Below are 119,376 nucleotides of genomic sequence, written 5' to 3'. Positions count from 1 at the left end.
ACTATTGAATTGAGAAGGATTCCGATTAGGCTCCCCTTCTCAATGCTTGGTCATATTGCTACTTCTTCTGATTCATCAAATTAGCCCTTTTGACGCTTTATTGCAGGAGTACTGATCCCGGAAAATTCCTTCTAAAGAACTGATTGACCTCAGCTAAGGTTTAAGGCCATTCTTCAATGCCAGTGGTGTGCGTTTTCTAGAACCGATTCGACAACAGAGGCTCACACCGAGACTAATAAATCCAATTGAAATTTTTCCAATGTTTATTTGCTTGAGAATGTAAATAAATTGCAAATAGAGTCCAAGTAATAAATGCTCAAGTTTCCTTTGGGTCCCAATTTCAATATGACTCCCATGCCTCATTAGCTGATACTACTCCCAAAAGAATATCTATGGTTAAAAAGTTTAACCCGAGACTAATAATACGATAACTCCATTGATCTAATTGTTTAATCAGTTGAGCCTTGTAATAATTTCGAGAAGAAAAAAAAAGAGGTGTTTACTAAAATATTGCTTCTTAGTATTGGATCTCGACAAAGGAAAATGACTCATTTAAGAAATTATTTTTTTTACTAAAAAACCTTATGGCTTTTCACAATGTAATGACTGAGAGGGCTACCGATAATAATGACCCACATAAAAGAGCCGCGTAGCTAAATATCATCATACTCACATGCATCATTAACCATTGGGATTGGAAAGCGGGTGCTACTATTTTGAATTGTTGCATTTCAATCAAAAGACCTGAAGTAGTAAAGCCTTGGGTAAAAATAATGCTTAGTGCGTTTATTGCACTTAAATAATTTTTATGTTTTTTAAAATACAGAACCATATGAATAACGGAGAAACTCCATGAAATAAAATGTCGGTGTCTGATTCGGTTTTGAGGAATTTGTCGAAGCTCCCACCTTGTGGTGTAAAAATTTCGGGTCGGGGCATTTGGGTTTTATGATCCGGATTGGTCCTCGGATGCTGAAGTTATGAGGATAGGAATGCGTACCATGGGCAAAGAGTGACTAAGAAGCAGCAGCTTTACTTGGTGAAGATTAGGCCGTCCATTATCGGTCAACAGGTGGATAGTTGTTCCATCGACGATCATTTACCTGAGCATGTGAGCATGAATCTCACGTCCTGGACCTCAATCTCCATTTCAAGCTCTTCTTTACCCCGTGCCAAGAATCGCAGCCTGTCCTCGGCAACCTTGTTGGCTTCCTGTGGAACCGCCACCGCTTCCACGACTGGGTCACCGCCATGCTGTCGCGGACCCGTCACCGACCCGTTGATCACCCGCCACGAGTTCACCACCAGGTCGCTCAAGGAGTTCATCTCTGAGACTGTCAGCCACGAGATCTCCCACCGCATACTCCCCTTCCCCTCCTGAGCCTGCGACGGGGGCAGAGTCATCCACCTCCAGTAGGCATTGCAGAGATTCAACTTCGGCAAGGTGGAGGTGTTCATGGAAAAGAGAAGTTGAGTGAAAAAGGGTTTTCTGAAAAATCTGAAATGTGACACGTGTCAATCAATAAATGTAGTGATTCATTGCTGGCTTGGCAAGTAAGGTATGCTCAACACTTTCATATCACTCTCAACCTTCATTTTCTCTCATTTGAGCCATGGATCACGACTCTAACTGATAAATATGAAGCCACTTTTTAAGCGCGTTCATTTCTTAGGTTGATTCAGACAGAATTGAAAGCTCTAGCCTGACAATACTTTTAATTATTTCTGACCACACGAGCTCCGAATCATGAGTGCTTTATGCAAAACACGCAGTGATAATAGGTGAATTTACGGTTGAGATTATATTGTTCCCGATAATACTATCGGAAAAGCATTTTCTTTTTCCAAAATTGTTCCAGCCATCGAGGTTTTTTTTTTTCCAAACAGCCTAATCCTGTCCGTCCAATTTCACTTATTTAGGATTTGTTTGACTCAGGTAAGTTCTTCACCTTTAAATTTGTATTGTCAACGAACCCTAACCCCTCCCAAATCCATTTGAAGGGTATGGACAAGTTGACCAACGCTCGGACCCGTCCGGGTGTCGGTCTTCGCAAACATCCACCACCCCAAAAGCATGGAACATCTGCAAAGTCGAACGCCTCAGCCGATTGCTGCAGAAACCCCCATGCGCTGTCCGAATGATTGACATGATCATGCTTAAGAGCTTCAGTTTTGTGGGACGTCGCGCTCTTTACTTGCTGTTCTTCTGTTGGCGATTCCATATCTCCTCTCTTGCCTTTCTCTGGCAATATTTCCCTTAACTTGGAGACTAGTCCAAGACTCAGTATTTATATGGGTTAATTCATGAGGTATCTCTCGTTTGTTCTATCAATGTGAAACTTATGAATAATAGTTGCTTGTGAAACTTTCGGTATTAAAAGGATAAGGCATATTAACTTTGCTTTTATCGATGATTTTTATGATTGGAGCAGAGAGCATGTTGCCTCATTATAACTCATACAATAAGGGATTGTTCAAATGATAAGCGTGTTCGTTCTTCTCGCTTAAGGATTGGGTTCGAATCATTACGCTTGAGTATTCTCTTGGGACCACCTTACACATAATTAGCCGGTGTGTGTGGGATAAGAGGACGGACACACCCGATTTGGATTAGACGCGTGATCAATAAGTCTCGAACATCTCGTGAATTTAAAACGAAAAAAAAAACTCATTAATTTTTTTTTTGTGTGATTGCCACGAGTAATTTGTGATAAAACTTAATGCCTATTAAATTAAGAATGAAAATAAAGCAAATAAGTTGGAACAATTAACTAGGCATCAATGGTTTTTAACTTAGGAACTTGTTGAGGTCACTTGTTCATATAAATCCTCTACCAAGTGTTCTAAAATGGTTTCCAAGTAATCGAGCATCTACGATTGAATCCCATACCTGGTACTCTTTGGCCCTTTGCCTCCAATTCCTTTACTAGCAGGGCTGTATGCTTGTTGATAATAATATTAATGATTGTTTTTTGCTCATATACATTAGTGATTTCAAAAGGTTGAAAATGCATCAAATGTAAGATATTTAAGAATTATGGTTTAAGTGACCCTCTTTCTTGCTTTTAAATCAAAATAATATCGAGAAGTTAACGTAATTCTTGCTCATTTATAGCGAGATATGTCGACGGTTTTCTTCTATTGCATAATGATAAGCCAAGAAAAGCTTTTTGGCAATGAAAATTTTGAATTCCGTCGTAAAAAAAGGGCAGGATTTATTTCGCCTGGGTAATTTGCAAAGAAAGATTTTTGTTTTTTTTTTTTTGGTAAGGAATGAAAGATTTTTGTTTACGTTTGAAATATTCAAAGAAATTATTTTGAATATGCAGTTAGAATTCATCACTAGTATATTATCCGAAATTGATACTAGTTAGAGTTAGTTTTACTATAAAAAAATTATAAAATTAAAATCACAGTACCTAAAATTGTAAAACTTATTTATCATTTAAAATTAGTTTTTACTTATTATTCGAAATTAAGAACTTACTCATATATTTAAGTTATAACTACTTACTAAACATAATAAAATTATGTATGTGAAATGAACACAATTGTTATTTATGAGGGTTTGTACCACAAAAAATCTCAAACTGATACACATGTAACAAATTTACCCCAAACTAATTTTTGGACAACAAAAAAGTTTAGACCGGTACACTTGTGATAAATTTACCCAAAACTAGTATACATGTGACAAATTTACCCTCCATTAGTTTTTGATAAATTATACCTTCAAATTGCTTAATTAAATGACACGTGGCGGTTGACGGGTTTATCGGTTTGGAGTTTTTACTCTCCATTTGTCACAGATGTACCAATTTGAAGTTTTTCGTAGTATTAACTCAATTTTACAGAAATTAACGAAATGTAAATTTATCACATGTGTATCACTTTGAGGTAAATTTGTCACAAATGTATCGATTTGAGATTTTTCGTGATAAAAAAATTAGTTTGGGGTAAATTTATCATAGGTATACCATTTTGAAATTTTTAGTGATCAAAAAATTAGTTTGGGGTAAATTTGTCACGGGTGTACTAATTTGAAGTTTTTCATGGCATTAATCTTACTTATAACATGTAGTTGTTCGTGCTTTTCAACATATACTACTAGTAACATATTTCCCGTCAACTATAAAATTGATTTAGTATATTTCCCGTCAACAATATTAGTTCATTATTATTATGTTTTTAATTATATGACCCGTGTCTAACGTTACTCCCACGTCAGCTATCATGATGCTTCGGTTGTATTAAATTGGCAACCCTTCAATCCTAGTTTGCCCTAAGTAATGTGGCCAGTTTGGTTGACGACTCAATTGTTCAGTAACTGTAGTGCTTACTTAGTACGTCCCAATGATATGATTTAAAATAAATTAACCTGGCGCCTTCGATAATTTGCTGACGTTAATTATTTATGATGAATAGACATGAAATGTGATCAATTTTGTTCTAATGTTACAAAATTAGTATTTCCTGGCAGTGAATTTGGCAACGACAGAGACATTTCCAGCGCTATAAGTTAACGTTTATTGTCACAAAGAAAACGAATTACCAACAGCCACGACAATTTGACCATCAAATGAAGCTTGTGGTTACAAATCATACTTTATAGCTACGAACCACTTTGTCGTTAAAGATGGCGAGAATTACCAAAAAAAAAGTTCTCAACTTATTGTAATTGTGTCAATTCAATTTTAAACTTTTTTTTTTTTTGGCTAATTAAGTCCTAAATTTTTTACATTTGTATTAATTCAGTCTATCCAACCTATTTTGATCGAAAATCTCTAACATGGACCTTGACCGTCTATCGTGACGCGGCTGATATTGACATATCAACACCGTCAATCGCCAGGTTTACCACTAGGTTGTTCAAGCAGTTCATCTCGGAGACCGTCAGCCACGAGATCTCTGACCACATCCTCCCCTTACTCTCAGAAGCTTGCGACGAGGGTTGAGTCCTCGACCTCCAAGAGGCATTGCAGAGATTCACCTTTGGCAAAGGCGGGGGTTGTTTTATGGAAAAGAGAAGTTGAGTGAAAAAAGGGTTTTCTGAAAAATCTTAAGTGTGACACGTGTCGATCAATGAATGTGGCGTTTTATTGTTGACTCGACAGGTAAGGTATACCAAATACTTCATTATCACTCTTAACCTTCATTTTTTTTCTCATGTGAGCCATTGATTACGTATCCAACCGTCAAACATGAAACCACTTTTTCCGCGCCGTCATTTCATACGTCCCAAATCCATCTGAAGAGTATGGCCAAGGTCCGGGTGTCATCCTTCGCGAACAGGACCTAGCCAAGAAGACATTGGACGACGTCCGTGGTCGCGGCGCTCGATGTGTCCCCAGCTATTGTCCGAAAGCCATCCTTCTTGCCATTGCCGGCGCTCGTCCCAGGAGGGACATCGCCTTGCTCATACATGGCGGCGCTCAGATCATGCACTGTGAAGCAAATGCACCAGCAGCAGGATCTGCAAATTCATCTACGTTGGCGCGGTTAACGGAATCTTTTATCGTCAGGAGTCGAGCACTTGTCATCCGGGTGCAGCCACAGCTAAAATGTAAACCTCCTTTCACAATATCTTACATGACCGACTGAGGTTTCCGCCATTGAAAGAGCAGAATAAGAACAATAATTTGTTGGCATCGTCCACCACCGCAAAGCATGGAAAACGAAAAAGAAGAACTGAAACGCAACATCTTCAAAGTCGAATGCCTCAGCCGATTCGTTGGACTCCACCTGTATTCCCAGTGCTTACTTATCAAGCTTAATATGAACTCATGAATGGTAATTACTTGTGAAACTTCCGTTAGTAATGGATAATGGACATTAACTTTGCTATTACCAATGATTTTTTTTATCGGAGCGGATAGCACGTTGCCTCCTACTAACTCCTATATGCTCAAATGATAAGCGTGTTCGTTCTTCTCGCTCAAGAATTGGGTTCGAATCACTACACTTAAGTATTCTCTTGAGGCCACCCTAGGAGCGCAGTCTCTATGCCTCAGATAATTATTCGGTGTGTGGGGGATAGGAGGATTGCCACATCCGATTTGAATTAGGCATGTGATCAATAAGTTTCAAACATCTCATGATGTTTTTTTTTTTAAAGGAAACTCATTGATTTTTCTTGTATGATTGCCACGAGCAGTTTGTGATAAAAATTAATATTTATTAATTTAAAATGAAATTAACATAGCAATTTAGAACAATTAATTACGCGTCATGGGTTTGTAACTTAGGAACTTGATGTCATTTGTTCATATAAATCCTTTGCAAAGTGTTCTAAGGATCTCTAAATAGTCGGGCCTCCACGTTCGTCCCCTAGATGACAAAAATGATATATTATATATACTACAAAGCATATTTCATTCAACCAAACTCATCACGAAAATAAACTCTTACGGATAATATATCTACTTAATTTAAGACTATAACAACATTCCTGATTTTCTTTTAATCTTGTACAAAGTTTTCAGCGAACCAACCCAATTGAAATTCTCCGGCCGCCACTCCCTCAATCTTCCCCTTTTTAATGTCCCCGAGCCCCTCCCTTTATCGGCAGAGCCACATGCCCGTTGGCAATAACATTTATTATTTAGAAGGTTGAAAATACATCAAAATGTAAGACGTTCAAGATTTATAGTTTAAGCAACCCTATTTCTTGCTTTTATATCTCAATAATATCGAGAAGCTAACATAATTCTCGCTTATTTATAGCGAGATATGGCGGAGATTTTCTTCTATTCCTGATCGAATAGGCAAGAAAAGCTTTTTGGCAATGAAAGTTTTGAATTAGGCTGCCAAAAGGATAGGATTTTCCCGCCCAGGTACTTTGTGAATTTTTTTTTTAATGTTCACCTCGCAAATATTCTAAGAAAATGTACTAAATTTAATGTTAGAGTTATGACTATTATATTATCCAAAATTAAAACTAATATCATTAGATATACTATAAAAAGTATAGAATTAAAGATAGCGCGAACTAAAATCGTAACACTTAAGTATCATTTAAAATTAGTTTGTACTGACCATTCATAAGTAATAACTTACTCATGTATTTAATTTATCACTACTTACTAAACATTGTATACTTATTTACGTAAAATGGGTGTGATTGTTATTTAAACATGTCGTTGTTCATGCTTTTAAACATATACTCCAAGTAACATATATTCTGCCAACATACAAAATTCATTTATCATATTTCATATATTAAGAAAAATTACTAAACAAGTCCTAACCTTATAACAATTATACCAATTCAATCCTAACCCCCTTTTCTTTTTTTTTTTTTGCCAATTTAGTCTTAAACCGTTTGTAATTGTGCCAATTCAATCCATTTGGTCGGCCGGCGCTGACATGTCAATTTTTTATTTATATTTTACTATTTTTTGAATTTTTTTGTGTTTTTCTTTGGGTGATGGCAGCCTCTTGCTGGCCCAAGCCCTAATAAATTAAAAAATAAAAAAAAGATGGAAAATTTATTAAAAGAATAAAAATTTATTAAAGAATTGAAAAATATTAGAATATTACCAAAAAATTTGCCACCTCGGCGTCGGTGACACCACGTTAGTGCCAACCAACCAAATAGACAATTATTATAAGTATATGATTTTTTTGATAATTCTCCCCATGAATTGTGGATAATGATTGTAATTGTCAACGAGATTAGTTAATTCTTGTTATGTAAGTAACTATATGACTCGTGCTTAACGTCTCCCCCATATCAGCTATCGTGATGCTTGGGTTGTACTAAATTGGCAACCCTTCGATCCTAGTTTACACTAAGTAATGTGGTTAATTTGATTGACGACTCACCTATTCGATCACTGTGGTGATTATTGTATTCGTCCTAAGAATATAATTCAAAATTAATTAACCTTGCGCCTTCTATAATTTGCTAACGTTAGTTGTTTGTGGTCAACAGACATGACATGTGATCAATTTTGTACTAGCATTTCCTGGCATTGAATTTGACAATGACAAAGACATTTCCAGTGCCATAAGTTTCGTTTATTGTCACCAAGAAAATGAATTACCAATGGCCACAACAATTTGACCATCGAGTTCAAGTGACCTACTACCATGAACATTTGCCACGAAATAAGGTTCCATTTGTTTCATGAAGAATTGAATGAGTTGAAAAATATTTCTTAAATTGACTAATTATTTCAAGCGGTAAAACCAAGCAATCTTATAAAAATGTCTTCCAAATTATTCACTTTTCGTGAATCCAATGGAGCCTAAATTTTTCGTTGCACTGTATGTAATCTGTAGCCATGTAAGCAGTTTCATTTTTAGTCACAGAAATTTATTTTCGAAGTTAAATATGGGACAAAGTGTCTCAAAGAATTTGCCACGAACATTAATTCGTGGCCCCAATAATTTTTTTAAGAACGTATTAATTAAGTAATGTTGCAGTTCAGATCAGATGCTGCATAATCTTAGCAAAATATTTAATGCACGAATCAAATTTCTTCAACACTGAGTCCAAAACCTTTCATTTCCCCCAGTAATTAAACCTTCGCACGGTTTTCTAATATAATCTGTTTAGTTAATTTTTCCTCCGCCTTCAAGTTAGCCAAGAGGAACAAGACAACATCGCGGCTCCGCAATACCATTATACTATGGAAATACGACATAAATGATCTTTGAACTTTGGACTAATGTGCAATATGGTCCATGAACTTTAAATTCGTTAAATGTGGTTCATAGATTTTAACCCAATGTGCAATGTCGTCCTTGAACTTTATATTTGTTCAATACAATTCCCGAACTTTCGATGTTTGTTCAATTTAGACCATAAATTATATGAAAATGTTCAATGTTATCATTCAATTAATTCACGTACAAAGATAAAACCGAACACTTTCATCTAGTTTGGAGGCAAGATCAAACATAAACCAAAAGTTTAGCGAATGTATTTAATAAACTAAAAGTTTGACGTTATACATTAAAATAAAATTCAGGGCCTATTGGACAAATTAAGAGTTTGAATACCACACCACACATTGAGTGAAATTTCAAGGACAAGTAATGATTGATGCGTTAAGAGTACAGAGTCCTCGATGATAATTCAATCTAAGTTACAAATTCCAGCTGGGTATAGTGTGCGATCCATTTCACAATAGCTACACAAAACCAGAAAAGAAAAAAAAAAAGCCACATGAAATAGATCAATTATTCTTGAAAATTCTCTCTAGCATCAATCAAGCACACGAACGCCACTATAATCGGTTAGTGCGGAAACATTTTTGCGTCCGACCTCGGCTCTTCGCATTGCTTCTTCCGCTGCTTCTTGTCGCGAACGATCCCTCTGGCCTTGACCTGCGCATCCTTCACCTCCCTCAGGTACACCCTCACCGCCCGCGCCCCGAACGGGTTCGCCTCCGGGTCCCCGCCGCTCTCCTCGAAGGCAGCCCTGAGCCGCCCCATGACAGCGTCCAGGCTCCCCCAGGCCTGCCGCAGCGGGCACGGACACGCCGGCGATGGCTGCGGCACCCGAACAAGGGGCAGCCCTCGGCGTGGACCTTGGTCTTCCCGAACTTGTCGAGGTGGCTGAGGAACTCGAGCACGTGCATGCCGCTGCACCGCGACAGAAGCAGCGGCGGCTGGTGGTCGCGCAGGTACTGCTGGAACGCGCTCCAGTCGTGCCGCTTCAGCTACTCGTAGCGGCTCAGGGCTGGCGGCAGCAACACTGGCGGAGGATATGTGAACGACTGGTGGAGATCGGATCTTGCAGAGGCAGAGGCGGCGGTGGTCGTGGCGATGGAGTTGCACTGGCTGCTCAACGCCGCAGCTGCTGCAGCGGCTACGGCGGCCGACATGTTGAGATAATCAATATGAGTGGGATCTCTCCCTCTCTCTCTCTCTCTCTCTCTCTCTCTCTGCTTAAGGATTGTAAGAAGCAAGAGTTGGCATCAGAAGAGATGATGACATGATCAGGAACGAGAATTCATGGAGTTCTGCTTCAAAAGGGTAGAGAAGAAGATCCCCCTTTTCTGATCTTGACTACTCTCTTCAGTGGAGGCAATAGTTAGTGGAAGGAGATAAGTACAGGCTAGAGAGAGAGAGGGAGAGAGAGAGAGGGAGAGGGATATAAATAAGAGGAGAAGAGAGCGTGGAGGGTCGCAGGATGGAACCAAAAATCTTGTTTAGATCTAGTCCTAAGAAGACAATACTCAGACGTGCATTGCTACATGAGCTTGGTTGCTCCGACGACTTGTCATTCGCCGTCCTTTTCCATTAACGGGCTACAAACATAATTAGCACAAATAATTTTTCAATCAAGTTTACATGTTAGTGGTCCTTGTAATTGCAGCCTATTCATTAGGAGAGACTTTTTTTTTTTTTTGTGATTAGGTATGGAACAAATGGTAAGCGATTCCAAATAGGTGGGAGAGAGGGCCTATCATTCCGTCTCATGTTTGAGTGAAATTTATTTCAAATTTTTGCGCGAATGTTGGCTATGGTGATTGTTTCTCGCATGCCCCATGGGACCCTGCGCCTAGCCTATGACGTCGTGTCAATGTTCCAATGAGCTCAATGTCTCCTTCGAGACCTCCTAAATGACCGCAGAGGAGATGTCGCGCCCCTAGATCTAGAGGCCTGTCAATGGCAACGAGCCGGAGCTCGAAGCTCCGTGCTGAGCTTTGTCGGAAGCGACGAGCTCGACTTCAAGCCCATATGCTACAACGGTCAAAAGCATGGTGGCAGTGGCAGCGGCAGCAACAGCGACAGCGGCAATTTCGGAAAGGGGTTAACAAGAGAGAGAAAGTGGATGGGATAGGGACATGATGTATGTACGTAACCATGCGACATTACTCTCCAACATCATGTTAAATAGAAAGATCTTCATTTAGAATAGAAAATTATAAAAAAAAAAAATCATTTTCGTTCAGAAATTATTCTCGCGAGTAGAATTATTACCAAATATGCTCTTAAAAGATCATTTGTCTCGAAATCTAGAGGTTTGTCTTTGGCAAAGAGCTGGAGCTCAAAGCTCCCTGCGACGAGCTTGACTATGGTGGTGGCGGCAATTTGGGAAGGGGGTTTTAGAGAGAGAAAGAGATGGATGGGATAGGGATGGGATACATGTATCCCACACGACATTACTCTCCAACTTCATATGAAACAGAAATATCTTGATTTATAATAGAATATATCGTGGATGCTTGTGATAAAATAATATGATGTCGCAAAAAAAATAAATTATTGACAAAATATTTTCCTACAAGTAATTTCTTATAGAGTTTAAATATTTTCAAAAACTAAATATTTTCGCGAAAAGTAAAACATATTTTCACTTTATTCAATTTTTTTGCAATCGACTTTAATAATATTTTTTTGAACAATACTTTTCAGTTTATTCTCTTTTCATCAAATAAAACGTATCGTTAAATCATCCTCCGCATCAACTAATAGATCTTTCTTTATCTGACATGCACGACAAAGATCTAACCATAGTTAGCAAGATGTGGTGCAGATGACAACATGTGGGACTAGGAAAGTTATCAGCCGTAGATTATGTGTGAAGGTGGACGAGGGAGACAAGAGAGGGGCCCACGCATAGACTGGGACAAGGACAAAACCCAGGTCCTGAAGTGACGACAGCTCGGATGTCACATCATGTCATCAAACGTCACCACCAATCATTATTTTTTTTTTCCCAGGAGGCAGCTCTTTTTTTACTACCTTCTTTAGTAATATCCGCTATTTCATCCATACTTGTAAAAAGAAATATTAGGCTGTCTATACAATAGATCAGTCCGACGGATGAGCGAACTCAGATCGAAAACAGTCCAATCTAAATGATTCATATTTCATTTAAATTCCTAAAACACTTTCATATTTAATTAAATTTAAAAATTCATATTCAAATTAAGGTGGAAGTACTAAATGAGTGAGAACGGGAGAAAATAGAAAGAGGTTTATAGAAGTGAATTGAGTGTATTTATTTATTGAATATAATTAATTTATATAACATAATTTTTTTAGCTTGTTTTGCTTTTTTTTTAGCTTATTTCAATCTATTTTAAGTAAACATTTTCTATTAATTTTTTTAAATCTAATTTTATTTTTAATTTTTTTCTAAATTTTGAAGTCCAAGTGGAAGCCCACGTAGACTTCATTTTTCTTAAAAAAAAAATGCCACTTAAAATTTAATTAAAAATGCCATGTATTAAGAATGGACAGAATTTTTCGCCGGATGTATTAAAGTGATCCTTTTGTTTTCGACTTGACACTTAAATGATTTGATTGAAACTTTTGCCACCAAAATAACCTCCATAAATAATTTTTGACACTAAAAGTGTCCCTTTTCCCATGACCTGCAACAAACATCTATCAACCAAAGTTCAGAGCAGTTTAGTATTTATCCTCTGAAAGGACAAAACAGAAAGAGAGGAAGAAGCCAACTTTGTAAAAACGACAATATGGAACACTAGGGAAGATAAAATGCTAAAGAAGGACCTATAAAAAGTACGACATAATGAAATGTGATGCTGACACAATTGCAAATTCGCAAAAAATGAGAAGACACTTCTAGGATGCTATAGCCTAATGAACTTCATTCTCAACAGCAACCATTAACTTTGTGTTGACTTGATGCTTACATATCCCCAGGTCAAAACCCCAGTAGAGTCTTCTGCTACTATTTATCATTTTAGTGCTTCATATAAGTATCCATGTAATTGTTGGCACAATTAGATACAAGGTAAAAATTGGGTAAATAACAGAGGCATGTGAGAGGTTGTTATTCCAAGGAAAGACAAGCCCTTGGTTCAAAACCTAGGTCATTGCCAGTTTAATTGCTCCGCGGAACCAGATCAATGCCGTTTCCAATTCAGTTTTAGATCGCAAACTGTCACAAGCATTGAAATGGATCGAATCATGAACTGCTCTCGGTCAATCGGTTGAACCGGCAAGTGCAGTATGATTTTGAAAGCGCTAGTGAACCGCTCCTAGTCAATTAGTTGAACCGGCAAGTACAATTTGATTTTGAAAGCACCGGTGAAGAATTTGTTATAAATATAAGCTTATACTTCAACCTTTTGTTCCACATAGGAAGAGTACTAAACTCTTCACCTCTTACAAGCCTATATAAAGGCTTATCTTGTACATTTTTACACGTTATTTTATATATAAGAGAAGCTTTTATATAGGCTTGGAAGATGTGAAGAGTTTCCCACTCTCCCCATGTGGGGCAAAAGGTTAAAGTCTTTATATAGGCTTGGAAGATGTGAACAGTTTAGCACTTTTCCTACGTGGGACAAAAGGTTGAAGTATAAGCCTATATGTTCTAACAGAATTAGCTCCATTAAGAAGACCACACTGTAAGAATTTTAGATCCAAAATCAAAGAAACATCATTAATCCAGTTTTAGGTGCCCCATCATTATGCTCTTTCCTAAGCTAACAAGCACAAAGAAACGATGTATTTCTCCCCGATAACAAGATCTAAAAGCAAAGAAACGTTTTAAAAGGGCTCTTCTTAAATTTGCTATGGGAACGAAATTTCACGTGACTATCATCGTTATTACTTTATTGTGATACAACCTACCTCCAGGAAATTTCACTTTTGAAGCATTCCTAATAGGTTGGATTTGGAACCCTCGTAAATTAGGTAATTTCATAATTAAAAATCCCAATTGCGTCGAGAAAAGAATTTTATTCTCAATTGGGTAGAGAATCTTAGGACCAAAGCTTCTTTTTATTATTATTGGTGTTGTTTTTTATTATTGTTACTGCTATTGTTATTGTTACTATCATCATCATCATAGTTTAGTTTATCTTTCGCAATGTTGTATCATGATAAAGAAATGGAGGTCCCTCTTACTGATACAACCAAACAGACCACATTATGTCATCACCATGAGTGGTCAAATAATCAGTCTTTCCAACCAGAACCATTTTTTTATGACAAAAAAAAAAATCAGAATCATTTTTTCGAAAAAAAAAAAAATCAGAACCATTTTTTGTGTAAAACAGTTAATATACTCATGTTGACCCATAACTCATTAGTTTAAGTTTTTGAGTAAATGTGGGTTTAACTGGATATGTTAACAAGCTCGAATTTGGGCTCTCTCTATGATCTTTCCAGGCGAAGGTATCAAATTTCTGTATCGCACTTCCGTCAAAAGCATGAAAAACGCAAAGAAAAAGAACTGAAAAAATGCAACATCTTCAAAGTCAAATGCCTCAGCCAATTGCTGCAGAAACCCCGTTTCGCCGTCCAAATGATGGACCCCATCCGTATTCCCAGCGCTTGCTTATCAAAGCTTAATCGAGAGGCAAATGGGGACATGACCAGGCTTAAGACCTCCAGTTTTGTGAGACGTCGCCATTCTTTTGATGCGGAGATCGACACAGGGAGACTTACTTTCTCTTCTGTTGGCGATTCCATCTCTCCTCTCTTGCCTTTCTCTGGCAATATTTCCCTTAACTTGGAAACTGGTTCAAGACTCTGTATTTATATGGGTTAATTCATGAGGTATCTCTCGTTTGTTCTGTCCAAAGGGCTGTCTCGATAGGTATTATAACAATATGAAAATTATGAATAATGATTACCTGTGGAACTTTTGTTATTAATCGATGATGGGCATTAACTTTGCTGTTACAAATGAGTTTCTTGATCGGAGACGAGAGTAGGTTGCCTCCTAGTAACTCATACAGTAAGGAGTTGCTCAAATGATAAGCGTGTTCGGTCTTCTCGCTCAAGGATTGAGATTGAATCACTACACTTGAGTATTCTATTAGGGCCACCCTAAGAGCACGATCTATGTGTCTCAGATAATTACCCGGTGCATGTGGAACAAGAGGAGTGTTGCACCCGATATGAATTACGCGTGCGAGCAATAAGTCTTGAACATCTCATGATTTTTTTTAAAAAGAAAACTCATTAATTGTGCTTGCGTGATTGCCACGAGCAATTTGTGATAAAAAAAATTATATTTGTAAATTTAAAATGAAATTAACAAAATAATTTAGAACAATTAACCACGCGTCGCGTGTTTTTAACATAGCAACTTGATGTCGCTTGTTAATATAAAACCTCTGCAAAGTGTTCAAAGGGTCTCTAGATAGTCGAGCCACCACGCACGTCCCCTATATTATAAAAGATGACAAGTATGATATACTATATATACTGAAGCATATTTCATTCAACCAAACTTGCCACGAATTTTTTTTTTTACGGATAATATACCTACTTTATTTAAGACCATAACAAATTTAATGATTTTCTTTTAGTCTCTCTTTTTTTTTTTTTTTTGTACATGTGTGTATGGAGTTTATAGAGAACGAACCCTAGCACTAAACTCTCCGGCCCCACTCTCCCAATCTTTCCTTTGTTAATGTCCTCGTGACCCTTTCTTTATCGGCAAGGCCGCATACCTGTTGGCAATAACATTTATGATTTAAAAAGTTGAAATACATCAAAACGTAAGATGTTCAAGATTTATAGTTTAAGTAACCCTATTTCTTTTAAATCGCAATAATATCGAGAAGCTAACAAAATTCCTGCCAAAAAAGGGTAGGATTTTTCCCGCCCAGGTATTTTACAAATTTATTTTATGTTTACGTCTCAAATATTCAAATAAAATGTTTAGAGTTATGACTATTATATTACCCGAAATTAAAGCTGATATCATTAGACATAATAAGCATAGAATTAATGACAACACTACCTATAATTGTAACACTTAAGTATTATTTAAAATTGGTTGTACTTACTATTCGAAATTAATAACTTACTCATGTATTTAAATTATTACTACTTACTAAACATTATATACTTATTTACGTGAAATGGGTGTGATTGTTATATATAACATGTAGTCGTCCATGCTTTTCAACATATACCCCAAGTAACATATATTCTGTCGACGTCCAAAATTGATCTATTCTTATTTTATAATACAGATAATAATTGTAGGTAATTATTTTTATGTTTATAATTATATGACTCGTGTTTAACATTTCCCCCACATCAGCTATCATAATGCTTCGGTTGTACTAAATTGGCAAGTTTGCACTAAGCAATGTGGCTAATTTGGTTGACGACTCACTTGTTCCATAACTGGGATGCTTACTTTTATTCGTCCAAATAATATAATTCAGAATTAATTAACCTTGCGCCGTCAATAATTTGCTAATGTTAATCATCTATAATCAATAATAGACATGGAACGTGATTAACTTTGTACTAGTGTCAAGTAATTAGTATTTCCTGGCAGTGAATTTGACAATGACAGAGACATTCTCAGTGACGTAAATTTCTTCTGTTGTCACAAAGAAAATGAATTACCTACGGCCCCGACAATTTGACCATCGCGGGAAACTCGTGGCTACGGATCACACTTCACAGCCACGAACCAACTTTGTCGCTGGAGTCCTGACCTACTACCATCAACATTTGCCACGATGTAAATATTTCGTTGCAATGTATGATCTATAGCCACAAAAGCAATTTCATTATTACTCTTGGAAAATTGTTTTGGGAATTAAATATGGGATAAAGTGTCCTGAAATATTTGCCACCAACATTATTTCGTGGCCACAAATGTATTACATTGCCACGAAAAGTGCTTTTGTCGTGCAAGCTAAAATCGTTTAGTCACGAAAATTGGTGGCTAAGGCGCGCATGACAACACTTCTACTTCAGAAATTGATTTTTTTACTTTTAATTTTGAGTATAAGTTGTTTTTTTTTTCTTTAGAAGTTAATTTTTCTACTTTTACTCCAAAAGTTAATTTTTTCTACTTTGACTCTAGAAGTTGATTTATGATCGGAGAAAAGCGATTGATAACGGTGAAAAATTTCTACTCCTAAAACATTATTAATACAAATCTTCTATGAAAAATTATTGTCAATGGCCGAAATATTTCTACTTTACTCTAATTTTTTAAAGTCTCTTTAAAAAATAATTTATATTATTAAAAATATTTTTATTTTTTAAAAATAAAAAATATTAGTTATTTTTTACGCTGGTGGTGGCGGTGGACGACGGTGGCGGCGGGTGGCAGCGGGTGGCGGCGGTGGGCGGTGACGGTGGAGGTGTGATTGGGACAGAGGCGCCGAAAATGAGAGGCGCCGAAAATGAAAAGAAGTCGAAGTGAAAGATATATTGATATTGAGATATTGTACTTATGAAAGAGAAGTAATGTTTTTTTAACTTTTGGAACTAGCTCAAAAATAACTTTGAAAGTAGAATTTTGCTCGCCCTAAAGATTCAGCCCATCGCTGCCAGCATGCCGCCACAATAAAGCTTTCCGTAACAAAAGATTTGACATGATGTTCCAAAAGTACTTTTTGTGGCAACAAGTCTCAACTTCACTCACCAACAATATTTTCATGTTTAAATACGAGATACACCGGCACGAAACATTCACCATGAAATTATTGCCCTAAGTTCATATTGTTGGCGGCGAAACAGAATAATTCCTGGCTAACAGTAAAAGCTACGACCCCAGTTATTTTTTTTCTTTTTTCGTAGTAACATATCTAATTTTCTACCGCGAGAATTATTTTCTCGGCCGCAGAGGAGACCTATTGCTACGAATAAGCAATACCTTCATCGTGGCTATCTTCCATCACTTTTGCCCCAAAAGTGTTGACCTAAAAAAAAAAATGATTTTGTTATAGTGATTAATAATTGAGAAGTTTGCAAATTTATAAAATGCAAGGATATGCGATCTTTCTATTTTGAGTTATACCTTGCTCATTCAGAATTCATGTAGTTATTATTTGACTCTCTTTGAAACCCACTTAATTAAACAACTCAAATTCAAGAAAATTCGACAACGAAAATATACGAGTACTTATTTACGAACTCAATTAATTTCAAAGTTCAAGTGACAAATTTCGATGAAATTTGGAGAGATATTTTCTCAATTCCTTCTCCATAACTTCTCTTTGAGATCCGAAACCCTCTATAATATGTATCAACCTTTTATCAAACTCTCGTTCACATAATCAATGGTCGGTGATTTATCAAGCGATAAGTAGAGCACGTTAAAGACTAGAAGATGCCCATCAAGTAAGAAGGATAGCGCTTCAATCTCGCTCGAGTACCCAAAGCTTTGGGATAACTCAACCGGGTTCGCAAAAAATAACGAGGGAAGCCTATAAAAGATCTTTACAAAATAACTCCATATGTAATGCAGCAATGTCATATATGTACTGGTAAAATTTTTTGAAACTTATTGGGTAAGTATTGTTGCAATTTAGATCAGATTTTGCATCATCTACGCTAAATATTCCATGCATGAATAAAAAAATTGTCAACACTCGTGGTGCGTTTTCTTAACAAAAAATGAATTATTGAAAAAATATTTTTCAAAAAATGATCGCTTGAATCACTTACAAAAATGAATTAACATAAAATATATTTCAACAACGGACATATTTAGACATAAATTATTATCAATAATGAAAATTTCATTGACTAATTATTTAAAAAAAAATTCAAAGCATTATTTTTTGCGAGAGCCTCAACTTAAAACCTATCATTTTCCTCTGTAATTAAACCTTTGCAAGATTTCGTAGTGTAAACAGATGCATCAGTTCCTTTTCCTCTGCCTTTCAGATTACCCAAGAGGGCCTAGACAACATGGCGGCTCAGCAAAACCATTATATTAACCAAGAAAGCAATAATTGGAGCGGCAAAATATGAAGTCTGCAATGATGATCTAATTTTTAGGCTTCTTTATTTCACCAAAAAATAAATCATTTATAAAAAAATATTTTTCAAAGTACAATAACTTATATTACTTATGAAACGAATAATATTTTCATTGTCAACGAAAACATTAAGATACAAATTATTGAAAATAATGAACGCATGCTCTATTAATTAATTACCTCAAGTGATTCAAATGATCATTTGAAAAGGAAAATATCTCTTAAGTTATTCATTTTTAATGAAACAAACAAATCTTAAGTTACATATTCCCATTACATAGACATGTAAGGGTGCCAAACACATTAAATTACTCCATCTACCTAACCATACACGCATTCTACATGTACATACACACATATTAGATGTTGCCCAGAATTTATCACATATTAGATGTTGCTCGCTTTGATATCTCGACAAGAAAAATTCAATGGTTGAAATTCACAAAATGATGTATCGTGTGGTCGATCCATCTAGTAATAGCTACACAAGATCAAGAAAATAAAAAGCCACATGAAATTGATTAATTATTCTTGAAAATTCTCTCCAGCATCAATCAAGCAGTCGAACACCGCTATAATCGTTCGTGCGGAAACATTATTGCGGCCGACCTCGGCTCTTCGCATTGCTTCTTCTACCGCTTCTTGTCTCGAACGATCCCTCTGGCCTTGACCTGCGCATCCCTCACCTCCCTCAGGTACACCCTCACCGCCCGCGCCCCAAACGGGTTCGCCTCCGGGTCCCCGCCGCTCTCCTCAAAGGCCGCCAGCAGCCGCCCCACGACCGCGTCGAGGCTCTCCCAAGCCTGCCGCAGCGGGCACGGGCACGCCGGCGACGTCTGCGGGCACCCGAACAAGGGGCAGCCCTCGGCGTGGACCTTGGTCTTCCCGAACTGGTCGAGGTGCCTGAGGAACTCGAGCACGTGCCCGGCACTGCACCGCGTCAGAAGCAGCAGCGGCCGGTGGTCGCGCAGGTACTGCTGGAACGCACCCCAGTCACGCCGCTTCTGCAACTCGTAGCGGCTCAGGGCTGGCGGCAGCAACACTGGCGGAGGATATGTGAACGACTGGTGGAGACCGGATCTTGCAGCGGCAGGGGCGGCGGAGGTCGTGCCAATGGAGTTGCACCGGCTGCTCAACGCCGCGGCTGCTGCAGCGGCTACGGCGGCCGACATGTTGAGATAAAGCAATATGAGTGGGATCTCTCTCTCTCTCTATCTCGCTGTACTTAAGGATTGTGAGAAGCAAGAGTTGGCATCAGAATAGATGATTACATGATCATGAACGAGAATTCATGGAGTTTGGCTTCAAATGGGTAGAGAAGAAGATCCCCTTTTCTTATCTTAACTACTCTGTTCAATGGAGGCCATAGTTAGTGGAAGGAGATGAGTACAGGCTAGAGAGAGGGGGATATAAATAAGAGGTGAAGAGAGCGTGGCGGGTCGCAGGATGGAATAAAAATCTTGCGGAGGCCTCACGCTAAGAAGACGAAGAGAGATTCACCTGTGACGTTGCTACGTGAGCTCGCTTGCTCCGACAACTTTTCACTCCATCATTTTTTTTCAAAAAATTCCAAAAAATGGCCATAAATGCTCTCATTTTCTCAAATAAGGATTTCAAGTTAACCTTATTTTAAATAAGGATCTGAAGTGACATAATATGTTTCAATAAGGATATGAAGATGTCATAAATTTTTAAAAAAGGGCCGGACCTAAACGGCACTTTCGTCATTTCTCATTTTTTTGTTTCTTTTTTCTCTATTTTTTTATTTTTATAAATTTTTTTTAAAAATAAAGAAATTAAGAAAAATGAAAAAACAGGCATATGAGTGGAAGGGCTGCACCTTCGGCCTGTGGCAACCGGCCCACTGCTGGTGGGGGGATCGGCGAAGGCCGATGGGATCGCATAGCCGCTGCTATTCATAAAATGTAACGAACTTTCATGCATCGACCTTTGGTTTTTCTTCAGTAAATGAGCTGCTGCTATTCACCAGCATTGACACAAGAAAACTAGAGGAGTTAAAACAACTTCTCACGTTCTGATTCCAAGGCACACCTTGAAGAGTCAATTTCTAGAGGATTTCTCAAAAATGATAATGAAGGGCGAAATCAACTCTTACGGAGACACTTGAAGGTGGAGAAGTAGTGAAAGCTGCCAACTTTAACTCTTCGGGGGAGAGAGATCTCGGCACTTGTAGATATACACAGATTTTATTCAATTTGGGAGTGTTTGTGGCCTGTTTTCCTAGAACCCTTTTGAAAACTAGGGTTCTTAAAGATCCAACCATTCTCACCAGAAGCCGAGAGACACCGCTGACTCATATACAATCTGCACGAGAGTGGTGGTGCGCATCATAAATTCTTTACAGCATGAACATGATCTAGACACATGCTTGTCGACTTTCATATGATGCAGCAACAAAGAACTTCACATGGTGAGGTCGTATAGATTGTCTCCTCGTGGCACACATGAGCGAGATCAATTTTCCTGTGAAAAAAAAAAGGATGGGATTTCACTGTAGTGTTGATGGAAAGGGGAAAAACTCCACCAACCATCAGAACAACGGGCGGAAAAGATGTTAAGTCTACTGCATAACAAGAAGAATCCTATGTTAATGGACATGCTGAGACAAGATTAGCAAAGAGAATGAATTTTCTGCGTGTGTTCTGTCCCATAATTGAAATGGGACTAAGGAAAAGGGTTGGAAAAATGGAGGTGAAATCAGAAGTGAGATCCTACTTGATGCAGCTAAGAGAAATTGATCCATTACGTTTGAAGTTCAATTGAAGCATGGGACAGTTCCCATATTAGAAATTCATTTTTTTTCTTTAAATGTTGTGTTATCTAAAATACATACAAACATAGCAACCAAATAGCAAATTATCCACTAACAAAAAAATAAATAAATAAATTATCCTCCTTGATATGAAGTACAAGTCCTTCACTATCATTTTGCAGCTTCTGTCCTAAACATCCTTCAGCTCTAGGTGCAAATATTTACATTTTGTGATACACGGCTACGAGTATATATATTATCATCCACATATTGGATGCCATCATTTTCTGTGACATTTTTTACGGAAGAGTAAAATCTATGAAATATAGGAAATTTAGGCCTAAATTTATGAAAATGAGGTCAAACTAGCCTAATATAAGCTTATTCTATTTTTAGGGATTTTCTAAATTTTTTGTGATTTTTAACAATTTTCCATTTTTTAAAAATTATTTTATTTCTATTAGGTTGAGGAAAAGTGATGAAAGAACTGAAAGGGAAAAGTGAGAGATGTGAGACTTCATTTTATTTTGTGATTCTCAAAAGTGATTCTTTTTTCCAGAATCAATTTTTTTTTATTCTGGATTTTGCTATAAAACTAATTATGATTGTCTAAAACTAAATATGGGAACAAAATCAAAATCAAATTTATTTGTGTTACCAAACGAGATTCTCATCTTTTTTTGTTCTCAGAATCAAAATTAGAGAATGAGAATGTTACCATACAAGCCCTAAATTACCGGAAGGTTCTTTGACGCAAACGAAGATGGAAGAAGGCAGAAGATGATGAACAGTAAACAAAACAAAAAAAAGGAAAGAAGAAACAAAAAAAAAAAAACAAGGAAAGAGCAATAAAAATACAAAATTGGTGCTTTCTGAGTTTTGGTGGTTGAAGGTTCTGTCCAGTTTGTTGAATATGAAGACCTGCAACACAACGCAGAACAAGATGGAAAAAGGTAGAAGACGATGAACAGTAAACTAAAAAAAAGGGAAAGAAGATACGAAGAAAGGAAAAAAGAAATAAAATAAAAAAAGAAAATGATAATAATATCCTTGCTCAAGCCCTTTTTTGAAATAAAAAAGACACTTTATGCCCTTATTTAAAATAAAGTTAACTTTGCGTCTTTATTTGAAAAAATGAAAACACTTCAAACCCTCATTTCGAATTTTCCTTTTAGAAAATGAGAGGACTTTGGGCCATTTTTTGAAATTTTCTCATTTTTTCCAATAAGAGCCTTGCTAGGTTGGCCGTCCATGGCCATTTTGACGGTGGACGGTTTTGACAACAGATGGTTCAATGCTTAACCACAAAAAATTTGTGGCCAGCACATAACATTAAAAAGGAAAAAGTTGTGAAATTGTTTGGGTCCACGATTACACTGTCATGTCGTGCCATCATTTGCGTTTTAGTAATGGGCTACAAATATGAATGGCACTTGTAATTTTTTAAAATTGAGCTCACATGTTAGTTAATTCATAATTGTGGCCTACCAATTAGTGATTTTTCTTTCTGATTAGGTACGGCATAATCGATTCATAATTGTGGCCTACTAAATTGAGCACTTGTAATAACAATCGATTTCAAATGGTTGGAGAAGAGATCATGTGTGTTCATTAGCGAAAAGAAATAATAACCGATTTCATCTCACGTCGGGTGGATTTAATGTCTTATAAAACGACGTATTTATTAGGGGAATAAAAACTCGAAATCTCTAACATATGTGCTTCACAATGTGCACTTTTGATATGTATTGATTATGGCGATTGTTTCTCATCCACTATCACCTATGATAATGGTCTCTCTCTATCTCTCCCTCCTTGATACGTCGTTGCGCGCCGTTTTTGGTCAATACCAACATCATCGACTTTCATCATGCTCACCGCACTTGGCCACCGGCGTCATGTCGAGGTCTCAATGAGCTCGATATCACCTTGGAGATCTAAATTGACTGCCTCTAGATTCGAAGACTCATTGCCTCCAAATCTAGAGGCTTGTCAATGTCAATGGCAATGAGTCAAGGTTCGAAGCTCCGTGCTTGCGAAGCTTCGTCGGAAGCGAAGATCTTGACTCCATCCCCTTCGGCTACGACGGTCAAATGCACGAAGGCATCGACAATTACAAAATGGAGGTTAAGTAGATCTTCATTCAAGACGGAGTATTTCATTGTAGTTGTCTAGGATGCCCGTGATAAAACATCCGATGCGGTGAGTTTCGAATTAGAGATACAACAAAAGAACTAGATTCGCGATCGATGTTTACGGTGTGTTTGTTTCGGGAAAAATGAGCGCTTTAAAAACTAATTTTCAAAATATAATTTATATCGTTTAGCAAAATTAGTTAGCAGAAAATATTTGCATTATTGATGCTAATTTATGCCTAACTATTTTCGTAGGCAGTAGGAATTTTTTCTATCTATTTAATTTTTTTAAGCGATATAAGCAAAACACTTCCGTCCCTCTAGCTCCTTAGCTCTAGTACTCTAGTTACCGCTCCTACGTATGTAGCTCGTTTTTTCAAATGGGTATTTTTTAAATCACTCATTTTATCGAAACGAATGCACCCTTAGGTGTGTTTTTTTTTTTTTTGAAAAATAAGTTATTAAGAAAATATTTTTCATAATAATACTTTCTTATATTGCTTAGAATAATTAGTTAAGAGAAACTATTTTTATTATCGCCGGCAATTTTATACGAACGTCAGTTTTTGAAAAATAAAAAATATTTTTTGTTGATTTATTTTTTCGATCAATATGAATATTAATTTTTTTAAGGATAAACAGCCTTCGATCATCCTCCATATCGCAAATCGATCTGCTTTATCGAACGTTAAACGACAAGATTTAAAGGAAAAGACAGCAGCCACAGATACCGTGTGTCCGAAGGTGGAAGAGGAGACAAAAGTGGGACCCACGCATAGACTGAAGTGATGACAAGTCGGATGTCACGTCATTTCGTCAAATGGTCACTGCCAATCATTTCCCATTTTATCTCTCTGTCCTTTTCTCCTCACTGTGGAAACATGCTCTTTTTTAACCACCTTCTTTGGCAATATCCGCTGTTTCATCTAGACTTGTAAAACAAAAGAATGAAAAGATAATAAAAAAAAGTCTTAAGAAATTTTGTAATTGTATCGATTGAGCCGCCTAGCCAATTTTGATCGAAATTTCTAATGTGGACATCGATCGTCCGATATAGTATGACTGGTATTGACGTGAATATTTTATTAATATTTTTGATAATTCTATGAACATTTTAATAATGTTTTGTTTTTTCTTTTCTGTTTTTTGTGTTTTATTTTTGGTTGAGTTCCAGCAAGGCCCATTAATCGGACTTTGCTGAACACAGACGAGGCCCGGGACGCCCTCGCTCGAGGCCGGTGAGGGGACGCGTGAGCCCTTGCCCTAGTGGGCGGTGAGGACTACTGATCGATCCTCGCCGGCTAGTCGAAAATTTCTGATGTAAATACCGGTCGTCCGACGTGGCACGATTGGCATTGACATGGACATTTTACTAATATTTTAATAATTTTATGAATGTTTTTATGATGTTCTTTTCTAGCAAGGCCCACTGGTTGGACTTTGCCAGGGGGTCGTGAGGGCCACGACCCCCTAGCCCAGGGTCGATGAGGGTCGAGCCAAAAAGGAGGGGAAGTAAAGCACAAAAAAGAAAAAAAAATAACAAAAAATTTACATAAAGATTATGATTAAAAATGTCCATGTCAGCGCTGGTAATTTCACATAGGACGGCCGATGTTCTTGTCAATGATTTTCGAGCCAAAATTAGGGACCAAACGGGTGCTAATGCAAAAAGATTTCAAACTGAATTTAGTACTAGTAGAATAGATTTATAATTTTTTTTCATATTTTCTCCTATGTATGCCACAATAAATTTATCCTGTTTAATTCATAAAGTTAACGAAAATTTTCAAACTCATCATATCTATCTATTCCATATCGATCTTTCCGTAAAAAAAAAAAAAAAATGTACTCAACCTTTGTCCCTCGTGAGTCGTGATCTCATCTTGACCAGTGCACAGTATGCTTGTTGGCTCACGATGCTGGTGGGGCTATCCGTCGTCTTTGCGGTTCGTGCTGCTTCGGCCATCACGTCGGTGGGCCTTGGAAGGTTAGACCAATCGAGCAACGACTTTTGTGTGGAAATAAGCCAATTTGGTCCCACGACACGACGCGACACAATAATCTCCCAATCAAAATAACTTTTGAAAAATCGTGAACACTTCGCATTCAAATGATAGTTATAGCTACTAATGCTTTCTCTACTTCTTCTAGTAAATCAAAAGGCAATCTCTCGTAGAGAAGAAATTAGAAAAACATAAAATCCCGTAGGTTGACGCCACAAATTCCACCCCCCAGAAATTATATTTGGATTGGGCCTCAACTACATCGGTTGTACTTGAACTATTACATAATCATAATATGATAATGCTATCATTATTCCCATCGCTAATTCAAAACCGAACGTGAGATTTTCACCTCGTAAGATTGCTCCTCAAGAGCCATCAATAAATCCGAGGACCGAATTGATATTATTTATAATGGAATACACGATTTGTGAAGATTTCTTCCAACCGAAAACCGAGGGACATATAACGTTGTTGTTCGAAAAGAGTGAGAGATATTAGATGGAAGGAGGTATATTTGTGAGGAAGATTCGAGCTCCATTCACATCTGTTGTGGAAACCCTAGCTGTGCATGAAGGGTTGGAGTTTCCGTTGAGAGCGTGAAGAGAAAGTGAAACGGAAAGTGTTCTCGTCTTAGATCCTCCATATCTAAGCGCGGTGATAGAGACCGATCGTCTTTTATCCGTACGGTGGGTCATGGGCCTGGATGAAAGCCCGTGGGCCGTGAGCTCAATTATCAATACTGTAGAGACCTGTTGGGCCGAAGGGTTTCTCTGGCCCATTGTCCAGGTTCCGCAAATCGGGCGGCCGACCGGGTGGTTAAGGCCCATCACATTGATGCCAGTGGGAATTCCTTCGTCGAACAGTACGTGCGTGGATGAAGCTGAGCCATTTCTTTCTTCCACTCGAACTTCGTTTTGCTCACGACCCCCATAACTTTCCTCCACATAGCCAATCCTGCTATGAGCCTGCCTCTGGGAGAGCGAGAACGAGAGAGGAGTCCGTAGAGAATGAAACTGCTTGCATTCGCCAAGCGCGCATCCATGACATTTTCCTGTTGTCTTCGCCCAGTGCTTTCAACGACGATTCGCTCCTCCTCTTCTTCTTCTTCTTCCTCTGATTCTGTGAAATGGGAAGGCGGGGTTTCCATGGTGCAGGGCGCTTCCAGGGGGATCGGGCTTGAATTCGTGAGCATTTTTCTCTTCTTGTAGTTGGGCAATGTGGCTTATGATTGGGTTCTTTCTCATCGATTAGGGCCTTCATTTTAATGGGTTTCGCCTCGCTTCTTTATTCTCGCCCTTGATTTGTTATACGACGTGCTATCTTGTCAGAATTTTTCGCATTGTGTGATGAAATTCTGGTTAATCTTCTGGGTTCGCTCACGGCTGTGTAAGTAAGTGCAAGTTCACTGCTTGAGCTAGTCGTGGGACACTATCTTAAGTTTCGGAATTGATAGCAAATGGAGAGACATGGTTAGTGATTTGACAGTGCATAGGGTAGGAGATAGGATTATTTGATCCTTCGGGGCAATGACATCACGAGGCAAGAAGATTTCAAGTTTAAATGATCGTGGAAAGGACATGCATGATTAAAGCAAATGACTTCTTGAATTTCTACGGAAGGCTACAAAATGATCCGATGCATATTGAAAGCCAGGAAAAAAAGATACGAAATAATCAGTCTTACAAAGCCCTTGGTGCGTTTTTGCTTCTAGCGGGTTGTGCACTGTTAATTCATCGTAACTACATTGCTAGACATAATTATCACCTTTCAAAAGCTATAGAAATAACAGAGTAGTCATCTCTTCCATTGCTTGATGAGTTTACATGTCTAGAGGGGTTATGACCTTCTTCACTATATATGCTTCGGGCGATTTTTCTTTTTTTTTTTGCGATGGAGCAGCTATTGCTAGCTAACTTGTGAATTCATATTAATCCAATTTGGCAGTTTCTTTAAGTAGTCTACCCTGGTGATGCATAGCCAAAGAAAACAACATATGAAAGTCCTTGAACAGTATTTGCTGTTCTTGCACCTTTTTTGCTTTCTTATTTGCAGACAGATCCTTCGCTGTATTGATTCATTTAGCAGTTATACTGATTTCATTTTCTCTTTCCTTTTGTCTTCAAGTTGAGTGGAATTGTCAAATCTGCTGCAGCCGATCATTTGACTTGGCCTGTACAGGATTTTATTAATTTTGTTCCTGCTTCATTAGGTCAAGCAGCTGCTTCAAAATAGTGAAAAAGGGCATGTCATTGCTACATGCCGCAAACCTAACGAGGCATTAGGGCTTCTTTCGCTCAAAAATATGTTTGCTGAACGCCTTAGCATTCTGCCACTCGACGCAACCAATGAAAGTACCATAGAGGTCATTTTTCTCCATCTCAGCGTTAATTTCTCACTGCAGCTTCAAAAAAAGAAATCTTCGAGGTTTGTGGTTGGTCTGCAAGCACTTTATAATTAGGTGTCTCGTTTAGCTGGGATAGTCCTGTTCACAGAAAATCAACATTTTTAAAAACCGTGATTCTTTTTTTCCTGGTTTTGAGGGCGGAGATTTAAAGAAAGTTATGCATATATATATATATATCAAGACATTCTGGAGATGTACGGTCTTTTGGCATTGTGAACTGCAATTATATAAACCGATGAAATAGCTACTCATATGTATTCGACAGATTCATCTGACACAGAATTACCTTTTAGGCATCTGCAAAGTCCATAAGAGATAGATATGGCTTCTTGAATCTTCTGGTTAATGCATCCGGAATTCTTTCAATACCTGATGTGCTCCAACCAGGTAAAGCGATCTAGGCCAATTCCCTTTAGACTTCTAAGCTCCTTGACATTGAACAGCCTTGAGCTCAATGTATGTGGTAACTGTAGCTTACTTTTTCGACGTCCCCCTTTTGCTCTTTGATGACTCATTAAAAATTTATTCATTGTCTCTCAGTGCAGAAACGACACTCCTCAAAGTAGAGAAGTCATCATTGCTGCTCACGTATGAGGTTAATGCTGTGGGCCCTATCCTTGTCATCAAGGTACTTTTCTTGGGTTTTACATTTGCCTTTTTTTTTTTTTTGCTAATGAGTTGTCAACATTCTTAAGATATTCGAGTCGTTGAGCCTCTAATTTCTCAAGGCATTTCTACTCTTAGTGATGTTTGAATATTTCATCATGCGCTAATCGTTTGATTGAAATGAATTGCTAGAGGGGCTGGTATAACTGGTTCAGGTCTTGCCTTTGTTCTGTGGGTCTGAAGTAGAAGACTTCCATAGTATCTTCTGAAGTTACTGAGGACTGTCAGTGCATTTTAACCCATGACCAACCTTCTTTACTTTTCTAGCATTACTTGTTCTTCAATTTAAGTTAGAGCTGTCCAATTAATGGCTAAGATGTGTATAGTCTTACAGTTTGTCCGAACTCCTAGTTTCTTCAGGCAATCATCTTAGCAATGGATACTTGTGCATTTAATGCGTTCTTTGCAAACCATGCAATGACACCGCGCCTTCTTAAAAACGAGATTGTTGAAGCTGCTATTTCAGCCTTCCCATTTAGGTGTATCTTCCTTTTTGTTTAGATAGAGGAATTTATGCGTGGCATGTCACAGAAAATTGTTTGACGGTGACACTGGAAAGTGAGGTGGATGGAGGTTTAACACTTTCTATAGGTAACTTAAGCTCATTTCTCTTTCTGAGAGTGTTTTTCCTTTTTTAAGTAATTACTGGTCTTGTTTTTCCGAAGCATTCATTAAAGGTCTTGTTCACAGCCTTACGTTGGTCCCAAAGTAACGCAACTGGGAATTTTCTTAACCGAGTTGCAGAAAATTCTCGAAATAATTAAAAACTTCCTTTTCTACCTCTTTAAATTAATGTAGGAAGAATAAAATTCCACAGTCACAAAAGAACTTCCCTTGTACAGACAAAACTTGTCTAGTTTCTCATAGAGTTCTACCTTCTCTAGTTTCTGATGCTATGAACTTCAATGCTTTCCACTCTTTCGGAAATGCAAGGCCTCTGATGTTGTTTAGTTAAAATTCGGGGAATTGTCAAACTAATGTACTTCATATCTTATATTTTTCATGCCATAGGGTGTGTCTTGAATGGAGCGGTTATAACTCTGTACAATTGAGATTTTCATTTTTTTTTTTTGCATACAATTGAGACTTGGAGGGGTTGATTTTAGAAGTTAATCTTGTAGACACAGAGATGGCTGGATTCAATGTCAAAGCCAATGAGTTTTCCTTTAAAACTGTGGCCACAAATAAAAATGTGTATCCTTCTCTATAAGAGTCAAACTTTAATCATGTATCACTAACCGATATAATCTGCCCTAGCAGCACATGTGGCCCCTTCTAAAGGCTGGTGGAGGCACTGGTACTGATAGAGATGTTGCTGTTGTGGCCAATATCAGTGCCCGGGTGGGTTCAATTGGGGACAATCGCCTTGGTGGGTGGCACTCTTATCGATCCTCCAAAGCTGCATTGAATCAGTGTAAAGTTTCTTCCTTTTCTGGCCTTCATGAAAGCACTAAGGTTTGTCTTGAAAATTGGCTAATATGGTCTGAGGAAATTGTCTACACAAATTATGTACGTTGGGGCATTTGTGAGCGATGTCCTGTTCTCTAGTTTTAGGAAGTTTAGGCCGTCTACTTTTCATGTGTGTAAAAACAAACATGCCTTTCATCTTTCTTTAGGGTCCTAATAGTAATCATCCTGTGTGGCTGACCTTAGAGCAGCCGGAAGACAAGTCTGAGAATACCGAGAGAAGATGAACAGACACTCTTCACTTTGTGGACTAAAATGCTGAAGTTAAAGTATGACAAATCACTTGGCTAAATGTGCCCAAAATCCAAGTGTCTGCACATTTTATTGTATGGTTGGTATGCCCTTTTCTTTTGGCCAAAATGGTTCGTGTAGATCTACACCCACTTATAGAACTCTGTAGAGAGGCAATCAATGTTGTTGTTTTTGCATGTTCCTAAAGATCGAGTTGATTCTTGCAGTGACAAAAACGGTATCAGTGGAGTTTGCACGTAGGAAGGATCCAGTTATCTGCATTTTGCTGCACCCAGGCACAGTGGACACAGATCTCTCGAAGCCGTTTCAGAGAAATGTTCCTGAAGGCAAGCTTTTCACCAAGGAGTATTCGGTGCAGAAGCTCTTGGGAATTATTGACCATGCAAAGATTCAAGACAATGGCAAGTTTTTCGCCTGGGATGGTCAAGAAATCCCATGGTAGTCTATACAATTACATTGCTCAATTGTTTATTTATCTTGAGAGAGAGAGAGAGAGAGAGTCTCCTGTCCAACGACATTTTCTCCTGCTGTTCTTTACTGTTTTGATAGTTTTGTCGTGCCCTTTTTTGACCCGCAATTTTTTCGAAAAGATTTCTTTGTTCTTTTACTATAGAAGTTCCTTATTTTGCATTGTGAACCTTCCTGACTCTCTGTTGTAGTAGAGGAGGCCTTGTTGGCTTCATCGCTAGTTGAAGCCCGGGGGTCGCCCTCCTACGGGCAAGTGTGTGGTTATCGAAACAAAGGCTCAATTCGCGTTCACTGAGGTTTCTTCTTCGTCAATGCTGTGGTCCTTACAGATGGTGTAGCCTCGGTTGGAAGGTGTGTTGCCAAAAAGCTTCTTACGGATTTTGATCGAGCCAACATGTTTATCTTCCCCGTTGTTCTTCTTCTATCCGCCCCCGCCCCCTCAAGTTTGACAGTTACAAAACCTGTAATGGTCGGATTTTTTAAGGAGAATGCTTGTGACGAACTGGCCATGATCCTTGGCGGCGGTGGCGCTCTTTTGAGGCGGTGGAAGGGCGGTTTCCGGACTTCTGTGAGATAGATCTTAGTTTCAGGATTTCAGCTCAAGGTCGTTCAATCGTTTTCTCATTTCGATACTAATGATAATCTATAATAATAAGTAATTTAGGGTGAGGCACCATCGAGGTTTTAAATCATATTCCAACTAAAGTTCGATTTTGATGGGGCAATTCTGTCGATTTTAAATCATAATCCCTAAATTTGTATTGTCGTCAAATTGTTGTGTCGAATTTAGATTTACCCAAAAATGGCATTTGAAATCCATCATGTAAATTTTTTTTTTTTTTTTGCTAACAGCAAATTTGACCACAATTATAAATTCGGAAATTGTCACATCAACTAAGCCAAAACAGATGAGAGGCTTCTTTGAAACAAAACAACTAATTTGATTAGGGTTTTAGCTCATTCTTTTTAGGTAACGAGAGAGGGAAAACTAAGCCTCAAATTCTACCTGCAAATTGGAAGGCTGGGGTTTAAAATCGCCAATTTTGAGCTAATCAATCCTTTATAATAAAAAAGAAGCGTCGTTATACTGGCTCGATTAACAAGTTTCGTGGAGCATGTCGTCATTACTAGGCCCGTTGGACAAAAACGTCTTCACACCGAAATTGATTGTTGATATTTTTATCCTTGGAGCAAAAAATCTTTCTTTTTTAATGTATTTGAAAGTGAGGTTATATTTTTGTTTCGGTCAGGTTATTGTTATCCTATCTTAATTTTTTTATTTTCTTTTTTCGTTATTTTATTATTTTTATGTTTTTATTTTTTGGTCAAATATTTTCGTTTTTTTATTCGGACGGATAATTTTGTCCCTTGAACAAAAGTTCGAATTTTCCCGGTGAATGGGCCCACGTCACTCATTCGGCCTTTTTAGGCCCACGTATTGTCTTAATGGGCCCTTTCAAAAGATCTCACCCATCTCTTCCCACGCGGGATAATCTTCCGAGTTACGCCACTTCCTCCATTTTTTTGACAAGAATCGAGCTCGCTCGCTCCCTAGGGTTTCTGATCGTACCAACCATGGCGAACGGCGCTAACTCCGAGGGGCTTCGGAACCTGAGCGAAGTCGTTGGTTTCAAGAGCAGGATCGGGCGCATTCTGACGTCAATCCGCAGATTCGCCGTCGATTCCGCCGTCCGGGAGTCCCTCGGGGGCATTAATGGTTCTTCCTCTCGCCCTTCGCCTATTCGTGACTGAATCGATACCACCTTCTAGAGCTACTACTCCTTTTTAGATGATGGTTTTGCTTTGTGCGGTCTCTGTGGTCTGTGTTGGATGATTCATGGAAGAATTGATTAGGTAACTTCGGTATCCAATGATAACCATTGCGGAAGTCTGTTTTTTTTTTTTTTTTGGCGGCGCGTCGGTGGACCTTGTGAAAATCAGGAATTGTAGTCGACTGCTTTGATTTGGCTTGCCTGAACAGAGGTCGAGGAAGATTCTGCCATATGCTGGGCGGTCGAATCGAGTCTGGGAGTGGAATCATATGTTGGTTGATGACTTGAATTGGTTTTTTTCCATTGGATTGCTGTCTGAATCCTTTTTTCACTCAAAGATATGTGGTCTTCTTTCCCTGGAGTTGAATTAGAAGTTAAAATCTGGAACTCACCACGAATTTTGCACCAAAAATTTGAATGATTCCCCACGTTTAGCGTTTTGAATCTTGTGATGTCCATTTCTTGTTGCCCAAGTAAGTCGGAGCCTGTGTTTCTGTGGTTTCAGATCTGGTTCACTAATCACCCATCTGCTAATCAATGATGGTGTTTCGGCTATTTCAGTTTTGTTTCTTCTGGTCGACACGAAATTCTGGGCACTTGGTGGATGTGCACGTCGACTGCTTGAAAGTACTTGCACAATGCTTGCTTACTTTGCATCAGTACGGGTAGTTGTAAGTTGCACAGCACACTTGAATGAGGCAGAAACGAGGAAGTTATTGAAATAAGGATGCATTTGGTTTTGTATGGTTTATGCGCAGTAGCGTGCATATGAAAAACCATTGGGGCCTTTGCCAAATTTGTGTTGGTCATGGATCTCTTTGCTGCATCTTACGACAAAACCGTTATAATAGTCATAGTCGCATTTGTTTGAATTCCCTTGCTTACAAGAGCCAGTCAAGCCACTTCCACAAGGTGTGGAATTTTTTGGCTCTTCTTGAATTGCATGTCCTTTGATATCCAGTGCATGTATCATTACCTCTGTTTGAGCTTCAATTTATGTCCATTTGTTCCTGCAGCGGGAAATAAGAAGGCAACTAAGTTTATGCAGGATGGCGTGAAGGATCAAGTGCTTTGTCTCTCACTTAAGGATGATAACGGACCTGGAGATCTCAAAGTCGGGCTGAATGATATACATGAAATCATGGAGAAAAGGCGGGAAGGATTGAATAAAGTGAGACAAGAGCATGAGAGGTCAGCTGAATCTGTTATGGGGTCGGAATCTTCGAAGAAGTCGCCAAACGAAGGACCCAAACAGTTGGACCTCCCGAGAGCCGCAGAAAAGAAACTCTTTATTCGCTCTCGATTATGAAATGGTTTTAATACTATGTAATGGGGCAGGGGAGATTTTCAAGAAGTTGGAACTGCTTGCTGCCCTGTTCCTTGATTGTATCATGTTGTACGGATCGTTTCCCTGTAAATTTCTCTTATATGTTTGTATTTTCGCATCTTCTTTAGCAGATAGCATGTACACGTATGTAAACTTCGCCCTTAGCAAGGAAGGGGATCCTCTTTCTTAATGTGTTAACCAGCCAATTGTCCCGGGGAATGTTTGGTTAAAGGGAAAAGGTAAAATGAGAAACCGTATTATAAACTCCTAAAAAGGTAACAATAATTATTTTAAAAAGTACTCTTAAATCTTTAGTACTTTGTGTATAAATTATTGGGCCTAATATCCAAAACAAACTAATATCTAAAACAATCCTCAATTTTAATCTCTGTTTCAATTATATCCAAAAAAGTTTTGTCTTAAAAAAAAAGCCTCAAGTTTAACTTGTGTCCCAATTATATTTAATTTTTTGGATTTTATAAAAAAAAATTGAACTTTATACTCTGTCTCAATTATATTCAACTTTTACTTTTATCTCAATTTTGTCCGTTTGATACCCAAAAAATCCCAAACTTTAACATCTGTCTAAATTATATTAAAAAAAAATTTATCTCATAAAAAAATCTCAACTTTTATTTTTTATCTCAATTCTATCAACATTAGCATTCTGTCTATAATTACTATTAGTTAATTCTACGTGACTTGAATTTTTTTACTAAGCTTATTAATAAATCTTCGAAATTCGAAAACAACAGGTTTTAGGAATACGAGATTTAAGATCGCTCATCCAAATAATCGGATCTCCAAGTCTAATCGTTTTTTGGATTGTTGAGTGATGGGGAAAATCCAAAATGTGCCATTTTGAGTAGCTTTGGAACAGATGCTAAAATTATGATTTTTTTTTTGTATTAGACAGGAAGAATTAGGATAAAAGAAAAAATTGATGATTTTATATGTTGCAAATATTTTTTGGATATAATTAGGATAGATGCTAAAGTTAGAAATTTTTTTTGGTTATTAAGTCTTAAAATAATATTCATTTCAAATTTTTATTTAAGAAAATAAACGTACGTCATCCCCATATTTTAAATTTTCCCCTCAAATTTTAACTGTCATTCTTTTTTGGTCGAATTTTTTTTTAACTGTCATTTACCAAGTGAATTTCCCGAACCAAAAAAGAAAAAAAAAAAACACCAAGTGAATTCTTTTTGGCCCTTTGGGGAAAATAAATGAAAACTAGGAGTTGGGATTGATGCCCATGGAGGCGCAGGTGTCGATTCGGGTCCAACCCAGTTGCACTTGCAGCCTCGCCATCTCTTCCCCACAACCCCGGTTTGGACTCCCCGCAAAACCCCTCTTTCGTCACTCTCCTCTGCGAAGCACCGCGAACAAGCCCACTGCTTCGCCAGAGCAGCTGACAGCGACCCCGATAATGGAGGCGAGTGGATTCGATTCCAAGGGACGAGAGTTCAAGAACGCCGAAGAGATGTGGACGGAAGAAATCGGCAAAGACGGAGATGTTCACAAGAGGAAGGAGTGGTACCGCCAAGGCGTTGGCTATTGGGAAGTATGCAACTTTCCCATTACTCTCTTTTCTCTTTCTTGTTTTCCCCAGTTAGCTCTGTTTTGCTTCTCTCTTTGCCTAGTTGAGAATGTTCCTTTCGTGTGCTTACAAACAAAGTCTGTAATTTCATGGAGTTACTGCTGAATAATAATTATGGGGTTCTTCTTTCTCGTGCCTTAAGAGAAGGGTGTGGAGGCAACTACAGATGGAGTGTTGGGAGGATATGCACACGTTAATGACGCTGACATAAAGGGCAGCGAAGCTTTTCTCAGATTGCTTTTGGTTGAACGCTTCCCGGGTGGTGGAAGAGGCCGTAATCTTGTTGCCCTCGGTTCGTATTCTCTCTGTCTGTGTGTGCAGGCGCGGGCTTCTGGGTCTGTGCTTTTTTTTTTTTCTGTGTCTCAATAAGGCTAATTTGACTGTGACATTGATGAGATTGATAATCATGAGATTTCGCTACAATTTGATCGCGCCTTGATGATTGTTTGCTTTGGGGGGGGGGATCAAAGTTTCGATCTCATTTTATTAACTTGTTTGAACCCCCATCTCCAGATGGAGGGATTTAGTGACTTAGTAGCAGAAATTGTTCCACTGACATTAGGAAATACCTCTCGTGTAAATAGGATGAGCACTGCAGTATCCAGGCGTAAACTGAAGATTTCCTGATTCGATGGCTTTTTTACTTTGTTGATTAGGTAAGTTTGCATGGCGAAAGAATTTCATACCAGAAATGAAACTAAGCTAAAGAGTTTGCTAACTTCATAGTCTTGCAAGAGGATCTGTAGTGCATGCTTTGTAAGATATTCTTCTTTTATCTGCCAATCCAGGCTCCCCCCTTTGTACTTTGTCATCGTAATACCATACTAAAATTCATTATGCTAATTGCCTGTGACAGATTACGTAACATATGAGGACACTATTGTAAATTATGGCTTGAACGAACATTGTAATTAGTCCCATCATAATTTGCCACAATTTGCACTGTTCACTTCTCTCAATCAGAAAGATGCTCTCATTGGTTATTGATGGATATGACTGCATTGAAAATATGGTCTATTGGGGTATAACTTATACCTTTTCATTTCTATGACAAGCAGAATACCACTAAGAAGGTAGCTAGGGGGTACCACCCCTGTATGTATCATCTTTAGAAGGAAAGCCACTCATATACAAAATGAGATTGAATTTTCACTATACCAAAGGTGGATAATGTATGACCAATTATCCCTAAAAATTCAACTCACCTCTTGTTTCTTTTTTCCTTTCTTCCCAAATAAGCCAGAAGACAAGGAGAGAATTGTCTTGGTAACTTTGTTCTCTGCAAAACACGAACTCATACCCCCTCTAAATGCCCAAAGTCACGTTGCGCAGTGATTGAACTGATCCACTTCAATTCTAAAACTTCTAAGCACAGAGTTCAAATATTCTTGTCCAGTTGCAATATAGCAACTATTAGAATCAAACTCTCCTTTTTCATGCACAAAAATCATCTATTTACCAGTGTTGTCCCTTTCTCTTTATCTTCTTTTCTCTTCTTTTTTTTAAGATTGTCCAAGTGAGAATAAGTCCCCTAGCTGTTTCCCAAGAGAAAAAGGGAACTTTCTAAAGAACCGTGACTTTGCAAATAGATTCCCAAAGGAAGATCGTGCTTATTTGCACTTGCATCTGTGCAGAGATGAGATTAGAGTAGTAGGATTTAACAGAAGAAGTTCCAGTAGTAGAATAATTTCAGTGTGGACAGTATTTCACCCCCATATCTAGCGTCGTTCTATTCAACAGCTCAAAACACTTTGAGAAAGCTTTGAGCTCCCGACCTTGAGCCATGTGTAAGAAGTCAACTGCCCAATTCCCATGCTACTTCTCCATTGTAAGCCTTGCAGTAATCAACACCCACCCTAACTATCTTGCTCCTCGCTTATGTAGAAAAACCAGGAAATAAATCTCCGATACAGTTGCGAGACTTTGTAAGACGACTGTCAACTGTTCTAAAAGCTTAAGTGTTAGATGAAGGCGTAGTTTAATATTTAATTACTCTAACAACAGTGTCTCAAAACCATCTGTCATCCCCTGACAGGGTTTTCCTACCATTTTCCTCTCTAATACTATTCTGCTTTGGAAGTTATCCACATTACACCCCTGCCTTAGCAAAGCTTTACTGAAAGGCCTCCATTAGAAATTGGTCATTTTTAAATATTCCGATAGATAGACGAAATGTCAGATTAAAGCAACTTTAACTGTATGTTCTCAAGGCTTTTTGCCGCTGAGATAGGGATTGGAAACAAAGTGAGGAAGTCAAATGGAACATCAGAAAGCATGCTATTAAGGAGCGTATGTCTACCTCCCTTTGATGAGAAATTTTTTTCCTCCCACTTAAACTCTTCTCAAAGCTTTTCTATCCCAAAAAAAAAAAAAAAAATTCTTAAAGCTCCAGATAATCCACTTTGGCTTTGTATTACTATGTGAATCCCAGCAGCAAACCCTGTGGAACAATTTGACTTTTCTCTAACACGATGACATGAATCTTTGTCGAATACATGATTCCGCAGCCAATGGACATTAACCATGACCAACTAATCAGTGTGTTCTGTAATACATCTAGAATGTTTCGGGTACCATATATGGAGAGTCAATTGATGACATATTTGTTGCATTATCCTCATTTCGACAGTAGTCTATATGTTTTCAATACCTTATGTTTGTTTTAGCTTTTGTTAATTCATGGATTTGACCCTTCATAAGTACCAGTCAGCTAGTTTCTCTTTTCAGAAACTCTTCACCAATACGGATAACTCTTGCAGATTGTGGTTCTGGCATTGGAAGAGTCTCCAAGAATCTTCTAATCAGGTTCTTCACTGAGGTAAAGTTGTATTTTCCTTGTTGCTCTGACCAGCAAACTTGGTTTAGCTCCAGCTACAAAAATAACCGTAAACGCAGCGTCGTTATTCTCTTCTTGTCTCACATTTGGTGTTTTTAGTAGTTAGGTTTTGTGTGATACTTGTTTAAGGAGTCCAAGCCTATATTTAGATCTGGCAATGGCAGCATCTGAGGTTGTTCTCTTTTTCTTTGACCTCCTAGTTTTTCATTACTTCAAACCCTGATCCTGACACATCAATGTCCATTTTCATTTCATATCGAGGGCAGAATCTATCTTGTTCTTTCCTTTCTTGTCGATGGACAGCAACTGTATTTCTACACCTACATAACTTGACTTTTGATGACTGCTTTCTGGGTGCCAAAACAGATTGCTTTCTGCTGCTCAGTAGTAAACATATTCATTGCAAAACCTCTTTTTTAGTGTTTACCACAACATTGATGTTTGGTTGGGCCAAATTGAAACTTGTTGATTGAGAGGACTGTCAGCTCTTCAAATATCGTTTTTTCTTTCTTTTCATTCGGGACGTAGGTTGATCTCCTTGAGCCTGTATCGCACTTCCTAGAAGCTGCCCGTGAAAGCTTGGTTCCTGAAAGCGGTTCAGCAATTGAGAATAAGGCCACAAATTTCTTCTGTGTCCCCCTTCAGGTGAGTTATAGTGGACAGATTCAAAATATACCAAATTTAACAATATATATGACTCCATAATAACGTCTTTAGAATTTTTCAACTATATTAAATGTTATACTGATTACAAGGTCATTAGGGAGTAGCTACAGACTAGGGTTAGCATCAACACAATAGCAGACATTATGATTTTGCTTTGAGGTACTACCCCCTTGGTTTCTCTTTTACAAGTACAAAAATATTTTATTATGTTTTCCATTCAAAGGAAAAAAAGTTATCTGGCTTATATATTACATATATGTGAAAGTATAGACCTTTCAAGGATTTTAAAATGGATAATTGACTAGTTGCCTTAAATTTGATCCACAGGGCGCCGTTGCTTGCAGACTTGCAAGTTCATGAATATAAGTCTTCTAGAAATGTTTGCTTTGTCCCATAGGATTGCTACACTTCCACTTGTACAACTTGTATGTAAGTGATCTAATTGTTTCATATTGAAATTCATTTGTTTATGTTTTAGGAATTCACACCTGATGTAGGACGATATGATGTCATATGGATTCAATGGTGCATTGGCCATCTTGCAGATGATGACTTTGTATCATTCTTTATGAGAGCCAAGGTAAGCCAAATATTGTCCGCTTAAGAAAACAGTGTAAAAACTGCTCCATGTTCTAAGAAACCTAGAAATGTGAAGCATGATCAAATCTTTAATTTGATATTGATGTATATTCGATTCCAACTGGAGATGGGCCTAGGACGGTATAGTTTCTGCTATCATTGCTGTAGCAGTAGTCTTTCTGAGGTTCAGATGCTGTTGTAAAAGACAATTGGCTGCTATTGTTGTGAACGGTTGGAGTGCTGCTCAAAATGTCTGATGAGCTTCAGGGGTTGCTGTTGGTGTCAGGCGTTTTATAGCATGAAAGTTTATGAATCTTTTATTTGTCAGTTCTTATTCCTGGAAGGAGTATTTATCTGGTGAAATGGCACTATCAGCTCCTATGCCTTTGCTCGAAATTCAAGAGCGTCCCTCTACTTTCTTTTTGCAAAATGGTTCTCGTACTTTTTAACATGTGCCACCTTATGTCCTTGCACTAGTCCGGTGACGATTTTGCTAACATGTTGACACTGTAAAAAATTGTTGACTTGTGCTTCTTTTTTTTAAAAAAAAAGAGAAAAGCTGACCTAGTTTTTGTGGACTTCTTTTGCATTATTCAAAACTGTGTGTGTGTGTGGGTGGGCGTGGGTGTGGCAGGTTACAGCCTGATTCTTTTTCATTGGTATATATTTATATATCTGACCTTGTCATTCCAATGAAAAAAAAAAAATTCAGGCTGTAACCTGCGTGCCATAGGCAATGCCTGCAACCACTGCGTGGTGGTTGAACCCCTCTGGTGATCCATCGCGTGGTGGTGCCAGATCTGCCCCCTCCACGTTGTGCATATGATGCCAGAGAAAGCCATTGTATTGAGATGTAATCTTTGTGGGGATCACCAAAACGCCATTTGTAGGCACCACACCTTGACTGTGGTCACTCTTGACAGGCAACAACGCGACCACTGTCATGGTGGTACTCTCTGTCGTGGTGGTCTTATGCAACCAATGTGACATGAAGACAAGCACTCCAGTGGTTGCCGCAAACAGACAACCTTGACGGTGGCGGTTGCTGTTGAGTGGGCAGGGCCACTTGTTTTTGTGTGTGTGTGGGGTGTGGTGTGGTTGGGGGTGGGGGGTTTAATGAGTTGCTTTGTTAGATTTGTTTTCTTACTTCGAGCTTTTTCTGTGTTTATATACTTTTAGGCCATGTTCGATTCCCTGAGACAGGGTTATTGGAAGAATTGAAATACAAAGGTTGAGATTATTGCCTTTGAAAAGAATTTCAAACATGGAATCGAATTGCTCTTCAACTCAGATTTTTCAAGAAAATAGAATCAGATTACCTACTAATAGTTAGTATTGGGCTTCCAATTTCACCTTAACCATTGTCAATCACCCTAAAACCATGGAACAGCCACCTCCGCCATCTCCTACTTCACCCGACATGCCGCCGCCACTACCATGCGAGCTCACTTGTACATGTCTTTCTATCTTTGGTGCTCTGAAACTTGCTAAAGACAGATAAGTTCACTCAGTTCACTGCATCTCTCTCTCTCTCTCTCTCGCGCGCGCGCGCTGGACTCCAAGGCCATGGAGGTCTTGGGCCTTGTGCAACCACGCAAGGCAAGTGACCTTCGTTGTACTGAATCAACAGAAGTTGTGACCTCCATGGGCTCGGTTGCAAGCTCCCCATGGAGAGAGGCAAAGGACGACTTGACTAGGCAAGGGATTGACGTCATTGGTGGATGGACGGGTGATGGCTGGGGATCATGATGGCAAAAGAAGGAAAGAGGGGGGGGGGGGGGGCAACTCTGCAACAACGGTTCTGCTGTGTGTGGTTGGGTGGGGAAGAATGTAGAAAACCAGAAAGAGAAAAGAGGAAAAGAAAAAAAGAGACTAAAGAAAAGAGCAAACAAAAAAAGGAATAAATCTCAGCCCTTGAGTGTTCAATGATTAAGTTGTGTTTTCTTCTAAAGACCTAAATATTTGTATCATCTATGGGACGGATATACTTGGTTTGAGGATCCACTTATGGATTGCTTGTCGATGGAACCAAATGAGGCCTTATACTGTTAAAGTATGCTTGATCTTTTTTAGCTCCTTATAAGCAGGAATTGTGCTGGGAGGCACTGAGAAAGGAATAGATAAAAGAATGAATGAAAAGATTCAATTGAGAATGAGAAGTTGAGGAAAGGAGACCAGAGTGGAGCAAAGGACTCTCATTCTCTTGATTTTCTATACGTTTGATCCATGCTTTTTCCCTGGCACTAACTTGCTAGCCTTAGATCATGACAGTTCTAAATCCCTCCCATAATTGGTCATAAAATAACTCAAATGGCTATAGTTAGATTTCTGGTGTCTCTGCTTTAATCTGAACAATATACCCTGCAGAAGCTGGTCTATTGATTATCACTAAGGTCTTCTTTTTTTTCTGTTAGGTTATTCTAAGACCTTCATGACTCCATATTTATGTACTTTCATAATCATTTTTGCCATACAATGGTAATTTCCCATTGTATTGGCACTATCAGTTATTGACCAATACAAATGGCCGTCTTTTCTAAAATGCCTACCTAACTAATTTGCCTTGAAATAGTATATAGGTACCTGATAAGTGGCAACACGTTTCTATATAGTGTCTTGGGATTTCCCTTCTGCATATTTGCTTTTATGTATGACTTATGTCTTCAGCAAAATATATTTCAGGCTGGCCTCAAACCTGGTGGGCTTTTCGTCCTGAAGGAGAATATTGCTAGAAGTGGTACTTATTTCATCTTTCATATGCTACTCTTAGTGATGATAGATTTTTCTTCTCTGTTAAAAGGACACATATCTGTTTATGGTTAGACCTGATAATAAGATGATAGTATAATATAGTTCTTTCATCTTATCTTCCTTGGCTATGGTTAACTCCAACATCCAGACCTTATCTTCCAGAAAAGGCAACAATACAAGGACAGGAACTAGTACTTAAATGGAAAACTTTAACCGATATGCTATTCTAGTAAGCTTACTTTTGTTTATTCTTATGTTTTAGTCATGGAGCTTGTGACAAAAATACAGAAGTTAATATATACATGCACTGAATCAGGCTCAGGACAGTTTCTTGGTGGATGCCGTATTTGCATCCTGGGGTCATTACAAGTTTGTTTTGAGTGGAGTCGATGCATTATATTCTTAAGTCGATGCATTATATTCTTACATGTTATCAAATGATAATAATGACCCTTTCCACATTTTCCAGACTTTCAGAGTCAGTTACTATGATATTGCAGAAACAAAGCTTAATTTGGCATTATTGATAATCTATGAAACAGAAGTTTTTGAATCATTTAGACGGGAACAAGGGGGAAAAGGGTTATTTATAAAGAATGGGTATCTTATCCACGATAACCAAAAATCAAGTGTATATTGAGGGTCATTGTTCTAAACATGGGCTGGAGTTCAAGCATGTTGAAAGAGTTGTTGATGCCTTCCATTAAGTACGCTAGAGAGTTAAAAATAGCTCAGGACAGCACATCAGACTGGAGGTTTTTACTACCTTCCAAGCGCATAAATATCTGAATGGCTAAAAGATTGTGCTTGACAGATTATTTTGGTATACCAGGCTATATGTCTTTTAAAGATGCACAAATGTCTCAACATTTATGATACTTGAGAAGAGCAGTGTGTCTACCAGTACATTATTGGCATCATACGATTTTGATGTGTGATTAAGATATGTCAGTGAAAAAGTTGATGATTGAGAAAGTCAATTCGTATCTAACAGGTGTTCAAGAGTAGGTTTGATTCTGTTAAGAGAGTTCATTCATATCATAAGATTTCTCTTATAAGACGACAAAAAAGAAGATGCAATTGCTTGCTATTTGACGTGGAGAAGACAATGGCTTTGGCTATGCATTAAGGTTCATTCAAAGAGGGTCTACTGATTCCCACAAAATAGAAAAGAAAGATGACTTGAGGATTGTTAAAATAAATAGCCTGAAGTTGGTTCACATCAAATCTTTTCTACTTATTTGCTCAATAGTATTTGAGATTCATGAGCCAGACTTTTCTGTATGTAGGATTTGTGTTGGACAAGGAAGATCGAAGCGTCACTAGGTCCGATACGTACTTTAAGGAGCTCTTCCACCGGTGTGGATTGCATATCTTCAAATCAAAGGTTTCAGTCCTCCTAGTACATACCTAATCTATGTTTCATTTTGCTAAAATCCTATTCAACAAGCGTCTCTGTAGCACTGAGCAATATTCTTCCTGCAAATGGGAATAAGAAAAGTTGTATTTCCTTCCACTTGATTTTCTGCAGCAGTATTTAAGACTTTGCAACAACTTTTTGGAAATTTATCAGGTGGGGATAGCTAATGAATTGCTCAGTATGAGATTGATGAATTGTGGTATTCGTTAGGCTCATAACAGCATCCCTACACACTGAAACCCTCAAAACCTTCTATCGGAGGAAAGGGTGTCATTTGAATCAGCATTTGTATTTTCTTGAACTTAATCTGGAAAGAAAGATTTTTGGGAAGTGGTGAATTTGCGATTTCATGGAACTTTACTGTTTGAAATATCTTCTAACATCTAGAAGACTTCTACTGGTTCTCTCTGTTATGTATAGCCTGAACTTATCACATGGACCCGGGTCTTCCATGTATCATTACAGACTGAATCCATTGAATCATTACAGGACCAGAGGGGATTACCTGAGGAATTATTCGCTGTGAAGATGTATGCTTTAACCCCTGATACGCCTAAACGGGTTCACGGCACCAGAGCCAAAGCACAACACAATAGACCCAGCATCATCAAATGAGTAATTGCTTCATGGATTTCGTTATCGGAGGTGGGGTAGATGGTTCTTGGGGTCACCCTTACGGCGCTCAGAATGTTGTGAGATGCTCATCTGTTCTTGCATGTATGTTATACTTTAAGCGATTGAATTAGTGTGATCTCTGCGCATTCTGCTCTGTCTGTTGTCACATTGATTTTCAAGGTATTGATGGAAGGTGTGTACAACATATTTTGCTGTTCAATAGGCCGCTTTTTCTTTTTCTTTTTTAATTCAAGGGTAATTGGCATACCGTAAAAGTAAACTAAAAATCTAAAGAAAATGCTTTCTCAATCAAAAATTAAATCAAGGACCATCATGTCTTGGTGCCCAAGGGAGGGTGACATGTATAATATTTTCACTCAAATCAGATTTTGACTCTATTTAAATTTTAGGGACATGTGCATGGAAGTTTTACAACTTATCACGAAAGTGCAATTAAATCCTCTAATTTGCAAAAGGTACAGTTAAGTCTTAAAACTTGTTGAATTGATGCAATTAAGTTTTTCCGTTAATTTCGTCCAAATTGGATGACGAAACATTGACGTGATTTTTTTTAAATATTCACTCTCTTCTACATGCAATGATATGGCTAAAAGTAAAACATAAAGGCCAAAAGGACGTAATTTGAGTCCAAATATAATTTTTTTAATACAAGTTTAATTTAAATTAAATAAAAATAAGCTAAACTATTAAAAAAAAAAGGGAGAGTTGGAATCCAGGCGGCAAGAATCGCCAACCCCTAGTGAGGCTTAGGCAGGCCGGGGCCTTGCGACCTCGCCGACATTCCCCCACCATTTGCGGCCCTTCCTAATGATGGTGGGACGGCGGCAGCGAAGGCTTGTAGCCTTGCTACCTGATTTCCAACTTCTTCTTCTCCTCCTCCTCCTCTTCCTCTCTCTTTTTTGAAATTATTTCAGTATTGGACTTTGGATATATAATAATAAAAAAATTACGTCGGTATTTTCCATCGATCAAGTTGGACAGAATTAATAGAAGGACTTGATTGTACCAATTTGACAAGTTTTAAGACCTAATTATACGTTTTACAAGTTTTAGGATTTAATTATACTTTTGTGACAAGTTTTAAGATTTCCACTGCACATATCTTTGTATTTTATGATGAAAGCTCAATATCGTTGAACAATACTATATAGACATCAAGGAAAAAAAAATCAATCATGAAAGAATCGCCCTCCCTCTTGCACTCTAAAAGAAAATTATAGTAATCACTATTCCATAGAAGGCACTCACATTGTTAGTTTCAAGCCTAAACATTTCTTTCTTAAAAAAGTTCCATCAAAATCCATGTCAATCTTCTTAAGATGAATTGCAAAAATTTGTTTAGATAGGGAGTTTTAAAGTCTTTTCAATATCCAAAGAAGCTAAAATCATAGCTTCGGCATCGGAAAGAAGTCATCTCTCTGGCTAGAACTTCTGATGTTGTCACTAGTAATTATTTGTCAATGCTGTAACTTTAACCCAATGCTCATTAGTTAATTGAGGTCAATAACTTGCATCACTAGTTGTAAAATTGTTTTCATACTACGCAACTCGATAATGCTATTATTCAGTAATATATGGCGATAATTTATTTCCTCAATAGGTTATATCTTATATAAAATGTTTTTGACTATTGTAATTTGTCCGAAGTCGTAATTTTGACTAAACCTGCAGCCAGTACTTTCCCCTTCGAGCAGTTATTTAGCTACGGAGTAACTCATACCATAGTAACTAATCTCAAATTATGTCAAACCATCAAAACCTATAGTTAGTGGTTAGACCTCAATAATTGCAAACAGCCTTCAAGTCCATATGGATGATAATTAATACTCTACCTTTACAAAAAATTAATTACCTCAAGTTCATATATGATCCCAACCTAGGAAGCACCAACACTTTCCGACACACGATTGACACATGATCAACATGTGTCATACATTTGATATTTGGTCAACACTCCGAACATGTCGGCGACAAGCAAGTGCAGCATCCTAACATGCCATTTTCGACACGCACATGTCGGTTTTAAACATTTTCAATAAATTAAGGGTCTAGACAAAAAAATAAAAATAAAAATAAATTAGGCACCAAAATGTAAATCTATAAAAAAAAATATATACACTTCAATTATATACCCAACTATCTCAAAATGAATATACTCAGCCAGCAAAAAAAAAAAAAAAAAAAAACGACTAATCATGAATCCCTAACTAAAGAAAAAGAAGTAGCAGAAGCTCATCGTTGATATATATATATATATATATATATATATATATATATATATATATATATATATATTTATATTTATATTTATCATGTATATATACGAATAAACATTAATATATAATGTGTTCCAATGTGTCGAAATTCTCTATTTTTTGAGAAATGACGTGTCGATGCCGATACTACTTAGGTTCTAACAATAGTAACTTTACTTAAGAAACAGTAAGCAATATATTCTTACCGTAGATTTGATCTTGTCCACTCTCAGAAATTTACCAGCAATGACAATGTTCTTTTTAAGTTAGTAAATTAATGGAACCTATCTTAAGTAATTATTCTTAACTGTCGAGATAGTTCTTAATTAATTATAAAATTTACAGTACTTAAATATCGATGCGTTACCAATTTAACCAGTTGTTTCAAAATTGATCCAACGGACGATAGTTTTTTGACTTTAGATTCAAAGGCCATATTGTTCCGCGGCTAGTCCAGTAAAAAATAGCCTACTGGACCATGCAATTTCCTATCAAGGAGTATTGAGTATTCCTCGTGCGACTATTCCAATTCTTAAATTAAAATAACGATATAGATAGTTTTTGAACTTTAACTTTATGTTTAATGTAATTTTTTAAATTTTAATTTATTTAATATGATGTTTAAGTTTTAGTATAATATTTAATATAATCTCTAAACTTTTAATTTATTCAATTTGATCTATCGAATTTTGATACATATTTGATGTACATCGTAAACTCGATGCAAATATTCAAAATAGTCATTTCATTTATTTTAGATCAGAGATAATATTAAATATTTTTATATAATTCAAATATTAAATTAAATATATATTAAAAGTTTAGAGATCAAATTAAAAAAAATAAAAAATTTAAAAATTATATTACATATTAAATTAAAATTTTAAGAATTATATTGAATAAATTAAAAAATTCATAAAGCACGTGATACGTTGAGCCAAAGTTGAAACAACATTTGTATTATTTTGCCAGCTTAAATCTCGTACCGAGGGGATCTTGTCTTGTGTTCCCTCGGCCAAACCAATCCATCAGCTTGATGGTGTCTGCAAGCAGCTCCGCAATATCACCATTCCCTGGATCTTCTCCATGTCCCCGACCAAGCTTTCACGTTCATTCTCTTCTTCCTTTCACTCCGACAACAGAACCCGCAATGCCTCGCCCATCCAAACTCTTCTCAAGAGAGGGTTCACTCCCACCATCAAACACTTCAACCTCCACCTCCTCTTCCTCTCTGAATCCCGCCGATTCGGCTCCATCATTCACCTCTTGTCTCAGCTGGAGCACAACAATGTCCATCCCAACTCACGCACGCACTCCATCTTCACGCGGGCTCTTCTCGAACTCCACAAATTCGAAGAAGCAGAGCAATTCATGAGGTCTCAGACGGCCAAGACTTCGAATTTTGCCAAGACCCGCATCTGGGACTCTATAATTCAAGGTCATTGTGTCCATCGCAACGACCCGGAAAGAGCATTGTCAGTTTTTCGTGACTGCTTGAGTGGGTATCGTGTATTGCCTTCTTCCTACACTGTTTGTTCTTTAATTCAGGGGTTTAGCTCTCGCGGTATGATGGGACGAGCGATTGAGGTCATGGAGTTGATAGCGGACGAGAAGATGGAATACCCTTTTGGTAATTTCGTTTGTAGTTCTGTCATTGCTGGGTTTTGCAGAATCGGAAAACCGGAACTTGGTGTTGAGTTCTTTGAGAAGGCCAAGATTTCGGGGGCTTTACGTCCCAATCTAGTCACTTACACTGCCCTTGTCCATGCTCTTTGTAAATTGGGTAGGGTCGACGAGGTGGGCAATTTATTTCGCGCCATGGAGGAGGAGGGTTTGGCTTTTGATGTCGTGTTTTTTACTTGTTGGGTCTGGGGATATCTCAAGGAAGGTTTTGTCATGGAGGCTTTTAGGAAAAATAGTGAAATGCTAGAGAGAGGAATTGGTGCAGATGTCGTTAGCTATACCGTCCTTATGGAGGGATTTTCTCGAGAAGAGAATACAGGAAAGGCGGTTGGATTTTTGTCGAAGATGAGAAACGAAGGATTGAAACCCAACCTGGTTACTTACACCGTTTTGATATTGGGACTTTGCAGGAAAGGAAAACTGGAAGAAGCATATAACATCTTTAAGATGATTGAAGATATAGGGATGGTTGCGGATGAACTTCTGTATGCAACGTTGATAGATGGTGCTTGTAGGGAAGGTGATTTTGATCTTGTTCTTGATTTGCTGAGTGACATGGATCAGAAGAGGATTAGTCCGAGTGTCGTCACGTACAATACTGTCGTGAACGGACTATGCAAATTTGAGAGAACATGCGAGGCAGATGAGTTCTCCAAGGGAGTTGTGGGAGATGTTGTCACATATAGTACCTTGTTGCATGGGTACATTGGAGAAGAGAATGTCCAGGGAGTACTAGAAATAAGGCAGAGGTTCGAAGAAACTGGATTTTCTATGGACATTGTCATGTGTAACATACTTATTAAGGCGTCATTCATGGTGGGGGCATTTGAAGATGCTACTGCACTCTATAAGAGAATGGCGAATATGAATTTAACTGCTGATTCCATTACGTACTGCACGCTAATCGATGGATTCTGTAAACTAGGAAGAATAGATGAGGCACTAGAGATATTTGATGAGTTCAGGGAGACGTCAATCTCCTCTGTTGCATGTTACAACTGTATCCTCAAGGGCCTCTGCAGGAAAGCCATGATTGATATGGCCATTGACGTGTTTCTTGAACTTGTTGAAAAGGATTTGCCAGCAGAAACACACATTTGGAATTTATTGATTAAGGAAGCTTTTAGAGACCAAAATGCAGATGGAGTCTTGACTTTAGTTATCAGAATTGGGAAACTGCCCTCAGAAATATACGATAAGGTATGTAATGAGGCTATCTGCTTCTTGTGCAAAAAAGGTTTTTCAGACTCTGCGTTAGAGATTTACATGTTGATGAGGAGGAATGGCTCACTCATTACAAGCAAGTCTTACTTTTTAATGCTCAAAGGACTTATAGATGGGAAGAAACACGTGACTGAGCCTTTTCTGTGTAAATTTGTTAAAGAATATGGAAGTGGTGACCCTAAAGTTGGAAAAACAATAGCACGTTATCTAAGCTTGAAGGATGTTGACCGGGCCCTTCTATTTGTCAACAAGATGAAGGAGGGAAAGTCAATTGTCACTTTACCTACATCTGTATTTAAGATACTCATACAGGATGACAGAATTTTAGATGCATATAAGCTACTCATGAATGCGACAGATCATATTCCTGTGGATGTGGTTGATTATTCGATCATAGTCAATTGTCTCTGCAAGCGAGGATATCTTAACCAGGCACTTGATCTTTGTTCTTTCATTAGGAAGAAGGGGATAGCCCTCAACGTGGTCTCTTACAATTCAGTCATTAATGGGTTGTGCTGCCAGGGTCGATTAATGGAAGCATTTCGGATCTGTGATTCTCTAGAGAGAGTTGGTCTGGTTCCATCTGAGATCACATATTGTACACTAATTGATGCTCTATGCAGAGAGCAATTTCTGATTGATGCTCAACTACTTTTCCAGAAAATGATCCTTAAGGGGCTCGAACCTGGTACTCATGTTTACAACTCATTAATTGATAGCTATTCTAAGATTGGTATGTTGGACAATGCATTGAAGCTTCTCCATGAAATGGAGATGAAAGGCCTTAGGGTGGATGCATTCACTGTAAGTGCTGTGATTAATGGCTTTTGCCGAAGTGGGGATATGGAAGGGGCTCTCACCCTTTTTTCTGAGTTCAAGAATAAAGCTATGTTACCTGATCTGTTGGGTTTTCAGTATCTGCTAAGAGGTCTAAGTGCCAAGGGAAGGATGGAAGAGGCAAGGAGTGTGTTGAGAGAAATGCTTCAGTCTGAGCCTATAGTGGAGCTTATAAACAAAGTTGATTCTGAGTTTGAAACGGAATCAAACAATTTTCTTGTACTTTTATGTGAGCAAGGGAATATAAAAGCAGCCATTACTCTCCTCGATGAAATTGGCAACATGTATCATCCTACTCAGAAGTTCCATGCTGATTTTAATGAGTGGGCAAAATCAAACATGCGATATGAGGGAGAGGGATTTAAAACAGATGTTGCTGGGTCTACGACAGCCCTTAGTAATAATGACCTGGAAATTTGGCCATTGGAAGAGAAGAACATGGAGGATGCTACGAGTGCAACGAAACCTAAGATTAATGACTTTGACTCTTTCTATTCCCTGGTTGCTTCACTATGTTCAAGTGGGGAGGTAGAAAAGGCGAACCTGCTTCTGAAAGGATTTGTTTGCTAATGCAGAAGAAAACTAATTTGCTCCAACATTATTAGCTTGAGTATTGCTTGCTCTCTCTGATTCGTGATGGCTCGTTCCTAGGCATTGATAGCAGATACAGCTTCATAGGATCAATGAATATTTGCTCAACAGGTTTGTCTCTGTCGCCATTGCTCTTTTACGTTCCCTCACCCCCCCCCCAGCTTGCTTGCTTGTCTTTGTGAACCTTTTGTCTGCATTTGTTTTCCATGATCTTATGATGTTGACATATCTTCAGCTCCAGTAGTGTGGTTGGGTGCCTTCCAGGATTGCCATATGCTTCTCAAAGTTCTCTTTTTGATTTGCTAGTCTTCTTTTTTTCTTTGAACATAATGGATAGTCTTTTCTATTTTTGTGTCCCTTTTGTTGCCTATTTATCATATGTATCTTGTCTTCATTGTCATTGATAAAATTTGCATGTGGCCTATACTGATTTTGAATATTTGCAAAATTTTTAACGGTGTCTTTGCTGATTGTCTTCTTTCTGGCTTGTGCTTGACTAACTATTATCTCTTTCTATGATTAGAGAGGCCTTGCTGGGTCAAGATGCTCTATCATCTCAGACCTGTATAGTGAGGACTACCAAAACCTGAAGAAGACGAGAACTGAGATAACAGTCATTAATGTGGTTGAACAAGAGAAAGGGTGAAGTGAGAGTTGTGAATGGGATTGAACAAGAGAAAAGATGTTCTGCAACTTCCTCTCTCTTTCTATAGAGCCTACGAGGGCAGCATTCAAGGAAAAACGTGTTGAAAAGATATAGAATTTGGTTTCGGAACTTTGATTTGTTAAAAACTCTATTAATTTCGGTCAAGGATCGTTTGCTTGTTTATATTAACCTTCCTGTTGCTGCATCATTCGTAGTGTGGTCGAGAGATTTGAGTTCATATTGTTCTTTTCATTGGAAGCAAGTTTCTTAAATGCAAATATTGTTGAAGCTTAACCTTCAGAGAAAAAATTTAAATGTACTTTCGCAATCTGATTTTGGTTAATTTTTTTAAGTTAATTGTGCTTACTTACAGTTTTCAGGTATCCAAGCTTGTGAAGGTGCCTTCTGTGATCCGCATATTTTCCAAAGTGGAAGCAATTCACCTGACTTACGATGGACAAGGTTAATTCAGGTCCCTGTTGCTGTTCTCATCAAATAGTTGTTGTTATTGACTACCTATGAGAACAGTTCTTTTTTCAGATTCTACACTTATCCTTTATGATGAACAAATCATCAGTTGTTTTTTCTGAAGAAGCCATGAAAGTTTTTCTCTTTTGTTGATACCGACTGGTCCAAGGACGATGAACAAAGGGGATAGGGAAAGTAGGAGGATTTTTCGGTAGACAATATTAAGGATTTAGACCATAGTTTGCTTTTCAAGATTAATGTTTGAACGTGAAAAGAGCGAAATTTGCAGGCATAAATAGGAGGATCACAATGATTAGGGTTTGGTGAGTATAGGGTTTTATGATTTAGGACCATGTAACTAACAAGTAGGACATAAGGTGATGTGGCTGTTTCATTAGACAATGATAATCATTTTTTCTTCACTTCATTCAACAAGGGTCTTAGCAGCACGCAATGCTCAATCTCTCCAATGCGACCATAGTCAGGGCAAATGTGGTTTATTCCTCATTCTATCGTATGGTAGCTTTTGTGTCCGGGTAATTTAAATACCTGCATTAGTGAAAAGCTGTATATTGTCCATTACCAGATGACAGTTGAGGTAACCTCTTCAGAGATTATGAGCTAAAGAAGATGGTAGATCAGGATTATTGCGCTTATATTCAGAGGATGGAAGTGACTTTCAGACACCTGTATGATAAGGACAATGTTCTCATGGTGTTCATGGGGGACTGCAGTGTGTTCCATGGGCATCCAGGTAGCCGGATCCTGTACTCATGCTTTTCAGTTATCATAAAAACATAATTATTGTGGTGCCATAGACATCCATGCAGACACAGCAAATGTCCTGTATATGGAATATTACAATAAAGGTCTTCATTTGTTTGAATGATTGTGCTTTGAGTGGTATAGCTCTAACGTATAGCTTCTGAATGTTTTAGATTAATCTCATTATTCACATCCAAGATAATCTTGCATTCATCTTGCAAATGCTGGATGTAGGGGCCTATAATGTATGTGGACATGAGGTGATAGATTTAAATACTTGTGAGGCAAGGACTTTGTCTGTCATTTTTTATGAAATCAGTTATCACTTTTACTGCCATCTTTCTTGAATTGCATTGACAATGCACAAAATCTTGCCATTTCTTACATGTGAAGTTCATCAGATTTAGCATCGGCCTTATATTTCACTTTTTCCTTTGACAGGGATGCACAAATTCTTGGTGCCATTGGCATATGTTCTTCATGTGGACATCTCATTCTCTCTCGAGCGAGAGGGCTTCACGAAGAGAACTTCATTAACAAGTTTGATGAGTTATCGGTTAATGAAACCGATCTTATCCATAATTGATGTATTCGAAAAGTTCTTTGATACCTTCGGAGACCTGAATTTCTGGAAGGAAATACATCCAAGGTGCGGAGTATTAATGAGTTTAATCATGAGATACAGAAGACTATATTACTGATTGATGATGCCTATCGGGCCGAAGTTGAACTTGGTGTTGTGTTATGTGGAAATATACAGAGCATGAGCACACTGCGTGAGTGATGCACTCAATGAGTGGGGTCAAGGGGCTGATACCTGTGGCAGACTTATTTGGGCACTCACCTGCATGTGGGTCTTATGCTGGCCTGCCTCCTGTAATTGAGGCTTCAGCCGCTATGCACCATCTGCTATCTGCTGTTGATTCTTTTCTCTACAGTCAACTCGTCGGTAGGGATGGGCACAGGGCTGGCCCGAGGAATGTGCGGTGAGGAACTTACCCCTTTCATGCCATGCACCCCATTTCCTGCTTTCTTACCACAAATTCAGCTCTAATGGGGGCGGGGCACCCGGGGGCAACTTCAGCAAGCATTGGAGAGAGGAAATAGTGTTCTCATTCACAAGCCGGGAAGACCTTAAGCAAAGTAGTATAGAAACCGCGATAACAGCTATAAGTGCTCCCTGTGCTGAACTGAGAATCTTGAAGGTAGATCCTTAGTCATCTTCAGCAGTTGGGTCTACTTTACTATTGTTATTCTTGGCTCTAATGCTTATGTTCTTTTCTCTCCGCGGCCCACACGAAGTCGCTGATGCTATGGAGGTACGCACTGCCGCTGGCGAAGCTGTGGATCAGGTCGTCGCGTTGGTCCGACAGGAGGAAGCTTGATTCTCAGGACCCTGCAGCAGGCGAAAGCGTTCATGCAGTTCTTGTCACAATTTCCTTACTGCAGCAATCTATGCCGGGTGGAGATCTCTGCTGACTTTTATATCATGTTTACGATGAGTAGCCGTAATGTTATAAAACCTGGGATATGTAATGCATTGCTCCGTAAATTGTTAGTCTCTATTTTACTCTAAATAAATTTTCATAACTTTAAGAAAACGTGACCACTTTGGTGACTGACCCGAATATGATCCGAAGCGAAAACATGGTTCAGATTTTGAACCTTTAACCCGCACATGCATGCTATCATCATGATTTTAGGGGTGTCAACAGTTCGGTTCGAGTTTTTAGGAGACCTTAATCAAACTGAACAGATAAGGTGAGCGGTTGAATTCAATCAAATTCGGTTCGATCTAGGTTTTCGGCTTACGAAAATGGACAAGAGATAGATTAGGGTTCGGGATGATTTTGAGAGTGGCGAGAAAGAAATGAGTTTTTAAATTGGGGGTTCAATTTTTATTGAGAGTTTCGGTTATGGTTCGGTTAATCAAATCGAACTGGAAAAGGCATGGTTATTTTTCCAACATCCAAATTGAAATTCGAACCGAACCGAAAATGCACGAAATTCATACTCGGTTCGGTTTCGATTTCAATTTTTAGTTCGGTTTTTTCCATCTGGTTTCGACACTCGTAGTGGTTATGTCCAACATGTATGATGGGCTTTTCGACGAGCCTCTTCCCCGATCAGTAATGCAAGCCTCTTCACGTCGGCCCATTTGAAAGCCCGTTGGCTCGGCTGTGGTTGGTCCTTTAGGTGACAACCCTGGGGATCATTTTCATACCATATAAGAAGCTCAAGCACAAACGTAAGCTAAGTGTAGATCGTGACTTAAAAACGTTTTCAAGGATTTGGACCTCGTTTGGAATAAATGAGCACGTGCTAAAAGACTTGCTATGTTTCAGCAAACAATCTTAGGGAAACCAATTTGCAAAGAAGCTCTTTTATCGAAACAAACGCACCTTACGATCTAAATAATCTTCCTAAACAACGAATTAAAGCACACTTTTCAACTTTCTGAAAATGTGATGGGTAACACTGTTAATTGAAAGCTTACTCTCATGTGTACATGGATTCTCTATCTTACAGGGTGCTTCTCTAAGGGTTTCTATCTATCTCAATCATCAATGCATACTTTTGTTTGGAAGAATTACTAGAAAAAGTTCTCAATCTATTTTAATTGCACCAATTTAGTCATAAACTTTTTTTTTGTGTCAATTGAGTTGTAAACATTTTGCATTTGTATCAATTCAATCTATCCAGCCAATTTTAGCTAGAAATCGTTGACACGGCGTGTCGGCGCCGATGTGGATAATTTTAAATTATATTTTGATGTTATTTTAAATTTATTTATTTATTTTTCATTTCTTGCTTTTTCTTCCTTTCTTTATTCCTCTAGCCGACCACCGGACCTCCATGACAGGCCGGATGCGAGGGTCGGCGAGGTCGAGCCTTGTTTAGGACTCAATTAGAAAAAAAAATATTTAGAATCAAATTCGCGTAATTGTAATAGATTTAAGATTTTTTTGGAAAATTTCCCACCTTTGTTTACATTCACCAACAATTGAAAGTGTGGTCGAGAGCTGAGACACTGATAATAGAATCGTGGTAGGGGGGAGAGTGTCCGGCAATTTGCCCTATCCCTTCTATCGCGGATGAGTAGAGTGCTCAAAACCACGTCCGATCACCGCCGCGCTTCTACTTACCGGATCACTCCGACGGTGAACTTGGCTTCCATACCAAAACCTCAGATAGTCAATGAGGCGGAATCTAAGGACGGCACAAAATATTCCTTGGAGATCGATACGCATGGAACACATTTGTCCCGTCTCTCAAGCATGTTTGACTTTTACATACGCTTTACAAACGTACGAATACAAAGCATTTCACCCTTAGTAATTCCTGTACTTTAGTGACAAGGGCTTCTGTCCTAAGTAGGCAAATGGTGGGTAGAAAGCCATAGCATGTCATGTGCCTCTGAATCCCCTACAACTCCATAGCTATCGGCACCGGATAGTCACAGGGAAAATATATTTTTTAATATTATTTTAATATTTTATGTATTTTACTAATTTTTTAAATGATTGAGAAAAGAAAAAGAAGAAAAACCACAATATTTATTAAAAAATTATAAAATATATTTAAAATATAAAAAAATATACACGTTAGCACCAGTCATGCCTCATATGACAACCGAAGTCTATGCCAATGAATTTCTGGCCAAAATTGGCCGGATTGACTGAATTAGTAGAAATGCAAAATGTTTAGGATTTAAATTGGCACTAATAAAAGGATTATGATTGAATTGATACAAATGCAATGGGTTTATGACTTTTTTTTAACACTTTTGCCCAGCCCTTGCTTAGCGGCCTTTGGGACTAGAGGGAAAAAGAAGAAAGAAAAAGATTAAAATAATTGAAATTTTGATTTGTTAAAAAAATATAAAAATTGTCTAACTACGGGGTCGGCTTGCCGCCGTCTATGTCAATAATTTCTGGCCAAAATTAGCCAAATGAACTTAATTGATAGAATGTAAAATGATTTAGGACTAAATTAGCTTAATTGAAAGGTTTATGACTAAATTGACACTAATGCATTATGTTTATGACTTTTTTTCGTACTTTTTCCTTTATTAAGTGCATTGTCAATGTAAAAACTAGTTTACATACTAACAAATATACTATTTGACACACCGAGAAATTCAAGCACAAAACTAACTTGAAACACATATGTAGCTCATTAAACGATGTGTGCAAGTAAACTTTTATACTCGCAATGGATCTAATAATTATCGAAAAGGAGAATAATTTTTTATTAAAATAATGTAATCATGCTTTGACGTATTGCTTATATCATTTCGTGAATAAATACATAACTAATCCGTTTAATTTGAAGTTATATCAAAGCAACATGAAGGATAGTTCACGTGATTTCGTGTATGAATGTCACTTACTGTGAACTGATTTAAATATTACAAAGAGATCAACTTGTAATTGTGTTTACATGATGGTATATATCATTCAACACTGCGAGACTTTGTCATTATCGTGCGACAAATTTTCCACGTCACCTATTCGATAAATAAGTTTTACCTTACCAATTTGTCACTTGTCCACATTTATCTCTTTTGGTTTTATGATTGCTTTCCTATGCACATATTATGGCCACGTGGCATATGTTTTAACTACCTGTTTTGCTTCTTTTTTTTTTCCCGCTTGTTTCCTATTTATTCTACTTGGTCCCCTTTTTTTTTTTTAATCTATTTATTCCAGGACTCCAAACAAGGAAACAAGAACAACTCTTGGCGACCAAGTTAACGGTCACAATCTGAAACAGCCAATTTCATGTTAGGAAATAAAAATCCAAGTAATATCTAATATCCAAAATAAGATTAAGAAAAGAAAAGAACAAACCAACCAGGTTTCGGAAAACAAGAGAATCACCGGTTTTTATCCGAACTCTACAAAAGGAAGCAGGTCAGTAGTGCCTCTTCAATCGTTATAATTACTGTCTCTGCATCTGCATCTGCATCTGATCGTCGCAGTGCTCCATCAATGATGGCCATCGATCTTTCTCAATCTCCATTGCTGATGCTTCCGCTGGACAAAGACGAGGATGGCCATGGCTGTCGCTTCTTCAGTCTCAAGGGCGGGACTGCCCTTGCCCACCGCAACTTCCCGGCGACCTTTTCTGACAGCCGCTGCGTCGGTTCTTCGCATGGTTGGCTCGTGCTCTTGGACAAGGACACCGAGCCTTATCTCCTCGACCCACTTCGGGGTGGCGACCGGGTCCTCCGCCTCCCTCCCATCGAAACGTTCCCCTGTGTGTTCCCGGTGCGTCGGAGTCACGAAGACAACAGCTGCAGTTCGGCCTCCTCTTACGAGACGATCCATCTGGGGTGTTGCCGGAGCACGACCCTGTTTCCTCTCCTGCCGCTGCGTGACTATATTATTTTCAAGGCCGTGTTATCAGCAAACCCTAACAACGGTGCTAACGGCAGGAGTTGCTGGGTAGTTGTGATCTTTGGCATCGAGTCGAAGCTTGCGTTTTGCAGGTGCAAAGAATTCGGCGGAGTTGGCGTGTGGGCGGAGCTACCTGGTAATCACGGTCCTTACAGCGACGTCATCTTCAAAGGGGGTACGCTCTTTGCCCTATGCGACAATGGATTCGTCGAAGTGTGGCACTTCAATAGGGATCTACCCATGAAAATCATGGAGATCAAGTCCTCCTTCCCGCGAAAATCAGCCGAGGCCGCACGTGCTCTCAAGAGTGTTTGTTTTACGAGCACATACTTAGTCGAGGCGGCGGGTGAGATTTTGCTTCTGGTGAGGTTCACGGGGTATTTCGTGAACAAGCACGGTGTCCCGGTCGAAGAAGATGACTTCCTAGCAGAGGAGGACACACACCCTTTGGTCTGTCCCTATAGAACTCTATATTTCCATGTTTACGTACTGGACACGAGCAACGAGGAGTGGGCGGAGTTGGACTCGCTCGGCGACCGGGCTGTGTTTGTGGGCGGGAGCCACTCGAGATCGGTATCGGCCCGGGACTTCCCAGAGTTCGTGGCAAACTCAGTGTACTTCACCGACGACAACTGGGAACCGCAGGAGCAGGACGACTTCGGTGGGCACGACATGGGGGTGTACAGCTTGCAGAGCGGGAAGGTGAAGGAGATTTGTGAACTCGGTTCCGACAAGATCGAGTCTCCTCCGTTTTGGGTTTTCCCATCTGATTATCGTTCCAAGTGAGGACGATACAAACATTGTTCATGTGTCACAAGCTTTTGTTTGGGTTTGTCAGTGAGAATTTCTCTGCACGTGAGAGGTTTTGGTGCTTGGGACGATGAGATGTTGTCTATTGTCTGCTATATGTCCCATTGATAATTTGACGGTGGGGGAACTGCTGATATTAAGTCCTGGTCTCTTTACAATGTTAGCGTTAGACTTTATTCTTTTAACTTTCCTGAATCTTATGATATACTCAATGTAATCTTACAAAGATATAAATTTACAAAAATGCATGAATTGGGCAGCTTTAATTTTTCAATTCATACAACTTAATACATCAAACAGTGTCTTAGTGGAGAATCTTGAGAGACACGATGTATATGCTTCACTAATTTTTCTTTTGTGGGCAAATATGCTTCACTAATTTACTAACTAATTCACTGACTGATTTTAAGTTTCACAATAGATACAACATTATCTATCTAAATTTAATGTGGATTCTATTTACTCTATTGATTGATTAAGAATATAAAATATATGTTTGGCTTTATTATCTTAGTATTATGAACTTTAAGCTCAGTATGACTCGCCGAGATTGGAATACATAAAATTAATACATGCAATTTTGGTTTACTTTGTAACAGCTCCAACCATTTACTTTCCGTGTGAGATTAACGGATTAAATTGATCAACATGAATTTATAAGGTAATATATTCTTTATGATGCCTTTGTCATGATTTATCTAAATTAGTAAAGAGTCATGAACTATATTAGATAAGCGCAAAAAGTATACTATACTTGCACTTTGAGATATCTCTATCTATATTAGACTCATCATGAGTAGATTATGTCGTACTGAGTTTTCATTATTTTTCCATAATTTTTTAAAACACAGCATACGTTAGATTGTTTTAACCACGATGCAATTACAACAAAAGAAACCAAAACGTAATGCTCCAATCTCTGTTTGATTCACCGGAACAAAACCTTGAACCAATCGTGAACATTTTTTCCTTCTCTTTTACAATACTAACGGTTCTTGAGATTTCCAGACAGGGAACTTGGAAGTCAGTAAACGAATTTGAATGTAGAATCAGCCATTATTGCATGCACTAAGTTTGTGTGAGCCCAGCGCAGATCATGTGGATCCCTCATGGGACCTGCCAAAATAACAGTTAATATGCAGTTGACTCACATGAATCAGGTGCATGCTACAACTTTTCCCGTTGAAGAGATATCCAGTCACTTCAAAATTCACTTGAGGACTATCAGCAGTGTCAAGGCCAAGCAAGATTTGCAGCTTTTAGTTTGTTAGAAATTCAACGATAGAACAAGTAGCAATTGCATAGTTGCGCCTTGGTTAAAGTTAATAGAATTCTTACTTTTACCAAAAAAAAAAAAAAAAAAGTAGCAACTGTAGTTATTAATTATTCAGTCTAGCTGACCAACACAACAGTTAGGAACAAGCTCGTGTTGCTTATTGCCCAATTAGTCGAAAAATATGGAGCAGAGGGTACAATGATAAGCATTATCGTTTAAGTCGAATGATAATCAAGCCGAGAAACTTTTAAAAAGATATCGAGAAAATAATAGCATTCTTGTACAAGATCAAGACTTTTAAATAGATGTAACAAGCCAATGAAGAATGAGTGATTCAGAAATTTAAGAGCAAGATAGAACAAGATGATATATCACGCTAGCAAGGCAATTCGTGGATGTCATGACCTCAACCATATAAACCAACCCGTAAAATACTCTCTTGCACGAAAGACCATTCTAGATAAACAACTGGAAAGATATGTTGAACGGATCCCACCGAACAAGGCTAAACAAGAAAACTTTAAAGAGAGTGATCAAACTGCTGTAACATATAAGTACTCCTATTGTCCTACGTGTGCGTGAGAGTAGAACCCGCAACTTATATGCCTACTTCAGTCTAGTGTGCACGGCAACCGAACAACCAAGGATTTGCAAAATCTTCGTTTGAGTAGTCAGATTAGCCACAAGTTCCGACTGAAAATTCAGATGCTCGGTCTTCCTTGTCTCCTGGCTTGTATTCTTTTCCTTTATTCTCCGAGGAAGAGTTGCCAGCAAGATCCGCCTCTTCTAATGTACCAACCGGCAAAGGCTCTTCTTTGTTCATGCTTTGGATGAGCTGAATATACAAACCAGGAATACAATTATGAGCACAGATGGGACCCCGATAAGTGAATTGATGTAGCCCATAAACGATGAGCTGTTAATTCCTTTCACTTCTGGTCTTCCTTCCCCGCATCCTTCAATAAATCGAGTGATTTGAGATGCCCGACCCTCCTCATTGATCACTTGAGAACCAGCCACCTTTCAACAAAAAAGAGTTGTATGGATCAAGCACAAGGCACAATTACTATAAACCAATACTCGGAAGGAACAAGATAATTGAATAGTGAGAGCAATAAAGTCAATTCAATCATCACTAGATTTGGCCAACTCCCTTCCTTATTATTTCATTGGGAGGAGAGGTTAGCCATGAGTCCAAGGAACAAGTAAGAAGTCGTCATTATCTGCTCAACAATGGAAACTACGAAAATTTACCCGTAACACGTACAAAACCTACTTGAAAAAACAAACTACGCCGTATAACCTGCATGAAGTGGATAAGAAATGCAAGGAATTCTATGCATAAAGCTGGACGGTGGATATGGAATGACGCACCTCGCCCTTTTTCTCAGACAAGTCCCCTCATTTATAGCAAATATTCATGTTTATACAATGTGTCAAACTAAATAAGCCAAGGGTAGAGGACAACCTAGATTGTTTTAATTTTCCATAGAGAATGACTTAAATTACCCGAAGGATTTCGAAGAAGAAAACATTCCGCGAAACTATAATGCTCTCTTAGGAATCTACGGATACCAACGGAAAATAACCAACCTTGCTGCTTTTACCGGCTAGAAGCACAGCCAAACCAACGACCAAACCAAAAACCGCATTGATGACAGAGCTCGCGATACAATAAATATGTTTATAATCTTTTGTTCCTTTCTCATTGGTTTTATGGTTATCTTACGTTATATTTTTTGTTTGTTCCAAGTCATCAAGCGGTTGCCTTACCTCATTGACGAAAAAGTGTGTCTTCTTCTCAGAATTACATGATGACAACCCATTAGAATGCCTTGCTAAGAAGTTAAATATTGCTTGATTGACTCTTGATGGTTGTTTGATATGAAGAAACCGATATTAAAACGAACATCGAAAGGCACTCGAGAAATATTTAACTTCTCAACAAGGCACTCCAATGGGTTGTCATCACGTATTTTCGAGAAGAAGACACGCTTCTCATCAATAAGGTAAGACAACCGCTTGATGACCTAGAACGACCAAAGAAAATAACCTAAGATAACCATACAGCCAATGAGAAAATAACAAAAGATTATCAACACATTTAATATATCGTGAGTTTTGTAATATCGTTGTGCACACGAGTAAAATGAGCCATCGGCTGCCTCGAACATCTCCACGATCTAAAAAATATGATTGTCCCTCCCCTTCTCCCCAGCCTGAGTTAAGTAGGCAAAGAAAGTCATCAATGTGGTTATTGTGGTGGCATTGCAAATCATAAACATCAGTTTATAAAAAAATAAAAGAAATAAAAGAAATAAACTTAAGTTTACAATTAGGTACGAAGCCATTGTCATGTAAACTATAAATCATGAGATATTTCCACATGGTTAAAGTAACTTGGATAAGCTCTCTCAAATTGACCAAAAGAAAGGGAACGGATATCAAACTTGCTGACTAAATATTTACATTCACAATCCGACATTTGTACAGAAAAAAAAATTAGAATCCTGGAAAATAGAACAGAGGTTCAAAAATTTTGCAGTAATATAATGCCATGGTGACTTTAGCTTTAGCATCCGATGGAGAAGATTGTGCTAACTTAGTCCAATTTAACTATTGGGAGTGTTATGCGCTTCAACAAGTAACATTCATTTCAACGAAGCTAGGAAACTTTGACTTTGCAACTGCCAAAGTCTCCAACTATGAGAGACAATCCTCGGATTGTAGCCTCCATAACAAAATCCTAGTGAAGGTGATGAGGAAGAAAGTCAGTCAAAACCAACATAAATAGATCCTTTACCTAGAAAGTACTACATCTTCCAAGCCAAAGGGTTGGGGGGCCTTACTGATTGATTAGCCAAAGTACAAACAAAGAGAATTGGAGAAATTATGTCGGCTATATGGACCAAGAAAATGAGACTTGTGTTTTGGCTTTGGAATTGACGGTTTTTCCATATAACGGCTTAAACTTGTAAAACAAAATCTCACACTAGACTCGGTGTAAACACCCATTGTTCTCTTAATGAACTGAAGCTCATACTATCCAAATAGCTCTCTGCTCACTCAAATCAAGCCACCGACAATTGCCAAACACCCCAAGATGAGAAGATCACATATCCAATGTTATAGAGATCCTAAAAAGAAGAGAGACAAAGTATTGTACTTCAAGATTTTATAAAAAAGGTTATAGTCGAGATGAGGACACTTAAGAGCCAATTGAAGACTTCTGCAAATGTTGTGAAAGACTAAATGAATTCATGGTTGAAGGGCACAAATCTAACATTTTGCCTTTACCAGGGATTGTAGATGTTATATGTGGTGGACTGCCTTTTCAAGGAATAAGCGGTTTCAACCGTTTTAAAGAGAGAAAATTACCAAAAAATTCCTAAACTTATTGCACTTTTCGATATTCAATCATAAACTTTTTAATTATTCTAATTGAATCATAAACCTTTTAATTGTACCAATTGAGACCTAAATATTTTCTGATTGTGGTGCAATGTCCATAGGCTTTTGTTTAAAGCAAATCTTACTTATTTGTATATTATCACAAAGTGGGCTATTGACTTGAGTGAATATGCATGCAATAGTTTGAAACTGAACCACTCGATCACAAATATGAGAAATGAGTCTTCCCCTCTTGTTGTTCAAATAGTTGTAGAAATTCTGCATGCAATTTCACCTCTTGAAAGTAATGGTCAGCAGATGTCATATGCTGATTGATATAGTGATGACAATGAAATAAACGATGAGGAGGAAAATAGTAATGATGACCATGGAGGTAATGATAGTGAGATGTTTGAAGTAGAGAAGGTTACAACGATATGTTATGAAGATACTAAAGAGAAGGGAGAGAGAGTGTTATATTTCAAGGTTTTATGGAAATGTTATGGTTCTAATGAGAAAACTCGATAGCCATTTAATGACTTATGTAATAGTTGTGTAAGACCAAAGAAATTCATAGTTGAAGGTCACAAATAAAGATGTTGTCTTTACTAAGGGATGTAGATGCAATCTGTTATGGACTATGTTGTTAAGAAATAAGCAATTTGGGACAAGTACACCATGAGCGCCATAACTTGTGTATGACATTCACTTGAGTGCCATAACTTTCAAAAATCATTCACTTAAGTGCCACGTCGGAGCAAAATCGTTCACTTGAGTACTACGACAACTTTTTCAGCGTGCCACGTCGGCTTTCCAGCGTGCTACGTCAACTTTCCAGCATGCCACGTCGCCTTTCCGGTTGCCATATTAGCTTTTCCGGCGTCCACGTCAACATGGCACTCAAGTGAATGATTTTTGAAAATTATGGCACTAAAGTGAACGTTTTGAAAGTTATGGTACTCAAGTAAATGCCGTACAAAACTTATAGCACTTATAGTATACTTTTTTGAAGCAATTTCAATCACTTTATAAAGGAAAAGTCATCAAAAAGTTCTAAACCTATTGCACTTTTACATATTTAATACTAAACTTTTAAATTGTACTAATTAAGTCATTAACCTGTTTAGGTTGTGTTGCCATGTGCACCGGCTTATGTCTTGAAGCAAATATTTCCTGTTTGAATCTTGTTATGAGCGTTGTTAACATGAATGAACATGCATGTAATACTTTGAAACTCAACTACCTAGAGACAAGGGTGATGGTGACATGTTTGAAGTAGAGATGGTTGTAGCGAGTTGTTATGGAGACATTAAAAAAAAGAAGAAGGGAGAAATGACATTATACTTCAAGATCTCATGAAAAGGTTATGGTCCTCATCATAACACTTGAGAGTAAATTGACGACTTATGTAATTGTTGTAAAAGACTAAAGGAATTCATAGTTGAAGTTCGCAAAATGAAGATTGTGCCTTACCAGGGGATGGGATTTGTGGTTAACTACCATATGAAGGAATAAATATTTTTAACCGTTTTAATGAGGGAAAATTACCAAAAAATAGTCCTAAAATTATTGCACTTTTGCAAATTTAATCATAAACCTTTTAATTGTGCCAATTCAGTTTTATATATTGTAATTATTCTCATTCAATCCTAAACTTTTTCTAGTTGTGGTGGGATGTCCGCGGGCTCATGTATTGGAGCAAATCTTGTTGGTTTGAATCTTGTCATGAGGTGGGTTGTTAACATGAACGAACATGTTGAAACTAAACCAGACGGAGAGTAAGGTGAGAAATGATTTTGCAGAAGAGTTCCTCTTGTTGAAGAAGTGGCACAAATTGAGTATGCAATTTTACCTTATTGAAAGTGATGGTCAGAAGTTGCATATGATAATTTATTTAGCGTGAACAATGGAATAAGCAATGAGGAGGAAAATAGTAAAGATGATGATGGGGGTAGTGATTGTGAGATGTTTGAAGTAAAGCAAGTTCTAACAATTTATTACAAAGATCCTAAAGAGAAAGGAAACAGAGCATTGTACTTTAAGGTTTCATGGAAATGTGATGTCTCAATGAAGACACATCAGAGCCGATTGATGGCTTATATAGCTCTTGTGAATGACTAAAGTAATTCATAATTGGAAGTCACAAATCAAATATTTTTCTATTGCTAGGGGATGTAGATGTGATCCGTGGTGGACCACTCCATCAAGGGATAAGTAGTTTGAACTGTTTTAGAAAGGAAAAATTACCAAAAAATTCCTAAACCTATTGCACTTTTGCAAATTCAGTCATAAACCTATTAATTATGCCAATTGAGTCCTAAATCATTTTAATTAGTATAGTGATTTTCACAAACTTATGTCTTGAAACAAATCTTTTGAGTTTGACTCTTGTCAAGCGATGGGCTGTTGACATGAATGAGCATACATGCAATAGTTCGAAGTTAAACCACCCGGAGGTAGAGGTAGGGAATGAATTTGTAGAAGAATTCATCTTACTATGGAAGAAGTGGCAGAAATTAAGCATGCAATTTTACCTCATTAAAAGTGATGGTTAGAAGTTGCCATATGTCGATTTATATAGCATGGATGATGGAATACGCGATACGGAGGAAAGCGATAACGTTGACAAAAGGGGTAGTGATGTTGAGTTTTTAAAGTTGAGAAAGTTCGAGCAATTTGTTTTGGAGATCCTAAAGTAAGGAAGACAGAGTATTGTACTTCAAGGTTTCATGGAAAGGTTATTGTCCTAATGAGGACACTTGTGAGGCAATTGACGGATTACACAACTATTGTGAAGGATGAAAGGAATTCATAGTTGAAGGTCACAAAGAAAAGATTTTGCCTTAGCATCGGGATCTAGACGTGATCTTCGGTGGAGTGCCCTATTAAAGAATTTCAACCGTTTTAGAGAGGAAAAATTACGAAAAAAATTCTAAACCTAACTCACTTTTGCAAATTGGTTCTTAAATGTTTTAATTGTGACAATACAATCCTGAACTTTTTTTATTGTGGTCCGATGTTCATGGATTTACATCATGGAGCAAATCTTTCCGGTTTGACTATTGTCACGTGGCGCATTGTTGACAAGAACGAACATACATGCAATTGTTTAAAACTAAACCACATGGAGATAGAGGTGAGGAATGAATCTGCAGAAAATTTCTCTTGCTATCGAAGTAGTGGCAGAAATTGTGCATGCAAATTCATCTTATTGAAAGTGATGGTCGGCAGCTACCATATACTAATTTATTAAGAGTGGATGACTGAATAGGTGGTTAGAAGGAAAACAGTAAAAATGATGATGGGATAGTCGTGATTAGGTGTTTGAAGCAGAGGAAGTTCTAGCAAATTGTTATGGAGATCCTAAAGGGAAGGGAGACAGAGTATTATATTTAAGGTTTCATGGAAAAGTTATCGTCGTGATAAGGATACTTGAGAGTCAATTGATAGCTTGTACAACTATTATGAATGACTAAAGAAATTCGTAGTAGAAGGTCACAAACCGCAGATTTTGCCTTTGCCAAGAGTCGTAGATGTGATTTGTGGTGGATCGCCCTATCAATGAATAAGCGGTTTCAACCGTTTTACAAAGGAAAATTACCAAAAAAGTACTAAATCTATTACACTTTTGCAAATTCTATCATAAACTGTTTAAGCGTGCTAATGCGTTCTAAACCTTTTCTTGTTGTGGTGCGTGTCTACGGGCTTATGTCTTCGAGAAAATATTTCTAGTTTAAATATTGTCACGAGGTGGGTTGTTTACATGTACGAAAATGCATGCTCTAGTTTGAAACTAAACCAACCAAAGACAAAGGTGAGGAATCGGTCCGCAGAAGATTTCCTCTACCTATTGAAGAAGTGGTAGAAATTATACATACTATTTGACGTCATTCAAAGTGATGATCAACAACTGCAATATGTTTATTTATTTAGCTTGGGCGATGAAATAAGCGATGAAGAGGAAAACTATATCGGTGACGATAGGGGTAGCGATGATGAGGTTTGAAGTAGAGAAAGTTATAGCAATTTGTTATGGTGGTCCTAAAGAGAAGGGAGATAAAGCATTCTACTTAAGGTTTCATGAAAATGTTAAGATTGTGATGAGGATACATGGGAGTCAATTGACGGCTTATCCAACTGTTGTGAAAAACTAAAAGAATTCATCGTTAGATGTCACAAATCAACGATTTTGCCATTGCCGGGGGATGCAGATGTGATTTGTTGTGGACCGCTCTGTTAAGGGATAAGCATTTTTAACCATTTTAGAAAGGAAAAATTACCGAAAAATTACCAAAAAAGTCCTAAACCTGTTGCACTTTTGCAAATACAGTCATAAATCATTTATATTTGTAGTATAATTTCCATGGGCTTATGTCTTGAAGCAAATGCTTCTAGTTTGACTCTTGTTACGAGATAGGCTCTTGCCATGAATGAACATGCAAGCAATAGTTTGAAGCTAAACCACCCAGAGACAAAGATGGGAAATGATTTTGCAAAAGGTTTCCTATTGTTGTTGAAGGAGTGGCAAAAATTATGCATGCAATTTTACCTCATCGAAAGTGATGGTCAAAGCTGCTATATGCGGATTTTTTTAGCTTGGACGATGGAATAAGCAATGAGAAGGAAAATAGTAACGATGACAATGGGGGTAGTGATGGTGAGGTGTTTGAAGTATAGAAAGTTCGAGAAATTTGTTATGGAAATCCTAAAGTGAGGGAGACAGAGCATTGTACTTCAAGGTTTCATATAACGATTATGGTTCTGATGAGGACACTTGGAAGCCAATTGATGGCTTATGAAACTGTTTTGAAAGACTAAAAAAATTCATTTTTGAATATCACAATTTAAAGATTTTGCCTTTGCCACAATATGTAGATGTGGTTTGTGGTGCACCACCCTGTCCAGGAATAAACGATTCCAACCGTTTGGAGAGGGAAAATAACCGAAAAATTCCTAAACCTATTCACTTTTGCAAATTCGGTCTTAAATATCTTAATTATGACAATATAGTCCTCAACCTTTTCCGGTTGTAGTGCGATGTTCACGGGCTTATATCTAGGAGCGAATCTTTCTACTTTGAATGTTGTCACAAGTTGCGCAATCAACATGAACGAACATGCATGTAATAGTTTGAAACTAAACCACTAGGAGATAGAGGCGAGGCATGAGTCTACATAAAATTCCTCTTTACGTCGAAGGAGTGGAAAAAATTACGCATGCAATTTCACCTTATTGAAAATGATGGTCGGCAGCTGCCATATATTGATTTATTTAGCGTGGATGATGGAATAAGCAATGAGCATGAAAACAATAACAATAACAATGTGGACAGTTATGGCGAGGTATTTGAAGTAGAAAAAGTCCTAGTTATGGAGATCCTAAAGATAAATGAGATAGACTAATGTACTTCAAGGTTTCATGAGAAGGTTATGATCATGATAAGGACACTTGAGAGCCAATTGATGACTTATGCATCCGGTGTGAAAGACTAAACGGATTCATAGGAGAAGGTCACGAATCAAAGATTTTGCCTTTGCCAAGGATTGTAAGTGTGATCTCTAGTGGACTGCCCAGTCAAGGAATAAGCGGTTCAACCATTTTATAGAGGTAAAATCACCAAAAAAGTACTAATCCTATTGTACTTTTGCAAATTCTATCCTAAATATTTTAATTGTGTCAATTAAGTTCGAAACCTTTTCTGGTTATGGTGCAACGCCCACGGGCTTATGTCTTGCAACAAATATTTTTGGTTTAAATATTGTCACGAAGTGTGCGATCTACAAGGGTGAACATGCATTCTATAGTTTGAAGATAAACCAACTAGAGATGAATGTGAGGAATGAGTCTACAGAAGATTTTCTCTTCCCGTAGAAAAAGTGGCAGAATTTGTGCATGCAATTTGACGTCATTGAAAGTGATTATCAATAGCTGACATATATTGATTTATTCAGCATGGATGACTAAATAAGCGATAAGAGGAAAACACTAACGATGACGATGGGGGTAGTGACGTTGAGGTGTTTGAAGTAGCATAACTTGTAACAATTTGTTATGGAGAGAGAGAGAGAGAGAGAGAGAGAGAGAGAGAGAGAGAGAGAGAGAGAGAGAGAGAGAGAGAGCAATGTACTTTGAGGTTTCATGAGAAGGTTAAGGTAGTGATGAGGACACATGGGATCCGATTGACCGCTTATCCAACTGTTATGAAAGACTTAAGGAATTCATAGCTAAAGGCCAAAAATCTTTTTTTGCCTTTGCTAGAAGATGTAGATGTGATTTGTGACAGACCGCTCTATCAATGAATAAACAATTTCAACCATTTTCCAGAGGAAAAATTACTAAAAAAGTCCTAAACCTATGCAGTTTTAAAAGTTTAATAATCGCTTATTAAAAGCCCTAAACCTATGCGATTGCATTCTAATTGCCTGTACGATTAGGAGGAAAACAATAACGATGACAATCGGGGTAGTGTTGAAGAGGTGTAAGTAGAGAATGTTATATGCCAAACAGATAGGCAAAGCATTGTACTTCAAGATATTTTTGGAAAGGTTATGGTCCTAATGAGGACATTTAAGAGCCAATTGATAGCTTATGCAAATGCTGTGAAAGACTAAAGGAATGCATAGGTGAAGGTCACAAATCAAAGATTTTGCCTTTGTCAAGGAATGTATATGTGATTTTTGATGGACGGTCGTGTCAAGGAATAAGCGGTTTTAACCATTTTATAGAGGAAAAATTACAAAAAAGTCCTAAGCTTATTGCGCTTTTGCAAGTTCGATCCTACATATTTTAATTGTGCTAATACTGTCCAAAACCTTTTCTAATTGTGGTGCGATGTTCACAAACTTTTATCTTGGAGCAAACTTTTTGGTTTGAATGTTGTCAAGAGGTACGATGTTGACATCATCAAACATGCATGCAATAGTTTAAAACTAAACCACCTGGACGTAGAGGTGAGAAATGAGTCCTGCAAAGATTCCTCTTGTTGTCGAAGGAGTGGCGGATAGTGTGCATTCAATTCACTTCATTGAAAATTGATGGTCAATAGGTGTCATATGTTGATTTATTTAGTGTGGATGATGGAAAAAGAGATGATGACGAAAATAGTAACGATAACTATATGTAGTAGTGGTGAGTGTTTGAAGTAGAGAAAATTCAAACAATTTGTTATGGATATCCAAAAGAGAAGAGAAAAAGAGCATTGTACTTCAAGTTTTCATAGAAAGGTTATGGTCGTGATGGGGACACTTAGGAGCCAATTGACGACTTATGTAACTGTTGTAAAAAAATAAAGAAATTTATAGTCAATGGTCACAAATGAAAGATTTTCCCTTTGTCAAGAGATGTAGATATAATATTTGATGGACCGCCTGTTAAGGAATAAGTGGTTTCAACCGTTTTAGAGAGGACAAATTACCAAAAAGTCCTAAACTTTTTACATTTTGTAAATTTAGTCCTAAATCTTTTTGATTGTGTCAATTGAGTCTTAAACTTTTTCTAGTTGTAGTGAAATGGCCACGGGCTATGTCTTGGAGCAAATATTTCTAGTTTGAATCTTGTCACGAGGTGGGCTGTAAACACAAAGTACATGCATGTACTAGTTTGAAACTCAACCACCCAAAGGCAAAGGTGAGGAATGAGTTTGCAGAAGATTTCCTCTTGTTGTGGAAGAAGTGGCAGAAATTGTGCATGTAATTTCACATCATTGAAAGTGATGGCCAAGAGCTGCCTTATGCTAATTTATTTAGCGTAGACAATAGAATAAGCGATGAGGAGGAAAACAAGATCGATAACGATTGGGATAGACATGGTGAAGTATTTTAAGTAGAGAAAATTGTAGCAATTTGTTATGAAGATCCTAAGGAGAAAGGAGACATAGCATTTTATTTCCAGGTTTCATGAGGTTATGGTCTTAATGACGACATTTAGGAGACAATTGAAGTCTTATGTAACTACTTTGGAAGATTAAAGGAATTCATAATCGAAAGTCTCAAATCAAAGCTTTTTCCTTTGTTAAGGGATGTAGATCTAATCTATGGTGGAACATCGTGCCAAGGAATAAGTAGTTTCATCCGTTTTAGTGAGGAAAAATTTCCAAAAAAAAATCTTAAACAATTTTCTAAATGTATCAATTCAGTCCTAAACCTCTTTATGCTTTGTCAATTGATTGTCTCCAATCAATTTTGGCAAAAAATAGTTTATGTGGATGTCGATCATCCCACGCGGCATGGCGGGCACTAAGGGTTGTCGTGACTCTCCCGGCACGGGGTATCGGGAAAATGCAAAAGTGGAGCAACAATTCTCAATTGCACAGGTTCTCCAAAACTCTTACCTCGCGCAATGTTGCGATTTACATTTAAATTTGAATAACCATGTGAGAATTTTATATGAGGAGTCATCACTAACTTATTGAGGTTGGCTCGAAATAACGTGAGGTATTGGAATACACCTCACTTCCTATTCAACGAGAGATCTAGAATCGGGTACTTGATTATACTAGTTATCTAACTAGTACCATTTCGTTACATAAACCTGATTATTTGTCAACTAAAATGTCCAAGATATCTCAATCCTAAGGTTCTCACTAGCTAGGTGTTTGTGATGTTTTCCTCGGTGTTTATTATGATCCTAAAAAGGTAACCTAACCATTCAATTAATAAAGCAAATCATGGCATAGGAAAACGATATAAAAGAATTACAATTGATTGATCTAAGAAAGTAATGACGAGCGAGTTAAAAGTGTGATAAGGTAAACCGATAAGAATCGGGCAAAGAATAAGACATGACCTTGTTATTAAGCCCTAGGACATCAAACCTCATGAGCTACCATCAAATCGAATCCCATTCATGTCTAAAACATCGATCCACCAAAACTAAACTATAATCACGTACTCACTAAAATCTCTAAACTATATGAATATCAATTGAGAGACACTAAGCTAAATCTAATATGTAGACCTAACTAACTAATCAATATCTATTTTCTAACCATTTTCTTCTTTTTTATTTTTGAATATTTTACTTTTATTATTTTTTATTTTCCTATTAAATATGGGGACATCAGGTCGGTGCTCCGGCCAGAATATGGGCTGATTGTGGGCTCTTATGGGTCACCCACACAAATGGGCTTTCATATTCAATTAGAAAATAAGCCTATCTTTTGAAAATCAGATTCAACTCAAACCAATCTTAAGCTAAGTCAAGCCCAAACTTAATCGAACAACATGAATACATCTCGGCTTTCAATATCACTCAACAAAGGGGAAAAGAGCAATAGAATTACCTGATCGTGGAGTGAGATAAAGCTACAATTACTGATTGAATCAAAGGAAGAAGGCTCGGATATTCATCTAAGAACCTAAACGGCATCTGCGGCGAAGTTTCAAGTGAGGTCTAAACTTTTCGGATTTTCCCAGCCAAAAGAAGAGAGCCGGACGGGGGGGCCTCTCGGTTCGCTGCAGTCTGGCAATAGCTACATCGCCTTGGGGACACGGTGGCGAGCCAGAAACGAGAATGGATTTTCTGGAAATCTTCCAGCGGCAGCAAGCGAGAGAGAGGCTAACGTCGCCGCCTTGTCCCGCGCGGTCTTCTTTTTGTTTCAGAGGTGACGAAGAAAAGGAGAGAAAGCAGCACAAGGAGAGAGCCGGGCTTTCGCTTATCCGTTTCGGATGGGCTTTAGTTTTCTGAATTGGCCTTCATGTTGATGGACCGGATTGAAAATGCCCGACTCGGCTCTTTTTCTTATTTTCTTCCCCTCCATTTTTATCTTGTTTTTATTTATTTAGAAAAACATATGCTCGATGTGTCAATAAAAATTTCAGGTGCCAACAAAGGTTTCCGGGCCCTTGCCGGCCATTGGGTAAGGGCTGTGAGGCAATTGCCCGGCGTCGCCTAGATTTGGGTGAAATTACACCCCGAGTGCCGCATGAGCCTTACGGGGCGCCATGTCATTTGGACGAATACGTAAGATTACCGTGAACGACTTGGTCGAACTGTAAGAATGCCTCATGTGCTTTCTCCGTTGTCATTCTATTATTAAGCCTTGCAACATAATAAAGGAAAAAAAAAATTTTTTTTTGCACGAGTTCAGCGATATAGAGATATTGTCTACTTCCAAATTGTTCGTTCGAAACGAGGCAACAAATCAAATGGTGAACTTCACGACAATTTCATCTTACGAAACCTTTGAAATGCACTGCCACAATATGTTAAGGCTCGTGAGGCTGAATACCAAGATTCACAGCAGTAAACTGAGCATACTTCAAAATATACTTCTCTCAAAAAAGAAAAGAAGCAACCACAATCAAAGTCAGCGAAAAAAATGAAAAAAAAATAGAATTTTTACCAAAAGAGTCCTAAACCTATTGCATTGATACCAATTCAGTCCTAAACTTTTCAATTGGACCGGTTTAGTTTTAAACCTTTTTAAATAGGTACCAATTCAGTCCATTGGCCGGAAATCGTTGAAGTGGATGCCGGCGGTGCCACATAGGACAGCCGGCGCCGACGTTGATATTTTTAATAATGTTTTTTTAAAAAAATTAATTATTTTTTTCATTTGTACAAAATAATTAATATAAAAAGAGGAAAAAAGGGAAAAAAAGAAAAAGATTTACAACATATGCTTTTAAGAAAAAATAATATATAACATATGCTTTTAGCAGATGCTTTGGCCGGCCAAAGTCACGTTTTAGCAGGTTGTAATCCTAAAACTGATTGTATAATTTGATTAGAATTCTGTTTTTACGTTTCCATAAATATTGGATTTTTCCCATCATGGTAATTCAATAAATGTTGATTATAGTATTAAAAAAGTCGTTGGTAAAAATAAAGGCCACTATGCTTTCCCTATGTTTGTTTTTTTTTTTTTTTGTTCAGAAAATTTACCTGGAGGTAAATTTCTAAGTACGACTACCCTTTTGAATGCGTAGGTGGAAGGGTCGTTCTTGCCAAAATAGACTTCAAAATGGGTTCACTCTCTCAAATAACTACAGCCATCGAGGCTTTGGTTGGGTGTAAACTAGACGAACTATCACAGAGTTCCCGGAAGTGGTGCTCTCATAGATGATCTTAAGAATTTGCGGAATAGCTCTACTATGATAGATCTCTTATATCAGCATCTGGATAATTTTTCTTGAATGTGGATTACTATGGCGATGATGAAAAGACAAGTGTCGAGATAGAGGGAGCCGAGATGATCATTTTTCTTTGCTCTCTCTGTCTCTCTCTCTCTCTCTTCCATGTCATGACGACGGCAGATCTTAGTGTAATATTGTCTTTCCATGACAGGGAATGTTGTCTAAAGGTGCAAGTGTATAATTTTTTTTTTAAGAAAGAGGGGGTATAAAAATCGCATGCCGGTAAAAAAAGCAAGGGATGTTTTTAGTAGTATCTCCCTCGATGGAAACCATCTTAACTATTACAATGCTTCAAAGTTTTTAGAAAGCGCTTTCCATAAGGATCTCACGAATTGCTAGTAGAAGCTAAAACTCAAGCAAGTTGTCCTTCAAACAGAGAATACCTCATTCTTCAGCCTCATAATCACCTTGTCAAGTGCTCATGACTTCTGACTCCAATGTAAGTTTCTCCATCCACAAAGTGAATTAATAACAATGAAACAAGGATATATATAAAAAAAATTGACGAGGGATTAGTTTCAGAATGAGTCTATTTGCACTTCGAAATTTGGAACCTATTCTTGTGATTTCCGATTTCAAAATTTTGGAATCGGGGCAAAGCATAATCATGACTATTTTTATGATTTATCACTTCACTCGAAAAAGGGCTAGGAAGATATATGTCCGATACCTGCTACTTGCCTTCTTAATCTTCGTGGGACCCACAGCGACAGCCAAAGATATCCCTCTGATTATTAATTTTATATGCCAGTTATTATTATTATTATTATTATTATTATTATTATTATAAATAGATGGGTTGTAGTTTTGGTCCCAAGTCACTTTCGTTTGCAATAAAGAGAGAGGACGCCCATCACCTAATCGGTCGGCTTTGTGGATTCAAAAGACGTAAGCTGATCCTTGATCTCCATGTCTGTCCCGAGAAACACGATCATCTTCTCCGTCTGCTCCTTGATCGCCTTCAACTGTTCCACACTCATCTTCTCCATCTCTATTCTCCATAGCCACTGCTGCCTTCTCGGCCGCCATTTTTCCCCCTCTCTCCTCTCTGCCTGCTCCTTCCTCTCTCAATAATATTTCGGTGAACCGAGAACTGGACTGGTTATTACCGACACCAAATACTTAGAACTGAGAATCCGGGTTGGTGCTTGCCCCTACCATTGGCCGCACAAAACTTAAAGCAGAATCAAAATGCAGCCAACTCTGGCAGCACGTCATAAACCGCAACACTCCGTTGAATTACAGAGAAAAACCAGCAATGGCAGCAAAGGAACAGAGAAAGTCCCGTCCCGGTTCTGTTTCTGGCAAGTGAAAGGAAGGATCAGAAGTCAGATTCCTAAAGTACAGGGACACACAACTGGAATTTGTAAATGATCATTGAAAGAATAGTCGAACATTGACCAATCGATCCATACAAGAATTATTTTTGGGGAAAACCCACTCATTTCAATTGCAGCCCATCGAAACAGGATCGCATTTAGCTACGCAATTACCATGAATTCCCAACTCCTTTCAGGTACAAAATGTTGAGGAAAAAATGGAAACCACCAACAAGCACATTGGACTTGGAGAAAAGCCATGATTCATCGAGTCGATGTTGGGATGCCACTTCGTGAATGCATTGCGGCTTCACATCCACCATAACTGTCCAGGGACACTCCTTAGAAGCAAATCTCAGCCTCTCGTCTGGCGAGTATTGTAGGAGTTGCAGTTCAAGCACTTCTGAGCCACTACATGGAATTGCACCTCAGAGGTTTTCCCACAGTCGTTGCAAAGAATCCACACCTGTCAAAGAATCCATATTACATTTATGACATCCAAAATTAAAGAGCAAACATTCCCACCATAAAAGGAAGGAAGCACATGGATATTTAAGGCAAAAACAAAGTATAACTTCCCTAGGGGATGATGATAAGGAGGATAATGATTTACCATCTTATTCTGGTAAGGCTCTGGCATCGGTGTCGCAGCAATCTCCAAATCGAATTTCTCCCAGACCTTGGACATATCACAAACGGACTTCAAACAAAGGGGGCAAGCATATCTGCGATGTATTCAGCATATGACAGAGCACATTAGTGAATAAGTCCAAAGAACAGCCAGGGGATTTCACGAAAGCTACATGAGCGAAAAATAGATATTTTAAGAGCTTACTGAAAATGATCTCTCATCTCCTTCAAGCAGTTCTGATGAATTGTGTGTCCACATGGCATAACAGTCACATCGTTCCTCGAGTCGAATAAATACTGCAAGTCACCATTCGGTTACTCATGAAGCACCGAGAACAAAAGATGCCGTATCCCATTTGCAAATTTGACTAAATCTCCATGACAAGGAATACTGAAGTTTATCTCAGCTCACTATTATTCAGCCAATCAATTCTTACTTTGATCAGAAGATGAGAAATTGAAAACATAACAGAATCAAAATTAAGCAGAAACAAATACAATCTTACCTCAAAACAGACAGGGCAATCATGATGCATTGCTCCTTCTATACAAGGGTGGCTGTTCTTGTGCGAAATAGAGTAACAGCAGCCTTAAACATAAGTGAAGACGAAAACAGAAATCAGTCTTCCCTTAACCACCCAATATTTAATATCAATCCAAGGCTGTAGAAGGGGCTTACTTACCACACTTGTAGCAGTGAAAAAAGTTTTCACTCCCTCCAATTCTGGACAGGAAAGTTAGAAAGCCCAATCAGAGAAACATTACGACAATGACCTCTCTAAAAAGGATACAATTAACCGGGTAAAGGGAGGAGAACAATAATGTGAAAAGGAGAGGCAGAAATAAACAGACAGGCAGCACATTATGGGCAATGGACAGGAAAAGAAATAAGCAATAGATTTGAACATATTCCAAACTCATAATGTCATTAAGCAGGGAGAAAATCTCACTTATCTTGACTTAAAAATTGACTCAGAGAAAAAAAAAAAAAAAAGGAACTTCAAAGTGAGGTGATAAAAGAAGCAGCAGCACGCTAATTCCCAATTGCAATCACTAATCCATCAGATAAGGCCTTCGACAAGGAACTCTAAAAACATCTCTGAACAACCAAAGTTTCAAAAAACAATCAAGGACAGCAACAATACCTGCATATTCCACATCCACTGCAGTGGTATTGCTTTTTAGATGTCTGCAATAAAAGAGAACCGTAAGCTTCTTCCAAGTTAAAATAGACAGCATGTAACAACATAGTTTGACAGACATTAACATTAATCTCATTTGACAATTATTCAAGCTACTATTAATGATGTATAAAGGCTCCTGAACATGCAAGTGGACACAGGACCTGACAGAATGTCCATGTTTGGATTCTATGGTTGAACGCAAATTTTATTAGACATGTATGGAGAAGGGAGCCACCACACCACAAATTCATTGCAGGAAAGAAATCCACCGAATCAAATAGAACATTGAAAATAATGTGCGACACAGGGAAGATAAGCCACTTACATCATCGTCAAAAAACTTGCACGTCGCACAGAAGTATTTCCCCATGCACACACCACAGTTTATACAGAACTGCTGGACCTGCATTGGTTTCAGCTAACATATATATTGGAAATTCCCTCCCTCAAAATATGATTATCCAAGCAGGAAAACTAGAAGCAAGATCGAAGTTTTCATTCTCACCTGTTGTTCAGTGCCACAAAGGGAACATATCACCTGCGAAGTCGAAAAGAATAAAGTACAAAATGTTCATCCAATGTTTAGTCCACGATTAAATTAACAAACCCAAACAAGATAAGATCTTCCAAGTGAGAAAATTTACCTGACTAACTTCATGGCGTGGCATGTCATGTCTACCTTTCTGATCCACATTGATACTATTCTGAAAATCAATATGCAGCTCAAAGTCAGATATACAGTTGAGAGAGAAGAAAAACTAAATACACAGACAAGTTCACATTTGATATAAAACCAACTGGCCACTTCACAGCTGCATATTGGTGACTTTCTTAAGATAGCAAATAGCACTCATCACACCAAGACTGGAGAAAAGTTCTAATCTCCAAGGAAGAAAACAGGAAAAGCATAAAGCTCAAGCTTTTGAACCTTTTGATCCTCTCCAATGCAAATAGGTCTACATATCATATCACCAGTACAGCAGTCACCTACTCTGGAGACACTTCCACAACTGCATAAATTAACTGTCTAGTTGATCCTAGGTAAGACGTAGACACACTGACAATAACCAATGCTTAAACAGACCGAAGGTCCAAAACTAGAAAACCAAGCAAAAGGTAGACATAAAATCTAATCAAGAAAAACTCCAATGCACGACCATGGACGAACACTTATCCTAGATGCTCGTTAGCTATACAAGGGTTCAAAGAAGAAAATAGCCGAAAAACCAAAACTGAAATGAAAGTTACTGCAAAGAGAAACCAAATTCTGCACTGCCTAAAAAATTGTATATATTCTCAAGTAAATCATCATTCATTTCACCAATTCTTTCATCTAGTTATATATATAATCTGCGTCATTGATTTCAGAGTTCTATATGGAAAAAGAAACAAAAGAAATTAGCATTTATCAAGTTTTGATACTTCAAAATAAATCATGCAGCTACCTAAACCAACAAGCAACTGGAAGCTGTAAAAACGTCAAACGTAATTTGAAAATCATAAAGACATTTATAAGAGAAGGCTCACTTTTGCCTCGTTGTGACAATGGCGACAATCATAAATTTCGTTACAACACGGAGCTCTGATGCGGCACCTCCGCCGATAATGTGAACATCTGCAAACAAAGCACATAAAATTAGCAGAACAATGGTATGAAAGCATCACCATTGATATCAAGAAACAGATTCAGAATATACCCAAAGAGTGAGCATCCCTTCTCCAGAAAATCATTCACTTTTCGAACATCTTCTGGAAAAACAGTGGGCATGCATTTGCCATCTGATTGTGGCGTGCATTTATCAGCTTTCTCACTATTTTTATCTTCACATATGACGGCCTCCAAGGTCTCCAAGTTCTTCAACTCAAATTTCTGATCCTCAGAATGCTCTACAGTCAGTTCCCCCATTATATGATTCCTCGGATCTTATATCCTCAACAAGGTTGCCAAGCACCTGCATAAAAGAAGAATTTAGCAATGCTCCAATCACATTAAGGCATGTCATTGACCCAATTAAGCCAGGAAGCGCCGTGTACTATTATTGCTTTCCTCCTGGAAGAAGGATTGAAATCAGCTAGAAGAGAACACATCCAAAGAAAGTTTGATGGCTCCAATCAGCAACACTCCAAGAGATGAACTCACGAAAGCTACAGGCTAGAACGATCCACACAATATATACGCAGCAAGGATGAATTCCAGAGCCTCCCACTTCAACGAATGACAAAGGAACTGTATCATTACTCCATTCCTCTTAGGAACCTGGGAGGCTTGGGCCAAATCCAATTATACTGAACACGATCAATGGACACGCCAACCTAATGTAAAGGCAATAAATCACGTGATCAATTGGTTCCTAAAGAATGAAAATTAGGGGAATATAGGAATATTTGTAGCGCGATTGTCCTTCGAGGACATCCCTACCTCAATCTGCAACTTTGCAGAAACTTTCCATTGAGGACAAATATTTTCCGAGTAACATTTCTTCCAATGTTGAATCATCAGCTTTCTTCCATCGTAATTTAGCTCATCTGACCATAATCTTCTCACTTTTCACTAAAATGAATGCCGCACCAGTACCGAGAGGGGAAAACAAAACCGGAATTGGGGGGGGGCGACACAAAGTGAAGCTCCCCAGGCGAGGAGCTTCTTGAAAAAGCACCCAGATTACAGGATTGAATCTCCATGGATTTTGACTTTGACAGGCTCAAGAAGGTTTTTGAACACATGGAATAGCACTAATCACAAATCTTAAGATCAGATTGCCGCCACAATACGACAAGCTGCATAAGATCACCTCTTCGCAGAATAACCTCTTCAAAGGTATCTCAGCACAATCCCCAAACTTAACCAACTCATGAAGCAACTCGGTGGACCACACTAAAGAAAACTCCAATTTGTCACACTTGGGCGATTTAACCAGCGGGCAGCAATCACATTACCTAAAACGCCGTTATCATATCTCTTTAACTTGCATGATTCACATCACACGGTGTCATTACCTAGAAACATCGTACCCGTTGCGGACTTGATTAGACTGAAGCAGCTAATCCCGAGAATTAAACAGATGCCAAGAGCGCGCATACGTTTCAAGGAACCGAAGAGAAAACCTGAGACCTACATCCGCTTTTGCTCTCTCCCCGATCAAACTCTCTCAGACGAGACTAAACAAGGCTCGAAATGCACATGACGCGTCTGCTACGCGAACAGTGTCAAAATCGCAGCAATCAGACATAAAAAGAAGAAGATCGCGAGTGATCCAAACAAGCCAGTAGAAGCGAATTCAGGGGGCGAAAAAATGAAAGGCACAACGAACTTTCAATCCGCACTCCTGATCGGGAAACGGAGGAAGCAGCTCAGCAAACTCCGATTAGGTTTCAGCTCCGTCGGCGTCGCAGAGCTGGCCGGAGAGAAGTTGAACCGATGCCTGAAATAGCTCGAAAAATGGCCTTTTTATAGGTCGGAAAACGACGGCTGTATTGAACAGGCCACAGCGGCTTTCCGCTTTTATCTCTAAACAGCTCGCGTATGAAATTACGTAAGCACCTGTTGATCAATCCAACGGCTGAGATATATGGCGGGTTCCGCATGATGAAGCTGTAGAGCAATAACAACCGTTTGATCACGGTCTTCGGCGTGGTCACGCGAGTAGACGATAGAAGATCCGTTGGCTTGACATCAACGGCGGGGTTTGCTGACTACGATACAGCTAAGTTGTCCGTTGGCCGGCGACACGTGTCACGACAATTTGGGGAAGATCGCCTGAGATATTTTCTTGCGTCCGAGAAGGCTGTTGACAAATCCGACCAAAGGACAAGGGCGGTTGACAGTGACGTCGACGGTCGTCATTAGAGTTCCGGCTTAATGTTTTGGTCGGTTGAAAAAATTCGAAAAAGATTACAAAGAAACAAAATTTTCAAATGTGAAACGAAATTATTGCTTTCTGTTGGGCGATCAATGCTTTGAAAATCGAATGATTCCTAATCAAGTCTATCTGAATATTAATTAAATCGAATGATTCCAAATCAAGTCTATCCGGATATTAATTAACCTAATTCGAATGGTCATTGTCTTCTAAGATCCAATCTAAAAGGCGATCGAATCACTTGTAACATCAGTCGATTATGGTATGGATTTTTTTTTTGATCAAATGATATGTTTTAATTTGATTGGTCACTAATCAGAAGAATTAAATTCACTAAGTACCTTGCTCACGTGAAGTACTTTATGCTTTTAAGTACACGACCGACGTGGCATGACTAACCAAATCATCTTGCTCGCGTATTATACTTGTCATCTTACATGACATTTCGATATTGAAATCACTCGCCTTTGAATTTTTATTATTTTTTTGTTTTTGGGTTGAAACCTTTGATTGATTTGCTATGTTATGTCACGTGTCATTGCGACGTGCGGTAATTCTCGCGCGAAATGCTTCAATTAGCTGGTAACTTCAAAACTATTGATAACATTTCCAGCAACCACAGAGGATTGTGCAGCATCAAGCAAAGCTGTACAGCGGAGCTGTAGCAGAAGCTGAAGCCACCAACCTTGCACGGAATCGGACTCCTTTAAACCGATGCTCTTCCAACTCATTTCAGCTATTGGCTTCGAGTGGTGTATGAATGTCATTGCCGGCGGGTGCAAAGAGATTAAGTTAACGAAGGCGCTTGCACCGCGGGAAAGGATGAGCAACCTCCTCGACTGTCCACGAGCCGGATCAATGAACAGGGATCGAACTTCAACCCCCGGCGCTTCTGCAGTCCAAGGGGATCACTCAATCTCAAATAAATAAGCCGAAGAGTAGATATACGACAAACCGAACTTAGCAAGATAAAAACAATGAAAGAAACCAGCAACTTGTGAACAACTAACAAAATTTTCTTTTGCAATACATCTTCCTCAGCACCTTCTGAGCAGTTGAAAGTATATATATATGACAAGATACCTGCTCAAGCGGAGTATCTGTGATTCCGAATCATAATGATATTGCCTTAAAGCTCTCTGCATGCTTAGGCCATGGTATCTCTCCCGAGTCCGCCAGACTAGACAGCAGACTATAGGCCTTGCCATCTGAATAAAAATGCTTTGATCAGCACATCTGAGGTACTCCCTGGTTGCAAAGTTAAGGAGGCGGAAAAAGCTGAACATAGTCAGCAAGCTGCGCATCCGCTTGAGCAGGAAGAGGTTGCAGCAGCCCACTATTAGACAACTCTTCCAAGCCTTTAATTTCCTGATGCAACTGGGTTGTGCGTAAAATGGCATGATCAGGAACAATAGGATCGTCGGGGGCTTTCTGCAGTAGAGAAAGCAAGGCCTGCCTATAACCTTGGATGCTAATGATGTTCCTGATGAGTTCAGGACCGAAATAAAGGGTGGTATTCAGTTGCCAACATTTGGATCAACCAATCAATTCTTGCAATATTGATTGTCTAAAAGCTTATAACTTCGATCTCAGGTGGTAAGACTCAATTGCAGCCTGGGGTTCGGGACCAGCTGTTGGCAAAGACTTCATACCATTAGTCAAAGCATCTGCAAGACAAGAGAGGCATCGAAGTTCTGAGCAACTATACTTTTTAAGGCCATCAACAAATTACAATTCAAGAAGGACAATTTTAGATTTCAGATTTTAGATTTGGTTAACTATACCTATACGGGGTAACCACCATTCTCTGAAATAATCTGGTCAACAAATACTTGCATGTAACTCCTCAACTGCATTTGTTCTTGTGCAGCACAAGATGAAGCCTAAAAGCCTAAACATCTCTCTCTGTACACCAGAATGGCAGCTTCGCTTTAGAAGATTTCTTATCCAAGCACAACAAACACGCCAGAGGCATAATAGTAGTCAACATCGAAATGCCTCTCTGAAAATAGGATGAGCTCAACATTCATATTTTTCACTTCTCTTTTTCTTCCCTAATAACTCAAGGAAATTATAACATGGTTTACCTCATAACAGAGACCTTGAAGGAACAATCATCCACTAGAAAAGGGGACCAATCAATTTACGAATACTTTGACAGATGAGGGAGAAGGAAATGATCCAGGCAAATGGAATGGCATTATGGGAGGTATCGAAAGCAAGTAAGGTGCATCAGGGATAATGTCGAGAAAAGATATCATAACTCAAACAGGTTTTGGATACCATCCAGTCTCAAAAAACAGGTCAGCAGTTATAGATACTAAGAATCCTTGTGCTATTGTCAGAGGCAAGCCTAACGTCTGAATTAAGTTGGTAATTGTCATAAGCACAGGCACGGAATCCAGAAACTAAATGGTGCCATTGCTATGGTACTCACTTGGTATATAAAAGCAATACCAGAAACCTACAGTCAAGCCCACAATCATCCCACTTCTTATCAACTACTATTTCATTAGGGAAAAGATGATTACCTCACCTCTGGTGACACTATCATTCTCTCATGTTCCTAACATTTTCCTGGGACAACAGTATTAACCAGACGCATGTATCCCGACTATTATCATGCTCACAGTGCTCTCTATCCTTGGGCAACTTGTTTGATATCAATTTCAATTTTCGAATAGTTTTGACCATCTTTCCTTTTCCTCCATGTGGGTGGTTGGCTGATGGGGGAAAGAGAGGGTAGCTTCAGCTTATTCCTGCCAAAGGATGAATGCATAGCAACGGAGCCATTCTGCCCATGATGCAGCATCTGTTCCAGTTGCCAATTTGTCTGTATGCCCATTATAAAAGGTTCTGTATTAGTGCCCTCGTGATAGGAGAAGACATACTTCTGATGATGTCACATCCATATCTCTACACTGCATTCATCATCTTCATCCAACTCATGTGAAGAATTGTGAACAAGCCTTTCCATATTACGATCATCGTTCCTACAGAGAAAATCATCACGGTTGAGGGGCCCCCCGTGCCTCTGCACCAGCTCCATGCGGTGCTGCATCATATCATCTATAGGTATTGCAACGTAAAGCATAGACATCACTTTCTGGCAAACGAGTCCCCTCATCCTGGGACGTCTTCCAGGCCTACTCCCCTTCCCTAATACAGGCTTCACGCTCGAAGTGTCAACAACACCAGACTCATCGTCTCGGTAGTCTTCAGGACCATAAGAACACCAATACCTACGGCAGACAAGAAAACCATGTGAGAGGAACCTGACACAAACTCCAAGGATCCCAACAAGGAAAGTTAAAGCAAACTGAGTCGAGATCTTCCACGTCAAAACCGACGAGAAGAAGGCAACTGCACCAACCACTGGGGCTAGGACCAACGAAACACCGGAGGAATCGGGGTGATCATTTTCTTCACAATGCGAGACGAGAAGATCTTGATCTCAATTCTTTCCCATCCCAAATCGCAGGGCAGCAAATAGTTCTCCGTAACAAAGCAAACGCATCATCCAAACGATGGCAATCGCGGTGGGAAGTAAGACTTCGAACTCAATCAACAGGGTTTCATGACCCATCAGCTCAAACGAACGATTTAATCCTTAAGAACACCCAAGCAGTAACTGAAATCGCATAAGGACCTTAGCCTCGCGGCCCCTTCATCTTCCACCTCAGCTTTGTGTTCGATTTGATGTTCTACCTCCTCCATGATCTAGAGGCACCTGACCATGGATGAGCAAGAACAACGGCGGGGTGGCTGCACCTTGACGTGTAGCAGTCCATGAAGCACTTACGCTCAGTACGTGTCCAATACTCTCTCGACACTCACCGATATGTGACTGGCCATGACCGGCCATTACCAGCATTCTAGATACGCTAGCAACATGTGAGTCAAACATCCCGATACGCTATTTTAATCCCTTTTCAATAAATTAAAGATCAAAATATAAATTTATTAAAAATATACATTTAATATATAACATGTCTCAACGTGTCGAAATTCTCTATTTTTAATAATAATATGGCGATATGTCGTATCGCGTGTCGATACCGGTATCGATAGTTCTCAGGCAGCAACTGACCGGAACGTAACGGCGGGAGGAGCCGCCGAGAGGCCCATCAGTGTTCTTTTGACCACGGTCAAGTGGCCCAAAGACAATGGTCTCTAAGTGGGCCTAAATGGGGCAATTAGGTTCACCTGTGTTGCTTACACTCGTGATTTCTTTTACTTTTTACTCTTTTGTGAAATTTTTTACAATTTCCACCGTTTGGCTTTTATTCAGCACCGGCATTTCCAATTTATAGAAATACTGATTATAGAGCCATTCGGAAGTTACTTTCATGGTTTTTTTTTTTTTTTTTTGCATGCTTCGTTTTCATTTTCAAAGAGAGGAAACGAGGAGCAATTTCTAGAAGCTGCAGCGAACGGGCATGCGTTTTCTATCTTGGCTTTTCATCGTTGCTACAAATTAAGGTGGTAGTTGGCGCAATGACTTGCCCTCAATTGATTGTGAGTACAAATATATATTCGGGATTTCAGGAAAATATCGTTGCATGGTGTTGACACCGAAAATCGGCTGGGCGTCAGATAGTCGTAGAGCCCATAGAAATGATGTCGGTGTAGAAGCCCACAATTGAAATGCAACATGTTTTCGATATAGCATACCATCAAGTATAACGATTCAACATTTAAGTCACCAACTTAGACGGATTGATACTTCATGGCTCACTTATTTTTTTGTAATTGTCCTGAAACATTTTGTCTCAGAATATCTTGAACTAGTGTTACAAACCCAAACTTTATCTCTTTTTAATTAAAATTTGCAAGAATAGTTGAAGATCAAGTATCTCAAAAAATTTTAGTTATGATTCTTGAACATTTAGATATATCGATTTATGTTTTAATTTTAAGTTTGAAAAATTGGATTAAAACAATTTTTTCTTTTCTTTCCACTTTCTTATTTCTTCTACGTTGGTAGCCACGAGCCAACGACGGCTACCGGCAAGCTCGCCCTAGGTGGTCGAGCCTAGGCGAGCTCGGGGTTCATCGGGATCCGGCCTCAAGCTTGCCGGTCGGGATCGGGCGAGCCTTGAGCTCGCCGGCCTCGGGTGAACTCAAGGCTCATCGGGATTTGGGCTCGAGCTCGCCTAGATCCGAGCTTAAGCCTCACCGGGACACGACAGGTTGCCGAGCTTCCCCCCTTCACCAAAGCCTTGAATATCGACTTGTAGACAGAGAAGGGAGGTTGTAGACGGCGAAGGGAGGAGAAAGGAGGAAAAAAGAAAAAAAAGAAAAGAAAAGAGAAATTAAAATTAAAATTAAAATTAAAACACTTCATAAATTTTAAAAATTTGAAAAAATTAAAAAAATTGTAATAAAAAATTCACAGAATTTGTATTGTATGGTTTGGTTAAATATTTTTTTTAGCTGTATCATTTTTTTTAATCAACTTATAAGAAATAAGTATTGTACGATTTGGTTAAATATATAAATGTTTAAAAAGCATGGATCGAGTATGAGTTAGGTATGGATAATTGAATTTGCACTGGATTAATATAAGTCAAAAAGGATTAAATGGATCAATCCGACCCATCCATCCATTTGACACCCCTACTTTCAACCCAAAAAAAAAAAAACTTTGCAAGCGTCTTTCGTACGGTCCAATTTGTGCGTGCAATCAAACGAAGAAGACGTGGAACTTAGGGCTGAACCGAAGAAGGGGAATTTGGGGCTATTTGGTTCAATTTGGGGAAAACACACAAAAGACAGTCTCTGATCTACTGCTTCAATTTGAGGCAAGCTTTCAAAATTACATCGTTTTGCGTCACTAGAGGGGAACAAAACGGGGTTGCTATGCACATACAAAAGACTCAATTTAGTTTCCTCCCATAGGAGAGATAAACGAACGGGAAAAAGAAGAAGAAGCCGCCTCATCATTTTCCATCCATCAATTTTGATAGGGAAAAACTTGATTGCACTAATTCGGCAAACTTTAGGAACTCATTGCGTTTTATGAAAACATCGGTACTCAATGGCACTTTCATGAAAAAGTTTTAGAGTTTCTAGTGCACTTATCCCTTTCTTTGTGAAAGATTCGGTAAAGATTTTATGACAGATATCCTATTTTCGCCCAAATGCAGTCACATAAACTAACTAAATGATTTGGACCAAAAAAAAAAAAGAGTTAACTAAATGACAAAGATGACGTATATAAACCAAAAAAAAAAGGAAAAAGAAAAAATTGATTGAAACAAGAGTAGAAATGCTTCTGTTGGCAAATTGGATAACCCACAAGTGTAAACAAAACCAATTGCTGATCAATAACAATGGCATCCACAATATAATCGGCATAGAGAGAGAGAGAGAGAGAGTTGTACTACTTTTTCCTTAGTTTGGTCGGAGAGAGTCGTAATACATTATAAGGTGAACGACTAGAGAAGACTTCATAGCTTCCAGTAGAATGTTCCCCTCTGATATATTAAGCGTTACTTGGTTCGGAGTATGTGGGAGACATTGCCTCTGCATGTTCAATTACTTCCCTGAGGGCAGTAGGTCCTAAATGCTTGAGAACCTAGCACAAAAACAATTTCAAACAACACCATCAAAAGAAGTCTTCTACAGAATCACAGAGGATCCCGAATATTGAGAGCGAGAGAAAGAGAGAGAGAGAGAGTAACCTCATTTGCATCGTTGAAGCTACCGCTGTCATCCTTTTTCGGCCAATTTACCTTCCAACATCTGAACATTCAGAATACAAAAGGAGTAATTTTTCCAGGTGAAAACAGGAACGGATACGGTTGGCACAAAGAGGCAGTTTCCACGGCCGAAACCTTGTAAACTTCTGGTCTCTAATGGATAACCTCAGTGTTAAGCCGAGGCTTGCCCCGAAGACAAAGCAGTAACTAGTAACTACTGTGCAATTTGTGGCATTGCACACACTTGTTCTTGTTCACTAGATAACTGCTCATGCTTTTCTTCTTCTTTTTAATAACATCGGTGATTCGGCAGGGTCAGCATTTTCACCATTTAGATAGCCTCAAGAGGGTTGCACTAACACAAATAATGGCAATAGATTTCTACCAACCAGTTTTTACTTATCATAATATGCAAACTAAGGACGCATTAACCGTATGAATTGTAAGTAAGACGAGTAGTCAGTCAAACAACTTTGACCTTTGTTTTCCAAGGCGCCTTGCAAGCTCCTCTGCCAAAGCTTGACCAGGTGCGTCGCCATCAGTTGCCAGGATTATTCGAGAAGCCTGAGATGTTATAGAAAACAGAAACAAATACATATGAAGCAATCTTTTAGGAATGAAAATGTGCACAAGAAAGGCATGCACGGGGTTTACGCACCTTATCCAAGTAATCCTTGCAGTTCCATAAGTATTGAAAAGCCTTGTCCTATCAACATTCACATGAACAGCAGAATGAGTAACAAATAGTTAACTAACTGTGATAATCAAATTCCAGCAATGAAATGCGCAACCAAAAGTACGCAGCATTGCAGGATATTAAAGGGAAACAGCGGTGTCGACAGTAGAAAATCTTTTATTCTCTGATGGTGGAACCCAGACTCACACGAACATTCATACATACTTCATCAGTTGTATGGCCTCCACCTATCAGAACTAATGCAGATGGAAATAGAAATCACCACTGCCAGATTTAAAGCTGTACGATTATCCGATGCGACGAAGCTACAGCTTTTACACTACCTTCGGAAAGGAAGTTCTCATTCAATTGCCAAACTTTCTGCAATAAGGTCAACCAAAAGGAGGAGAGAGTAATTGAAGAAATCCTTCTTTTCTTGTCTGCAGCAAGTGAATGCCCTATTGACTTAGCGGATTGGTAATTTGGGGATAAGTACACATGAGTACCATAACTTGTATACGGCGTTCACTTGAGTGCCATAACTTTCAAAACGTTTACTTAGGTGCCATAACTTTCAAAAATCGTTCACTTGAGTGCCATGTTGGAGCAAAATCGTTCACTTGAGTGCTACAATAACTTTTACAGCGTATCACGTTAGCTTTCCGACGTGTCACATCATCTTCCCAGCGAGCCACGTAAGCTTTCTAGCTATCACGTCAGCTTTCCGGCTGCCACATCAGCTTTTCCGTCGTTCACGTCAACATAGCACTCAAGTGAACGATTTTTGAAAGTCATGGCACTTAAATGAACATTTTGAAAGTTATGGCACTCAAGTGAACGCCGTACAAAAGTTATAGCACTTCTAGTATACTTTTCCCAGTAATTTGCTATGTTATTGTTCTCAGCATCAATTTCCATGCAGTAATTTTGTTGGTCAAAGTCTACAAGGCGAGGGCGAAGGCAGTGACTAAAGTCTGTAATCAAAGGCACCAAGAGGGTGCCAAACCCATCTATCAAAGGAGCTCAAAACTAAAAGACAAGGCATCTACAATGTCACCTAAAGCATTTCCACAGATAAGCTTTCTATAATTAGAAAAAATAACCATCGCCTCTCATTCAAGAGTTCACTTGATAAGAGATGGTCAGTGGTGGAAAATGGAAAGACCTAAGTTTCGGCATGTTAAAGTGTGAACTTTAAATTAAAATCAAAATAGGATATGCCTAAAACAAGTAACCAACCTTGTCCGGAGAAGGCAATTGTTTGTCGGAAACTTTACATGGGGCGCCGCTAGGAACACTTACACAGTTTATAAAGCCAGCTTCCTCCATTGAGAGCTTATCAATTTCACCTTCAACCTATAACAGACATTCAGATATGAGAGAGAGAGAGAGAGAGAGAGAGGGAGGGAGGGAGGGAGGGAGGGAGGGAGGAAGGGAGGGAGGGAGAGGGAGGGAGGGAGGGAGGGTAAGAAAAAGTTACAATGATGATTTCATCTGCTTCTGATATGTCATCTAGTCCATAGAATGCCTTAATGACACCCTTCTCCTGAAAGTCCATAGCAGAAAGACAACTCTTGTAAGAAACTTCCAGAAATTTCTTAAATTGAAATAATGAAGCATGGCCAGATGGAAACTGATATGCGGTATTGGCAGAAAGGTCCATTGTTGAAACATGAACATATTATTGATGCAGATGAAAAGATCTGTCTAGCCTCTAATGAAGGCCACATAGAGTTCTAAACATATGAAATACCATGTGATTCGGACTAGAAAATAGGTTTCTGATGCTCGTATGCATCTTATTTCAGGCTTGTCCATCTAGAAACACAGATTGAGGAACTAAGTAAACCAAATATTGAGCCAATACCAGTACATGATATATATGTACACATTAGACATGCATACTTTCTCAGATGCTTTACCATTTCACCAAAAACGTATGGTTGTTTCTATTAAACCGTTAAACCATAAATGATTTCAATCAGAAGCAGTACTACATAAACTGAAGAGATGGTATGAGCGGGTATTGAGTTGATTTGTTAACTATGGGCCCAATATCCACAGCACATCCATGTCATGTCACCTTGACGAATATACAAAAAATGCTTTTCCTGGTTCTTCAACAAATGCAAGTAAAGACGATCTTTGTCAGCCCCGACAAACCAGTTTTGGAGCTAAAAGAAGTTGCAGAAATTTAAAGAAGTTCAAAGGACTTGATTGGAAAATCTATGGAACCAAGGCATAGAATTTTCTCACAGCCTGTAGTGATTTATATTATCACAAATATGTGGCACCAAATTTCACAGTTGCTGTTAATATCAGTGGTTTTCCATTTCACTCTTCAGTGATTTACTTCTCAGTCTTCAGAAGAACTAAACTTGCATCCATAAGCAATCCCACTTCTTCAGTTCAAAATACCAAAACATATTTAAGATGCATGCTGGAATATTATTACTCTTAACCAAAATGTCCTTACAATACCGAGGCAAGAGAATCTACCTGTCGAAATTTCTTGTCCAAGGTCCGATACTTGCAACTCACAATTTGTCCTTTCCTTTTGTAAGTAAAACAAATTTCACTCTGGAAGAAAGTTTCAAAGTGGTTAGTCTGATCTGATACTCATTTCAGATCAGAAATACACATTAAAACTGCTATCTTCTGGTTTCTTAAAAGAGCATTATAGAAAGTGTGACTAAGACCGCGGAAGATTACCACCCCATAAAAACGATATCAGTATCTACGCTAAGTCTACGCTGATACAATATCTCAATCTAAAGTCCGTTGTTCCGTCGTTATAAGTAAGAGGCAAACTCCACAAGTAGCATGTGAACATGTTGGGGATGGTAAAAATTTTCTATCAAGCACAGCATCTATTAAATCCTAATTAATCAAGTAAAAGCAGCCCTTTTTTTCTTTTGACAAATAGAAAATTCTGGATCCATTCGGTCGAATCCGAATCACATTGCAAGTCATAGCGGAAGCAATTACGATAGGAAACCTGTTTGCCTGATACTTGTTTGACTCCATTTCTTTGAAGAGTTTCCTCCAATATTTTTCGTTCCGCAAAGTAGCCAATAATCTGAAGGGGACAAAATCTCATAAGTTAGTAGCACTCTTCAGTACAAAAATTCTACCCACGTATCAGAGATAAGCACCAAAGCCAATTCAACTGATCTAAGAACATGATGAATGCTTAAACTCTTAAGCAATGGCTGCAATAATAAGGAACCGAAAAAAGAAAAGAACAAAGGAAAGGCTTGTCATTTGTGAATAAAATGCTCCTACTGACAGCATCTATCCACTGGGAAGATGTTTTGCGCAGCATGCTAGCAATTAGTGAGGAATTTGAGCTAGCTACAAAAGTCAAAGTTCTGTGCAAACACATTATGTCAAAGTCTCGGAAGACAATGAGGAAAGTAAATCAAGTTATTGGCATGTAAACTATGCTCAACTCCATTGAAAAAAGGGTGCACAAATATGTGTTGATCATGTTATTAAGCAAGACAACTTCACAATTTGACCTTAAATATTAGCCGTACAATGTACCATATAGGCGCAGGTAACTTTTCTGCATACTAATTTGTTACCTGCAGTAAGATATATCGCTCGTACCCTCATCAATAGTGGTGACCTTGACTTTCTTTAAAATGAGCAAAAATTGTTCACGTACTAAACTCTACATTCTGACCAGTTGGGAGCTACAACTAATTAGGTGGTAATTGCTGTTGAAGAGATATTATTCTAATTTACAAATACATGTGTGAATAAATGATCTCTTGCTTATAACTTTCGATGATAAAATCCTTCTTTTCAATAAATAAAATGTACGACTGATGGAGAGATCTCGCATTTGGAGCGCATGATGATTGTTATTGGTAGCTGAATCAAGGCTAGCTGATGTAAATGCTTTCACAAATCCAAAGGTTGCATGTTATAAACAATCACTCTGGTGAGATTTTTGAATCCATCCATTCAATTGAGTCACCTTTCCAGAACCCAAAGAGAAGGCGAAAGATTCCATTCTCCAAATCTTTCCTCTGCAGTTCTTACAAACCAGAGCCCTAACTTACATTACAAACCAAGCATGTTACTTCAGATTCGGCTGCCTCTAATGGCCAGCAGGATGCAATGTCTGACATTTCAGATCAGTTTTCAAATGCCACAAAGCACAAGTACTCATAATGCAGGTTTGGTGATAATTAACAAAAGACAGACAATCTTCCCTGAAAGCTAATAGAGATAATTGAGCATGCCAAATTGGGATTAACGAGCGTACCTCATCGCTTAAGGGTTCCAACCTTAGGCTCTCTTCTGTCATGTCTACAGCGGAACCGACCTCTATGGCTGCGTAGTCTCCATCACATGATTTTCCACTGTCTGCAAAGGCATAGATGAGAAGTCACTGTTGGTTCCAACTCCAAGCACTCGTATTAATACTTCACAAACTCATGGCAATCACATTACCTGACCGCACTCCATTCGGAAGCACCTCCACATTGCCAACTCCCTACAAGACAGGTACACAAGCAAAATCCCAATGACTAGAACAACAAACTCATAGAATCAACATGCCCGCTTTGGACAATATGGAGGCCTCAATCATAAAGAGGCACAAAGCACCAACATGCTCGGAATAAACATCCCCAACACAGGCACAGCGAAAGGAGTAACCTTTGGACAAACCAAGTTGCTGTTCAATCCAGGCCTGGTATGAGCCTCGCAGTCAATACCAAGAAGCTCCACTTTCTGCTCCAACTCTCTCAGTTTCTCCATATCAGAAGCCCTGCCCTCAAAGTGCTGCAGAAGAGCCGAGTAAGAGCCAGAACTCACAGCCCTGAAGGTGCTTGCAGACTCGTAGACGACACGAGTCGAGAGACTGAGACAAGAGAAGTACCTGTTGGTTTGCTCTCCGTCCTGGAACAGCAAAAAGTCCCTTGCCGGTTCAAAGTAGGAGAGGACTTTCAAATATCTTAACAGCCCTTGTCCAATTTGATTTAAAATATTTTGTTGCCTATGTTGGATAGAATTTTTAACCGAACGTGAATATTTGAGATTTAGAGCAATATCCAATTAGGATTCAGTTGTAAAATAAAAAATCATTATAATTATTAACTTGGACCTCAAGACTTCTGATTACTTTTCTAATTATTTTGATTTTTAAGGTTATTGATAATTGTTAATCCAATTCGCGAGACATTCGATTATTTTACCAATTATTCCCTCATTGCATTAAAAGAAGTTTAAGATAACTTCTTGAGAGTGAAGTTACTTGTAGTGGGAGGTGACTTCTACAGGGAGGTCCCGAGGGAGGTTACCTCAAAGGGAAGTTACTTCTAAAGGGAGGTTACTTCTTTAGCTTCTAGAGGAAGTTACTCAAGATGGAAGTTATAAAAGGAGATGAGCTACGTACTTTGAGAGTGTGTTCTCACTCTCCTCTTCTTCCTCTCCTCTCCTCTCTTCTCCATCAGCAAAACACGGAAAAGGAATCCATCGTTACTTTGAGAGGACAATCGGCATTTATATTGTGGAAACAAAATATTTTCCTTGTGATTATATTTGGACCATGCGTTGGGTCAAAGATTTGAAGATTTGACGATTCATCGACGGTGATTCAATCTATGAAATCTAGGGAATCTAGACCCAAATTTATGAAAATGAGGTTAAACTCGCCTAATATAAGCTTCTTCTGTTTTTGGGGATTTTTTGAAATTTTTCTTTTTTTTTTTTTTTTTTTTTTTTAATTTTTTGTTATTTATTTTATTATCTTATATATTTTTCTTTGAAAATGAGACAATCGTTCTGTTTTAGGTCGAGGAAAAATTAAGAGAACTGAAAAGAAAAAGTGAGAGATGTAGGACTTCATTCCGTTGTGTGATTTTCAAAAGTGATTCTTTTTTTCAAAATTATTATTATTATTATTATTGTTTTTGCTCCAAAACTGTTTTCATGAATAGAATTAAAATCAGAATCATTTACGTTACCAAATAGGATTCTCATCTTTTTTCTTTTTTTTTTGTTCTAGAGAACAAAATCATGGAATCAAAATGGTTACCATATGGGCCCTAAACATGATTATGGACCTGCATGAACATCTCACATGTTAGCTAAGTCAAGCTTAAAATTAATCTGAATTGTCTACAAAAAATTTTATTTGAAATTTGAAAAGAGAAGGTTCCGAAAGGATCTAGCATAACCAAGTCCCAAATTTCGAAAACTATGATTCATAGAAGTAATAATTCTTTCCTTATTTTACTTAGGTGTCTTACTGACTACAAAAAAAAAAAAAAAAAAAAAAAAAATATTAGTGACGACTCCATGATTAAATCTTTTGCATGTTAAATATCTAAAGCTAAGTTATAAATTAATATGGATTTGGGAGAGTCCGAATTAGGTTTAAAAACTTAATAATCAATTAGACTAAATGAAAGTTTAGTTCACAATAGGGTGACCCAGGCTCAACCAATGGGGTCAAGGGGGCTTGGGCACAACCGCCAAATACCCGAATACAGGTACCGAGGCCTAATTTGTGTAGACTCAAGCCTAGCTATCGATGGAAACAGGCTTGACCTTAATGGACTCAAGCATAACCGCCAAGGGTGCGGGCATAGGTACCGAGGTCCCAAGCTCGACCTTGGGGGACCCAACGACATAAGTGGATTAGTGCTTGACATCTGTGGACACGAGCTTGATTGCTGAGGACTCGGGCACGAACATTGGGGTCCCATGCCCAAGCTCTCCGAGGTTCTAGATCCAAGTACTGAGGTCTAGTTGTATTGTTGAAAAATGATTTTTAATTTCTAAAACATGAAATGGCTTTCCTGAATGTAATTATGATTTTTTGTTGATAATGAAAAGAATTTGCATTAATTCATTTTCTAAACTTTCCCTCATTATCTTGATGAAACAACATTGACCACGATTTCGAGTTTTCTCTAGAAAAAAAAAAAAACAAAAAAATGGGGCGCCATCTGGAGGTACCAATGTCACGTCATCATCGTAATTCCAATTTATTTGCACTATGATAGTGGTAAAAATTATTGTATAACTGATGTCATTATAGGTATTGGGGATGAGTGAGATAAGGTCTATTTGACTTGTCTTTTATATTCGGCTGTTTATATTTGACTGAAAGCAAAAGCCAATTTTTTATTTTATTTTCTTGTTCAAAATTTGATACATTATTTGAATCTCAAGATTAGTTAAAGAATGATATGTACATTTTGTGAAATTCCAGATAATTAAGATTTAAAAAAATTGCAGATAGAAAGTAAAAATCATTCAAAACAGTCTGTCTTCTTCTTCTATTTTGTTGAAAAAATTACCAAAAAATTCATAAACCTTTTGCACTAGCAACAATTCATTCCTTTTGGACACGCTTGGCTAGCCGGCGCCGACGTGACGTTGACATAGCAAATTTTAATAATATTTTCAATTTTTTAATAAATTTTCCTTTTTTTACCCCTTACACTTAGGGCCGGTGACATTGCCGGCACTTGGGGAGGGCCGCGACACCCTCGTCGGCCCGGGCGAGGGCGCGCGGCCCCTCGTCCAGATTTGGAGAGAGCCGCGGCGGCCTCACTTGCCCAGATCTGGTGAGGCCGACGCGGCCCTCCCGAGGCCAGTGATGGCCACCACGCCCATGCCGGCACTAAAGTGTAAGGAAATAAAAATAAAAAACAAATATTAAGAAATTATTAAAATATTATTAAAAATGCTCGGCTTGTGAAATTGCGAATCCGCCAAAAATCTTATGGGATCTTCTTTGTTCATAGGCCCGCTTAATCTATAATCATGGAACAGCTTGATGAATTGAAAATTTTCTTTTTGAACCAAATAAAAAAAGAAAAAAAAAGAAAGATTGTCTACAACAACGCTTTCTTTATTGGTTGGACAACATGAAAACTTTGTGTACATTGGGATAATTAATTATGAACGAAAGTGAAACTTGGTTGATTTGTTGAAAGAGAAGTTGCCGTTCATGTAACTAGTCCGGAGCATCCCGCCGGGGGCCTAGATTGAAAAGAATGCCGCGATGCAATTAGAGCGCCACGTGGATTGGCTAAGTGGGCACTTAAAACATTGTCTGCTCTCACCAAATTCATGGGTTCAAGCGCCACATCGACATCCACATTGGAAGAATTTTATCCACGTCAGACAAATACGTCGTCTCACAACTATGCCGGATGAACTCGATTTGATTTGATGTCGGAGGATTTCACTAGAAAACAAATTTAAATTACAGGATCCTAATTGAAAAAAAAATAAATAAAATCAACAAACAATATAATTTTCCCAATAATAAAAAATATATTCAGAGCGGGATATGAGAGAATGTTCCCTTTTGTGCTAGTCATGTGGCACTTAACTTTGCCTTTGTGATGATGACCATTTGGCAAGCCACATTGCATAATTATGCAACATGGTCCATATTCTACCGACGATCGTGAGTTCAGTGGTTTGTCAGCGCCAAACGTGCATTACTAATCAATTGCAAAAGAAAGCACGCTCAAATGTATTAAGGTACATCAAGCCATCAGGGCATTCAGATCCTTTTTTTTTCCTGAAAAAGATCCGAAATTGATGAGGTCTGCTTTGAGATTAAGGTACGTTTCCATATTTTAATAGGAGATTATATTATGCTTATTGGTATTAATACAGCTCAGCGTACGTTTTTTTTTTTTTTCATTATCTAAATTCGCAGAAGTTTTATCCGTGTGAGAATTGAAATGGTTATAAGCATATACAACCGATAAATAGAGAAAATGATATTATGAGTGATATAACTTTCTTATTGCGTTTAATTGAATGGCATAACTTTTAAATCGATTATTTTGAGTGTTATGATTTCGTATGATATTCACTTGAGTGCCATAAATTTTCAATTGAGAAAAGAGAAGGATTAGACGCAATTGCTTGCCAATCAAGTTGGAGAAGAGTAATGGATTTGGCATACATCTTTAATTATTTCCTAGAAAATAGATGTGAAAAGTTGAATCATTTATCTACCCATTTCATAACCTGCTATGAAGTTTAAGACTTTGCAAGTAGAAGTCGATAATTCGTCTGCTAGACGATTGCCCGGCAACGCGGTTGCTAAACCATCTAGTCCAATGATTTTCCTATATCTTGCTAGAAATCCTTTCCTTTCCACCACTGAAGCAAATGTAAGCCCTATCAAATAATGGTTGCGGAATTCGCAATGGCTTTTGACTTCCATTCCAATATTGCTCGCTGTGCTTGTAGTGTTAAGCTCCCTCAGGTAGTCCAACATATGAGCCAAATCCTTCTCATGGTTGCCTTGTAGCACCTTCAAGACTCTTTAAGCTTCGTTCTCCACGTTGACTCACAATTAATGATATGCACCCGAACTGTTCTCTCACTAGTCTCTTCAACTAAGGTGCACTGATTTTAAGAATTGCGTAAATGAGAGTCGTGAAGTTCTTCGGTGAGTACGACTAGACACTCTTATTCTAAAAAACGATACTGCACATGCACTCAACCTTGTACTTTTTGAAATGGAATGACCCGGTGTTGCTATCCAATTACAATTAGTCTGCGCACACCCACAGTTTACAAATCTAGTGGGAAAATTGTCAAATAAGTTTATGACTTTTTTGACAATTTTCCTCAAATCTAGTAGCGTTCTTGATGTATTTCAATGTCCTTTGCTCAGCCACATAATTTCTCAAAATTGCTTCTTTAAAATCAGCTGCATCATTGAATGTCATGTTGATGACGAGCACCGGATTGCAAGGATTTTAATCATATGGTCCTACTTGAAGCTACCTCCAAAGAAAACTGTGTTAAGAATTTTGTTGTCCAGGGGAAAAAAAAAACACAGGTGATGAGCACCATTTTTCTTTTAATAATGCACAACAAATAAAGCAACAGTTTCTGGAAATGGCATCGTTTTGCCGCATCACTAAAGAGGAACAAAACAGCGTTGCTACTTACATACTTAAGACTCAATTAAGTTTCCTACCACTAGGAGAGATAAATGAACAAAAACAAAGCCACCTCATCATTTTCCGTCCACCAATTTGGGTAAAAGACGGAAAGAAACTTGATTGCACTGATCCGACAAATATTAGGAATTGATTGCACTTTATGAAAATTTTAGAACTCGATGGCGCTTTCATGACAAGTTTTAGGGCTTCTGGTGCATTTGTCCCTTTCTCTTGTAAAGGATCCGGTCTCTAAACTAATCTTCCCTAAAGATTATAGAACAGATTTCCCATTTCCGTCCAAATGCAGTTACATAAGCTAACTAATGACAAAGATGACATGAATACAAAAGCCATCGAAAAATTGATGACGAAGAGCAGAAATGCTTCTGTTGGCGAATTGGATAGCGCATGAAAGCAGAAACAAAACCAATTACTGATTAATGACAACAATGGCATCCGCAATATCATAGGCGCGCACGCGCATGCGCGCACACACACACACACACACACACACACATATATATATATATATATATATATATATATATATATATATATAGAGAGAGAGAGAGAGAGAGAGAGAGAGAGAGAGAGAGTTGTAGACCATTATAAGGTGAAAGACAAGAGAAGACTTCATAACTTCCAGTGAATGTTCCACTCTGATATTTACATGTTAGTCGGTTCGGAGGATGTGGGAGACATTGACTCTGCATGTTCAATTACTTCCCTGAGGGCAGTAGGTCCTAAATGCTTGAGAACCTAGCACACAACAATTTTCAAACAACACCATCAATAGAAGTTCCCTACAGAATCACAGAGGATCCCAATATTCACTAATTATAAGAAGGGATAAGCATTGTGGAGCATAAACCCTCGAACGGCATACCTTTCAACACTTCAAAATTATATTTTTCTGCATGTACGATAGGTGTAATTGCAGTTTGCATCAAGCATTTACATAAATTGCACTTTGAATGGCATCAGCAAAACCATTACGATTACTAAAGTTCTGCATTCTACGTTGCATTGTTTACAACCCTGTACGAAACACGATCGACTCCTTGCCTTGCCATTAGTAGTGAGATTTAACTAGATACAGGACATGCAAGGACTATGTTGCTTATTGCCCAAGTTTCAGGATTCCCAAGAGTTGCCTAGACTTGTGGAACACGCATGCTCGACAGAACTGGCGCTCAGTAAACTCTCAATCCTCAACACGTGCTACTCTTTCTCTTGGTTAATTGATGAGGACAAGATGAAATGGTAACAGGACAAAAAATTCAGTTCTAGGCCTTGCCCCGGAGAGAGAGAGAGAGAGAGAGAGAGAGAGAGAGAGAGAATAACCTCATTTGCATTGTTGAAGCTACTGAAGTCATCCTTTTTCGGCCAATTTGCCTTCCAACATCTGAACATTCAGAATATAAAAGGAGTAATTTTTCCAGGTGAAAACAGGAACTGATAAAGTTGGTACAAAGAGGCGGTTTCCACGACCAAAACCTGCAAACTTCTGGTCATAAATGGATAACCTTTGTCTTAAGCCCAGGAATGCTCAAAGACAAAGCAATAACTAGTAGCTACCGTGCAATTTGAGATATTGCACATACTTGTTGTTCACTAAATAACCACTCATGCTTTCTTCTTTTTATTAATATCATTGGTGATTCAGCACAGTGAGCATTTTCACCATTTAAATAGCCTCAAGAGGGTTGGACTAACACAAATAATGGCAAAAGATTTCTACCTACCAGTTTACTTATCATAATATGCAAACTATGGTCACAGGCTATGCCAAAAAAAGGACCGGGTTAACCATATGAATTGTAAATAAGATAAGTAATCAGTCAAAAAACTTTGACCTTTGTTTTCCAAGGCGCTTTGCAAGTTCCTCTGCCAAAGCTTGACCAGGTGCATCGCCATCAGTTGCCAGGATTATTCGAGACGCCTGAGATGTTTTAGAAAGCAGAAAGAAATACATGAAGCAATCTTTTAGAGATGAAAATGTGCATCAGAAAGGCACACACAGAGTTTACGCACCTTATCCAAGTAATCCTTGCAGCTCCATAAGTATTGAAAAGCCGTGTCCTATCAACATTCGCATGGACAGCAGAATGAGCGACAAATAGTTAAGTAAGTATGATAACCAAAATTGGACCAAAAAAAAAAAAAGTATGATAACCAAATTCCAACAATGAAACGCAGAACGTAAAGTTAGTAGCAATGCAGGATATAAAAGGGCGACAGTGGTGTTGAAAGTAAACCCTGACTGACACCAACATTCATACATACTGCGCCAGTTGTACGGCCTCAACCTATCAGAACTAAAGCAGATGGAAATAGATCATCACTGCCAGATGTAAATCCATAATATTATCTGATGCGACGAAGCTACAGTTTTTACACTTCCTTCAAAAGGAAGTTCTCATTCATTTGCCAAAGGTTCTGCAAAAAGGTCTTCCATCTCATTTAAAAAGCAACTGAAACTTACTGAAACAGTAACGATTTTCTGCCTAATATCGCTGTCGGCACTCTTCAGCATGCCAATCATTGCAAAACAAGACCAATCGATTTGCTTCAGTGGTTTTTCTGATTCAAGACACTCAGGCCACATAGATTTACTTCATATGAGCTTCACACTATCAAAACTCACCCAGAAAGTCTCACACTATCGCAAGAGAGATGTGATAGGCGACCTTGACATGTCAACATATTTCTTGTTATAAGATGTTAAGACCACATAAACCTACTTCATATAAGCTACGCACTGCAAAAGCTGACCGAAAAAGTCTCAGGCTATGACAAGAGATGTGATAGGTGACACTGGCATTTCAAGAAAGTTAATTGCCAAACGAAGCTGTGCAGATGGTTTGGAGGAATCTTCCCCCATACCTGCCAACCGCCATTTTCATGATTTAGAATGGATTCATTGGATTGGATGTCCCTTAGTTACAGCGATGTCAATGAATAGTACTGCAAATAGGCAAGCACTCAAAGTTTCAGCAAGGTACTACAGGCCATTTGAGCATCAGATAGATAGGATAAGACAAGTAGCTTACAGGCACTAGTGGAAGCTGAATACTCCAGAAACCAAACCAGAAACAAAGCCATCAGATGCAAAGATTCCTAATGTATATCGTGTCAGAAGTATCCTTGCAGTATCGGTTGTTCACACAATAAACAGTGGAATATAGAGAACAGACCTCTTTATGTAATGGGATGAAACCCAATCTCAACCGCTACTTAGGATTGTGCTCATTAGCTGAAGAAATGAGTTGACCATTTTAGCTTTTGATCACATGGCCAATCCGAGGGAGAAGATTGAATACGTTACAAGTAAATGAAAGATTATATGGAATTTCTGTTGGTTTCACTCTTTTTTGATAGGTAAAAAGCAATTCGATTAGAGGACACCATTGGCTGCAAACCCATACACAAGAAAACCTCAAAGAACCAAAAAAGAAATCAGTGACAAGACAAAACGTGTACTACGTCAATCACAGTGCAGATCCATATGCATGTTTTCCCTATACCAAACGAGTAAAACTTTAACCCAACTTTCAAAAAATACAAAGGCGAAGGCTCTGCTTTTTCAAAGGCTCTCTTGCTCCGCTCATTCTGTATCAACCATAAACGGTGAGAGTAATTGAAGAAATCCTTCTTTTCTTGTCTGCAGCAAGTGAATGCCCTATTGGCTTAGTGGAATGGTAATTTGCTCGCTTGATGTTACTACTCTCAGCATCAACTAAAGCGTTATCTTGTCCATTTGATGGAAGGCATTCCGCTCTTATATTCACCAACTGCCATGTAGTAATTTTGTTGGTCAAAGTCTACAGAGCGAATGGCAGTGACTAAGTCTGTAATCAAAGGCACCAAGAGGGTGCCAAACCCAACTACCAAAGGAGGTCAAAGCTAAAAGAGTTGAGTTACAAGACAAAGCATCTATAATGTCAACTAAAGCATTTCCACACATAAGCCTTCTATCATTACAAAAAGTAAGCATCTCCTATCGTTCAAGAGTTCTCTTGTTCCGCACTTTTCATATCAACCAAGAAGCAGCAAGAGGGATAGAAGAATTCCTTTCCTAAACACGAGGCAAAACAGCCCCTACGAAGCCTATAATTCTTGCTCAGTAGAACCTCCAATAACCTGAGATAGTCCGATGCAGGCATAAGCGGTCTGGAAAAATGGAGGAGGAGATATCTCACAGTCTCTGCTTAAGATAGCATCTATTAACCGGCACAATCTTTCTTTTCTACAAGTTGTCTATGGTGAGAATATGTTCCCAAGTTGCCTCCTAAGCAAAATACGAGACTCTAGACGGTAGTCTTACTTTCCAAATATCTTTCAAAGGAAAAGCCTCTGTGCCACCAACAATCTTCTTTCGAATTAAGGAGGAACTTTTTCTAAACAATCCATGAAACTACAGTAGTTTATTTCTTTTTCATGTTTCTAATTCTTGAAAGCAGATTAATTGGCAGACTTTCAAAGTAGCCAGGAAGAGACGCAAAAAGATGAAAAAACTCTCAGGATCACAAGTGTCTTTCTTAGCAGTAGAGAGGTAATGGACGAAACCCGCCAGAATTGGAAAAAGCAGGTTGAAAAACTAAGCAAAATATGGAAACTCAATAAAATTTGATGTTCCTCAGGTTATATATTTATGGCCATTAAAAATATAAAGATGGAGAAAGCAGTAGTAGACTTTCACACTCCCGTCTGTAAAATCTAAGTTTACCACAAAAGGAAATGGGTCACTAGCAGACAACCAATAACAGGAGACTTTTACTTGATAAGAGATGGTCAGTTGTGGAAACTGGAAAGACCTAAGTTTCAGCATGTTAAAGTATGAACTGTATATTAAAATCAAAATAGGATATGCATAAAACAAGTAACCAACTTTGTCCGGAGAAGGCAATTCTTTGTTGGAAACCTTTACTGGGGCACCACTCGGAACACTTGCACAATTTAGAAAGCCAGCTTCCTCCAATGAGAGCTTATCAATTTCACCTTCAACCTATAATTGACATTCAAATATGAGTATGTGTGTGTGTGTGTGTGTGTGTGTGTGTGTGTGTGAGAGAGAGAGAGAGAGAGAGAGAGAGAGAGAGAGTAACAAAAAGTTACAATGACAATTTCATCTGCTTCTGATATGTCATCTAGTCCATACAAAGCCTTTTCGGTACCCTTCTCCTGAAAGTCCATAGCAGAAAGACAACTCTTGTAAGAAATTCCAGAAATCACTTAAATTGACAGAAAGGTCCATTGTTGAAACATGAACATTCTCTCTATGCAGATGAAAATATCTGTCTAGTCTCTAATGAAGGGCACATAGAGTTCTAGACATATGAAATATCATGTGATTCGGACTAGATTACAGGTGTCTGATGCTCGTATGCATCTTAATTTCTGGCTTGTCCAGACCTTTACATCTAGAAACAGATTGAGCAACTAAGTAAACCAAATATCAAGCCAGTACTTCGATATTAAATTAAGCAAGACTTTCAGCACCAATACATGATATATATATACACATCAGACATGCATACTTTCTCAGATGCTTTACCATTTCACCAGAAATATTTGATAGTTTGCATTAACCGTTAAACTATAAATGATTTCAATCAAAAGCAGTAACCAATAAACTGAAGAGACAGTATGAGCGGGTATTGAGTTCAATTGTTGACTATGGGCCCAATACACATCCATGTCAGGTCACCCTGACAAATATAACAAAAAAAAAAAAAAGAAAGGCCATAGGTTTTGAAGCACAATGGGTAATTACCAGAGTACACCCATTGGAGGTACCCAAAAAATGATTTCCTGGGTTCTTCAACAAATGCAGGTAAAGACAATTTATGTCGGCTCCGACAAACCAGATCTGGAGCTGAAAGAACTCGAATAAAAAAATTCAAAGAGTTCAAAGACTTGCTTGGAAAATCTATGCAACCAAGAAAAAGATTTTGCTCACAGCCTGTAATGATTTATTTATCCACAAACATGTGGCATCAAATCTCACAAATGCTGTTAATATCAATGATTTTCCTTTTCGCTCTTCAATTATTTACTTCTCGGCTTGCAGAAGACCTAAACTAGCATCCACAAGCAATCCCACTTCTTCAGTTCAACTAACCAGAATATATTTAAGATGCATGCTGGAATTTTATTACTCCTAGCCAAAAAGTCCCTACAACACTGAGGCAAGAGATTCTACCTGCCAAAATTTCTTGTCCAAGGTCCGATACTTGCAACCAACAAGTTGTCCTTTCCTTTTGTAAGGAAAAGAAATTACACACTGGAAGAAAGTTTCAAAGTGGTTAGTCTGATCAGATACTCATTTCAAATCAGAAATAAACATGAAAACTGTTATCTTCTAGTTTCTTAAAGAACATATTATCAGTACAGGTTGTAATAGGCGTGACCAAGACCATGGGAGATCACCTTACCATAAAAACGGTAGCAGTATAACTAAGCTAAGTCAGCACTGATACAACATCTCAATCTTAAGTCCATTGTTCCAGCATTGTAAGTAAGAGGCAAGCTCCACAAGTTGCATGCGAACGTCTTGGGGATGGTAAAATTTTCTATCAAGTACAGCATCTATTAAATCCTAATAAATCAAAATAGCTGCCTTTTTTCCTTTTGACAACTAGAAAACTCTGGATCCATTAGGTCTAACCTGAATCACATTGCAAGTCATAGCAGAAGCAATTAAAATGGGGAACCTGTTTGCCTGATAGTTGTTTGACTCCATTTCTATGAAGAGTTTCCTCCAAAATTTTTCGTTCCGCAAAGTACCCAATAATCTGAACATAACAAAATCCTAAAATAAGTAGAGCTCATCACAGGAAATTATACCCACATATCAGAGATAAACACAAGAACGAGTTAAACTGATCCTGAGAACATAATAATGCTTAAACTCATAAGCAACGCCTGCAAAGTGAGAAAAAAACAAAGAACCAAGGAAAAGCTTGTCATTTGTGAATAAGATGCTTCTTTACTAGTATTAACAGTATCTATCAGCTGGGAAAATGTTTTGCGATGCATGTTAGCAATTAGTGGGTACTTTGAGCTAGCTACAAAAGTCAAAATTTTTGTAAGGACAATAAGGAAGCACCATGCAAACACAATATGTCAAAATTTGGGAAGACAATGAGGAAAGTAAATCAAGTTATTGGCATGTACACTATGCTCAACTCCATTGAAAAAGAATCCACGAATATGTGTTGACCATGTTATTAAACAAGACAAAACACAATTTGACCTTAAAAATTAGTTGTACAATGTACCCTGATGAGGCTGGCACTTTTTTGCATACTAGTTGGTAGCATGCAGTAAGTTATGCCGCTCCTACCCCATCAATAGTAGCTTGACTTCAACTTTCTTTAAAATGAACAAAAAGTGTTCATGTTCTGAACTCTACATTCCAACCACTTGGGAGTTACAACTGATTATTAGGTGGTAATTGCCATCACTTGCCGACGTTGATTTTAAGGACAAATCCAAAGTCTACATGGATATAATTCCACGCTATGAGATCAAGGACTGAGGTTCTTTATCATTTCGTGCCCCATGCAAACATAAGATTTCTCAAGGTGGTCGCACTAGTGAAACTTGTGGAGTCATGTCAATGGGAATGTGTGCCAAACGACTTTTATTTTGTAAACAGTCAATGCCAATGTACAAAGTCTCCTCAAGACTTAGACATCAATATACAAAGTTTTGACTCTTCATGTGATAAATCACTTCAACAAAATTACCATGCCCACGACCCTTGATCACACTGTGATATGATGGCATATTACTGACCCAAAGTATCATTCTTAGTCCTCATACTATGTAGATCAGTATAACACCAACTCTATGAGTCTATTGTTCACAAACTTTGTAAGCAATTTTGGACGTGATATTGGGCTAGCACATCCAGAAACAACCAACACGGCTCATCAGAAGATAAAAGCAAACAAAAATGAACAATATAGCACACTTCAAAAAAATCAAGGGGAGAGAGAGAGAGAGAGAGAGAGAGAGAGAGAGAGAGAGGCCTAATTCATTTGACCTCACAACTGAAGTCTCAAACTCTCCAAAGTAAAAAGATACCCAGAGCCGATCATCATTAGAGACTCCATTGCTGTGGTTGTTGATGGCAAGTGATGCAGGCTAGGAGTTATCCACTTGTTTATATGTGATATCAGGCTGTCGGCCTAATGTGTGAATAAATGATCTTTTGCTCATAACTTTGATGATAAAATCATGCTTTTGGATGAAAATTATGCAATGGATTGAGAGATCTGGCATTTGGAGCACATCATGATTGTTATTGGTAGCTGAATTAAGGCTACCTGATGTATGCTCTCACAAGTCCAAAGCTTGCATGTTATAAACAATCATTTTGCTGAGTTTTTTGAATCCATCCATTCAATTGAGTCGCCTTTCCCAAACCCAAAGAAAAGGTGAAAGACTCGATTCTCCAAGTCTTTCCTCTACAATTCTTACAAACCAGAGCCCTCACTTAAGATGCACTGGGGTTTCAATATGTAGAAATCTGATGTATTGTCTACATTACGAACCAAGCATGTTACTTCAGATTCTGCTGCGTCTGATGACCAGCAGGATGCCACGTCCGACATTTCTCACTTGTTTTCAAATGCCACAAAGCACAAGTACTCATAATGCAGGTTTGGCGAAAATTAACAGAAGACCAGACACAGGATTATGCAGACAATTTTCCCCAAATGCTAAAAGAGATAATTGACCAGGCCAAATTAGAATTAATGAGTGTACCTTATTGCTCAAGGGTTCCAACCTTAGGCTATCTTCTGTCATCTGTACAGTGGAACTGACCTTTATGGCTGCATAGTCTCCATCACATGATTTACAACCGTCTGCAAAGGCCTAGATGGAAGTCACTACTGGATCCAACTCCAAGCACTCATATTAATGCTTCGCAAAATCATGACAATCCAGCAAGAACAATCACATTACCTGACCAGCCCATCCACATTCCATTCGGAAACACCTCCACATTGCGAACTCCCTACAAGACAGGTACAGAAGCAAAATCCCTATGACTAGAACAATATATATCACCCAGAAGAAACGTACATCAAATTTATAGAATCGACATACACACTTTGGACGATATGGAAAGAGAGACTTCTCTCAACTTTCTGTCCCCCTCGACACTGCAACGCAGGAAAAGATGAACGGAAATTGAAGCAGCACATGAAGTCACAAACCAAATTCCAATGGAAAGCACCAACATGCTCGGAATAAACATCCCCAATACAGGCATGGCGAAAAGGAATAACCTTTGGACAAAACAAGTTGCTGTAAAATCCAGGCCTGCTAAGATCCTCACAGTCAATACCAAGAAGCTCCACTTTCTGCTCCAACCCTCTCAATTTCGCCATACCAGCAACCCCACCCTCAGAATGCTGCAATCTCGCCTCTGTAACTACAATGTCAGCACCAATTCACGCCAAAAGAGCCCAGTAAGAGCCAGAACTCACAGCCATGAAGGTACTCGCAGACTCGTCGACGACACGAGTCGAGAGACTGAGGCAAGAGAAGCACCTGGAGGTGTGCTCTCCGTCCTGGAACAGCGGACGGAGCGACGCAGAGCTGCGCATGAACCTGAAGATCCATCGGGCTTCATCTTGACGAACATTCTGGGGCAAGAATTGAGATGGTGAGCCTGCGCGACACCGAAGGGCATTGTCCGCGTCTCGCATGGAGATTTTCTTTGTTCCGTTTTTGTGAGGAAATTTTCATTGGTCTAACTATAGCAACTTCTGCGAGAACATTTGTAATGACGAGCTCACTAATTACGGTTTTATGCACGCCTTGAGCACGTCACAATAATTATCTTATAATCACATATCTATATTTAGATCAAGATAGGAGAACTTTTAAATTTAAATTTAACTCTAAATTGAGAAAGAAGAGCCACAAAATTTGATCAAAATACTTCTAGATAATTTCACTATTGAACAAATTAAGAGAGGAGCTTCAAAGACGAGAGAAATTTTTCAATTTTATTAAAAGAAAAAATTACCCGCATCCCTTCTAAATAGCTTTCTATTTTTACCGAGCCGCTTCTTCCACACATATTACATTTCAGCATTTCCTTCCGTTGTGTCTTCTTCTGAACTTATTATCGATTATTATAATCTAAAGAAGCACTAGTTATATACTGAAGTAAAGAAATGTTAGCTTTATTTGCAAATGATTTACTTTCTTTTCTTAGATTATTCTTGTGATCTCAAAATTTTCGACTTTGATTTTTGGATCAAATTTACGAAAATTTACTTAAAAATGAAATATTCTAGTCAATGTATGCATTATACACAATGTACTCATGATCGCAACAATTCAAATTTAGATTATTCTCATGATCGCAAAACATAATAATTAGTTAGCTATCTACCAAATAAATTATTTTTCGAAAAAAAAAAAGCATACCGATTTTGTTCCAAATGGAGAAAGGAAAGGCAAAAAGCAAAACGAGAGAGAGAGAGAGAGAGAGAGAGAGAGAGAGAGAGAGAGAGAGAGAATTAATCTTAAATCAAGAAGAGTGCGCCCCTCATCTAACCTTAATAAATGTTGCTTGAGAGGAGCATGGGTAGTATTTCTCTAGCAAATTGAAACAAATAAAAAAAAATTGTAAGAAGTAATCTTAAATCAAGAGTGGGACCCGCAATGGATGAAATAGTCAATTCAATGTAAAAAGCAATGTCATGAGCCAATAATGGAGCAAAAATAGCATGGGCTTTTTTATTTTTTTTTTATCACTTTCCCTTTTATTTTCTTAAAGAGATGCATTAGTTGTGGTTTCATGCAATTATATTTAACGGGGTTAATATCACAAAAAATCCCAAACTGGTACGTCCGTAACAAAATTACCACAAATTAATTTTTTGACCACGAAAAACCTCAAACCGGTATACCAGTAACAAATCTACCATCCGTTAACTTCTATTAAATTTTCCGTTAAATTTACTGACGTGGATGACACGTCTGCCTTGGTACACCGACGTGGACTAGGTCCACATGGAAATAACTTGATTTTTTTAGTAAATAATAAATTAGGTTTTTTTCATAAGAAATACTAACTTAATTGACGTTCTTAAGTTAACTCATTTTCTCTCCACACAAAAAAACCCTAGCCCCCGGGTTCATCTTCTCCAACATTCCCTTCGACGAACGAGAGTATTTCGACAATCCAAACTCCTCCATTCCACATCGCCACAAGCTCGGTTCATCTCTTCCCATCGCCACCTCCGCCTTGCTCGGTTGCGACCTTGGGTGTATGTCATATGTTTCATTTTGTCAAGGTAGGAAAACGAGATTCCTCCATTCGACGCCACGTTCGAGACTCTGTGCTTCCAAGAACCCTTCAAAACGCATATTTGGTTGCTTCGTTTGTTATTGATTTGTACCAAACTTGGCCCTACATGATTTACTGCTTGTCCGGAAATCTACGTGCTTAGGAATTGCTCTTGCTATGTTGGGCGTTCATGTTAGTTCTTGTCCTCATTGTGTGTCGAAATTATAACATGAAACTTAAATGTGAATGGTATGATTGATTCGTGCACCACATGCTCGATGAAATGCCGGAACCAGATTCACTTGTGTTGGTCACTAATTTCAGGTTTATTTTGAGTGTGATTCTACGTGACTTATATGAGAATTCACTTTTTTGCTTGTATATAGAACTTGAAAAATACCAAGTAGCTTGTTTGCAGAACTCGATCTTCTCATCTCCTTTGTCAAACTTGATCATCCCATATTTGCTAGTTATGTGTGAGAGATTTTCACAAAAATAATTAATTTTTTTGTTGTTTTCTTGCAGATGTCTAATGAATTTTCAATTACACTTAACCTGGGTGGAATTATGGAGTTTGGAGCCATCATTTGCTAATGATATATATGCTAGTTTTTCGTGATGCCAAAGTAAATGTTGATATGGTTTGTCTTCTTATAGGTCCTACAAGGATATGGATTATATGTATCCGAAGCCACAGGAAATTCATATTTGAGGGTGAACATTTATTTTTCTTAAGGAAAATTTAATATACTGTGACTAACATAATAACATAATATTTTTCCCTTAATTTTAGATGCCTGGCAATAACATAGTGTAAGAAATTCGTCGAGGTGGTGCAAATCATATAGTAGATATTTCAAGCCAAGTTTATGGACCCTCTCAAACTCAATAATCTCAAAGTGAAGCAAGGCAATGAATCCGGTGGAAGAGTTGGATGTCTAGTGCAAAGCTTGTCTTGTAAAGCTTGTTCAAGTCTAGTATATATTGAACTTTTTTTGGATGGTAGTGATATGGAACATGTTTTTGGACCTCTGTTGTCCGGTGTAGACTCTGCCTCTTTTGGGTTGTTAGCTGGTTGGATGTTTGGTGTAGAGGCTATTTTGTAAAGCTTGTTCAAGTCGGATGTAAAGACTATTTTGTAAAGCTTGTTCAAGTACATAGAACATGCTTTTGGACCTTTAGCATGTAAAGTATATTTTGTAAAGCTTATTCAAGTATATAAAACATGCTTTTGGACCTCCAGTGGAGGCCGATGCCTTTATTTAGTTGTCTCAAGTGTGGGGTTGTTTTCATTTTGAGAATAACTTCATGCTGTGGCATTTCCCATGCAAGCTTTGTGGCTTTAAACGTGAAAAAAAAAAATTGGCTTTAAATGTTAAACGAAGGTAAATTTTACGGATGACGATCACATTATGGTGCACTTTTTTATTTGTCAACGCTTAGATGCACTTGAAAACAATCAATATGTCCAAAATAACATCCAGGATGTGTCTCACAAAGAAATTAACAAAAAATTCGCAAAGTATACAAAAGTGTAAGGGTAAATCTGTCATATGTGTACCGGTTTGGGGTAAATTTGTTACAAATATACCAATTTGAGATATATTTGTCACAAATGTACTAGTTTAGGGTAAATTTGTCACAAATATACCAGTTTGGGCCTTTTCGTGCTATTAATCCCGTGAGATTTCCACGTAGATTTAGTCCACGTCGGCGTACCAAAGCAGACGTGTCATCCACGTCAATAAATTTAACGGTGAAATTTGACGGAAGTTAACAGAGGGTAGATTTGTCACGGGTGTACCGGTTTAGAGTTTTTCGTGGTAAAAAAATTAATTTGGGGTAAATTTGTCACAGATGTACCAATTTGGAGTTTTTTGTGGTATTAACCCTATTTAACGAAAATTTCAAATAAAAGCTTGAAGTGAAAGTGTTTTTTTTTTTTAAAGAGTTAATACTACGAAAAATCTCGTACTAGTATACTTGTAACAAACTTACTCTAAATTATTTTTTTAACTACAAAAAATCCCAAACGGGTACATCTTTGACAAATTTACCTCAAATTGTTTTTTGACCCAAAAAAATCATAAATTAGTATACATGTAATAAATTTACCCCAAACTAGTACACTTATGACACATTTACCATCCATTAGTTTTCGTTAAGTTTTACCGTTAAATTATTGAGTTATATGACACGTGATAATTGATGGATATACTCAATTTGAGATTTTTCGGGATACTAAATCAATTTAATGTGATCTAACCGAGGGTAAATTTATCACAAGTATATCGGTTTGGAGTAAATTTTTTATAGATATATCAGTTTAGGATTTTTGGTTATTAAAAACATAATTTGAGATAAATTTATTATAGATATACCACTTTGGACTTTTTCGTTGTGTTAGCCCTACTTTGAATGCTTAAAGAAGCTTATCTTATTTTATTGGACATGGACTAAGCCGCAGGGATCAAGGGGGGAGCTTTGACACAATCGCCCAAAAGCCCGGTCCAGGTGCCAAGGTCTTGGACTGGATTTCGATGGACTTGGGCACGACCCTAACGTTCTAGATTCAGGCTTCAGGAACAACCCGGGGCCCCAATCGTCAGGAGCCTGGGTTCTTGGAATTGGGCCCGACTAGGGTCTCGAGCACAACCTCGAAGAATCCAGGCCCAATTTATATAGACTCAAGCCTAGCCGTCGATTGACCAAAATAGACAGTGACAATCATTCAAAACCGTTTGTCTTCTTTATTGCAATATTAACTCGAAAATTGAGAGCTCTTGCAATTAAGTCAATGTAAGAGGTCCAGAAAAATGAACGAGGAACAATAACAAATGCCAAAACTTTATGCGGTTCGTTCCGAGTGTCGGTTCCTGCATCCACCAAATAGCCAGTAGCAAATAATCCATTGTAATCAAAGAATTAGACTTACGATCACTCACCCGAGTGTTTTTCGTATCTAGATTAAAGCCCAAATATAGGGACGTCCACTGTACCACTTGTTAAAGATGTCAAATCTTGGTCAAATGGTCGAACTTGAATATTTCTTTCCAGCAGGATAATAACCCCCGTGCCCAAGAAATGTCAACTTCTTCTTTATTTCCAAAACCATTCCCACGGTCAACCTTGGATAAAGAAGATTATACTCGTTTTGATTAGATCAAAATACAACCAAGATTTTCTTCTAACACTTAATTATCCCCATAATCAAACTCGAGATATTATTTAACATTCTTCTTATATTTTGTAATGTTAAGACGTGTTTTGGCAAATATTAAAAAAAAAAAAAAACTATAGATTTCTACTGATGCATTTATGCATCCGGCTTCTCTTACTACAAGCGGAGCATCACGTGATTGGTTTGTGAAATTTGTCTACAATAATGCTTTCTTTATCAGCCTGACAACATGAAAACGGGGGAAAAGTGTCAAAAAAGTTCTAAACCTATTGCATTGGTATCAATTTTAGTTATAAATCTTTTTTTAGTGACAATTCAGTTCTAAACTTTTTATAGTGGTGCCAATTCAGTCCTAAACCTTTTATTGATGCCAATTGAGTCCTAAACCTTTTGGATTTATGTCAATTCAGTCTTAAGACTTTTTGCATTTGTACAAATTGAGTCAATCCGATCAATTTTGACAAAAAATTGCTAACATGGTCGTTCATTGTCCTACATGGTACGGCCGATGCTAATGTGGACATTTTTTTTAAATATTTTTAAATTATTTTTAACATTTTTTTTACTAATATTAATATTTTTTTAAAAAATTATATAAAATATTAACAAATATTAAAAAAAATTTCAAGTCGATGTCGGTCGTTCCACGTAGGACAACCGACGTCCACGCCAGTGATTTTTGATTAAAATTGACCGAATTGACTCAATTTGTATATATGTAGATAGTCTTAGGACTGAATTAGCATCAATCCAAAAGGTTTAGAACTCAATTGACATCAATAAAAGGCTTACGACTGAATTGGCACCACTTTAAAAGGTTTATGATTGAATTGGCACAAAAAAAAAAAGGTTTAGGACTGAATTGGCACCACTGTAAAAGGTTTAGGATTGAATTGACACAAAAAAAAAAGTTTAGGATTGAATTGGCACAAAAAAAGGTTTAGGATTAAATTGGCACAAATATAATTAGGTTTAGGACTTTTTTGATACTTTTCCCTGAAAACTGGTGTATAGTGGTGGAATTCTTGTAACTTGTCCGGAGCATCCTGCCGGGCCCTAGATCGGAAAAGATTGTTGGATTTGTCGCGATACAATGGAAGCGCCACATCGGTCGCCTAAGTCAGCACTTAAACGTTGCTTGCTGACCAATCCATTTGGTGAAATCCCCTCCTCCCCAATATGTGTTCAAGTGCCACATGGACACCCGCATTGGAAGAATTTCTTTCGCGTCACACAAGTACGTCGTCTTATGGCCATGCCGGATGAATTTGACTAGATTTGGTATAAGGGAAATATAATAAAGTACATGGACATGACTAAAAAGGCATAGTATTAGGAACAAACAACAGATTTTCCCATGATCTGTTATAAATTTAACGTAGGAACCGAGAGAATGTTCGTTCTGTTCAGGAGTGAAGAGTTCTAGGTTCCTTCTATGTTCTAGGTGAACCTGGAAATTGCCCATTGAAACCGATTCCCCATTTTTTTGAACTCGTAACCTACCTTGCATATATTGGAACGTGGAACACACCATGCCACAAGTTTCAAGGTCTACCTAGGTTTCACATATATTATTAATTGAATGATTTTAATATATTATCACATCTAATGACCATTATTTTTTGTTACAATCCATTAACCATAACTTAAGTTTAGACATACAAAGAATATGAAACATTAACAAAGTAAAGTTCTTAGTCATTGATATCTCTGGAAATGGAAGCTCGGACTAATTTTTTCATATTACACACTCATCATTGGATGCTATAAAATATCGCAAGGTCGTGCAAAGATATAGGGACAAGAAAAACGCAAAGACTTATTCCAGGTTTCATGTTTCGGGAGGTTCTAGGTTCCATTCCATATCTTGAAACTTGGAGCCTACTTATCGGAATCGATTGCCCAATTTTTGAAACCAGTAACCTACTCTCCATATCCTAAAACTTGAAATTTATCTTGTACATTCGGTTCTCTGGTTCCCGGTTCTGCCCGGGAACTATGCCCACTCCTACTTTTGTGCTAGTCAAGTGGCACTCAAGTTTGCCCTTGAGATTGCCATATTGCATAATTATGCAACATGGTCCATATTCTATCAATGGTCGTGAGTTCAGTGGTTTGTCAACGCCAAACGTGTATTACTTATCACTTGTAAAAGAAAATTGGTTCAAATGTATTCAACTGATAAAATAAATAAAGATAAAGACACATATAAAATATATGGAAATACTTTTTTTTTCTTCTAAAATCCACTTAATTTAAAATTGAGTTAGCCTTAGAAAAACAAATTAGTAATAGATAAGTTCATGAGTTTTAATGTATTATCTTATTATTAGACAAAAGTTGACAATTTACCAAGCCAATCAAGTTCAAGTACTTTCCTCTCTCTATAAATAGGAAGCTCCTCCATTTGTTTCGACACCCAACGGATGGAGAGAAATTGAAAATTTTGACATCCCATCGGTCTTCGTCTGTAACCGTTTCAGATCAAGCCATCAAGGCATTCAGGTCCTTTCCTTTCCTTAAAAAATCCGAAATCGATAAGGTCTGCTCGTTTCCATATTTTAATAGGAGATTATATTATGCTTATTGGTATTGCTACAGCTTGGGGTATGTTTTTTTCATTATCTAAATTCAAGGAGGTTTTATTTGCGTGAGAATTAAAATGATAAAGAGAGAAAATGACACTACAAGTGACATAACTTTTTTATAGCGGTTAATTGAACGCCATAACTTTTAAAATAATCATTTAAGTGTTATGATTTTGTCCGATGTTCACTTAAGTGCCATAATTATTCAATTGATCATCTAATTGCCATAACTTTTTAAAAACATTCACCACAAGTACCAGAAATCCGCATGGCATGGTAGTTGTGGAGAACTTTATCAATACTCATGGCAATCAAATGATCAAGTGAAAGTTATGATACTCAAGTGAAAGTTTTTTAGAAGTCATGATAGTTAACTTAAAAAAAAAAAAAAAAAACTATGATAGGATACGCAAGTGAGTGTCCTACATTATTTGTGTCCTTATATGTTGATTGGTCCAAAAATAAGTTTACGAGCATATGTCCCTGGAAAGCACATAGCACTGTTTTGCCACGTCATCCACATTTATCCAACAAATGTTTAGCTAATTGATTTTTCATTACCGATGTGGATTTCATGTTTTATATTTGATAGATTTAGACAATAATACACCGACATACATTTTTTTTTAAGAATATATCTTTATTTGGGAAAAACATGATAGTAAAGTTACCAATTTAATGTGAAAATTTTGTCTAGTTTGATTGACATTCGAAAAAATGGATGATATCTTGAAAAAAAAATATTGGACTAGCATATACTATTTTCATTATAACTCATATCTGAAATTCTCCATTTAGTTTAAATTAAAGTAAAATGGCACATATGACTCATTATGTTAATATCATAGACAATAAGTTATTATAAACATGACCGATAATATCAAACTATATATGATTGTGGTTACACAATGCATATAAGTAATTGATCAATTACTCCTAATTTTAAATATAGGTAGCTCATTACGCGAATTTGGCTTCATCTGATATGAATGAGCTATTGCAATGAAATTAGTTAAGGAACAATAAAAAAAGATACACCTATAAAATAAAATGTAAATCAAACGAAATAAAAATATAACTTATGAAAACTGTCTAACTGGAAACATATCTTATGTCAATACATAATTAAATGGAGTAAAAAATCAACTCAGTTAACCGATTATAATATAACCCATTAAATAAAAAGAATGAAAAGATACAAAACTTTAAAATAAAAAAAAACTATAATAAAAAATAACATATAGCTTTCCATTACAAAGTAAGTATAATATGAAGTGCATCTATTACATTGAATAATAAAATTATCCTTTATTCACTTGATGTATAAAAACTCCAGAATTAATTACAGAAATATTAACATGATAAAGAATAATTAAACCTAACTAGTTAATATAAGATACGTGGCATAATTTTACAAACATCTATCTTCTGAAATAATGTGGCCGTATGGCAAGATACATGGCATAGTTTTGTCGTGTGGCCACTTGAACCAATGAGAATTAGCTTATTAAGCAATCATCCTCAAACATCTATATGTAGTTGATTTTTTTTTTTTCAGATATAAGGTTGAGTATAAATTTAAAAGAATGAATTGATAGAAAGTATCTCAAATCTGTTTTTAAATGATATATTTCATTAAAACATAATTACTTAAGATATGATTATATGAAAGAATGAAGAATCAGACAATTTATTCTCTCAAGCAAAACTAATCAAACTAAGAATTTGAAAACCTCCCGCCACCCTTTAATTTGTCTCTAAACGTTTTCAAAGGACCAACATGATTAAAGGTCAACGAAATCAGTGATATCCTTAGTTTGTCCTCCAATTAAGACCAGTGATCTGTTCTTGCATCTGTCATCACATCTTATAAGGAGTTGTTATCCTTAATGCTCATCCATGTTGTTTGAGAGAGTTCAACATTAGAAACAAGTCTTGCTTGTAATTAACAATAAAGAACCTCTTCTTTGTAGGTTTATTGAGTTTTTCCTAAAACATCATCTACGTTTTTTACTATCCGGTTATTTAGGTTTTCCACCAAAGTGAAGCATAATTTTAAATATGTTGCATGCTATTGAACATATGTTTATATATAATTTTAAATATGTTTATATTCGCATAATTTATTTTGTTCAGTAAAAGTTATCAAACTAAGAATAAAGTTCGTTCTTGAATGGTGCAGTTTTCATTTAGATGATATAGTTTCCTTAACTCAACCAATTATAAGAATGAAATAAACAATTCGATAGCCTATTAATTCAGCAATAAACCCCAAATTCTTCGCTTCTAGTTTTTCTATTGTACGAGAACCAAATATATATATTTGTACACATGTTTTAGCAAAAAAATAAGTTTAAAACTTTCAACAGCATTTTGGGAGATTTATCTGCAAAAAATTTTACTTAGTAATTTCTTAGATCAACGAAAATAACAACCTCAAATGACATAATGTAAAAATAATAACAAAAAGGAGAATAAGCACGCGTCAGAACACGTTTATGGAAATAAGTCTTCGCAAAACTGGGGCCACGTAACTAATTCTATAACTGCATTTCATTCAACTATTGTAGAGAATCAAGTATAATATTTCATCCAAGAATGATATAAAATGTTTATAATTTGAATAGACATCCTACTTATTACATTAATAGGTTTTAGGGAAAATTATCAAAAATGCCTTAAACCTATTGTACTTTTGTCAATTCTGTTTTAAACCTTTTAAAACATGCTAATTGAGTCTTAAACATTTTCTTGTTTTGCCAATTGAGTTCATCCGGTCAATTTTAGTCGAAAATAGTTGACGTGGACGCCTACCGTCCTATGTGGCTCAGCCGGCCCCGATGTTGATAATTTCAATAATAATTTAATATTTTCATCTAACTTTATGTTATTTTATATTTTTTTATTGTTCCTATTTTTTGTTTTCTTTCCATGTTTTTTTTTCTTCCCTACTTCCTTGATAACTGACCAGAGGCGAGAGCTAGCGAGGTCGAGAGGTGCTTTGAGCTTTGAGCATTGCTGGAACGAAAATATGA

At 38.0% G+C, this 119,376-nt stretch overlaps 8 protein-coding genes, 3 long non-coding RNA genes and 1 pseudogene across 31 annotated transcripts; 6 read left to right on the top strand and 6 right to left on the bottom strand.

The window, feature by feature from the left end:
* Nucleotides 1–9,125: 9,125 nt before the first annotated feature.
* On the bottom strand, nt 9,126–10,097 carry LOC115756017 (annotated as a pseudogene).
* Nucleotides 10,098–19,105: 9,008 nt separating this feature from the next.
* LOC115756020 (protein G1-like1) lies at nt 19,106–20,112 on the bottom strand. Its single transcript, XM_030695693.2, has one exon. The coding sequence runs from the start codon at nt 19,856–19,858 to the stop codon at nt 19,319–19,321; it is 540 nt and encodes a 179-aa protein (XP_030551553.1). The 5' UTR covers nt 19,859–20,112; the 3' UTR covers nt 19,106–19,318.
* A 6,368-nt stretch (nt 20,113–26,480) lies between these two features.
* Nucleotides 26,481–31,169, top strand: LOC115756016 (C-factor). Of its 4 annotated transcripts, none has more exons than XM_030695687.2 (7): nt 26,481–26,784; nt 27,810–27,962; nt 28,298–28,391; nt 28,550–28,632; nt 29,928–30,084; nt 30,596–30,827; nt 31,049–31,169. In XM_030695687.2, the coding sequence occupies exons 1-7, from the start codon at nt 26,608–26,610 to the stop codon at nt 31,080–31,082; spliced, it is 930 nt and encodes a 309-aa protein (XP_030551547.1). In that variant the 5' UTR covers nt 26,481–26,607; the 3' UTR covers nt 31,083–31,169. The 4 variants fall into 4 exon arrangements, with proteins under 4 accessions (XP_030551547.1, XP_030551549.1, XP_030551548.1 ...); XM_030695689.2 differs by lacking the exon at nt 31,049–31,169 and adding an exon at nt 30,980–31,035 and having other exon boundaries at nt 26,483–26,784; nt 30,596–30,945; XM_030695688.2 differs by having other exon boundaries at nt 26,484–26,784; nt 29,931–30,084.
* A 1,184-nt stretch (nt 31,170–32,353) lies between these two features.
* LOC115756018 lies at nt 32,354–34,144 on the top strand. Of its 2 annotated transcripts, none has more exons than XM_030695692.2 (2): nt 32,354–32,574; nt 33,649–34,144. In XM_030695692.2, exons 1-2 carry the CDS (start codon nt 32,433–32,435, stop codon nt 33,936–33,938), a joined length of 432 nt encoding a protein of 143 aa, XP_030551552.1. In that variant the 5' UTR covers nt 32,354–32,432; the 3' UTR covers nt 33,939–34,144. The 2 variants fall into 2 exon arrangements, with proteins under 2 accessions (XP_030551552.1, XP_030551551.1); XM_030695691.2 differs by having other exon boundaries at nt 32,359–32,574; nt 33,646–34,144.
* A 1,063-nt stretch (nt 34,145–35,207) lies between these two features.
* Nucleotides 35,208–44,646, top strand: LOC115756021 (alpha N-terminal protein methyltransferase 1). The gene is made up of 8 exons (XM_030695694.2): nt 35,208–35,523; nt 35,707–35,851; nt 38,319–38,377; nt 38,924–39,040; nt 39,540–39,641; nt 42,323–42,377; nt 43,681–43,778; nt 44,301–44,646. Exons 1-8 carry the CDS (start codon nt 35,209–35,211, stop codon nt 44,424–44,426), a joined length of 1,017 nt encoding a protein of 338 aa, XP_030551554.2. The 5' UTR covers nt 35,208; the 3' UTR covers nt 44,427–44,646.
* Nucleotides 44,647–47,680: 3,034 nt separating this feature from the next.
* Nucleotides 47,681–54,164, top strand: LOC115756011 (pentatricopeptide repeat-containing protein At5g57250, mitochondrial). Of its 8 annotated transcripts, XM_048285223.1 has the most exons (5): nt 47,681–51,148; nt 52,057–52,905; nt 53,090–53,161; nt 53,358–53,565; nt 53,677–54,164. In XM_048285223.1, the coding sequence occupies exon 1, from the start codon at nt 47,789–47,791 to the stop codon at nt 51,014–51,016; it is 3,228 nt and encodes a 1,075-aa protein (XP_048141180.1). In that variant the 5' UTR covers nt 47,681–47,788; the 3' UTR covers nt 51,017–51,148; nt 52,057–52,905; nt 53,090–53,161; nt 53,358–53,565; nt 53,677–54,164. The 8 variants fall into 8 exon arrangements, with proteins under 8 accessions (XP_048141180.1, XP_030551541.1, XP_030551540.1 ...); XM_030695681.2 differs by lacking the exon at nt 53,090–53,161 and having other exon boundaries at nt 52,057–52,145; XM_030695680.2 differs by having other exon boundaries at nt 52,057–52,145; nt 52,738–53,565.
* A 3,749-nt stretch (nt 54,165–57,913) lies between these two features.
* On the top strand, nt 57,914–59,104 carry LOC115756038. The gene has a single exon (XM_030695718.1). The coding sequence runs from the start codon at nt 57,914–57,916 to the stop codon at nt 59,102–59,104; it is 1,191 nt and encodes a 396-aa protein (XP_030551578.1).
* A 17,307-nt stretch (nt 59,105–76,411) lies between these two features.
* Nucleotides 76,412–81,517, bottom strand: LOC115756008 (probable E3 ubiquitin-protein ligase RZFP34). Of its 4 annotated transcripts, XM_030695675.2 has the most exons (13): nt 80,482–81,508; nt 80,203–80,375; nt 79,760–80,014; nt 79,590–79,677; nt 78,707–78,766; nt 78,568–78,600; nt 78,388–78,465; nt 78,024–78,067; nt 77,562–77,602; nt 77,385–77,467; nt 77,084–77,175; nt 76,862–76,973; nt 76,412–76,714 (listed from the first exon to the last, which is right to left on the bottom strand). In XM_030695675.2, exons 3-13 carry the CDS (start codon nt 79,966–79,968, stop codon nt 76,604–76,606), a joined length of 951 nt encoding a protein of 316 aa, XP_030551535.1. In that variant the 5' UTR covers nt 79,969–80,014; nt 80,203–80,375; nt 80,482–81,508; the 3' UTR covers nt 76,412–76,603. The 4 variants fall into 4 exon arrangements, with proteins under 4 accessions (XP_030551535.1, XP_030551536.1, XP_030551534.1 ...); XM_030695676.2 differs by lacking the exon at nt 80,203–80,375 and having other exon boundaries at nt 81,374–81,517; XM_030695674.2 differs by having other exon boundaries at nt 79,760–80,375.
* An 846-nt stretch (nt 81,518–82,363) lies between these two features.
* LOC115756010 lies at nt 82,364–83,410 on the bottom strand. Its single transcript, XR_004017194.1, has 3 exons — nt 83,006–83,410; nt 82,427–82,814; nt 82,364–82,387 (listed from the first exon to the last, which is right to left on the bottom strand). It is a non-coding gene; the product is annotated as an uncharacterized LOC115756010 (long non-coding RNA).
* Nucleotides 83,411–85,030: 1,620 nt separating this feature from the next.
* On the bottom strand, nt 85,031–85,721 carry LOC115756009. Its single transcript, XR_004017193.2, has 3 exons — nt 85,572–85,721; nt 85,296–85,417; nt 85,031–85,164 (listed from the first exon to the last, which is right to left on the bottom strand). It is a non-coding gene; the product is annotated as an uncharacterized LOC115756009 (long non-coding RNA).
* A 2,615-nt stretch (nt 85,722–88,336) lies between these two features.
* On the bottom strand, nt 88,337–109,054 carry LOC115756005 (primase homolog protein). 7 transcript variants are annotated; one of them, XM_030695668.1, is made up of 13 exons: nt 108,820–109,054; nt 108,555–108,700; nt 108,373–108,428; nt 108,229–108,280; nt 108,028–108,138; nt 105,966–106,046; nt 105,455–105,535; nt 104,368–104,433; nt 104,141–104,257; nt 101,284–101,331; nt 101,106–101,191; nt 88,609–88,669; nt 88,337–88,502 (listed from the first exon to the last, which is right to left on the bottom strand). In XM_030695668.1, exons 1-13 carry the CDS (start codon nt 108,959–108,961, stop codon nt 88,410–88,412), a joined length of 1,140 nt encoding a protein of 379 aa, XP_030551528.1. In that variant the 5' UTR covers nt 108,962–109,054; the 3' UTR covers nt 88,337–88,409. The 7 variants fall into 7 exon arrangements, with proteins under 7 accessions (XP_030551528.1, XP_030551529.1, XP_030551525.1 ...); XM_030695669.1 differs by lacking the exon at nt 101,106–101,191 and adding an exon at nt 89,105–89,190; XM_030695665.1 differs by lacking the exons at nt 101,106–101,191; nt 101,284–101,331 and adding exons at nt 89,105–89,190; nt 89,285–89,332.
* On the top strand, nt 94,590–100,582 carry LOC125316587. The gene is made up of 4 exons (XR_007199715.1): nt 94,590–94,600; nt 98,234–98,237; nt 98,940–98,943; nt 100,326–100,582. It is a non-coding gene; the product is annotated as an uncharacterized LOC125316587 (long non-coding RNA).
* Nucleotides 109,055–119,376: the final 10,322 nt, after the last annotated feature.

The sequence above is a fragment of the Rhodamnia argentea genome, chromosome 9 (genome assembly GCF_020921035.1).
Source record: "Rhodamnia argentea isolate NSW1041297 chromosome 9, ASM2092103v1, whole genome shotgun sequence".
Classification (NCBI taxonomy): domain Eukaryota; kingdom Viridiplantae; phylum Streptophyta; class Magnoliopsida; order Myrtales; family Myrtaceae; genus Rhodamnia; species Rhodamnia argentea.
Note: the sequence above shows the minus strand (reverse complement) of the source record. Positions and strands in the feature narration are given on the sequence as shown.

What these genes read in the sequence shown, in the direction of transcription:
- LOC115756020 (XM_030695693.2), bottom strand. Translation starts at nt 19,858, where the DNA reads ATGTCGGCCGCCGTAGCCGCTGCAGCAGCCGCGGCGTTGAGCAGCCGG.
- LOC115756016 (XM_030695687.2), top strand. Translation starts at nt 26,608, where the DNA reads ATGAAACTGCTTGCATTCGCCAAGCGCGCATCCATGACATTTTCCTGT. An exon ending in GGGGGATCGGGCTTGAATTC is followed by an intron (nt 26,785 to 27,809) that starts GTGAGCATTTTT and finishes CTGCTTCATTAG; the next exon opens with GTCAAGCAGCTGCTTCAAAA. An exon ending in CCAATGAAAGTACCATAGAG is followed by an intron (nt 27,963 to 28,297) that starts GTCATTTTTCTC and finishes ATTACCTTTTAG; the next exon opens with GCATCTGCAAAGTCCATAAG.
- LOC115756018 (XM_030695691.2), top strand. Translation starts at nt 32,433, where the DNA reads ATGGCGAACGGCGCTAACTCCGAGGGGCTTCGGAACCTGAGCGAAGTC. An exon ending in GTCCCTCGGGGGCATTAATG is followed by an intron (nt 32,575 to 33,645) that starts GTTCTTCCTCTC and finishes TTGTTCCTGCAG; the next exon opens with CGGGAAATAAGAAGGCAACT.
- LOC115756021 (XM_030695694.2), top strand. Translation starts at nt 35,209, where the DNA reads ATGCCCATGGAGGCGCAGGTGTCGATTCGGGTCCAACCCAGTTGCACT. An exon ending in AAGGCGTTGGCTATTGGGAA is followed by an intron (nt 35,524 to 35,706) that starts GTATGCAACTTT and finishes CCTTAAGAGAAG; the next exon opens with GGTGTGGAGGCAACTACAGA. An exon ending in TAATCAGGTTCTTCACTGAG is followed by an intron (nt 38,378 to 38,923) that starts GTAAAGTTGTAT and finishes TTCGGGACGTAG; the next exon opens with GTTGATCTCCTTGAGCCTGT.
- LOC115756011 (XM_030695681.2), top strand. Translation starts at nt 47,789, where the DNA reads ATGTCCCCGACCAAGCTTTCACGTTCATTCTCTTCTTCCTTTCACTCC.
- LOC115756038 (XM_030695718.1), top strand. Translation starts at nt 57,914, where the DNA reads ATGGCCATCGATCTTTCTCAATCTCCATTGCTGATGCTTCCGCTGGAC.
- LOC115756008 (XM_030695676.2), bottom strand. Translation starts at nt 79,968, where the DNA reads ATGGGGGAACTGACTGTAGAGCATTCTGAGGATCAGAAATTTGAGTTG. An exon ending in TTTGTGGCACTGAACAACAG is followed by an intron (nt 78,466 to 78,567) that starts GTGAGAATGAAA and finishes AAACCAATGCAG; the next exon opens with GTCCAGCAGTTCTGTATAAA. An exon ending in GCAAGTTTTTTGACGATGAT is followed by an intron (nt 78,068 to 78,387) that starts GTAAGTGGCTTA and finishes CTTTTATTGCAG; the next exon opens with ACATCTAAAAAGCAATACCA.
- LOC115756005 (XM_030695668.1), bottom strand. Translation starts at nt 108,961, where the DNA reads ATGCCCTTCGGTGTCGCGCAGGCTCACCATCTCAATTCTTGCCCCAGA. An exon ending in AAGCGCCTTGGAAAACAAAG is followed by an intron (nt 88,670 to 101,105) that starts GTCAAAGTTTTT and finishes CTGAATGTTCAG; the next exon opens with ATGTTGGAAGGTAAATTGGC. An exon ending in GCTTCAACGATGCAAATGAG is followed by an intron (nt 88,503 to 88,608) that starts GTTACTCTCTCT and finishes TTTTTGTGCTAG; the next exon opens with GTTCTCAAGCATTTAGGACC.